The sequence below is a fragment of the Cetorhinus maximus genome, chromosome 6 (assembly GCF_964194155.1).
Source record: "Cetorhinus maximus chromosome 6, sCetMax3.hap1.1, whole genome shotgun sequence".
NCBI lineage: Eukaryota > Metazoa > Chordata > Chondrichthyes > Lamniformes > Cetorhinidae > Cetorhinus > Cetorhinus maximus.
Window position 1 is genome coordinate 112,622,555 of NC_135884.1, and position 144,179 is coordinate 112,766,733.

Below are 144,179 nucleotides of genomic sequence, written 5' to 3' on the forward strand. Positions count from 1 at the left end.
GGCGTCCGGGAAGGCTGGACAAGGTGGAGGAGGCCTCAGAGATGGAGGTCTCCCTAGCCCCCAGCCTCCCTCGGAAGAGACGTCACCCCTCGGAGGAGGAAGAGGAGGGGGAGGGCGACGCCCAATCTGAAGAGGTTGGGTGTGTCCCCTCCCCTGATGAAGAGGTGGTGGCGTCTCCACCTAATAAAACCTCGCCCTGCCCTCTGGGAGAAACCCAAAAACCCACCCCTACACCCATTGTTCCCCCCATCGACCTGCTGCAGTCCCCTGAGCAGAGCCCCTCGGGGGTCGCTGAAGGCACCTCCCTTGAGGGGGTGCCCAACTTAGAAACACTAAATACCCCCGAGGTATCCTCTGGCCCGTCGGGGGACTGCAGCCTCCCCATTTAAAAAAAATTAACTGGGTCATTGGGTGGCGGTGGTGGTGGCGAGGAAGGCCTTCCCACTCCCTCCCAAAACTTAGCACCGGGCATCCTAGTTTTAGGTCAGGAGCTTGTCCTGAGCTCCCCGGACGACCCGGTTCCGGGAGGAGAGCGGGCATCCGTAGTGCCGCCACCCTTTGACCCAAAACCATTAGAGGAGACCAGAGAGGACCACTCTGGCCTTGATCCTGGGGGTGGGATCGAGGTGGAGGTGGAGCCGACTGGCAGCTCTGGACCAGCCCCCGTACTCAATGCGGGGGAGGGGTTGGAAGCTGGAGGCGACGACCTGGAGGAGGACGGAGTTTCGGTGGTGAGCACCGGGGACGACGTCGACTCGTTCTCAAGCGAGGCGATGGATCCCCTGGTGCCCTTCACTGACTCTCCCCTCATCCCCCCACAGGAACTCCAGGACTTTTTAGCGAGTCATTGCGGTCGCCAAGACAGGGTCCAGTTGGCCTTGGGCCGGTGGCATTCTTTTCCGCTAGTGTTCTGGTCCACTCGCAAGGCTCTCAAGGCTCCCGAGTTGGACAGGAACGCTTGGCGGAGGGTCCAAACGTTTCTCGCTGGGCTCCTGAAGGAGAGGAAGGATTAAAAGTCCTCTCCTTCTTTTAATTAAGGTGACAATTGTATGTACTTTTGACAATGAAGACAACTATAGCCAGCCTCAACATCCGCGGCAGCAGGGACGCACAGCGCAGGTTCTAGAACTTCTCGGTCCTCAGGGACGGGAAGTATGCATTGTGCTTCCTGCATGAAACCCATACCGTTCCGGGAGACGAAGCTACGTGGCTCCTGGAGTGGCGAGGGGGGGGTCTACATGAGTCACCTAGCCTCTTATTCTGGCGGAGTGGCTATCTTGTTGGCCCTGCATTTTCAGCCGGAGATCTTGGGGGTCAAGGAGCCGGTGCCAGGCCGGTTGCTGCACCTGACTGGGGCCTAGGGGGCACGGCGCTTCACTTTGTGAATGTGTACGCTCCCCTGGGCTTGCAGCAGCAAGCAAGCTTCTTTGAGGAAGTGTCCACTCATCTTGGCTCCATTGACGCGGGCAAGTGCATCGTCCTCGGGGGGGATTTTAATTGCACCCTCGAGGCCCGGGACCGTCACGGTGCCCAGCACCGCACGCTAGGTGTGAGTAAGTTACGAGACCTGGTCAGGTCCTTCGACTTGGTGGACGTCTGGCGAAATCTCCATCCCGATTCCAGCGTTTTCACCTTTGTGTCACCTGGAGTCGGAGCGTCCAGACTCGACCGTCTTTACGTTTCGAAGGCGTACGTGTCCTGCGTTCCAGCGGCTTCTGTGCAGCAGGTTCCGTGCATGGACCACCGTCTGGGGTGGGCAGAGCTCACTTCGTTTTGCGCTCGGACGGGGTCCGTGTACTGGCACTTTAACAAACTGTTGCTGGAGGACGAGCGGTTCCTGGACTCGTTTCGTCGTTTCTGGGCCGGCTGGCGAAGGAAACGGGGAGGCTTCACCTCCTTGAGGCTATGGTGGGACATGGGCAAGACTCACGTCCGAGTTTTCTGTCAGGAGTACGCGAAGGGGTCGACAAAGAGGCGGAAATCCAGGGTCGAGGAGTTGGAGAAGGAGGTGCTCGACCTGGAGGCACGTCTCCGTCAGCCCGACGCAGACCCGGCCCTGCGGTCGGTGTACGATGAGAAGAAGGGCGCGCTGCAGGACCTGAAACTCGACGGGTCCCGGGTCGCGGTTGTGAGGTCATGGATCCGGTTCCTCAAGGACCTGGACCGTGGCTCCCCCTTCTTCTACTCGCTGGAAAAAAGGCACGGGGTCCGTCAGCAGCTCCTTACGCTGCTGGCCGACGACGGATCCCTTGTCTCAGATCCGGAGGGCATCAGGGACATGACCCGAAACTTTTACACTGCCCTTTTCTCTCCAGATCCGTCCAGCGAGGATACTTGCAGAGTTTTGTGGGAGGACCTGCCGCAGGTTGGCCCGGAGGGCGCCGGAAAGCTTGACTCCCCTATAAGTCTGCGGGAGCTGACCGGCCCCCTCGACGGTCTCTCCAGGGGCAAATCCCCGGGACTAGACGGGCTGACCGTGGAGTTCTTCAGGGCATTCTGGGACGTCCTGGGGAGCGACTTCGTGGGGGTCCTGGGGGAGAGTATTGCTACCGGGGAGATGCCCCTTTCATGGCGCAGGGCCGTGATTGCCCTGTTGCCGAAGAAGGGGGATCTCCGCCTTCTTAAAAACTGGCGCCCGGTCTCCCTCCTCAGCATGGACTACAAAATATTCGCCAGAGCCATGTCTTCTCGGCTCGGCACCATGCTGGACCACATGATCCACCCTGACCAGTCCTACACCGTCCCGGACCGTACAATTTACGATAACATCCATTTGGTCCGGGACATTATTCATTATTCCCAGAGGACTGGTCTGTCGAGTGCCTTCCTGTCCCTTGATCAGGAGAAGGCGTTCGACAGAGTGGATCACGAATATTTACTCGGAACTCTGCGAGCATTCGGGTTCGGGACGCATTTTGTCGCCCGGATCCGACTTCTGTACACTGCCGCGGAGTGTCTAGTTAAGGTTAATGGGTCCCTTCGCTTTGGGAGAGGGGTGCGTCAGGGCTGCCCCCTGTCTGGCCAGTTGTATTCTATCTGCGTGGAGCCTTTCCTGCGCCTCTTGCGGAGGAGGTTGTCGGGATTGGTTCTGCGCGGGCTGGGCATCAGGGTGGTCCTTTCGGCTTTCGCTGATGACGTGCTCCTTATGTTTAGCGACCCGGCTTACCTGCGGAGGATGCGCGAGTGCCAGGAGGTCTACTCTGCCGCTTCTTCTGCTAGGATCAACTGGGAGAAATGTTCTGGACTCCTGGTCGGCCCGTGGCAGATGGATCCCCTACCCGAGGAGCTCAGGCCTGGAGCAGGACCAGCATCCTCTACCTGGGGGTCCATCTCTGCCTTGCTGAGGAATCCTGGCCGGCGAACTGGCAGGAACTGGAGACGAAAGTCACCGCTCGCCTGCGGCGCTGGACAGGACTGCTCTGAGTGCTGCCTTACCGGGGTCAGGTTTTGATCATAAACCAGCTGATCGCCGCCATGTTGTGGTATCGGCTGGTCACTTTGATCCCTCCCCCGGACTTTGTCATAAAAGTCCAGAGAATGCTCGTCGACTTCTTCTGGGACAAAAGATTGCACTGGGTCGCTGCTGAGGTTCTGAGTCTCCCGCTTAGGGAGGGCGATCAGGCGCTAGTGTGCCTACGCACACAGGTGGCGACTTTCTGTCTTCAGACCCTGCAGCGATACCTTTACGTTGAGCCCACTCTGAGATGGTGTGCCCTGGCGACGTATTTCTTCCGCCAGGTGCACGGCCTGAATTATGATGTGCAGCTCCTGTTTATAGAGCAGAGGGGCCTCGGTGGTTCCTTACAGGCGTTGCCTGTCTTTTACCAGGACCTGATCAAAGTCTGGAACATGGTCGCCTCGTGACACAGCTCTCCCCCGTCAGGAGTAGCGGCTATCGTCAGAGAGCCGCTGCTCAGGAATCCGCCCCTCCGTCCTTTTCAGTGGCTGGCGGAGAGGAGGGCTGTGACTGCCGGGGTGACCAGGATCGGGGACGTGCTGGGTAGCGGAGGACTGGGCTGGATGCTCCTGCAGGAGTTGGCGCGTCGCGCCTCTGTGAGTGTCCAAATCGCAGCCGATGCCATCCAAGACCTAAGGATGGTCGTGCTCGGACCCGATGTAATTTTAGGTCTCGAGGTGGCCCAGGTGCGCGGTGGTCTTCCTGCTGAACGTTCCCCTGTTCGGACGGAATTCCACATTGGCCCCAAGCCCCGACCCTCCCTCGGGTGCTGGTGCCTCGCAATATGAGCCGCCTCGGGGACATGCACTCCGTGCCATTTGGCACGGCACGGAGGAGTTTTCTGTACGGACTGCTGCTGCGCACCTTCCATTTTCTCGCCCTCGTCCGCAGCCCGGACACGCCCTGGCGTGCCTTGTTGCCGGCTGGCGGCGGAGGCCCCCCGATGGGAGGCCCTCTACGGAGGTGTCCTCCCCCTTTCTATCGGGGACCTGGGTTGAAGGGTGTTGCATGCAGCAGTCCCCTGTAATTGAAGGATGTATAGGTTCGGGGACTCCCAGGACACCTGCCCTTTTTGTGGTCTTGTGGAGTCCGTGGACCACGCTTATATAGGGTGTGGTAGGCTGCACTCCCTTTTCAGTTATTTAAAAAACCTTTTGTTACTGTTTTGTTTGCACTTCAGTCCCACGCTCCTGATCTATGGACACCCGGTGCGGAAGGGGGTCGGGAAGGAAGAGGACCTCCTCGTGAACCTGCTCCTGGGCCTGGCCAAGTTGGCCATTAACAGGTCCAGGCAACGGGCGATCAAGGGGGGAGTCCCGCCCGATTGTTTGTCCCTCTTCCGCAGCTACGTTCGTGGCCGGGTGTCCCTGGAGAGGGAGCACGCGGTGTCTGCCGGCACTCTCGAGGCCTTCCATGCCCGGTGGGCACTGCGGGGACTGGGGTGTTTTATTGACCCCTTTAATCACATTTTGGTTTAATGTTTGTAAGTTTCCTTTAAACTTTGTCCTTGGTTTTACAGCTGACCTGACTTAGGGGCTGTGCTTGATTTATCCCTTATTTTGTTAATTTAGTTTAACTGGTTGACTCTTAAAAGAGTTACATCTTCTTAACTTTCCTAACCTTGCCGCTATGTTTTGGTGCTGCTATCCACAGCAGAGGTGAAGGCAGCCTGCTAACTGCTACGCCCTGTCTATCATGTACTTGGCAGGCGTCCTCTGGAGGGCTGAGACCTGGAGGGCCCTGGCATGCTTTCGGAGATCTGCTGTGTGGCAGTGGTACCCTCCTCGGACTGCGGAACTGGAGCTGCTGAGGTTGCAGGAATATGGGATTCAGATGGGCTGGGCACTCCCAAAGTCATATGGATGGATGGCCCCAGGAGGGGTGGGGTGTTGCGGGGGGGGGGTATGGGGCCGCTGCGGGGTGAACCTGCTGATCCTCTTCCCTATGGGTGCCCAAGGGCATCTGGCTGACTCCTTGAGGAGAAGGTGTAGCTGGAGTGAGATCGAGCTGCCCCACACCCCTTTCGTGTACACACTGTTGGAGGCCAACTATGGCGTCAGCGATGGAGTTGAGCCCGCGCAGCATTACAGGAGAGACATCCTGGACCAAGGTCGCCATGGCAGCCACCACCCTATTAGTGTTGACCTCACTGCATTGGCATGCTACCACTATCAACTCAGCCTGAAGGCGGATGGACTCCTCCATCATGCCTTGCAATCTGAGGAGTGCAGCGGACATCCCTTCCTGATGTTCCCGAGCTTGCCTTTGCAGCTCCAGCAACTGTGACATGACCGAGTCCAGAGGCTCATCATCTGTCTCAGACTCAGCAAATCTCTGGCCTCCATCAGTCCTCCGAGTGCCGGACACCTGGGAAGTCCCAGCTGCTGGCTTCTGTAGATCTGACAGTGCGGTTTGCTCACCAGATTGTGATCCCAAGGCTACTGTAAAGCTTTCTGTGGCGGGTCTTCAGGGAGGGTTTCAGCGATTCCTCTTCAGAGGTTTCTTCAGGCCTTGGTTGGAGGCCCTGGGTCATGGACTCCATTGGCTGTTTCCCAGATGTGCCTGCGAAAACAAGGGGAGATAATTAGTGCATGGAAGTGGCCTGTGAAACAGGACACATCACTCACAGCATGGTGGTCTGATGGATCTTGCACTGCTGGATCCTCACTTGGAAGAGCACCGCCAACCTCACCGTCAGCCCAGGACCGGTCCAGATCCTCACTGGCCAGCTGGATGGCTCTCTTTTCAAAGTCTGTGAGGACCTTGATTTCAGGCATTCCTCCACCGGTCTGCGACCTCTCCCTCTTGTTGTGTGCCAGCTTGTCCTGCATGGATAGAGATGGAAAGAGTGTAAGCAGAACACCTGCCAGGCCAGATGATAAGTGTGCCTGGCATAAGTGCATGGTGAGTGGCCCCCTGGATGGGATGAGGACAATGAAGGTGTGTGTGAGAGGGTGAATGGTGATGTCCCTTGAACCTGCAGTGAGTGAGGGCCCTGTGGATGTGTGATGGGTTTGTGAGTGTGTGAGTTGAGAGTGATGAGAAGTGTAACTTACTCTCATTGAATGGAGGAAATCATTCATCCTCTTGTGGCACTGGGTGGCTGTCTTCTTTTAAAGGGCATTCGCACTGACCACCACTGCCACCGCCTCCTAAGCCTGATTGGTCATGCTGCTCCCCATCCTGCAGCCAGGGTTGGGGTAGAGGACATTGTGGTGGGCCTCCACGGCATCCAAATGGCATCTCAGTGATGTGTCATTAAACCTAGGGGCTGCAGTCTTTTTGCCTTTCGTGAACATCTTCCCTGCAGTAGCCCTGGGCTGGGAACACTGAGATGGGTGCACGTGTCTGGACTTTAAATATGGCGCCCGGCATGGTGAAGCAGCGAGGTGATGGCTTGGCAAACGAATTGGAGCCCGCCTGCCATTGAAATGGCGTGTTTCTCGGGAATGCCTATTGAATGCGGCAGGCTTGGGATGATACGGCGTGAAAAGCGTCCAGTGGGTAAAATGTTGTTTTATCCACCTGCTACCGCATCTGGTGCAAACCTGGGATGATTCTGCCCATGATCTTATTGAATAGCAGAGCAGGCTTGAAGGCCTACTCCTGCTCCTAGTTCATATGTTTGTATGTTCTTGTAGCCACAATATTTATATGGCTGGTTCAGTTCAGTTTCTGGTCAATGGTAAACCCAAGATTGTTGATAGTGGAGGATTCAGTGATGATCATATCATTGAATGTCATGGGGAGATTGTTAGATTTTCTCTTGTTGGAGATGGCCATTGCCTGACACTTGAATGGTGTGAATGTTACCTGCCACTTACCAGCCCAAGCCTGAATATTGTCTTGGTCTTGATGCATCTAAAATGCACTGCTTCAGCATCTGAGGAATCATGAATGGTGCTAAACATTGAGCAATCATCAGCGAACTTCCTATTTCTGACCTTATGATGGAGGGATGATCATTGATTAAGTAGCTGAAGCTAGTTAGGTCTAGGACACTACCCTGAGGAACTCCTGGTGCAATATCCTGGGACTGAGATGATTGGCTTCTAAAAAACACAACCATTTTAATTTGTTCTTGGTATGACTACAACCAGTGGAAAATTTCCCCCTGATTCCCATTGACTCCAGTTTTGCTAGGGCTCCTTGATACCACACTTGGGCAAATGCTGCCTTGACGTCAAGGGCAGTCACCCTCACCTCACCTTGGGAGTTCAGCTCTTTTGTCCATGTTTGGTCTAAGGCTATAATGAGGCTCGGAGCTGAGTGGCCCTGGTGGAATCCAAACTGTGTGTCAGTGAGCAGGCATTGCTGAGTAAGTGCTGTTTGACAGCACTGTTGACAACCCCTTTCATCACTTTGTTGATGATCGGGAGTAGACTGATGGGGCAGTAATTGGCTGGGTTGGATTTGTCCTGCTTTTTGTGGACATGCAGGACATAGCTGGCAATTTTCCACATTGCCGAGTAGATGCGAGTGCTGTAGCTGTACTGGAACAGCTTGGCTAGGGACCCAGCAAGTTCTGGGGCACAAGTCTTCAGTACTATTGCTGGAATATTGTCAGGGTCTGTAGCCTTTGCACTATCCAGTGCCTTCAGCTGTTTCTTGATAGCACATGGAGTAAATTGAATTGGCTGAAGACTGGCATCTGTGATGTTGGGGACCTCAGTAAGAGGCCAAGATGGATCATCCATTTGGCATCTCAGGCTGAAGGTGGTTACAAAACCTTCAGCCTTATTTTTTGCACTGATGTGCTGGGCACCACCATCATTGAGGATGGGGATATTTGTGAAGCCTCTTCCTCTAGTTAGTGTTTAATTGTCCACCAGCATTCGCAACTGGATATGGTAGGACTGCTAACTTTGATCCGATTAGTTGGCTGTGAGATTGCTTAGCTCTGTCTATTACATTTTGCTTACACTATTTGGCATGCAAGTAGTTGACATCTCAGTTTCAGGCGTGCCTGGTGCTGCTGCTGGCATGCCTTCCTCTGCTCTTCATTGAACTATGGTTGATCCCCTGGCTTGATGGTAAGGGTAGAGTGGGGGATATGCCGGGTCATGAGGTTACAGGTTGTGATTAAATACAATTCTACTGCTGCTGATGGTTCACAGCACCTCATGGATGCCCATTTTTGAGTTGCTAGATCTGTTCGAAATCAATCCCATTTAGCCTGGTGATAGTGCCACACAACATGTTGGAAGGTATCCTCATTGTGAAGAAGGGGCTTTGTCTCCATAAGAACTGTGTGGTGGTCACTCCTACTGATACTGTCATGGACAGATGCATCTGCAACAAGTAGATTGGTGAGAACGAGGTCAAGTCGGTTTTTCCCTCTTGTTGGTTCACTCACCACCAGACACAGTTTATAAATTATGCTCTTTAGGACTTGGCTAGCTCGGTCAGTAGTGGTCCTATTAAGCCACTTTTGGTGATGGACATTGAAGTCCCGCACCCAGGGTACATTCTGTGCCCTTGCCACCTTCCGTCCTTCATCCAAGTGGTGTTCAACATGGAGGAACACTGTCCCATCAGCTAAGGAGTTATGGGTGGTGAGGACCAGGTGTTGGTAATCAGAAAGAGGTTTCCTTGCCCATGTTGGACCTGATGCCATCAGACTTCATGGGGTCCGGAGTCAATGCGAAGGATTCCCGAGGCAACTTCCTCATGGCTGTATACCACTGCACTGCTACCTCTGGTGGGTCTGTCCAGCCGGTGGGACTGGACATGCCCAGAGACGGTGATGCTGGTGTCTGGAACATTGGCTGTAAGGTATGATTCCATGAGTATGATTATGTCAGGCTGTTGCTTGACTGGTCTGTCGATTTTGGCACTAACACCCAGCTGTTAATAAGAAAGCCCTTGCAGGATCAACAGGGCTGGGTTTGCCATTGGCATTTCCGGTGCCTAGTTTGATGCCAGGTGGTCCATTCGGTTTCATTCCTTTTAGACTCCATAGTAGTTTGATACAACTGAGTGACTTGCTAGGCTATTTCAGAGTACATTTAAGAGTAAACCACAGTGTTGTGGGTCGGACTCACATGTAGGCCAGACCAGGTAAAGACAGCAGATTCCCTTCTCTTAAGAGCATAAGTGAGCCAGATGTGTTTTATAAAAAGTTGATGAACATTAGTGTGATTAGCTTGTAGTTCCAGATTTTTACTAATTGAAGTTTGAACTCATGTCCCCAGTGCATTTGCCTGGGCCACTAGACCAGTTACATTACCACTACATCACCACTTCCCTCACATACAGTTTACAGTATGGGACAATTAAATAAAAATTCTGCTTGAAATGTTGGTGTGCTTTGGTCTTACGTTCAGATAGCAGATGATTACAAGGAAACTTTGCTATTGTAACTTTTGTAATTGATTGCCTGAAATATCCTTTTAGATCATTTAAAAACATTTTTAAGTTTGACAAAAAGCATGCAGCAAGTGGGGAAAGTAAGTTTATAAACAATTTTCATTCAAAAAGTTTCTTGTTCAACGCCTGAACAGTCATCTATGCTGTGCTCCAGGCGTCTATCCTACACTCCTTTGATTTATCGTCTACGCACTAACCCATGACAACATTATCTGAAAACAATGGACCAGCTTTCACATATATATTGATAAATACCCAACCTTGCCTCCACCACTGAATCAAAAGTTGTCACTGTTCGATTTGATTGCGTGACTTGATATCAGGCCCAGATGAGTTGCAATTTCCTTTCAATTCAAAGTTGGTAAAACTGAAATCATACTTTTTAGTTCCTACCAGCACCTGCAATCTGATACTGCTTCTAATAACCTCCTGGCCCCCTGCTCGATGAGGTTAGATGGTCTGCAGCATCAGTATCCGGTCTAACACGTATCTGGTCAACTTCCAATATTGCAGTTGCTTATGTACATCTTCATTTCTCTCCCTTTCAAGCTGATGACCGACTTTTGAATTTTTTTTTTGCAGATCTCCCCTCTTTCACCCTTCACAAACGTCAAGAAATCAAATACGTGCAACCCATTTATTTTCTATATCAGATCATGCACTCTCATTATCCCTGTTCTTGCAAGCTCCCCGAGTCCCTGCTTTGCTGCATGACAAATCTCAAGGAGCTTGTCCTCATACATATTCCATCTGCAGTCTTGCCTCTTTGTACCTGAATGATCTCCTCCATCCAATTTTCCCGCCATGTCCCAGCACACATCATTTGCTCCTCTGATACTGCCTCAGTGTTTCCTCCCCCTCTAGGCCACAATTAGTGGCCAATCCTTCAGTCACTAATCCCACCCTCTGAAGCTTGCTTTCCAAATTACTCTGCCTACATGTTTGAAAGCAAAGCATATCAGAATTTAAATTGATGGGCTTGTTTCAAAATATGTTGCATGATATCACAATCAATGCCTGTTAATTTGTTTTCTGTTTGGAATTTTTTCAAATGATTCTGTAGTTACCAAAAAGCAATTTTAATGAAACAGTGCAGCAAAAAAAAAATCAGGAACACCAAAATGCATCACAAAACACCAAAGCAACTATTGAAATGCATGTGCTAGAAACTTGAGCACTGTATAAGCAGCACAAAGTCCAGGCATTTTGAAAATAATCTGATAGTGGTTTGCTTCCTGCTGACAGCACATTTGTCTGCAAAATAATTAGCACAGACAAAAGTGGCACAGGGACATCTGGCTTAGTTGTCAGTCAGTTCCCCAGCAATCGCATAGAATTGGACTTAGCCCCACGGCGGGAGTTGATTTGTCTACCTCCATCTGCCTGCTGAATCAACTTGCTTTAGCCTCTTCTCAATCTCATTCCAACTAGCACCAGCATCCTCCCACACAGCAGCAATTTCTGTGTTGGTCAGCAATCCAGATGTCAGGGCTTCCTCATCAGCACCAGTAATGGATTAAAAACTCACATCTGCTGGCAGTCACAAAAGAGAGCTCATATGCTCAATGAGGTTTACGGCTTTGGTGTCAACTAGTGTTGCCTGTGTGGAATTCTTGACTGTGTCAAATGCAGCTCCTTCTGCAGCCGATGGTATGGATTTATAGTGCAGTTGCTAATGGATTATGCTTTTAAGTGCAGGCATTTCACGTATGGGGCATTGCATTTCAGCTGTCAACTATAAAAGCAATTTTTCCACCTTGCAAAACCATGTCAGTCAAAGAGACATAGTCACTCTTCAAAAAAGTAGCACCAGTTTAGCAATCTTTCTGTAGATCACAGGCAGAGGAACAGCCCTATGAGTGGATTATGGATTTCTGGAATAACCAGCCATTAGCAGCTTTCTTCTCCCCGCCCCACCACTGTTCTCTACTAGCAGAATCTACAATAGTAATTTGCTGCTTAGCATTTTTCCCCCATCTGATCCTTTTTTATAAATGAAAAGTGGTGTTTTGCATGACAGCAAATTATAAAAAGGGCAAATTGCACCACCAGTTGAAATTAGGTGAATTTTCAGCAATCTTACCATGTCTCCAATTGTTAACACTTTTGATGGGTATGTTGCTTACCTGCTATTGACTGATAGCGATTGAAATTTATCCCTTTGGTGGAGGGATCAATAACCAGGGGTCATAGATTTAAGGTAAGGGGCAGGAGGTTCAGAGGGGATGTGAGGAAGAATTTTTTCACCCAGAGGGTGGTGGGAATCTGGAACTCATTGGCTGAAAGGGTGGTAGAGGCAGAAACCCTCATAACATTTAAGAAATATTTGGATGTGCACTTGCGATGCCATGGCATACGAGGCTATGGGCCTACTGCTGGAAAATGGGATTGGAATAGTTCGTTATTTGTTTGACCGGCGCAGACTCGATAGGCCGCAGGGCCTTTTTCTGTGCTGTAGACCTCTATGACTCTGTGCTAATGTGTGGACCTGGCTTGATAGCATGTGGTCTTTGAAGTAGCTGATCTATTATAATGTGTTTGTATCACAATCACTGTTCAAAACTCTGCATCAAATTAATTTGCCTCTTCCAGAAGGTGAGCTCATATTGGTCAGGAAGGTTAGGTGCTATGGCCTGTTTTAACCAGATGAGGTTCAAATGGCCAAGAGCGATTTGGGGAGGAAATTCAAATTACAATTAACCAATAATTCAAATGAAACAAAAAACCATTTTCATTGTGAGGCTGTTTTCGAAATCAGATTGCAATTTGGATTAACATACTTCGATTTTAGCAATTGCAAATTTTGAGTAGACTGAATATGCAGTTATAATGAAAATATAAGTGAACCTACTACTAACCTAACATTTGAAATGTGCAGTGCTTAATGCTGTTAAAATTTTGAAAGACTGGCCACCTCTGTTATATGTGGGCAAGTGAATAAGTAGCAGCATTGAAAACTTGCCGCTTTGATTAAATCAAGGTACGAATTTGCAAAACAAGATGAAGGCACCTTTCAGTACTGAAATTTGTTGGGCACCATTCCAAGCAGATTTAAAAATGAGCGGCAAATGTTGTTTTGCAGAAAAAAAGCCTACGGCAGTATTTACAATGATATACCTTGTTACACATGCGAGTCCCACATCCAAGCAGCATTTGCTGATAGTGACTCTTTTCACACCATCTACTACAAAGGTAGGTTCAACTGCAAGCCATGTGAAGACTTCAGCATTGGGCTTGACAAACATGGCAACCGAGGGCTGCTCTTTTAATTATTGCAATGTGATACTGAATGCATAATTGATCTCAGAAGTCTTGGAATAGGAATATTCCAGTCCTCACCTAGAACCTGGATCCAATGAAGTTAGTATCACTGGCTAGTTGGAGCCACGACTAGTTTTGGAGGAGCTGGTTGAAGTGAATATTTGTACTTTGATGAATAGTGTTTCAAAATTAGATCCTCAAACATGGTGTTGTAATTACAGACATTTAGTGAAGACTGGAGGTAAGGGGCAAGATCATCTTGTTCTGATATTATTCTTTGCCACTTGAAAATGAAGTATTTTGGGGAAATTTTATTTCTGTAACATCACTTCTCAGAGTGAAAGAGATAGATGCCCATCGCAATTTCTCTGATTCTCATTCATCAAATCAACTTGGGTCCAATGCTCTTCTGTAGAAGAGCAAGATAGGTGACAATGTGCAACTGCAGCTCATTTTTACAAAACATTCTACACCCACTGAGTTTAAGAAATTAAGATAACTCCACTATTAGCACCAGCTTGTGCAAGTCTGGTTGATGAGATTTCCTTACCTAGTACTGCACCTGGCTGGAGACCATCAGCTCTACTGACAGGTTGGCAAACAGCCACTTGGAATATTTCCCAGGGATCCAAATACAGCTGGGATTCCAGGATGCTGATGTATCTAACATGCATTAAGAGCATAGAATTATACTTCACCTACACTGAGGTGACTGAGTATACCTCCCTTCCACAAACTCGATGTCACCTTTGTGGAGCAGAAATATCAGTAACCTCATGTTCTAAAGATCATAGTGTGCAAGGATTTGGTTGCAAATTTCTTCAGTCAGAAGGAACAGCAAAAATAAAAGACTCCTGCCACTACTGCAAGTGACAGTGATGGAGAATGGCCAGATAATTTGACACGTAAACCGTTTTCAAACATGTATACCATATAAGGCTTGATTCTTGGTATAGTTTAAGCTTTATCCTTCTCTCCTCCCCCTTGGGATGCTGATGTCACTTGTGAGAAAGATGCCAAACTTCTGGGAACAGTTGAACATTCCTACACCTTGGACTATTAGAAGACAACTCTTTAATGTGTTCCAAAGTGTGGAAATTAGAACAAAATTTACTATTCAAAAGATGCATTTTCCCTCAAAGCTGGTGAACCAATTGTATCTGAAATAGAGCTGAAGAATAAATACATTTTTTTACATAAATGTACTTGCTTTATTACAATCAACTGTCTTCCACATGAATTATATTGACATTTATGACATCTTCACCAAATGCATCATTTATCATGTTACAATAACCTTCTCTGATTTCCTACTTAAGGGTAGGGAATGTTCTTGCTTTGTTTTTATTTTGTTGAAGTCAGTAATATTAAACAAATTGGCTTTTAAAAATTGTACTGAAGTAACTACCCTCAGGATTAACACAGTTAAAACAGCATTATTTTAAAATAAAATATATTGCAACAACCCAGGCTTTATTTCCTCTAATGAGTTTCATGAGTAAAAATGTTGCATAATTCAAGTTTTAAAAATTGTTTAGTGAACATCAACCTTTTTTATGATCGAATATATCAGAACGAGAAACTCTCAACTGAAAATACAAATTTCTTTGAACCAGTCTTTGTGGTTGTCTGCTTATTTTTTTGCTAAAGCCTCTTGGTAGGCAATAAATCGTCTTAGATTCATTTTCACATTGTCAAGGACCAGTCGTTGATCTGGAGTGAGGTTACCTTTGCCTTCCTTTTGGACCTAATAAAAAAGATATTTACTATTAAAAGTAAGTTTTAAAATATAACTGAAAAAATACTTTCATCTTTATGAACTTTTTTCTACAACTGCTTCAGGTAACATTGATTATAATTCTTCAGATAACATTGATTATAATTCAAAAACATGAAAACAAGATACAAACTGGCCGATGGGGAATTAAAAAAAGCAAAATGGAGGACAGAATTCATGGCCTGAAGTTGTTGAACTCAATGTTGAGTCCAGAAAGACTGCTCTCATGCTCACATTTCTGTCCTTGGATTGCTGCAGTTTCCAGTAAAGCCCAACGCAAACTGTAGGAACAGTACCTCTTCTTCCGATTAGGCATTTTATAGCCTTCTGGACTCAATATTGAGTTCAACAACTTCAGACCATGAACTCTGTCCTCCATTTTGATTTTTTCCCCCCTCAAGTGCCAGTTTGTACTGCATCTTGTTTTCATGTTTTTACTTTCAGATAGAGCTCACCTTTATTCTGCTATTAACACCTACTCTGGGCCTATGCTTTGTTTCTTTACTACTACCATTACCACTCCCTTTGCCTTTTATTCCATAACATCTTTGGTATTTTATTTCCCCCTCCCTCCAGATATTTCCTCTTGTTCAACCTGACCACCCCGCCCTCATTTTACAACAGCATAAAACCCATCACATTTCCACCTCTCTTCAGTTCCAAAGTCGTCTTCTTGGACTCAAAACTTTAATGTGTCTCTCTCCACAGATGCTGCCAGACCTGCTGAGTTTTCCCAGCACTTTGTTTTAATTTCAGATCTGCAGTAGCCACAGTATTTTGCTTTTATTTGATTATAAATAATTGTTTACAACGCCCTGGTTGAAAATTCAGAGCATCATTACAATTTTATATATAATTATCATTATATATATTATTATACTGTATTTTACATCAATTACCCTTGATTTGAAAATTGGTTGAAAGGATTTCAGAGCCTGGACGAGCTTCATCTGATCTGCTGCCTTGTCTGCCTCTTTTCCATCAGCAAACACATCAATGATGGCATCCAGGGCTTCACCTACTACCACTAGTGAAGAATCCTTAGTGGCTACTTGAAGCAAAAAATTCCCGACCATCTGGAATTAACAAACACATGGGAAGATAGAAAATGTATACACAGGAAGGAAAATATAACATGAACAATATGTCAAAACAAGCAGGAAAACCTGTCAAATAATTTTGTAAGCGGGTGCTGCAGAACTGTGGACATGGTTCAAAACATTTTGTAAAGGACGCTTATGGATGTTGAAACATTCTCAGTTGCATAAATACAAATAAACATTTACCACTAATTATGTGGTAAACTGCCAATTTTCACACTGCCACATAGCTGGCACACAGATTATGAAATAGAGTCTTTTTTCGCTGTTTTTGCCTTATTGAACATGTCACTATGTTTAGTTTAAATTCTGTCACAGAGTTATGAATACAGGCATATTATGATTATATACTTTTCTGATACCTTGAGAGTTTCGGCCGTGTTATCTCCTTTGGCGAGTGCACTGCCACTAATTCCCATCATGGCTACCACATTGACTCGAGTACTGGTGTTTTCACACTGAGCTCCTGCCTCACACAGTATCATTAGCTGCTCCGCTGTCATACACTGCTTTGAGTTGGAAAAGAGAGTGAAAATGAGGGAGGGTGCTAAGAGAAGGGGCAGGGAAAAGTATTAACATGGACACCATTCATCTCTGCTACTTGGTGAATATAATCATCAGTTAGCTTTGTATTTAAACCAATGCTTAAAGTATATATAGTAACATCGGTTTTATTGGTTGAGACGAGTTACGTTTGCAGTAATTGAACTTAAAATGTCTTACTTGAGGGAGATTTTGGGAAGCCATTCTCTGCAGCAATGACCTTATTGCACTAGTCACAGCCTCTAAAAACTCTGAATCCTTTGGCAGCTCTGCATCAAATATAATTTAAAACAAATATGTAAAACACATTTATTATATGAGGCAAACAAACTGGGTCTTCATTAAACACCCAATTCACTACACCATGTCTCTCATATTATACAGCACACTGACATTATCCAGGAATCAGCCAAACCAGCGTAAAAGATCAAGGAATTTTGAATGCAAGCTATGTTAAGAATAAATCGTGTTTTTGTGATCTTTAACACTGGTTTAAAATACATTGTGCTGGAAGTTGACCACAGCCTCAAAACCGGCCAATCCCCACTCTCAAATGAATGAGCATGGTGAATTTCTGTTATTGACGCACTTGTGCCCATTCGAGGAAGGTCTGCAAATTATGCTGCATTCTTCTGGTATTTTAAACATTTTTAAATATTAAAAAAATATTTAATTTGTTAAAAAACTGACTAGGGCGCACCCATGAAACTAGTAAATGGTTTTGTGTATGGTAGTTTTTTTTAGCGTTCTGCTCAGTGATTTAAAACAGGTTAGTCACAGGTAATAGACTCGACATTAAATAAAAGTGCTTATTTTCACTTGCATTCATAAAATTGCACCATGTTACTACTCTTCAATAACACCTGGGTAACTATACAACTGACCCCATCCCCCCCACAACCCCTGAGCCAATCACTCACACTGACCACCCCCCCACCCCCCCCCGGCTTTCCCCTCAACTACCCGACTCCCCTGATCAGCTTGACCGGATCCCACTGACCGCCTGACTCCCTCCCCCCCACCCCTGACTCAATTACCCCTTGACCCACCTACCCACCTGCCACCCTATCCACTTGCAAACCTGCCACCTCACTCACTTGCCACACTGCCACCCTACCCCCTTACGCACTTACCTTACCAATCCTACCCCTTACACTTACCCTTCTGTCCAAAGCTAGGGGACACTTAAACTCTTTATTTACAGAATATGGCAGCTAGTGCCATAAAAAGGGGGAGTGGTTTCTGCATGGATTCTCTTCACTGCTCCCTCCAAGGATTCCTGCACTGAGTCATTTCCATAGGATCTTCCATTGGAAGATTGCCCGGAAAGATTGGAGGAAGGGAGGTGCGTATTTTTTTCTCTGACGGTCAGAAAAAGGGGTTCTGACTTTGAATAGAATATTTTTAATGCAAGGAAAAAATAATAATTCTGCTCTGGTTGCACTGATTCATGGACGACGTTATGTTTGTGATTATGGAAAAAGAATTTGCAGCGTAACTTCACTTTGGAAAAGTAGCGCAATTTCAAGCACAATTTGTACTCAGATTGCCAAATGTGCCCAAAGCAAAAACTCTAGCCCACTTTGATTTTTATTATTTTTATTTTACTTTTGAAAACATGGCTAAAAGGTTTTTATACTAACCACTATTCATTATTAATAACTAAAGTTTCTCTTTATAAAATGCATATAAAAACTGTTGTATGACTTTCAACAGTCAAACTTGACTATGAATTCTGATTAGTCAGTGTCAGGGATTTTAATGACAGCCAACATATGTAATGACTCATATCAAGACACTAAGGCCCAAATCTTCTGTTCAAAGTCAGAACCCCTTTTTCTGACCCTCAGAGAAAAAAATACGCACTTCCCTTCCTCCAATTTTTCAGGGCAATCTTCCATTGGAAGATCCTACGGAAATGACTCAGTGCAGGAATCCTTGGAGGGAACAGTGAAGAGAATCCATGCAGAAACCACTCCCCCCTTTTATGGCACTAGCTGCCATATTCTGTAAGTAAAGAGTTTAAGTGTCCCAAAGCTTTGGACAGAAGGGTAAGTGTAAGGGGTAGGATTGGTAAGGTAAGAGCGTAAAGGGGTAGGGTGGCAGGTGGGTCAAGGGGCAATTGAGTTGAGTCAGGGGCGGGGGGGAGGAGTCAGGCGGTGGGATCCGGTCAAGGGAGTCGGGTAGTTGAGAAGAAAGCCGGGGGTGGGTCAGTTGTATAGTTACCCAGGTGTAAGGCCAGGTCTTTTTTTTGTCTAACGTTTTCTGGATAACTATCCAGGTACATATTGTGAAACCGTCTGAAGTCTCCATCTCTAAATCAAAGTTGGAGATTTTTCGGAGGATCCCGGTATTACAATCCCAGCTGAGGTTACCAATGGACAAGCCTGACCCTAGAGTGGAACCCAGCTTGATAGATCTTAACTTTTTTTTGTTTGTTTAGATACATGGAGAGGGGCTACTGAACAGAGGCACAGGAGTCAGCTAATGAACTTTTAACAAAAGAATAAATCATTTATTCAACAAGAACAGATTAACTATATCACAATACTCCTTCACCCACAACTATACCTTTACAGATGTATACAGATTTGTAAGGATAACACAAGTTACAAAAGCTATCTTATGCTCTAATGTACACAGTAAGTACACAGTCCATGTAAATCTATGGCACCCTGTGGTCAGACAAACCACAATCTGAAATCAAATGACAGATGCCACCTCAACCAGATGCTATGGAGGTCTCCTCAACTCCCCCCAGATGCTTGTCACACCGTGAACCAACCAGTCTCACTGAATTCTGTCCTTCATGTGGGGGTTTCCAATCTCCACTCTACAAGACCTCGCCTTGGAATCTTCTCCCAAACCGCGTGTTCTCTCAGGTGCCTTCCACACACATTGTCTCTCTGGCTCAGCCGACAACAGTACACCACTGCTTCACATGCTCATAGCAATGAGTTCCAGATCTTCAGCTGCTTCTTTGGACCTTCTTGCCTCTTGCAAGCTGTTCTCGCTTTAAATCTGCTTTCTGCAGCTTTTGTCTCTTTAAACCTGAAGTATGGAGCCTTTCTCTCTGCCCCTCACTCTTAACTTCATTTAACAGGACCTTTTTCCCAGGTTCCTGTCCTTCCTTTGACTAGAAGGTCTTCTTTGGACTTTCCCCTTGTCCACTCCCCTGGATTTTGGGGGTTTTTCTTTAGCTTGGGACTGGTTATCTGTCCCCTTTACTCCAGTCTCTCCTAGCAGCAACTTTCAGAACCAAATGCACTCAAACAGCTTCCAAAACAACTGTTTCTCTTCTGTGTATGTTTCTGTGGGAGGGACCTGCCTCTCTGGGCCCCTGTTGCTAGGCAACAGTCCAATCCTTCTACCCTTGTATGTTTACCTTCTCTTTCGGGGTCGTGAAACTCCTCGTTATAAATGCAAGCACCTTTTTAAAGTGAAACTAAAACTCCATTTGACCTTTCTTAATACACAGGTACAGAAATACAGATCAAACTTAAACTTTAAAGCTAAAACTCATTCCTAACACCCACAAATACCAATGTATCTTACTTAAACTATCTCTATTTCCTAATTGCACATCAGAAGTTCAAACTTCCTGGGAAGTTCCCATGGAGTTCTTGCGCTGGGACTTCCGAGGGATCCGTAGCACATCTTCTGGGGTACATCTGATCTCTCAATGGGTGGAGACCGGTAGATCAGGGCATTCTGTTGCTTTCCCACACTGGGAAAACATGCAAAATACTAATATTCTATAGTAACAACATGGAAAGGACAAAAGTGGAAATGTAAAGTGCTTAAATATAGCTATTGTTGTCCAATTAACTCACCTGACTGGGAGAAAACAAGCGTTGTAAGGTGTTGTGAAAGAGCCTGAAGTGCAGCTGGTCCTCCAAGGTCCTCCATATCCATTACTGATAAAAGGTTATGGAGGCAGGTCAGGGCTCTACACTGTATCCGTTTCATTCTACAAAAATATTCATAGCAAAAGGTCTTAATTTTAAGACTTCTTTACAGGAAAAAGGAAGCAGAGAGTAGGCATAATAGGTAATTTTGCGGTTGGCAGGATGTCATGAGTGGTGTGCCACAGGGATCAGTGCTGGGGCCTCAACTCTTTACAATTCATATAAGTGATTTGGATGAAGGGGCTGATGGTGTGGTTGCTAAATTTGCTGATGACACAAAGATAGGAAGGGAAGTAGGTTGTGAAGAAGACATAAGGAGGCTACAAAAGGATATAGATAGCTTAGATGAGTGGGGGAAGACCTGTCAAATGGAGTATAATGCGGGAAAATGAGAGTTTGTCCATTTGGCAGGACAAATAAAAAAAGCATATTATCTAAAAGGTTAGAGATTTCAGAGCTCTGGGATGCAGAGGGATCTTGGTGTCCTAGTTCACGAATTGCAAAAGGCTAGTATGCAGGTGCAGTAAGTAATTAGCAAAGCTAATAGAATGTGATTGTTTATTGAAAAGGGAATTGATTACAAGGAAGGGAGGTTATGCTTCAGTTATACAGGGCATTGGTGAGACCACATCTGGAGTGCTGTGTACAGTATTGGTCTCCTTATTTCAGGGAAGATGTAAATGTATTGGAAGCAGCCCAGAGAAGGCTTACTAGATTAATACCTTAAATGGGTTGTCTTATGAGGAAATGCTGGACAGGCTATGCTTGTATACATCGAATTTAGAAGAGTAAGAGGTGACTTGATTGAAACATATAAGATCCTGAGGGGACTTGACAGGGTGGATGTGGAAAGGATGGTTCCTCTTATGAGAAAATCTAGAACTCGGGGCCACTGTTTAAAAATAAAGGGTTGCCATTTAAGACAGAGATGAGGGAAATTTTTTTTCTCTGAGAGGGTTGTGAGGCTTTGGAATTCTCTTCCTCAAAGGGTGGTTGAGGCAGAATATTTCAATATTTTTAAGGCAGTAGATTCTTGATAAGCAAGGGGGTTAAAGGTTATCGGGGTCGGCAGGAATGTGAAGTCGAGGTTAAAATTAAATCAGCCTTGATCTTATTGAATGGCGGAGCAGGCTTGAGGGGCCGAGTGGCCTACCCCTGCTCCTAATTCGTATATTTGTATGTTTTGACTCTAATAATTTACTTTACAATATAAGATTTTTACTTACTTTGCAATTAAATGTCGCCAAGATGGACTTTTCATGCATACATCTATAGTAACATTGTCTGTGAATTCAGTCTTCTCCAGAACCTAAGGATTTATCAGTTAAGACAAGCATTATCGAAAAGAAAAGCAACATATTAGCTCCCAAGCACCTACTGATGCCTCTTTTCAATCCATCACTGCCAGGTCTTAATTCATTATTAGGCCAAATATTTAACAAACCTGTACATACAATTTAATTCCAGATTCATGGCTGTGATGTATAAAGTTTTACCACATTAACCTAACTAATGTTCTATGTGAATATTTTGAAGATTCACACTCACACAGCAAGTGAGAAACACTAACAAGATAACAGTTTGATTTTTACACTGGTAGAAGATTCACCCCAGGGAAGAGAAACACATCAACTCATGCCAGCTACATAGCATGCACAATAATTGTTGTAGCATAACTTGCCATATTCCAGAAAGGGCTATTTGACAACACAAACTCAGGACAAGGATATAGGCACAGGAAAGATTCAACAAACAAATTCCTATTAAAGTACATTATTCTTTAGCATTTTGTAAATACCTAATAGTTTATTTTTTTTTGTTATGATTGCAGACAGGTACGCTATCGATCAGGAATAGCTGATGGAGTAGACTAGGGTAGACAGATGGTGCTGCCTCACTACACTGCTAAACTAATCAATGTTCCTTGTTGATGGCTTCATTACTGCCAGTGAGGCTGACTTCCTGACACACTGCAGTTGCATGCAGTGGTTTTTCACACATTTCCTAATTTTCCAATTTCCAAGCTTTGATTTTTAGAAATCTGCCTTTTTCTAAACCAACTACTCAGGGACAAAGCTACATTCCATAATTGCACAGGTCTTGTCTGCACAGTTTCTGCTTGCTAAGAACATAATTTTTAAATCCAAATTTAGTGAAACTTATCCAACGTGAATATGTATTAACTTTAAATCTGGCTAATTGGTGAATTGATTAAATATTGAAATATTCTGACAGTTTTTTAATATCTAACAAATGAAAAATATATTTTCCCAACATAATTGATATAAATAATCAGTAAGAGCTCTGAAATTGCTATAGTTAAATGGCAAACATGTCTACAGTCATTCAACATTTTCATAAGTCAAATTTGTTTTGGAAAGAAAAGGTCAGAACTCTCGAATGATCAGAAATTGCTTGAACAGCACTTAATTTAAGTGTTATGCAGGTGTGCCTTCAAGTATAGAACTGAAAACCTTAGTGGAGAATGGGTTAATTTCACTTGAACCATAGGCTGGAAATTGTTGAGTTGGAAATTGTTCATTCATACATATGAATTAGGAGGAGTAGGCCATTTGGCCCCTCAAGCCTGCTCCACCATTCGATAAGATCATGGCTGATCTAACTGTGGCCTCAGCTCCAATTCCACCTACCCCCCATAACCTGTGACTCCCTTGTTAGTCAAGAATCTATCTGCTTCTGCCTTAAAAATAGTCAATGATCCTGCCTCCACCGCTCTGTTGGGAAGAGAGTTCCAAAGACTCTCAACCCTCTGAGAGAGGAAACATTTCTTCTCATCTGTCTTAATTGGGGGACCCCTCATTTTTAAAACAGAGTCCCCTGGTTCTAGTCTCCCCACCACAAAGGGAAAAATTCTTTCAGCATCCACCCTGTCAAGTCCCCTCAGGATCTTATATGTTTAGATAAGATCACTTCTCAATCTTCTAAACCCAACTGGATACAGGCCCAGCCTGTCCAACCTTTCCTCAAAAGATAACCAATGCCCTCCCCCCGCATCCCAGGTATCAGTTGAGTGAACCTTCTCTGAACTGCTTCTAACACATTTACATCCTTTCTTAAATGAGGACACCAAAATTGTACACAGTACTCCAGATGTGGTCTCACCAATGCCCTGTACAACTGTAGCAAAACATTCCTACTTTTATATTCCATTTCCCTTGCAATAAACAACAAGATTCCATTTGCCTTCCTGATTAGTTGCTGTACCTGCCTACTAACTTTTTGTGATTTATGTACCAGGACACCCAGGTCCCTCTGTACCAGAACCAAAACAGAATTACCTGGAAAAACTCAGCAGGTCTGGCAGCATCGGTCGAGAAGAAAAGAGTCGACGTTTCGAGTCCTCATGACCCTTCAACAGAACTGAGTATAGTTAGGAGAGGGGTGAAATATAAGCTGGTTTAAGGTGGGCGGGGGGAGAGAGAAGTTGAGGTGGGGGGGGGTGGTGGTGGTGGCTGTAGGGACAAGCAAGCAGTGATAGGAGCAGATAATCAAAAGATGTCACAGACAAAAGGATCAAAGAGGTGTTGAAGGTGGTGATATTATCTAAGAAAAGTGCTAATTAAGAATGGATGGCAGGACACTCAAGGTACAGCTCTAGTGGGGGTGGGGTGGAAAGACTGACAAGGTATTAGTTGTAGATTTAAAAATAATGGAAATAGGTGGGAAAAGAAAAATCTATATAAATTATTGAAAAAACCAAAAGGGAGGGGGAAGAAACGGGGTGGGGATGGGGGGAGGGAGTTTAAGATCTAAAGTTGCTGAATTCAATATTCAGCCCGGAAGGCTGTAAAATGCCTAGTCGGAAGATGAGGTGCTGTTCCTCCAGTTTGCGTTGGGCTTCACTGGAACAATGCAGCAAGCCAAGGACAGACATGTGGGCAAGAGAACAGGGTGGAGTGTTAAAATGGCAAGCGACAGGGAGGTTTGGGTCTTTCTTGCGGACAGACCGCAGGTGTTCTGCAAAGCGGTCGCCCAGTTTGCGTTTGGTCTCTCCAATGTAGAGGAGACCGCATTGGGAGCAACGAATGCAGTAGACTAAGTTAGGGGAAATGCAAGTGAAATGCTGCTTCACTTGAAAGGAGTGTTTGGGCCCTTGGACGGTGAGGAGAGAGGAAGTGAAGGGGCAGGTGTTGCATCTTCTGCGTGGGCCACCCCCGCCCCCACCTCAACTTCTCTCTCCCCCTGCCCACCTTAAACCAGCTTATATTTCATCCCTCTCCTAACTATACTCAGTTCTGTTGAAGGGTCGTGAGGACTCAAAACGTCGACTCTTTTCTTCTCGACCGATGCTGCCAGACCTGCTGAGTTTTTCCAGGTAATTCTGTTTTTGTTTTGGATTTCCAGCATCCGCAGTAGTTTTTTGTTTTTTCCCTCTGTACCAGAGTTCTGCAATCTCTTTCCATTTAAATAATATGCCGCTTTTCTATTCTTCCCGTCAAAATTGACAAGTTCACATTTTCCCACATTATACTACATCTGCCAAATTTTTGCCCAATCACTTAACCTATTTATATCCCTTTGTAGGCTTGTTTGACCTTTTCACAACTTACTTTCCTGCCTATTTTTGTGTCATCAGCAAATTTAGCAACCATACATTCGGCCCCTTCATCCAAGTCATTGGTATAAATTGGAAATTTGAGGCCACAACGCTGATCCCTGAGACCTATCCCTTAACCGAATTTCCCAGTTTACTTTAGCCAGCTCTGTCTTCATGCCCATAATTGCCCTTACTTAAGTTTAAAACACTAGTCTTAGATCCACTCCTTTCTTCCTCAAATTGAATGTGAAATTCAATTGATCATTGCTACCTACAGGCACCTTCACTATTAGGTGGTTAATTAATCCTGTCTCATTATCAGATTGCACATTACCAGGTGTAGTATAGCTTGCTCTCTGCTTGGTGCTAGAACGTGCTGCTCTAAGAAACTGAGCTAAAAACACTATGAACTTATCATCCAGGATACCATTGCCTATCCAATTTGTCCAATCTTTGTGTAGCTTAAAATCACCCATGATTATTGCTATACCTTTCTCACAAGCCCCCATTATTTCTTCCTGTATACCCCGTCCTACAGTGTGGTTATTGTTAGGGGCCTATAAACCATGCCTACAAGTGACTTGTTACCTTTACTATTTCTCATCTTTACCCAAACCCTCTATTGTACCAATGTAATTCTTATCAGAAATAAAGAGGGAGGCATTTCCTCAACCCTAACTGAAAGAAAATATTATTCTGCCAGTTAACTATCATGCAATCACAAGATAGGTTTTTGCTACTTAAAAAGAGGATAAATAACACAATAACGTGAAGTCAAGTGAAAGTCAAAAGCAGTTTTATGCTTCTTAGCCAATTATACTAATCAGGCTATCTGAAACTGGTTTAAATCCCTTCTGTAAATAATTCCATCCCATAATATGATGATCAAGAATTTCTTCAAAATTGGAGATAAAAACAAGATGGTGCAATGCAATCTGCAGTAGTCTTTCTAAAGACCATTTATGTGCCTGCTGTCAGATATGCTCATGCTTTAAGTATTGAAACCCACTATTTTCAGCATTTATGCGTAACCTGTGTCAACATTTAGCCGAATGGCTTCAAGTGAAATCTGATCCCTATGCCTCCACTGAGATTTTTAGTACCAAACATGAAGGGAATTTCTTTTCTAATACAATGACCAAAAAGCAGCTGTGGCAGACAGTACAAAAAGAATTATGGTAATTCTATAGTAAAAGATCAATTACATCATGAAGAATTCAAAACATTCCATAACAAAAAATCATTATTCTAATTTACTGCTAGGGAGCACTGCAAAAATAAAATTAAATGTCATTCTAAACTCATAGTCAAAGTATTTGTATATTTACCTTCTTTGGAATAAGGTAGTTCACGAGTGCAGAGAGGACCTCTGCAGACAGGCAGAGAGGAGAAAACAGTGTCCCAGCCCCTTCAGTCATAGAGTTATCACTTTCATCACTGCTTGACATTTCCTCCCATTCATCATCTGAAGGATCTGAGTACAAACAGGAATAAAAGTGCCAAAACTATAAAATTAACGGAGAGGGATTTGGTGCTACTGATAAAAATCAGGAACCACAAGCTATTTAACACTCTAATCATTCAAGTATGTACTGACTGAACATGCAATGTTTTGTTTTGCTTATTCTTGTTGAATACTTGACAGCAGACAATTACATTCATGGCTTAATTACATTCAATAGGTGATTGATTCCAATTTAAATGTATAACAAGTTGGCTTCACGTTTACAATGTGGTGATGTTTTGGGAGACCTCTGTATTGTATTTTATGCAGCATCAGATAGGACAAAAAGGACTGAAATGTTTTCATCTAACTGTATCATGAAGAAACTTCTTTATATTTGTCTCTTCTGTCAACATACATTAACTTCTTACGATTTATCCACATATTTGGTCAAGAGTCTTAATATTGTTACCTGCATTCAGAAATTAATTGGATCAAATATTACCTGATAGCAAGGGTTTATCCTCAGATGCAAATGTACTTTAGTCCACAAATTGGGCTATTCACAAGGTTGTGGTCACTGATGACTGAATTGTCAAGGAGGAATATTTGAGAGGAGGGCAGTTAATGTCTCAATGATAACTGTGAAAGACTTCTCTGTGGCATAAATCACAGCCACAGGACGGGAAACCAGCCAATAGAGAAATAAAATAGTTCAGTATTGAGCTGACAAATATGTGGATGAGGTTTCAGCAGCAGCTGGGATGAGGTGGGGCTGAAGCAGACCAACTGACAGTAGGTGGAAGTAGTTAGGACATCTGCTCAGGGCTGGAGAGGAATTTGCAGTGGGAGGGGAGGACCCAATCGTCGTGGTCCATGTAGGTACCAACGACAAAGGCAGGACAAATAAGGAGGTTCTGCATAGTCAATATGAGGGTCTAGGTACCAAATTAAGCAGCAGAACCTCAGAGGTAATAATCTCTGGATTACTACCTGAGCCACGTGCAAATTGGCATAGGACAAATAAGATTAGAGAGGTGAATGTGTGGCTCAAAGCCTGTTGTGGGAGAAGTGGGTTCTGGTTCATGGGGCACCAGTACTGGGGAAAGTGGGATCTGTACCGTTGGGATGGTCTACACCTGGACCGTGCTGGGACTGGTGTTCTTGCATTACTTGGGAAGTAGAGATGGTTTAAAACTAAATTGTGGGGGTAACTGATCAAATTTGGGAAGATGCAGTAAATCAAAGAGCAGAGACAAGTCAAAGAAAAAGGTATTATTACGGGAAATGAAAAACAGAGCGTGATGGGAAGGAATAGGGAGTACAGCTCTGACAGTAAATCAACAGATGAAACTAGAGGTTATAAAAAGAATAAAAGGTTAAAACTAAAAGCTCTGTATCTGAATGCATGTGTCATTTGAAACAAACCAGATGAACTGAGAGCGCACGCAGAAATAAATAATTACAATTCTATAGTAACAATACCGTAGAGGAGGAATTCCTGGAGTGTATACGGGATGGTTTTCTGGACCAATACGTTGAGGAACAAACTAGAGAACAGGCCATCCTAGACTGGGTATTGTTGAATAAGAAAGGAATAATTGGCAATCTAGTTGTGTGAGGCCCCTTGGAGATAAGCGACCATAAAATGATAGAATTCTTCAGCGAGATGGAGAGTGACATAGTTGATTCCGAGACTAGGGTCCTGAATCTTAATAAAGGAAACTACAATGGTATGAGGCACGAGTTGGCTATGATGGATTGGGAAACGTTATTTAAAGGGATGACGGTGTATAGACAATGGCAAACGTTCAAAGAGCGCATGGGTGAACTGCAACAGTTGTTTATTCCTGTCTGGCGCAAAGTAAAACAGGAAAGGTGGCCAAACCATGGCTTACAAGGGGAATTAGAGATAGTATTAGATCCAGGGAAGAGGCATACAAATTGGCCAGAAAAAACAACAGACCTGAGGATTGGGAGCTCTTTAGAATTCAGCAAAGGAGGAACAAGGGGTTGATTAAGAAGGGGAAAATAGAGTACGAGAGTAAGCTTACGGGGAACATAAAAACTGACTGTAAAAGTTTCTATAGGTATGTGAAGAGAAAAAGATTGGTGAAGACAAATGTAGGTCCCTTACAGTCCGAAACAGGGGAATTTATAATGGGGGACAAAGAAATGCCTGACCAACTAAATACATACTTTGGTTCTGTATTCACAAAGGAGAACACAAATGACATACTAGAAATGTTGGGGAACACAGGGTTTAGTGAGAAGGAGGAACTGAAAGAAATCAGTATTAATAGGGAGAAATTGATGGGATTGAAGGCTGATAAATCCCCAGGGCCTGATAATCTACATTCCAGAGTACTTAAGGAAGTGGCCCTAGAAATAGTGGATGCATTGGTGGTCATCTTCCAAGATTCTATAGACTCTGGAACAGTTCCTACAGATTGGTGGGTAGCTAATGTAACCCCACTATTTAAAAAGGGAGTTAGGGAGAAAACAGGTAATTATAGACCAGTCAGCCTGATGTCAGTAGTGGGGAAAATTCTAGAATCTATTATAAAAGATTATAAAAGCTGAACACTTGGAAAACAGTGGTAGAATTGGACAGATTCAGCATGGATTTACGAAAGGGAAATCATGCTTGACAAATCTACTGGAATTTTTCGAGGATGTAACAAGTAGAGTTGATGAGGGGGAGCCAGTGGATGTGGTTTATTTGGACTTTCAGAAGGCTTTCGACAAAGTCCCACTTAAGAGACAAGCATGTAAAATTAAAATGCATGGGATTGGGGGTAGTGCATTGCGATGGATAGAAAACTGGTTGGCAGACAGGAAACCAAGAGTAGGAATAAACGGGTCTTTATCCGAATGGCAGGCAGTGACTAGTGGGGTACCGCAGGGTTCGGTGCTGGGACCCCAGATGAGGGAACTAAATGTAATATCTCCAAATTTGCAGAATGACACAAAGCTGGGTGGGAGGTGAGCTGTGAGGAGGATGCAGAGATGCTTCAATGTGATTTGGATAAGCTGAGTGAGTGGGCAAATGCAGTATAATGTGGCAAAATGTGAGGTTATCCACTTTGGTAGCAAAAACAGGAAGGCAGATTATCTGAATGGCTATAAATCGAGAGAGAGGAATGGGCAACAAGACATGGGTATCCTTGTACACCAGTTGCTGAAGGTAAGCATGCAGGTGCAGCAGGCAGTAAAGAAGGCAAATGGTATGTTGGCCTTCATAGCCAGAGGATTCAAGTACAGGAGCAGGGATGTCTTGTTGCAATTATACAGGGCCTTGGTGAGACCACACCTGGAATATTGTGTGCAATTTTGGTCTCCTTATCTGAGGAAGGATGTTCTTGCTATGGAGTGAGTGCAGCGAAGGTTTACCAGACTGATTCCTGGGATTGCGGGACTGACGCATGAGGAGAGATTGAATCAGTTAGGATTATATTTGCTGGAGTTCAGAAGAATGAGGGGGGATCTCATAGGAACCTATAAAATTTTAACAGGACTAGACAGGGTAGATGCAGGAAGGATGTTCCTCATGGTGGGGGAGTCCAGAACCAGGGATCAGTCTGGGGATACGGGGTAGACTGTTTAGGACTGAGAAGAGGAGAAATTTCTTCACCCAGAGAGTAGTGAGCCTGTGGAATTCGCTACCATAGAAAGTAGTTGGGGCCAATACATTGTATGTTTTCAAGGAGCTAGATATAGCTCTTAGGGCGAAAGGAATCAAAGGATATGGGGAGAAAGCGGGAGCAGGCTATTGAGTTGGATGATCAGCCATGATCATAATGAATGGTGGAGCAGGCTCAAAGGGCCGAATGGCCTACTTCTGCTCCTATTTTCTATGTTTCTAGCCATTACGGAGACATGGCTGCAGGAGGACATGGATTGGGGCCTGGATATTGAAAGGTACAGGATATTTAGGAAGGACAGGAAGCGAGGAAAAGGTGGAAGGGTGGCTCTGTTAGTTAATGACGGTATTAGCACAATAGAGAGGGATGACCCAAGTTCAGCAAACCAGGATGTGGAAACAGTTTAGGTAGAGATGAGAAATGGTAAAGGCAAGAAGTCACTTGTGGGAGTTGTGTACAGGACCCCTAACAATAACCACATGGTAGGGTTGAGCATAAAGGAAGAAATAATTGGAGCATGCCAGAAAGGCTGGTGATAATCATGGGAGATTTTAATTTATGTATAGGCTGGAAAAATCAGATGGGCAAAGATAGCCTAGATGAGGAGTACATTGAATGTTTTCAAGATAGTTTCTTAGAACAACACATTCTGGAGCCAACCAGAGAGCAGGCTATGCTAGACCTGGAATTGTGCAATGAGATGGGAGTAATTAATGATTTCATAGTGAAGGTGCCCCTAGGTAGCAGCGACCATAATATAATTGAATTTTACATTCAGTCTGAGGGAGAGGGGAGTGGGTCTGAGACTAAGTTTTTAAACTTAAATAAGGGCAATTATGAGAGCATGAAAGCTGAGCTGGCTAAGGTGAATTGGCAAATTAGGTTAAGAGATAGGTCAAGGGAGATGCAGTGGCTAACATTTAAGGGGATTTTTCAGAATGGACAGAATAGATACATTCCAAAAAGTAAGAAAAATTCTAAGGGACGGACACACCATCCGTGGTTAACTAGAAAGGTTAAAGATAGTATCGAGCTCAAAGAAAAAGCATATAATAGTGCAAAGACAAGTGGCAGGTCAGTAGATTGGACAGAATATAAGGAGCAGCAACAAATGACCAGAAGACTAATAAGGAGGGAAAAATTAGAGTATGAGAGAAAGCTAGCCAGAAATATAAAAACAGATAGTAAGAGTTTTTATAAATATTAAAAAAAGAAGAGTTAACAAAGTGAGCGTTGGTCCTATAGAAAGTGAGTCTGAAGAATTGATAATGGGAAACAAGGAGGTAGCAGATGAATTGAACAGGTATTTTGCATCAGTTTTCACTATAGAGGATACAATTAACATCCCAGAAGCAGAAATAAACTAGGAAATGGAAACAGGGAAGGAAGTCAGGAAAATTACAATCACCAGAATGGTGGTACTGAATGAATTGTTGGAGCTGTGGGCTGACAAGAGCCCGGGTCCTGATGGACTTCATCCTAGGATCTTAAAAGAAGTGTTTAGTGAGATAGTTGATGCATTGGTTTTAATTTTCCAAAATTCCCTAGATTGGAAGATAGCCAATGTAACTCCATTATTCAAAAAGGGAGGGAGACAGAAAGCAGGAAACTACAGGCCAGTTAGCCTAACATCTGTCACAGGGAAAATGTTAGAAGCTATTATTAAAGATGTTATAGCAGGGCACTTAGAAAAATTCAAGGTAATCAGGCAGAGTCAACATGGTTTTGTGAAAGGGAAATCGTGTTTAACCAACTTATTGGAGTTCTTTGAAGAAGTTTCATGTGCTGTGGATAAAGGGGAACTGGTGGATGTACTGTACTTAGATTTCCAGAAGGCATCTGATAAAGTGCCACATCAAAGGTTATTGCGGAAAATAAAAACTCATGGTATATGGGTAACATATTGGCACGGATAGGAGATTGGCTGGCTAACAGGAAGCAGAGAGTAGGCATAAATGGGTCTTTTTCAGGTTGGCAAGATGTAACGAGTGGTGTGCCACTCAGGGATTAGTTCTGGGACCTCAACTGTTTACAATTTATATAAATGACTTGGATGAAGGGATTGAAGGGATAGTTGCCAAATCTGCTGATGACACAAAGGTAGGTAGGAAAGTAAGTTGTGAAGAAGACATAAGGAGGCTACAAAAAGAAATAGATAGGTTAAATCAATGGGCATTGATCTGCCAAATGGAGTATAATGTGGGAAAATGTGAAATGATCCATTTTGGCAGAAAGAATAAAAGAGAAGCAAATTATCTAAATGGTGAGAGATTGCAGAGCTCTGAGGTGCAGAGAGATCTGGATGTCCTAGTGCATGAATCACAAAAGATTAGTATGCAAGTACAGCAAATAATTAGGAAAGCTAATAGAATATTATCATATATTGTGAGGTGAATTGAATATGCAAGTAGGGAGGTTATGCTTCAGTTGTACAGGGTACCAGTGAGGCCACATTTGGAGTACTGTGTGCAGTATTGGTCACCTTATTTAAAGAAGGATGTAAATATATTGGAAGCAGTTCAGGGAAGGTTTATCAGACTAGTACCTGGATTAGGCGGGTTGCCATATGAGGAAAGGTTGGACAGACTAGGCCTGTATCCGCTGGAGTTTAGAAGAGTAAGAGGCGACTTGATTGAAACATATAAGATCCTGTGGGGTCTGACGGGGTGGATGTGGAGAGGATGTTTCCTCTTGTGGAAAAATCTAGAACTAGGGGTCATTGTTTAAAAATAAGGGGTCGCCCACTGAAAACAGAGATGAGGCAAAATTTTTTCACTCAGACGGTCGTGAGTCTTTGGAACTCTCTTCCTGAAAAGGTGGTGGAAGCAGAGTCTTTTGAATATATTTGAGGCAGAGGTGGATAGATTCTTGGTAAGCAGGGGGTTGATAGGTAATCGGGGGTAGGTGGGATGCAGATTTCAAGTTATTATCAGGTCAGCCACGACCTTATTGGATGGCTGAGCAGGCTTGAGGGGCTGAATGGCCTACTCCTGCTCCTTGTTTGTATGTCGTTCTTTTATTATTGGAGAGGATGTGGGACCAAAATTTTAGCTTGGGGTTGAATAGGATAGAGGGGTTGCGAAATGCCTGATCTGGCTGAAGACAGTAGCTGGGGAGGAGGAGCTGGAATCGGTGGCCAGGGTGTGGAGTTAGAGGTGAGTTGGCGGTTGCCAAAAACTATTGCGTTGGTCTCTTGCACACCCCTGATTTTCTTTGCTCCACCATTGGCAGCCATGACTTCAGTTGTCTAAGCCTTGAACTCTGGAATTCCTTCCCTAAACTCTCCACTTCTCTTTCCTCCTTTAAGGCATTCCTTAAAACTTACCTCTGTGACTAACTTTTAGTCACCTGTTGTAATATTCCTTTATGTGGCTTGCTGTCAAATTTTGTTTAAGACTGACTCCTGTGAAGTGCCTTTACTATGTAAATGCCACAATATAACTGCAAGTTGTTGTTGTGAAATGGAAAAAGATTGCAGCTTATCCAAGATTGTATGTCAAACAAGCAGACTAACAACATAGAGGAAATGTAAGAGTCAGAGAGGTGATGGAGAGTTATAGCTAGATATTGTTACCACACCTGTGGAAACTGACCCTATCTCTACAGATAATATCGCCAAGGAGCAGCATATAAATGAGGAAGATGAAGAGGTTGGGGGAAGGATAAATTGCCGCAACTGTCCAGAGGAAATGGGAAGGGGCAGTGGGTGTTTTGGAGAGAATGTTTAGGGGTCGGGGTGGATTTGGAGGGGAGATGAGGGAATAAAAGCCATTGCTTGAGATGGTCTAAGTTTGGATAAATAAGACTGGAAGCAAGCCAGGGCAACCCCAACCAGCAGAAGTGTTGGAGGGGGATGGTACAGTTGACCATTGCAAAGACTGCACAGAGGAATAACTTGCTATGGTCACAAAGGATATAACTTGTGCCTTTGGTTAGGGATAGTTTGGTGGTGTGATAGGGGCAGAAAACTGACTGTAGAAATTCAAACACAAAGTTATGGAGCAGAATTTTACACCGGCGGGGTTTTACGGTCCTGCCGAAGTCAATGGACCTATGAATGGCTTGCTGCATTTTACAGCCCCCACCACCACCACGACTGGGCAGTACAATTCCACCCATGGAAAAGTTGAGCATGGATTTGGGAGGCGCAAACATGGTCAAGGACTTTGGTGAGAAAAAGGTTGAAGTTTGCAATGACAAAGAGCTCGAAGATGTTTTTAAAGGGGAGCTGATACGATTCAGGTAATCCTCATAGTTAATAAGAGTTTCATTCTTGCTGTTTCTGTCATCTGAATCCCATTACCACAGCATTACTTACATCCATCTAACCCATATTGTATACTTTGCCTCCTTGCAAATTGAATACAGCACAAATGAGGGAGTAATTTATTTTCTTTTGTTGTAATGTTATGAATGCAATATTTTATATGATGATTATGTTTTGGACTGTCTTTTTAATTCAAGATAAAATAAAATAGTGAAGAGAGTCACATAATCTGCTTCACATTCTGCCCGACAACAAGCCTGGGTGCCTGGTTACCATGGGGACAGGAGAGCACAGGTGAGACTTGCTGAGAGCAAGATGCAAAATATTCACACCAGAAAACAAAGGCAAGAGCAGCTTGGCTAACTGTGGACAGACTTTAGGTCTCTGAGTGGTTGGACAGAAAAAGAGAGCGTGCGAGGGAGGTCTCACAGAGACAAATGGTTGCAGCTGGTGTGGGCAGTACAGAAAAAGTTGAGAGTTCTCAAATAGATACCAGGCAGAATGCAGGAGGGAGAGGTGCATCCCATGCCAATCTAAAGGCTCAGAAAGATTTGTCCTGGTGAGGCTGGGAGAAGAAATCATTGGAGTGGTTCGTCGGTTCGGAAAGTCTCTGAAAATTTTCGACAGTCACTCAACCTTACAACCTGACGAAATGGGGAGACGTGAATCCATTGGAAGCTGGGAGTGACTGTGGACAGTTTCCTATAAAGACTGTAATCCAGTGGGGAGCACACTATGATGTTTATGTATGTGGTATGGGGTTATCAGTCACACTAAAACAATAATAATGGTTATCTTTTCTATATTTTAGAATATTAGTTGTCCACTTGGTAATATTTAGTCGATGTAGCTTTTAGTTTGCTTGTTACAGTAAATCTTAAAACGTGAAATCTTGTGCAATTCCTCAAAGTCAGTCACTGGGAATCGAAATATCTTTTTAAAAGCTATCGATCTCTACAGGGATTGTAATAGTAATCAATACATAAATAATTCTCAAGTAAACTGGCAGATCATTAATTCAGATTTCAGTTCTGTGTTTTCACAAATTATTAACAGGATAGAGAGGCACTGGAGAAGGTACAAAAAAGATTCACAACTGAAAGGTTATATCTATTAGGAAAGGCTGAATAGACTGAGTGGCTTTTTTGTAGAGAGAGAAGATTGAGGGATGGCCTACATTACGATCTCCATAGAAACCAATAACTTTTAAAAAGAGATCTGAACTTTCAATTACTAGTTGAAAGAATCATAATGCAAGATTTCACGTTTTAAAACTTTTACACATGACTAAAAGCACAATTGACTAAACACGAGTTTCTTTTTGTAGGCAACTTATACTTCAAACTACAGAAAGGAACATTCCCCTTTTATACTTATCATCTAACACTCTCTCCACAGAATTACAGTCCTTTTAGGAAATGGTCCACAGTAGCACCCAGCTTCCAATGGGTTCCTGTATCCCCGTTTAATGTGACTGTCTCCAAATTCTTTCCCTAGTTCCAGGAGAGTTTCTTAAATCCACCACCAGCAGTAAAGCCTGTTCCCATAATTCTTCTTTCCCCTGGTCAGGCCAAGAAGAATCTCCCGGAATCCTTAGATGGCTGCAGGATATGGCTCTTCGACTAGAGACGGTCTCCCTCCAGGATCCATCTGTGGTAGCTCACAAAATCAAACAGCCTCTTCTCTCTGCTGGCCATACAAACCTCTGTCTGTCTGTGATATTCATTGATTTATAGGGAAGCCTGTGACCTGATCTCAAAAAATGGCTTCCTCTGCCCTCTTCCCCATGGCAACGTGAAACACATTAGCCTTGCATCCATGTAGAACAGCTGATTAGCTATTCTTGATCCAACTCCCTTTCATCTTAGAAGTAAATGAACAGTTTACAGCATGACTATTTACAACCTGATACCTACAAATCTTTCTGGGACTTTGTATGAGAAATGGATGCCTTTTTTATATTTTGGGGGAATATTGTGTTATTCTGTGGAAAAGTCCATGTGTGTGTATGATTTAATTAAGTTGGGCAGCGATTGATAGGAGACAAGTTGGCTGGGGAGGTTGAAACATGAAAAGGATAGAGGTGCTAGGTCTGATGTACAAGTAAATAGGTTAGATCTAACATTTACGTTTTTATAAAAGTGGAGAGTTTGTTTGAATATCAAAGGGGAGTCAGGGGTGAAGAGAACATGTTTCCTCTTACAGGAGTTTCATAGGTAAACAGGAAGTAGGGATTTTATATTTTATTGACCCGAAAGCAAAGACAAAATAGAGACATGAAATATTTTATGTTTGGAAGGATTTGAGTTTCAAAGAGGTGTGAGAACAATGGAACCTGAGATGAAAGGGGGAAAATAAAGGTATTTTAGAATAATTGTTTGAGCTGTTGAGGTAGCAGCTGGAGCTGAGTGGGAGCTGTAAGCTCTGGGTTTAGAGGAGATGCCGTTTGAACTAGCCATTCAGTCAAGCCAGAAAAGTCTTGGGCTACAACAAGCAGTTTTATTCTGAAGTTTTGATTCCACAGCAGAGTGGGAGAGAGTTGAGAGGTCTTGTAGGTATGCCTCTATTAAAGCTACAGCAGTTTGCATTGGGTAATATTACTGGAGTTTTATAGTTAAACATCTATAAAGGAATGTTGCCTGGAAGGTGACTTGAGGGTTCGATCAAGTAGAGCGTCTTTTTGGGGGAATGTTTTGTAAAACTAAGTTTAACTGTAATTTTGTGTGCTTAAGTTTTCTTTTATTCTTGTTAATACAGCTTTTACTTTTAATTTTTAAAACCCCAAAAGTGGTACTGGACCTCTCACTGCTGAGATCAGTACGTCTTCTTCTCATTTTCAGAATACAAAAAAAGTAAGCCAAGTTCCCTCTGGGATTTACAATTAACATCATCTGTGGTCATAACACTTTGGGACAGTCAGACTCTACTCACTGTACCATGGATCCATAGAAAAGTTACGACATAGAAAGGGGCCAATCAGCTCATCGTATCTGCGCTGGCCGAAAAAATAATAAAAAACTAGCTGCCCATTTTAATCCCATCTTCCAGCACCCAGTCCGTAGCCTTGCAGGTTACAGCATTTCAGCTGCAGATCCAGGTACCTTTTAAATGAGTTGAAGGTTTCTGCCTCCACCACCAAACCAGGCAGCGAATTCCAAATGCCCACCACTCTCAGGGTGAAGACGTTTTTCCTCATGTCCCCTCTAATCCTTCTACCAATCGCCCTAAATCTGTGTCCCCTGGTAACTGACCTCTCCGCTAGGAGAAACAGGGCAACCCTGTCTATTCTATCTAGGCCTCTCATAATCTTGTACAACTCAATCAGGTCACCCCTCAGCCTCCTCTGTTCCAAAGAAAACAACCCCAGCCTATCCAATCTTTCCTCATAGCTGCAATTTTCAAGCCCTGGCAACGTTCTTGTAAATCTCCTCTGTACTCTCCCCAGGGCAATGATGTCCTTTCTGTTATGCGGTGACCAGAACTGTACACAAAATTCCAGCTGTGGCCAAACCATTGATATCATCCTACATACAACAGCTATCCTTTTACACTATCAACTACACGGCCAATTTTTGTGTCATCTGCAAATTTCCCAATCATGCCTCACAAGTCTGAATCATTAATATATACAACAAACAACAAGGGACCCAACACTGAAGGCTGTGGAACATCACTTGAAACCGTTTTCCCTTCGCAAAAGCATCCATCAACCATTATCTTTTGTTTCCTGTTCCTGAGCCAATTTTGGATCCAACTCGCCACATTCCCCTGTTTTCCATGGGCTTTTACTTTTCTGGCCAGTCTTCCATGTGGGACCTTGTCAAATGCCTTACTAAAATCCATGTAGACAACATCCACTGCACTACCCTCATTAATCCTCCTTGTTGCTTGCTCAAAAAATTTGAGTTATAAAATTAAAGTTATAAGACGTGACCTTCCCCTCGCAAAACCATGCTGATTATCCCTGATCAGTCCGTGTCTTTCTAAGTGACACTTTATCCTGCCTTTCAAAATTGATTCTAATAATTTGCCCACCACCGAAGTCGGAATGACCAGCCTATAATTATTTGGCCTATCCTTCACACCCTTTTGAAATAACGGTACAAGATTCGCAGACTTCCAATCCTCTGGTACCTCACCTGTGCCTAGTGAGGATTGGAAAATGATCCTCAGATAATCCGTTATTTCCTCCCCAGTTTCAGAGACTGCTGCCATTTTCTCCAAGTGCAAACACCTTGCACCTTCTTCTCAGAAGAACAATCTCAGCCTTCCTTTGGTCTCTAACAGTCAAACCAGCCAGATGTAGAGTCAGGCAGACTGCAAAACAAGTCACATGACCCCCTTCATTTACCCTAAATTTAAAGGTACAGTCCTAAACATAGTAATCTTATAAACCTCATAACTGCAACTTTAAAGATCTCTTTTGGGTGTTACGAAGGGGTATTCATAAAGTAAATGTGGAGAAGATCATAGAGGATACAGAGCCAAAGGAAGCAATTTGGTCCATCGTGTCTCTTTAGTAGAAATGTCCAATTAGTTCCATTCCTGTGCTCTTTCCACATAGTCCTGTAAATTTTCCCCTTCAAGTATTTATCTAATTTTATTTTCATTGGTACTATTTGAATTGAATTTCATCACACTTTCAGACAGTGAGTTCCAGATCATGACAACTCACTGTATAAAAGAATGTTTCCTCATGTCGCCCCTGATCCATTAATCTTAATCTATGTTCTCTGGTTACCGACCTGTCTGCCACTGGAGACAATTTCTCCTTCTTTGTTCTATCAAAACTATTCATGGTTTTAAGCATCTCTATCAAATCTCTTCTTAACTTTCCCTGCTCAAAGGAGAAAACACCAGCTTCTCCTGTCTCTCCTGACAACTGAAGTCTTTCATCCCTGGTACTGTTCCAGTAAATCTCTTCTGCATCCACTCGAAGATCTTGACATTCTTTCTGAAGTGCAGCACCCTGAACAGTGTTTTATAGAAGGTTTAGTTCAACTTCTTTCCTTTTGTACTCTATTCCTCTAGTAATGAAGCCCAGGATCCAATCTACATTTTTAACAGCCTTCTCAACTTGTCCTGCCACCAAAGATTTGTGTACAGACATCCCTAGCTCTTTATGTTCGCTCACCCCCTCTAAAATTGTACAATTTTACTCATACTGCCTCTCCTCATTCCTCCTAAAAAAAAGTATCACTTCATACCTCCCTGCAATGGTTTTTATCTGCCATGTGTCTGCCCACTTCACCAATCTATGTCCTCCTGAAGTCAGTTACTACTATCCTCTTTGTTGTTTATTACATTTCTGATATTTGTGTCATCTGCAAACATCGACATTATGGCCTTTAACCCCAACTCCTGGCCATCAGTATATATTGAAATGATTTTTCCACTTGCGGGGGGACTAAAGCTAGGTGCCATCAATATAAAATACTCTTAATAAATCCAATAGGAAACTTAGGAGAAACTTCTTTACCCAAAGGATGGTGAAGCATGTGAAACCTGTTACCACATTGAGTAAAAGCAAAATACTGCGGATGCTGGAAATCTGAAACAAAAACAGAAAATGCTGGAAAAACTCAGCAGGTATGACAGCACCTGTGGAGAGAGTAGATCAAAGTTAACATTTCGAGTCCGTATGGCCCTTCTTCAGAGCTCTGAAGAATGGTCATACAGACTCGAAACGTTAACCACATTGAGTAGCTGAGGTCACTAGCATAGATGCATTTAAGGGAAGTTAGCTAAGCACAAGATGAAGAAAGGATTAGAAGAATTTGCTGATAGGATTAGGTGGAGAGGTGAGAGGGAACTCACGTGGAGCATAAACACCAGTCAGGCCAGATGGCCTGCGTCTATGCTGGAGGTTCAAGAAAACAACATGGTTTCATGAGGAGTGATTTTGTCTGACCAACTTCATTGACTTTCTGGAGCCGAGGGTGGCACATCGAGTGGACAATGATAAAATCTCAAGCCATGGTGTATCCAACCTTCCAGAAAGCACGTGACTAAACTGCTTATGAAAGGCTCCTGCAAAAGCTCAAAGCTGTGAAAACTCAAGGTAAAACTAGTTTTGTTTCAATTTTCTCCTTCAAAGGCAAATTAGGGGTCGTCCTTTTAGGACAGAGATGAGGAGGAATTTTTTTCTCTGAGGATTGTGCAACTTTGGAACCCTCTGCCTCAGAAGACGGTAGAGGTGGGGTCACTGAATATTTTTAAGGCGGAGGTAGATAGTTTCTTGTTAGGCAAGGTAATTAAAGGTTATTGGGGATAGATGGGAGTTGGACTATTCTTAACTACTGACTGGGTGAACAATGTTAGAAGAGCTACAATCCTCTGAACATATGTTGCACAATTGGCTTCAAAGGAAAATTTAAAAAAATACACCTCAGATTTTGGTTTCATTGTTTAAAAGGCAATGCATCCAAACAATCCTATGATTGTCTCTTAATTCAAAAATTGAATAGACAAAGATACCTTATATCCAAAAAAAATTACAATTAATAAAACACTCTTTATGGTAGTCACAATGTTGAAGCCCAAAGGAATAACTCTTATTACATATCATGATACATGAGAAAGAAAAACATGTCTACAAAAGGAAAGAGGAAAATAATATAGGAACATTAATGTGCCTCCTGGATTATATGAAAATGATGGACATGGAATTATGACTGACAACTAATTTATTCTCCCCATCCCAGAAACAGTTTTAATATCATCTCATTGAAATAGTTGAGGTGGTCCTTGTTTTTTTGAATAGCTCCATACAAGCATGTCCTCCTTCAAGTTTGTAACAATTTAGTGCTAACTGTGAATACAGGGCTGTAACAAACAAGAAAGCATTTAAATGTTGCATAAAACATGACGCTCCACAATTTCTGCCAGAGCAGGCAAAACGATTAAGAAAGTGAAATACACAAGAATATTTAGATGGCTTTTTGACGAAAAGAAGTGGAATTGAGGTTTTTACTTTAAAGAATAAATGTCCCCCGATTACTTTCTTACTAAATAACTTAGTAATAAACTTTGACTTCTGAATGCAATAAACAATCTGTCCACTGGGGTGCAGTATTATTTCAGAATAAAAATAAGTAATAACATTTTGACTAAAACACTATGACAAGAATGCTATCTAAATTCATGTTTACTGAATGACCATCCACTCTTCAAAGGCTGAACCAAGCAAAGTAATTTCACAGCGCAAATTCCTCGCGTTAACAATGTGATTTAGTGCTCAATAGCATTTTCTCTTTAGTGTTAAAGAAATACTTGAGTTAAAATTCAAAACTGGCTCACACATTTAAAAATGAAAGGCAATGTTTTTCTTGACTACAACGTTATTCAAAGCATTGAAATGCAGCAGCTACAATCATGATATTCGTTTTTTAAAAATATTTCCTTTTCTGTGATAATCCAGCAGGTTATCTGCTCTTCTCAATCTCCAGCTTGAAGATTTTTCTTCTCATGTCTGGCTCTCTGCCACAGGTCCCTATAATCTGAGATCTCCCTATATGTGCACTCACCTACACATTTTGGCTGGCACACCCTGCTTATGGATCCCTATTTTCCCAACTTTTTCATCCGCTTCCTGGCCCTGCAGTACTCTCTCTCCTCCTCTTGTACTACTCTGATGGTGCCCATGGCCATTCCCAGAGATACTATGCACTGCCTTTCACACTGGAGCAACATCAATTCCTCATGACTATCCGGCCAAGCTGACTCCTTATGGCACTGATGGGGGGTGTTGGGGTGTTGGGGTGAGGGAGGGAGAGAGAGAGGCGGATGGGGGAAATGGGGGGTGGTGGGGCTGAGGCAGGGGAGGGGCTGACTAATGTCTCAAACCTCCTTGTGTCCTTTTTATTTCTTCCAAAGCCCCTTACGCTGGCTCAATGGATCAGCAACCAGTGGACTTTTGAAACATTCTCCTTGATGACAGTTACGCTGTGAACAATGCCCTTCCTATCCATAATTATACCACTGATATCCCTGACTCAAGAGAAATCTTACTTACACGAACATACGAAATAGAAGTAAGCCATTCGGCCCCTCTAGCCTGCTCCACTGTTCAATAAGATCATGGCTGATCTGTTTGTGTTTTGAATTCCAACTCCCATCTATCCCCAATAACCTTTAATTCCCTTGCCTAACAAGAAACTATCTACCTCCACCTTAAAAATATTCAGTGACCCCCACCTCTACCGTCTTCTGAGGCAGAGGGTTCCAAAGTTGCAAAATCCTCAGAAAAAAGTTCCTCCTCATCTCTGTCCTAAAAGGGCGACTCCTAATTTTAAAACAGTGCCCCCTAGCTCTGGACTCACTCACAAAAGGAAACAACCTTTCCACGTCAACCTTGTCAAGGCTGTTCAGGATCTTATATACTTCAATCAAGTCATCCCTCACTCTTCTAAACCCCAGTGGAAACAAACCCAGTCTGTCCAACCTTTCCTCATAAGACAATCTGCTCATTCCAGGTATCAATCTAGTAAACTGCCTCTGAACCGTCTTCAATGCATTTACATCCTTTCTTAAGTAAGGAGACCAAAACTGCAGACAGTATTCGAGCTGAGGTCTCACCAATGCCCTGTATAAATGAAGCATAACGTCCTTACTTATATGTTCAATTCCTCTCGTAATAAAGGTTAGCATTCCATCAGCCTTCTTAATTACTTGCTGTACCTGCATACTAATTTTTTGTGACTCAAACTAGAACACCTGGATCAAAAACAAAAATACCTGGAAAAACTCAGCAGGTCTGACAGCATCTGCGGAGAGGGATACAGTTGACGTTTCGAGTCCGTATGACCCTTCATTAGAACCTTTTAGAACACCTGGATCCCTCTGTGCCTCGGAATTCTGCAATCGTTCTCTGGTTAAGTAATACTCTGCTTTTTTAATCTTCCTGCCAAAGCGAACAACTTCACATTTCCCACAATTAACTTCATCTGCCATATTTTTGTGCACTCACTCAATCTATCTATATATGTCTGCAACCTCTTTATGTCCTCTTCACAACATAATTTGCTATCTATCTTTGTGTCATCTGCAAATTTAGCTACCATGCCTTTGGTCCCCTCATCTAAGTCATTCACATAAATTGTAAAAAGTTGAGGCCCCAGCACAGACCCCGGTGGGGCTCCACTTGTCACATCCTGCCAATCAGAAAAAGGCCAGCCAGCCAATCTTCTATCCACGCTAACATGTTACCCCCTGCACCATGGGCTTTTATATTCCGCAATAATCTTTGATGTGGCGCCTTATCAAATGACTTCCGGAAATCCAAGTACAGCACGTTTACAGGCTCCCCTTTATCCACAGCACATGTTACTTCTTCAAAGAACTCCAATAAATTGGTTAAACACGATTTCCCTTTCACAAAACCATGCTGACTATTCCCAATTACCTTGAGTTTTTCTAAGTGCCCAGCTATAGCCTCTTTAATGATTGCTTCGAGCACCTTCCCCATGCTAACTGGCCTAGAGTTTCCTGTTTTCTGCCTCTTGTATACAGTAGTTATATTTGCTAGTTTCCAGTCTGATGGAACTTATCCAGAATTAGCGAATTTTGGAAAATTAACACCAACACATTTACAACCTCATTAGCCACGTCGTTTAAGACCCTAGGGGGAAGTCCATCAGGACCCAGAGATTTGTCAGCCCGCAGCTCCATCAGTTTCTCAGTACTGCTTCCTTAGTGATTATAATTTCATCAAGTTCCCCTCTCCCTTCCACCTCCTGTTTGACATCTATTATTGGAATGTTTTTTATATCTTCTATAGTGAAGAGAGAATTAAAATATTTGTTAATTTCATCCACCATTTCCTTATTATCGACTATTAACTCCCATTCTCACTCTCTAGAGGACCAGCACTCTACTCTCTTCCTTTTTAAATACCTGTAGAAACTCTTGCTATCCGTTGTTACATTTCTAGCTAGCTTCCTCTCATACTCTAATTTCTTTCTCCTGATGAACCTTTTAGTCATTCTCTGCCGTTCCTTCTTTCTGACCAATCATCTGGCCTGCCTCTCATCTTTGCGCAGTTATATGCTTTTTTCTGAAGTGTGCTGCTTTCTTTAACTTCTTTAGTTGTCCACGGATGGTGAGTCCTCCCCTTAGAATTTTTATTTATAGTAGGAATATACTTATTCTGAGTGTTTTGAAATATCCCGTTAAATGTCTCTCTCTACTGATCTATCCTCTAGCCTAATACCCTAGTTCACTTTAGCTAGCTCAGCTTTCATACCTACATAGCTGTCCTTAACTAAGTTTAAAATACTAGTCTTAGACCCATTCTTCTCCCTTTCAAATTGTATATAAAATTCAATCATATTGTGGTCGCTGCTACCTAGGGGTGTCTTTACTCTGTCATTAATTAATCCTGTCACATTACACAATACCAAGTCTAATATAACCTGCTCTCTGGTTGGTTCCAGAACACGCTGCTCTAAGAAATTAACTTGAAAGCATTCTATGAACTCCTCATTCAGGTTACCACTGCCAATTTGATTTTTCCAGTTTACATGTAGATTAAAATCACCCATGATTATTACTGTCCAGAGATTATTACCTTTGAGGTTCTGCTTCTTAATTTGGTACCTAGCTCCTCATACTGACTATGCAGAACCTCTTTCCTTGTCCTGCCTATGTCATTGGTACCTAGATGGACCATGAAAACTGAATCCTCCCCCTGCAAGTTCCTCTCCAGCCCTGAGCAGATATCCCAAGCCCTGGTACTGGGCAGGCATTACAGCTTTATGGACTCTTGCTCTCTGCTGCAGGGAACAGTGTCAATCCTCCTCACTATATTGTCCCCTACTACCACTACATTCCTGTTTGTTCCCCCACTTGAAAGGCTTCCTGAACCAGGGTGCCATGGCCAGCCTGCTCATCCATCTTGCAGACCTCGCTTTCGTCCACGCAGCCTAAGCAGCAACCACTTCCCCATCAGTGAAATCTCTCTGATATTAACTCTTATGAAGAGCTCAGCTCTTGTGATTGGATGACAGACAGCAACTATTGCAGGAAGACAACACGAGATACACAAGATGGTCATCCCAAACATGAGAGAAATTGTAAATGAAAGCAACTTTGGAAACAGTGAGATTTCAATTCATACCTTCTGAACAACACATGTTTACAATGATCTCTAAGGCAGTCTGTTGGGCAGCTAGCAGAGCAGTGGCATGCCTCAGCTCCTCACTCCGGACCTATATAAAAATAATAATTTAAAAATCAAAATGTTACAAACACTTATAGATTTTCTACTGAAAACCAAATGAAACTGCACACTTTGCAACTATATAACATTAAGTTGGTTGAGGACAATTTCATCAACGTTCTGTGCAGCACATGTTTTTACGCAAGCATCAATAACAAATTTAGGTCTGCAGTTTCAAAATGAAAGTCGTCAGGTGGAAATTGTCTGCACTAGAGAAGTAACTTAAAGTCATTCTGGTCTATAATTTCTCAGCCTGTAAATAATGCATTGCACCTGAGCAAATCTCAAGACAAATGAGTTTGGTCTTTTGCTTGCAATAGTCTGTGCCAAATTCACTCCCCAGTGCATTGGTAATTGCAACTATGCATACACTGTCATAAAGGTGTCAAGAGGAATTCGATACAGACATTGTAGAAGACTCGATGAGCACCGTAGATTTATGTAAATATCTTATATTGTTTAAAATTGATTTAAAAACATCCATGCCTGGTTTACGTAGAAAAGTTAATGGCTTTGAATAGCTTGTGAAGATATAGCACAAACGAGTGGTTTTGTTAATGCCCTAACTGGGCAGATGTTGGAATCATCAGAAGTCAGCTGTTCTTCTTGACTGACTTCTGATAACTCGAGCATCTGTCCAGCTATGCAATATAATCACTATCAATTTCCTATCTGCTACAATACTTACTGTTTACAACTTAATACAAAAAAATAGTATATTAAGAATGGTTACTCCAGACGAACTACAACACGTGGCAACTAGAGGAGAAAATATAATTTGTGAGGTGAGTTAATGTCAGTCCAGGTTCTCAGCTTGCCATTGAGGGGTGAAGGGGGAGAAGACAAGAAGGGGGTTATAACAACAGAGTTATCATTCTGCTTTCTGCTTGTCTGAAAGAATCAATATCCATGTTGAAATTTACCTTCTCTTCCACCAAAGACAGTGCTGAAGGAGATAACCAAAGGATACAATTATACTATAACACACTTCTAGTTAAAACTAACTAGAATGACAATTATCTAATTCTACTTTAATTATTTCAGTATACATAGGAGGAATTGGCCAACTGACCTGAAAAGGATTCATATTTATGCAGCATGGTAAAGGATAAATCCTATTTGAATTTACGAGACTCATTGTTTCCAGACCATGTTCTACTTGATCAGATATTCCACTATGTCTGCAGCACAAATTCTAATTAACCTCCATAAAATATGTTCCATGATTTCAATATTTCGACAATTAGTAAAAATATAATAACTTATAAACACCAAAAGGTTAAAATTTTGGAAAACATTTAGGATGCAAAAAAAATGAGCCACAGTAACCTAAAACCAATAAAGAGGTGGAAATTTTTTTTTTAAGCAAGAGCAGATTGTGCTATACCCTTTGTGCCCTCCTTTTCCCAAAAGAAAATACAAGAAAAAATGAAGAAACCCAATAGGACTTCTGGGAATATAATCACCCTTAAATAAAAGCAAATATATTTTTCAGGCTTGTTTAGATTTTGTCCATGAGATGAGCTGAAGCTATGTAGGTTACCTCTCATGTTATTAAACAAAAAGGATGAGAGAAAAGGGGGCTGATGAACATCAGAGGGGCAGGGGCATAGCTGAGCTTGATTCTTAAGTAAAGTGTGGCTCAAATCATTTTAGAACGAACTTCACTATATGCTTACTGGTAGAAGGTCTGAAATGTCATCATTTTTCACATTATCTGCTTTTCCTTTGTGTGGAGCCTTCTGCATCCCATCCTCCGGGTTGGAAGTAACATCCTCGCCTGCGTCAATCATTTCCTCCTCCATTTCAGTCTCTGTCTCAACCTTGGGCATTGCACAGGCAGCCTCCCTGAGTCTCAGAATGATCTGGTTGGCATTCTTCTCCAAAGTTTCTGAAAGAATTCTTATAACGGCATTTATTGTGTCTGCCTGACTGCTGGTAGGTACAACACTCTTCACATTCCATACGGTACCTAAAGGCAAGTGTAATTTACAATCAAGAATATTTGTACATGATAAACCAAGGCACTCCAGTGGCTGCAGATTAGAAGCTTCTCAAACCACTAGATACCATTGTCCCTCACCACTCACAATTGGTGCAGCATAACACTACACTGCCTATAGCAATGTCCTATTGCACCTTGTTTACTTTCTTTATTAACAATTTACCATTTGTGGACCAGATTAACATCACCGCACTGAAACAAATCTTTGCAGAGAATGAAGTGCACAAATTTCTCAACCACTTAGCCACACTCAGCGATGAAGAAAAATAGAATTTTCCAGAAACTGTAATACCAAATGCATTTCCACAAGATTTCCTGAAATGAAACAAAATATGTCTCTAGGAAATTTATAATTTCTGCACATATTTTAAATATTATATTAATCCACTACTGAATTGTTGCTCATCATTATTTGTCTCTGCTTGGCTGAAATAAGGAAATGATTTTGCTAGGTTTTATTGAAAGTGATCCTTTGCTGAAAACGTTTTAGAATAAAAGATAAAACTCGGATCCAAATCAACTCCTGAGAAAAGATGCCACGTTGAAGCAGTCATATATTGTCTCACCTTCTCATACTCCACAGCCATTTACAGATAGACCACTTCTCAACTATTGTACAAACTTATTTTGACCTTCAATATTTAAAAATGTATTTACACCTAGGCTTATTGCAGTAAATCTATATCCAAATATCACATCATATACATAAAATGTATAATCAGATAAGCAAAATGAATGTTTTCTCATCTTGGATAGATGGCCCTGAGAGGATTTCAGTTTTCTTTTCCTTTACACATTATACCTGCTATAAGTGTCCTCAGCAGCAAATGCTCTGTTGTATCTTCCGGAGACAGAAGCACCATTTCCAACACTTGGAGGGCTGAGGGGATTAAAGATGGCAAAAGCTCGGCATTGTCTTCAGTGATCGTCTGTAAACAGTAAGCTGTGGATGGAAGCATCAAATCACCTCAGTCACATTCAGTGTCATGCACAAAAAGTTAACATATAAACAGAGAATAAAGTGCTGTGACTATGAGAGTCATCCTAATTTATGCATCATTACAGCTAGCTTATGTGAGTTGGAAGTGTGGTTTGTTACTGTCAGGTTCTGCATCTCGATGCACACACGCTGTTCCTTTAACACCAATCTTGACAGGTCATTGTATAAAATCAGAACTGCACCCAAAAGCTCAGCAAATGTATCCACATAGCCACACACACCAGTCAGGATCCAGGTTCAATCCCAGTCTGTGCTGGTATCAGGTAGGTAGCAATAGGAATGCTGCAATTAGCCTTAATGCTCTGGGATTAAGGAAGGGAATTGAGCTGAAGCTGCCTGCCATTCGGTGACTCCCTTGCTGCAAACACACTTGTGTGCAATGTGGCTGAGGACAGAATTGGGCTCATTGTGAAGTGAATATTTTACCAACTGCATCATTTGATCTAAATGAGGAAGTTATGCATAACCTACTTAAAAATGAGGTCAAAACTGGGAAAGGGAGCCTATTGTGTGCTAAGTCATTGGCAGCAGCTGTGGCAGATGTTGCTTACATTATACTTCATCAGAGATTTCCATCCACCTGAAGCCAGTGAGCCAGGCTGCCTCTAGGCAGGAATCTACTGTGCTTGTAGCTAGACCAGCAGAGGTGTGCAGAGCAGTGCTACACAGCCTGCTAAAAATCACAGTGTCTAGCTGTCCAAGCAGCTCATGCTGTGCAAACTAAGCAGGACTAGAAAGAATTCAGTTCAGTAGCCACTCCCATCCCCGCCAAGGGGGCCTTTGAAGAGGCAAACAGGGAGTGCACCCCTTCCAGCAATCTTCATGGGGAAATCACAGACAGTCAATGTTGTCGAATACCAGTTCCACACTGCACCTTGTCCATGCTAAGGTAGACATTTTGTGTCCAACCTACTCATAGAAGGGATATAAAGGGCCACAAAACTAGCACCACAAGTTAATACAATTAATTAGTACAATACACTTCCCACAGAGTGTGATTGCTTCAGTAAGGCAGCAGTCAAGTGGCGACAACTGTTGGCTAAGATCACATAAAGCACCAAGGAACTGGCACCAGATAGGGCAAACCATAGAAGGTGTTTATTTTGGGGGGGGGGGGGGAGCAAACCATAGGAGGTGTTTATTTGGGGGGGGAAGGGGTGGTGCTGCTGCTCAGGCAAAACTACCCAGGCAACACCTGCAGCCTTTGCCACAAGCAGTATCTGAGGCTACAGCAAAAGCAAGATGTGCTGGAGCAGTACATCTTTCAGGCTGAAATACTAGAGCCATACCAGAAAGCTTGGTGGGATATTTGACCAAGAAAAACACAAGCACGATTCTCATTAGTTATAAATTAACCAAATGACAAGGACTTCTCAGGAGGGGTTTTGAGTCAAGTGAACAAAATCTATTATATTTCAAATTAGGATTAGACGCTATATGTTATTGTCCATTGATTGAATTTTGATGTTCATTTTAATTTGTTTACTGCTTGTTGGGCAGAATCTGGCAATTTGGAACGCTATATATTATCTGAACCTGGACAATTTCATAACCATGTAAGCTGTAGCTGGTGAATTCATTTTCTTCTCTGTTGCCATTAATTATATTCAAAAGGACATACAGGATCAAGACCAGACAGACAGATAGCCTGAAGGTGCATCATCCTATTGATCTGCAAGTGAGAAAAAGTAAAATCTGGATCCCAGGAAGGTGACAAAGTTGGGAGCAGCTGATACACTGAAAGCAAAAGTCCACTGATACAAATAATCTATGTTTTAAACCCTAGTGATGACTTTGTCGAAATTTATGAGAAAATATCTTTTCAATGTCCTTCAAAAGGGAAAAGGAGACATATCTAACCCCCAGCCTGCAATGGGTCTTCACTGATTTTCTACTTTGATTGAGCTGCAGCTGGTAGAAAGTGTTCCATTAACATGTACGTTCATGAAGAATATGCATAGTGGACACTTGAGCTGAATCAATGTTGTTACTTCTGAAATCTACTGGTTTAAAGTTAGTCACTTCTTTCGATAATGAAGCTACCCATTTAAAGGATTATAACTCTGGTTCAAGTAATGTAAATCACAAGAATGCAGCTTTAACTGTTTGTAAATGTCCTTTGTACCTACAGACTGAATTATATCATTGATCTCACTTCCAAATTCTCCTTTTACATTATATAGAGTCATTTTAAATATCTACATAGGTGCTTCCATTTTTAATCTTTTTAACAGGCATAACTTGTAAAAATAATGTCAAACCAAAGTGTTATTGATAACAGCAATAGTGGGCCTGAAGGTTAATGGTACAACAACCAGTACTGGATATTTTTAAGTTTCTTTCAGAGGTTTATGCAACACATAACCAATTAACAAACTTGCAATTAAGATAGGAAGGTGGAACTTATTCTACCATGGGCCGCTGAAATTATTGTAATAAAAACACTGCAATGTATTTTAGATAGCTGCACTTGGGAATTCAGATTCAGGTCGACCTAGAAACGCAATCCAAACAACTGGTGGTTCATTAATCGTCATAACAACACATGAAAGCTATTAAATACACAACTGAGTTGAAACTGTATATAATTTATTATTAGCTAAGCACTAATCCACAGATCAACCGCTTCCCCCCACCCACCATGCAATTTAAAACAAAACAGGAGCATCACTACGAAAATAAAGCATTCTCTACTTACTTTGGCAAACACAGTTGTAGATTCTTTCCACAACTCCAGCCCCCACCCCGAGAGTGTGCCTGCTTTTCTGTTTAAACACACAACCAGAAGCAATGCTCCTTCCACGCATTTATTTAAGATACAGCAAAAACCCAGCAGAGACCAAGCAAATAAACAGTCGCCAATTAGTGTCAAAATAGACAGATTTCACAGACACCAATGAAAACAGCAGATATGCTCTAAGTGGGTTACCTAGGCTAACATCACATCATCATGTCCACAATATCCAACATATCTTGCTGTGATGCCACAAACATGTAATTGAGTCCTGATAACATCAAACTGATATAGGATTGTCTTAATTTAAATAATCACCTGAACACAATTTATCAGGACTTATGCCATCATTCAAATTTTCTGTGCTTATTTTTTCTACTTTTTTTTACTGCTCTCCTAAGGTTTTCAAGTATAAACAACTTTCATAAATTTATTATGTTTCACACCACTAGATGGCACCAAAGTTGATCAGGTTGAATTTCAATTTCTTAGCACTTCGTAAAACATTCCTAAATAAAACCAACTGTATCCAAGCAGAAACAGTTAATAAGATCTATAATGGAATTTTAAATTCCACATTAAGCGCTGAATGGTTTGTTTCACAGTTAGTTAAGTTTATAGAATCATAGACAAAAACAAAAATACCTGGAAAAACTCAGCAGATCTGACAGCATCTGCAGAGAGGAGCACAGTTAACGTTTCAAGTCCGTATGACTCTTCAACAGAACTAAGTAAAAATAGAAGAGAGGTGAAATATAAGCTGGTTAAAGGAGGGCGGTGGGACAGGTAGAGCTGGATAGAGGGCCAGTGATAGGTGGAGATAGCCAAAAGATGTCATAGACAAAAGGACAAAGAGGTGTTGAAGGTGGTGATATTATCTAAGGAATGTGCTAATTAAGGGTAGAAAGCAGGACAAGCAAGGTACAGATAGCTCGCGGAGGCTGAGCGTCAACTCGCAGACACTTCCTCCTACCTCTCCCTGGACCATGACCCCACCACTGAACATCAAGCCATTGTTTCCAGGACTGTCACTAACCTCATCTCCTCTGGAGATCTTCCTCCCACAGCTTCCAACCTGATAGTCGCCCAACCTCGGACGGCCCGCTTCTACCTCCTACCCAAAATCCACAAACAGAACTGCCCCGGCAGACCGATCGTGTCAGCCTGTTCCTGCCCCACGGAACTCATTTCTCGTTATCTTGACTCCCTTCTCTCTCTCCTTGTCCAGTCCCTTCCCACCTACATCTGTGATTCCTCTGACACCTTACGTCACATCAACAATTTCCAGTTCCCTGGCCCCAACCGCTTCCTCTTCACCATGGATGTCCAATCCCTCTACACCTCCATCCCCCACCAGGATGGTCTGAGGGCCCTTAGCTTCTTCAGGCCCGAACAATCCCCATCCACCACTACTCTCCTCCGTCTGGCTGAACTTGTTCTCACACTGAACAATTTCTCCTTTAACTCCTCTCACTTCCTCCAAATAAAAGGTGTGGCTATGGGTACCCGCATGGGTCCCAGCTATGCCTGTCTCTTTATGGGGTATGTGGAACATTCCTTGTTCCAGTCCTACTCCGGCCCCCTCCCACAACTCTTTCTCCGGTACATCGATGATTACTTCGGTGCTGCTTCGTGCTCTCGTCGGGACCTGGAAAAATTTACTAATTTTGCTTCCAATCTCCACCCCTCCATCATTTTCACATGGTCCATCTCTGACACTTCCCTTCCCTTCCTTGACCTCTCAGTCTCAATTTCTGATGATAGACTGCCCACCAATATCCATTACAAGCCTACCGACTCCCACAGCTACCTCGACTACAGCTCCTCACACCCCGCTTCCTGTAAGGACTCCATCCCATTCTCTCAGTTCCTTCACCTCTGTCGCATCTGTTCTGATGATGCTACCTTCAAAACAGTTCCTCTGACATGTCCTCCTTCTTCCTTAACCGAAGTATTCCACCCACGGTCGTTGACAGGGCCCTCAACCGTGTCCGGCCCATATCCCTCGCATCCGCCCTCACGCCTTCTCCTCCCTCCCAGAAACATGATAGGGTCCCCCTTGTAGTCACTTATCACCCCACCAGCCTCCGCATTCAAAGGATCATCCTCCGCCATTTCCGCCAACTCCAGCATGATGCCACCACCAAACACATCTTCCCTTCACCCCCCCTGGCGGCATTCCGTAGGGATCGTTCCCTCCGGGACACCCTGGCCCACTCCTCCATCACCCCCTACTCCTCAACCCCCACCTATGGCACCTCCCCATGCCCACGCAGAAGATGCAACACCTGCCCCTTCACTTCCTCTCTCCTCACCGTCCAAGGGCCCAAACACTCCTTTCAAGTGAAGCAGCATTTCACTTGCATTTCCCCTAACTTAGTCTACTGCATTCGTTGCTCCCAATGCGGTCTCCTCTACATTGGAGAGACCAAACGCAAACTGGGCGACCGCTTTGCAGAACACCTGCGGTCTGTCCGCAAGAAAGACCCAAACCTCCCTGTCGCTTGCCATTTTAACACTCCACCCTGTTCTCTTGCCCACATGTCTGTCCTTGGCTTGCTGCATTGTTCCAGTGAAGCCCAACGCAAACTGGAGGAACAGCACCTCATCTTCCGACTAGGCACTTTACAGCCTTCCGGGCTGAATATTGAATTCAACAACTTTAGATCTTAAACTCCCTCCCCCATCCCCACCCCCATTTCCGCTTCTTCCCCCTCCCTTTTGTTTTTCCAATAATTTATATAGATTTTTCTTTTCCCACCTATTTCCATTATTTTTAAATCTATAACTGTAATACCCTGTCAGTCTCTCCACCCCACCCCCACTAGAGCTGTACCTTGAGTGTCCTGCCATCCATTCTTAATTAGCACATTCTCTTAGATATCACCACCTTTAACGCCCCTCTGTTCCTTTGTCTGTAACATCTTTTGATTATCTGCTCCTATCACTGTTTGCTTGTCCCTACAACCACCCCCCCCCGGCAACTTCTCCCCCCCCCTTAAACCAGCTTATATTTCACACCTCTCCTAACTTCACTCAGTTCTGCTGAAGGGTCATGAGGACTCGAAATGTCAACTCTTTTCTTCTCCGCCGATGCTGCCAGACCTGCTGAGTTTTTCCAGGTAATTCTGTTTTTGTTTTGGATTTCCAGCATCCGCAGTAGTTTTTTGTTTTTATACAGATGGCCCTAGTGGGGTTGGGGTGAGGTGAAGGGAAGGGATCGAAATAGGCTAAAAGGTAGAGATAAAACAATGGATGGAAATACATTTAAAAATAATGGAAATAGGTGGGAAAAGAAAAATCTATATAAATTATTGGGAATAAAAAGGGGCGGATCGGAAAGGGGGTGGGGATGGAGGAGAGAGTTCATGATCTAAAATTGTTGAACTCAATATTCAGTCCGGAAGGCTGTAAAGTGCCTAGTCGGAAGATAAGGTGCTGTTCCTCCAGTTTGCGTTGAGCTTCACTGGAACATTGCAGCAAGCCAAGGATGGACATGTGGGCATGAGAGCAGGGTGGAGTGTTGAAATGGCAAGTGACAGGGAGGTCTGGGTAATGCTTGCGGACAGACCAAAGGTGTTCCGCAAAGCGGACACCAAATCTGCGTTTGGTCTCTCCATTGTAGAGGAAACCACATTGGGAGCAACGAATGCAATGGACTAAATTGAGGGAAGTGCAAGTGAAATGCTGCTTCACTTGAAAGGAGTGTTTGGGCCCTTGGACGGTGAGGAGAGGGGAAGTAAAGGGGCAGGTGTTGCACCTTCTGCGGTTGCATGGGAAGGTGCTGTGGGAGGGGGTTGAGGTGTAGGGGGTGATGGAGGAGTGGACCAGGGTGTCCCGGAGGGAACGATCCCTACGGAATGCCGCCGGGGGGGTGAAGGGAAGATGTGTTTGGTGGTGGCATCATGCTGGAGTTGGGGGAAATGGCGGAGGATGATCCTTTGAATGCGGAGGCTGGTGGGGAGATAAGTGAGGTCAAGGGGGACCCTATCATTGTTCTGGGAGGGAGAGGAAGGTGTGAGGGCGGATGCGCAGGAGATGGGCCAGACATGGTTGATGGCCCTGTCAACCACCGTGGGTGGAAAACCTCGGTTAAGGAAGACATGTCAGAAGAACTGTTTTTGAAAGTGGCATCATCAGAACAGATGCGACGGAGACGAAGGAACTGAGAGAATGGGATGGAGTCCTTACAGGAAGCGGGGTGTGAGGAGCTGTAGTCGAGGTAGCTGTGGGAGTCGGTAGGCTTGTAATGAATATTGGTGGACAGTCTATCACCAGAAATTGAGACTGAGAGGTCAAGGAAGGGAAGGGAAGTGTCAGAGATGGACCATGTGAAAATGATGGAGGGGAGGAAATTGGAAGCAAAATTAATAAATTTTTCCAGGTCCAGACGAGAGCATGAAGCAGCACCGAAGCAATCATCGATGTACCGGAGAAAGTGGGAGGGGGCCGGAGTAGGACTGGAACAAGGAATGTTCCACATACCCCATAAAGAGACAGGCATAACTGGGGCCCATGTGGGTACCCATAGCCACACCTTTTATTTGGAGGAAGTGAGAGTTTAAGGAGAAATTGTTCAGTGTGAGCTTTTAGCTTATATTTCACCTCTTTTCTATTTTTCCTTAGTTCTGTTGAAGAGTCATAAGGACTCGAAACGTTAACTGTGTTCCTTTCCACAGATGCTGTCAGACCTGCTGAGTTTTTCCAGGTATTTTTATTTTGGATATCCAGCATCCGCAGTTTTTTGCTTTTATTATAGAATCTTAGAATGGTTACATTTGACCCATCATGTCCATGCCAGCTCTCTGCAAGAGCAGTTTATTTAGTCCCACTCCTCCACCTTTTACCTGTGGCCCAGCACATTTTTCCTCTTCAGATAATGATTCAATTCTCTTTTGCAAACCACAACTGAATCTGCCTTCACCACAATGTCAAGCAATGCATTCCAAAGTCTAACCACTCATTGCGTAAAAAACATTTTCCTCATGTCGCCATTCCTTCTTTTGCCAATCCCTTAAAACCATGCCCTCTGGTTCCCAATTCTTCAACCAAGAGGAACATGTATCTACTCTGTCCAGACCCCTCATGATTTTGAACACCTCTATCAAATCTCCTCTCAACTCTCTCATCTCGATGGGGAACAGCCCCAAATTTTCCAATCGATCTACATAACTGAAGTTCCTCATCCCTGGAACTATTCTCATGAATCTTTTCTGCACCCTCTCTAATGCCTTCACATCCTTCCTAAAATGTATCCAGAACAAATTGCGCCCTGTACACAGAAGTCTAGATCATTAATATGTATATGTGCTGAAATTGAAACAAATACACATCATATTTTACCTTGTGACGGGAGTGCAAAGGGCTGAGATAGAGAGTTATATTGTAGTACCATATACACTTAAAGATGCATGGCTACAGAGAGACAACAAGGGTAGGGGGGTTGGTTTTAGGATTGCTGTAGATAAGAGCTGTGGACACCAAGTGATTCCTTCTAGACTGTAAACTGTTATAATCATAACCACCACAAAAAGAGGAAGAACAGCAAACCATCTAAAATTATATCAGAACTACGGTACCTTTCCAATTGGCTACCAGACATTTCATGAGGGAAAAAAGCCTTATCTGAGACACTGTCTGATTCCACAGGCAATTAATATTCTACCTGATAAATCAAGGCCCAAGAAAGAAAAATTGAAAATTTAATCCTGTGATTAAAATTTTTCAGAACTTTTCTATCCATCATTACTCTAGATCTTTCATGGCTCTCATATTTATATATCGGGTTCCAAAGTTCACCCACTCGTCCTCGCCATGGAACCTGGGCAATGAGTAAGAAAGGTTTGATAAAAAGAGTGAAGTGCAGTGGGAATCCTTATGTCTTGGGTCCCATCGGTTACTGTGAAGGCCTGTTAGGAACTCTAGAAATGCTCAGTGGATGTGGTTTTGAGAAACAAATCCTCAGTAGCAGAACAGGCAGAGGAAAATGTGCCATCTGGAATATCTCAACGGCTGTTCTGGCAGACGAAGGCTGCAGCAGAACGAGACCTCCAATTATCTTGGTTTCCTTGCCAATAGAACATAGGAACAGGAGTAGGCCATTCGGCTCTTCAAGTCTGCTCCACCATTCAGTTAGAACGTGGCTGATCATCTATTTCAGTGCCACTTTCCCACACTATCTCCATATCCCTTGATGTCATTAGTCTGCAGAAATCTATCAATTTCTGCCTTGAACATGCTCAATGATTGAGCTTCCGTAGCCGTCTGGGGTAGCGAATTCCAAATATTCACCACGCTCTGAGTGAAGAAATTGCTCCTCATCTCAGTCTTAAATGGCCTACCTCTTATCCTGAGATTATGTCCCCTGGTTTTAGACTCACCAGCCAGGGGAAACATCTTCTCTACATCCAGCCTGTCACGCCCTGTAAGAATTTTGTAAGTTTCACTGAGTTCACCTCTCATTCCTCAAAACTGTAAGGAATACAGACCCGGTCTCCTCAATCTCTCCTCATATGACAATCCTGCCATCCCAGGGTTTAATCTGGCAAAACTCTGTTGCACTCCCTCCATGGCAAGTATATCCTTCTTTAGATAAGGAGACCAAAACTGTACACAATACTCCAGTAAGTATCCAATACTTGGTGAGGTCTCACCAAGGCTCTATACAACTGCAGCTAGACATCTTTACTCCTATACTCAAATCTCCTTGCGATAAAGGCCAACATACCATTTGCCTTCCTCATTACTTGCTGCACCTACGTGCTAGCTTTTAATGACTCATAAACAAGGACACCCAGGTCCCTCTGGACGCCTTCACTTCCCAACCTCTCATCATTTAAGAAATATTTTGCCTTTCTGTTTTTTCTGCCAAAGTAAATAACTTCAGACTTATTCACATTGTATTCCATCTGCCATGTTCTTGCCCATTCACTTAGCCTGTCCAAATCTTCATGAAGCCTCCTTGCATCCTCCTCACAACTTACATTACCCACCCAGCAAATTTGGAAATATTACAAATGGTCCCCACATCCAAATCATTTATATAGATTGTGAACAGCTGTGGACCTAGCTCTGATCCTTGCGGTACCCCACTAGCAACAGCCTGCCATCCTGAGAATGATCCGTTTATTCCTATGCTCGGTATTCTGTCCGCTAACTAATTCTCAATCCATACTAGTATATTTCCTCCAATCCGTGCACACTAATTTTATTTACTAACCTCCTGTGTGCGGCCTTCTGAAAATCACTACGTCAACTGGTCCTCCTTTATCTATGCTACAAGTAACATCCTCAAGAAACTCCAACATTGGATCAAGTTTTGTTCTGTAAAGACACATGTGGAAGCTGGTGTGCAATGGTTTCTCCAAACTAAAAGATGTCAACATAGTCGTCTTTCTTTCGCGCATATCTTCCAAGCCCTTTGGCAACCAGCAAATGGCGACAAGAACAGGATTGTGTTGTCTGGAAGTTCTAGTAATACACAACCAGACATTCCACATGACAAGAAATGCCCTATGTGCCATAAAGTCTGCAGATCCTGAATCAACCTCAACTCATGGAAGACAATCAGCCTCGTTTGCAATTGATAGCCAATAATAATAATGATATTTATACATCGACTCCCTATTGCTTTCAGAATTATTTCACTAGCATTGTTATCTAAATAAAACATTTAGACAAACACTGGAAATATGATCAGAAACCCTTGACTTTTTTAAATTACTCTTAAACTACTGGGCTTATTCTTATGCCTCTACAGGATCTCTCTTCGGCCCTTGAAAAGTGATAGAATCACATCAGACCCTATTCTCGTTTCAAACTGTTAAAGCAAATTTATCAAATTGTCAAAATGCAATAGAATAGACATCGCAAAGCAACATAAATTACAAATTTTTGAACTTTATTAATGATAAGTTTTAAGACATTTTTTAAACAGCAAGCTGTGTCATTCACTGAATATGATAGCACCTGATGCTTGTAAGCTGGGTCTCTGATCTTATTTCCAAATGATAGAAAATTGTACAACAAATAAAGAAATAATTCTATAGTTTTAAAGTTAAAAACAAATGTTTTCTAGCTTTGAAATATGAAAGCAATATAAAGCATGAATTCTAAAGAGATAACTTTTGATAGGAAAAACAATATTGGGAGAACATTCTTTCTATAATTTGTCTATTAATGCAACCATACATATAATTAACTATTCCACTGCAGTCCTTAATCAATAAACAAAAAGGTAATAAAAACAGAAAATGCTGGAAAAACTCAGCAGCATCTGTGGAGAAAGAAACAGAGCTAACGTTTTGAGTCCATATGACTTCTTCAGAACTAACGAGAAGCATTTTCTGTTTTTATTTCAGATTTTCAGCATTATCCGCAGTATTTAGCTTTTAACAAAAAGGTAATGCTCGATTTCTTTACTGGAATAATTTTCAAAATTACAAATTAGATCACGTTCAAGCATTTTAAAAACAACGTTAATTTAATAGCAGAATCTTCACATCTTGTAATTTACTCTGAATAGTTACAGCACCTACCTTTGTTCATGTACAATAAAAATTTGAAAATAAGCATGCAATACAGATTTACCCAGTCATCATCTGTCTACAGTGGGCAAGATAAACAATTTATTCATTTTCTAGGAACCAATCATAAAAAACACTTGCTGTCACTGGACAGATTTCTTATGAACTTCTTTCCAAATTCTTTGATTGGAAATATACACCCCTCCCTCAGTTTCTCACCCCACCCACATCATAGCCTCTGACTGAGAGCACTATCACAGCAAACCTAGCGTGTATAGAAAAAGTCTTACATCTAGCATGCATCTGTGATACTTTGTTAGAGATACATAATAACTTTAGAGAGAGGAAGCAAATCCAATTAGACTGCTTGAAATTTGAAAAATATAATGACCTTAAGTGCACAAGAAGAATTTACAAGTGACTAAAATTATCTGGATTTACACAGCAAGTATTTGAACAGTGGCCTTAAAAGCACAGGACAGGTTAGCAGTTACTGCAAATATTCTCCAGGGTCAGACTACCCAGGAGCAAAGTCATGGAACATCTGCTGGTAACTTGATATTTTTGACCTGAATTTTACATCTTCAGTTCAAAAAGGATCCAATTTTCCAAAATGCCTAGCTCAAAATCTTAGAAGTGCAAGTCATTGAAGAGCAGGTTTGAAGGTATGCGAAGAACTAAAGTGGTTTGGGTAACATCTTGAACATTGCAGGAGCAACCCATTTTAAAAAGAAACTGCCCCAGTTTTAAAAGAGGCCACTTAACTTCCTCTGAAATTTGCTCACAAAAGTAGCTAGCAGCCATCAATAGACAGAAGCCCCTGTAATCAATCGTGCAAGCTTCAGCAGTAAATATTTAAAAATAATCTATCCATTAATTAAACTACTTGCAAGCAATTCCAATAGTGAAAATATTTGAAATACAAATCATGTTGCTGATCTACCTGCAGGTCTGTTTGATAACATGGGTTCCAAATTGTTGGTTCCAAATTTAAGGTTCCAAATTTCCAGAATTCTTGCTAATCAATGTTCCTTCTTCAGTTTCTAGGTGCTCCCATTGATTACAAAGACAGAGCTCAACTCCCACTCTCTAGGATTGTGGGGATGGTTGCATGCTCAATGCAATGGTTGGTGCCAGATTTCTTTTTCCAATACTACAGTGCAGTTCCCATCAAGCCAAAGAGCAGCATGGACTCTGTGCTCACAAATTCATATCCTGCCCACCTAAGCCCTACCTGATACTAAGATTAGGCTAGAGGAGTGAAGAGACAAAATATAATATAAAATAAAATATCATATAAAATATAAAAAGGCTGATTTTGGAAAATCATTAAAGGCGTGATTTAACTGTTGTGTCAATGCTTCATTTTTAATCATGTTTGAGCTTAACATCATGTAAATTTAAGAACTGTAACTTGTAGCAATTATTAAAAATGCAATCTTATGGATTAGATTGGAATACTGGAAGAAAGTCTAAAGCACAACACTTCTCTGACCCCCTCAAATATTGAGTGTACATTTAGAGAGTGCTCTTAACAAGACTAAATCTATAAGTCTAGTTTGAGTGCACATGTACAGTATGTCTAGGACAGAGTAAACTGTGAAAAAGGAATACATGCATTTATATTGCGCCTTTCATGATCTTATGATATCCCAAAGCATTTTACAGCCAATTAAGTACTTTTGTAATCACAGTAATGTTGGATACACTGCAGCTAAATGGCTCACAGCAAGGATCCACGATCAGCACTGTGTTTATGATCAAATAATTGGTTTTGATGATGTTGGTTGAGGGATAAATGATGGCCCTGGTCTTCTTTGAATATTGCCATGAAATCTTTTATGTCCAAGAGAGGGGAGATGGGACATCAGCCAAAAAATGGCACTTCTGACAACGCAGCACTGTCTCAGTCCTACACTGAAATGTTGGCCTGGATTATGGCTCAAGCCTCTGGAGCAGAACTTGAACCCACGATCTTCCAATTCAGAGGTCAGAATACAACCATTGAGCCACAGTTGACACTAATAATTAATAAGTGCAACCAGTCAAGGTGCTTTAGAACTTAATTGGTTAGTGTATAGTATGAATCAATACACCCATAATACATTTTTCAACAAAGATCTTTGTCTATTTGAACACAATCTCTCTTCTAGGTTCTACTGCTGCTAAAATAACTGAAGCAATAGGCAACTATATTGTCACTTATTAAACCAACCACCTCATTTTTCAAAATGGACAATGCAGAAGATGTATTACTGCTGTCATCAGGCACTGACTATTCAGATGAGGCCATTTGGCACACTGTAATCAGGCAATCAAACAGATACCTAGGAAAATACGTGAGTAATATTCCCCAGTGTAGTTTCAGTAAGGAGTTTTCCTCTTACAAATCATCCTAGAATTCATTCATCAAGCATTCAAATGCAAATTTGATTCAAGTACAGAAAAAAATAACAAACCCTATCTGCACATTTTGTGTAGGCAGTCCTGCCATTAGGGAAATTAAAATCTCTCTCCTTTGGATGTATTAAGTGTCAGTTTGACTCCATTGGGAGCATTTTTGCCTGAGTCGAAAGGTTGTGGGTTAACACTTGCACGCAGTACTGAGGGAGTGCTGCCCTGACACAAAGTTCTTTGAAGCAGAAATAAGACTGAAGCCACGTCTACCCATTCCAGTGGTTCGGGTGGTCAGCATTATTTGCATAACAGTGAGCTCACCCAAATGAGTGAGCCAACAGTCTTCCCTCGACCATCAAAAACGGATTAACTAGCCATTCATCTCACTGCTGTGTTGGGGATCTTTTGCCACCTTCATTTGTCTACATAATAAGTGTTTTTCAAAGTTGAATGCAGAATGCTTCGAGATGTTTCTACGAGACATTATATAAATGCTAGTCTTTCCTGTCACTTAGTACAATTAAATATAACTACACTAATGTGGCAAGTTACTAATGTCAACACTGTTCCAAAGAAGCTATGGAGTGTTGCACTAAGGCCTAATATGACTACATGCAGAACACCGAAACATATGTTGTGACTTCACAACGATTATTCTATCAACAGCCTTGACTTATAGCTTCCTGGTCTCAATTAAACAAAACAAGCATGTGCAGGTAGTTAAGAGCATGAATAGAACTGTCATTAGAATAGAATAGAATTGAATAGCATGAAGAACAAAAGAGATGGTTACATGAGCTTACACAATAAGATAACATACAGACCGTGGTCTTTAATTTTAGACAATGTAAAGCACAGTGTAAATGCTGACACACACAACTGCCCTCCTATGCAGTTCTTGTCATTGTATTGCAGGAGCAAATCCTAAGACTTGAAAGGATGCAGCAAAAAGCTACCCATCTGATACATGGTAACAGATACGGAGCTACAAGCAGAGACTGCAAAAGCTGAGTTTGTTCATGATAAAGAATGAGAATGGATCTTACTGACGTAGTCAAGATCCTTAAGAGTATTGACAAGTTGATGGTTGACAGAAAGTGGGGAAGGATGAAGTTCAGAAAGAAGAAAGAATGAATAGATTAGTTACAATAGCATTGTCGTGTTTAGAATGGACTCCCCAGGCAAAAAAATAAGGTTGATAACGTAAGCTTCAAGAAGAAGTTGGTGAGAAAATCAATGGAGGGACTTAAGTAGTGAAAGTATATTCTAATTTTGAAGACTAAGGCTTGCAAGATGGACTGAACTTATCTTTTCCAGTCCTAGACACTCCTATGTTTTTAAACTTATGTCCCACTCAGATTTGAGTCAATGATGGTGCCAACCAATGATTAAACTGTCATTGTCTATGCTTCTAAAGCAGTCACCTGGATCCACCATTGAAACATTTGGAAAAAAAAAGGCAGAAAACAATTAAACCAGGGTTCAACATTAAAACACTTCAAATTTTACAAGACATTGCTGATGGAACTCACCCCAAGAATTCTTTTTGTTTAAACTATGGTATGAACGAGTCATATTTTACAATTTTACCATAAATCCAACACAAGCACCACACTATGAATAATTTTAATTGCGATTACTCACCTGCAGAAATGGCTAGTTCGATATTAATACTAAACCGTCTCAAGCACTGAATGCAGACGTCCAATAAACCTTCTTTGTTAAAGACAGACACTGCCGTGCTGCTGCTCTCACTAAGCAAATGAGAAAGAAGCTAATCAACCCTTCTCTTCAACAATTACTGTGCACACTTTTAGTTTAGTTTACAGTGCTGCGACATTCATGTCTGTATACAAACTACTCACCTTTTCAATCTAAGCTTACAGAAGTAGACACCTAATCATCAGGCATATTTCTCTGGGAAACAGTGCACAAGCACTAACAAAATATCAGTGCAGTCAGTGGAAATTATATTAATTTGCAAAAATGAAAGTCACTTTGACAGCAACTATCCTAGCAGAAGCAGCAATTTCTAGCTGATGCGAGCAGGACAATTACATTAGTTAGTAACCTGAAAAGAATTAACAATTTTTGTGACAGCTGTGTGAGAACTGCATTCATTGATGTCTAAATTTAGGTATTACTCTATTCCAATAGGTTGTTTTGAGCAGAACCAATGACAGAATCCAAAATTCCTGAGGTAGACGTTCCAAGTCTTCACTGATCAAGGTGCCTAGTCTGTGAGTGGGAAGCTGAAAACTACAGGTGTGCTCCCCACAACCTTCTACCTGTTGAAATCAATGAACAGAAATAATAACAAGGGCTCAGTAATTCTATCTGCAGTATTTTGCCAAGAACTATTGAAGAATTTATTAGAGGAGCTGCAGGAGGTGAAATGAGGACTTATGCTTGATTTCTTACCAAATGCCATCATGGACATTTTCCATAACATAAACTGTTCATCTTAAAAGCCATTAAAAGCCTGATTCTGCAGTGCATATAAGAGTTATCAAGAAAATATTGCAGATTCATGAAAACCTACAGTTAGTTACTCAAAGTTTTTGTGCTTGAAGAAAAATGAACTTACCATAAATTCCAGAGTAGGTTGATGGCCTCATTGGCTATGTCTTCCACATAGGTTTTATCTGCACCTTTCTGTTTTTGTGGAATGACCACATTTGCATCTAATTCTGTACAACACTGTAATCAAGGAACAACAGAAATTGAGATTGAAGTTAGCAATGTTTTTCTCAGCATGTACTTAAAGAACATCAATTTAAAAAGTAGCATGCCATGCAATTCAAACATCTGAGCCATAGAGTGCTATAATCTAACAATTCCCCATAAGGAGAGTTCCCATTCTCAACTGTGCCAATGTTTGTGATACCAGTTTCTTTTACCCCAACTGCTTCCCCTCCTCTCTGAACAGTTGGCAATTTGACAGAATTGGTAGAGGTTAAAGAGCAAAGTTCCACACATCCTCAGATACAACACACCGCATGCGGTAACTCAGTGTAATGCATCCAAGTTTGCTGACAATACAAAATTAGGTGGACGAGTAAACTGAGGGTGCAAAGAGGCTGCAAAATGATTTAGATAGATTAAATGAGTGAGCATAAATGTAGCAGAATGAATATAGTATGAAGAAATGTGAAGTTATCCACTTTGGTAGGAAAATTTGAAAATTGAGAGGGACTGGCATGTCCTTCGATACATAAACCACAAAGTTAACATGTAGGTACAGCAAACAATTAGGGAAGTAAATAGTATGTTAGCCTTTATTACAAACAATTTGGAGGATAAGAATTACGCAGTTTTACTGCAATTGTATTTGTATAGGTCCTTGGTGAGAGCGCACCAGGAGTGATGTGTATAGTTTTGTTCTCCTTACCCAAGGAAGGATGTGACTGCCTTATAGGGAGAGCAACAAAGGTTTACTGAAGTGATTCCTGGGATGAGGGGATTGACCTCTGAGGGGAGATTGAGTAGACGAGGCCTTTATACTCTAGAGTTTAGAAGAATGAGAACTGACCTCACTGAAACATATAAAAAGGGACTTGACAGGGTAGACAACAGGAGGATATTTTGTGGCTGGGGAGTCAAAAACTAAGGGTCACAGTCTCAGAATAAAGAGTCAGCCACTTAGGACTAAGATGTTGAGAAATTTCTTCACTCAAAGGGTTGTGAATATTTGGAATTCTCGACTCCGGAGAGCTGGTCAAGTAAGGGACTAATAAATTTTTGGATACTAAGGAAATCAAGGGATATGGGGGTTGTGCGGAAAAGTGTAGTTGAGATAGATGATTAGCCATGATTTATTAAATGGCAGAGCAGCTCAAGGGATCGAATGACCTACTATTGCTCCTATTTATGTTTTTATGGATGAAAAGGCCAAAGGGAGGAAGTTACAGAAAAATGAAACAAGAGCAGATGGATTTGCATTTTACACAAAGAGCTTACCTGCTGCAGCAATGCAGTAAGGGGAGTCATAATGTCTTGCTTCACCATCTCATCACAAACATCATACCCACCACAAGCACTAAGGTTTCTGTTATAAACAAACAATTTGTATTGGACACTTGCATATTTACAAACCTCTCTTCCAAGCATATCATAGAATGGTTACAGCACAGGGGAAGGCCAGTCATGCGACAAGTCAAGTGGATTTTACGGGACGCCGTACTCTAACCTCCACCCTCCCCAACACCTCACCGACCGAAAAGTCGGTCGTGAGCTCGACCACCTAAAAGCCGGCTGCTTCACCGTCATTTTAACCTGGGAGGAGTGTTCATTGGCTCAGGATGAGACTCCTGCCCCCATCTAGGGAGGAAGGCACCCTGCTTAAAGAGCTGCTGGCCGACCTGACTGGTCAGCAGCTCTGTTGTCCCAGCACTTGGCTATCACTTGAACCTGACGCTGCTGGGACTACAGGCAATCCCAAAGAAACAGAGCAAAATACTGTGGATGCTGGAAATCTAAAATAAAAACAGAAAATGCTGGGAAAATCTCAGCAGGTCTGGCAGCATCTGTGGAGAGAGAAACAGAGTTAACATTTGGAGTCTGTACGACTCTTCTTCAGAGGTCCGAAGAGTCATAAGGTCCCAAAGCCGAGGAAGAGGTTATGGAGGACAGACCGACAGGGAAGTCCAGGATAGCAGCTGGTGAGGGAGATTTGGGGGTGGGATGGGGTACCGAATTCAAGACAGCGGGTGGGGGAAAGTTAAAGGGGGGGGAATTATGGCCTTGTTTACAGAGGGAGATGGTGTGCCCCCAATAGTCACAGGGCTCCCCCCAAAGGAGGTGCACCCCTCCTTCTTGTCCAACAACAGCCTTCACAGTGAAAGCTGTCGGGCTATGCACTTGCCTGGGCCTTCCCCTGCTGTGGGTAAAATAGCAGCAGATGCAGAATGAGACACTTAGGTGGCCTTTAATTGGCCACTTAAGGGCCTCAATAGGCTCAAGGGCAGGTGGGTTGCCTGATGCCTCCCTTGACCACCAGAAAATGGAAGCCAGGTCAGGGGTAGGCAGGAAAGCGATGGGAAGGCCAGACACCCAAGTCTAAGTCATTAACACATAAAAAAAACTGATATTCAATAAAATAAAAATATTTCTACCCTCAAGAAAGTCTTCCACCAGATCCTAGTGTATTTGGCATAATCATTATTCCTAAAGATTTATATATACTATAAAAAGGCAACCATTATTAAAAAGTTGACAGTTACCAATAGTTTTATAGGAAAATGGTTATTTATAACTTTATTATTTTGAAATCTAGATATTCTAATCCTTGTTTGGATAAAACTCACATTCAAGTACATATCCTATTCAAACACCATTGATCTGATCTCCAGATCTGATTTGACATATGTAACAACATTTAAAACATTTAACGCAAACCTGAGTGCACCAGCAGCTGTCTCCCTGACACCAACACTTGAGTCAAGCAGCATCGGTCCCAAACACCGAACAGCATCTTTCTGCAGGAATGAAGGGATCACCTTTTTCTCCTGGACAAGTTTTGAAATATTGGCACATGCAAATTCTCGGACATCAGGAGACACACTCTGTAACTATCAGAGAACAGGATTTTAGTTAATCACAGGGAGCAATCATGTACTATGCTCACACATGCTTGTAAAGTCGATTTTCATTTGCTACAACCCGTGGAAATGCTGCGACATTTTGGTCTAGTTTCTTTCTGATCCAATACTCTAAGAGTGTGCAGGATTAGATGGGAACCTTCCTTTACATTGATGCAAGCCCTTTGTGGTACAGAGTATTCCACATTCCTTTACTTCTAGTAGCAATTACAAATCAAAATGAGCATACTGCTATCAACAAGTTCATATAATTAAGGTTTAATGCTGTTTAAAGTTTTAGACAAAGAGTAGAGCGCCTTTCACATTGTATCGGTCGGTACACTTTTAGTTTCTGAAGTAACTTCAACATAATGTGCATCAAAAGACAAAGTTAAAAATTTCCCTGTAATTATTTTTCACAAGTGACGAATTCTCAATTTTCAATATGATTGGTGGAAATGTCAGGACAACAACTAAGACCTGGACATAGATAAGGATTACGTTAACATCGCCAATTCTATTGGATAGATTACCATCCAGGCTTCTTCAATTTGCTGATGCACATCGTTTTTGTCCTCTTGTTTTCTTTATGGTTTACAACAGCTCCACCATTGGTGGCTGTGCCTTCAGTTGCCTAAGCGCCAAGTTCTGGAATGTCCTTCCTATACCTCTCTGCTTCTCAAACTCGCATTCCTCCTTTAAGACACTCCTTTAAACCCAGCTCTTTGACCAAGATTTTATCATTCAACCTTATATCCCCTTATGTGGCTTGGTGTCATACCTTGTTTGGTATTACCCCTGTGCATCGCTTTGGGATGTTTTCTTATGTTACAGGTGCTATATAAATGTAAGTTATTGTTGTCATTTAGACACAGTCTGGTAAGCTCTTTAGAGTCGAAGTGGCTAAAGGATGAAATAATTAGTGAAGTAATCTCAGAACCATGTCAATCTTCCGTAACAGATGCTTAAGTCAGACAGGTCCCAGTGCTTCAGTGGGTCAGTTGGCTCACTACTCCAAACTTGGGGGGCGGGGGGGGGCGTAGATCTCTTACCAGGAGATCTTCACTCAGCTCCAGGTAACCATCAAAGCCAATGCCTTATTGGGTAGGATGGCACTGGCTGGGCAAACATACCAATGCTCTGCAGTTTTAGCAGGCTAAAATCCAGGAGTGCCCTCTACACAATCAAGGGTTCCTAAAACATGCCTATGCCAATCTGCACCTATGCCCTTTAAACTTGGGTAAATGAGTGTGTCCATTACCAGTTTGAGCCTGCCATTGATACCTTGGTAGGCTCAGTGGCATCAGCCGCTCCTGTAACTGGATATTGCAAATTTTTTCACTTGCTCTCACATGTGCTTCTATCTTAATGTATGCAAACTGCTTATACTTAAGACAAGGCCAGAACAAAAAATGAAGCTGTCTCACTATACAGACAGTAAATGATCAGAAAATAATTTTGGTACTGAAGACTAAATTAAATAACTTCCCTCAGCTCAGAAAAATCTGGACTAGGAGTAACAAAAATGAGTTCTACTTAGCAGGTATTAGACAGCTAGAAATGTTTTGAGAAAGAATTACGGCAGACGAGAACAATTTTGAGCATTATTTCAGCATCATTTACACACCATGATGGTTTGTCTCAGCAGCATGAACACATACAAATGGAAAATTTTGTCTGTGGCCCATAGACCTCCATTGTAGGGTTACAGAGCAATTGGTGATTAAAATGTTCCTGAGGTACGCATTGAAGGATTTTCCCTAAAGATCGAAAACCATAATGAATTTGTTCACCAGTTTCAATAATGGATAATCACATCACACACAGCCATTTTGTTGGGAACTCGCTGGTGTCAGGTGCTTTTTAGGGGAGTCTGGCATTGGCCCTCCTCTCTGGTGAACACAGAAAGATAAACAGAAACAGAGATGCATAGCACCAATCAGGTCTTTAAACAGAAACTTTCTCTGATTCATAATATTACGATGCAGGAGGGTAATTAGGAATTAAGAAAGTGCTGGAAAAACTCAACAGGTCTGGGAGCACCTGTGGAGACAGAAACCAAGTTAATGTTTTGAGTCAGATATGTCCCTTCTTCAGAGCCAAAGTTAGGAATTATCTTGTTTAAGTTTAGACAGACAACTAATATGGCAAAGCATAACGTTCTTTATTTTGTATTATTATGCAAAGAAAAATTGTATTAATTTAACACAAATAAGTCCAATAATAACAGTTGCTCTGTAATAGAGGTCCTCATCTCCCTCTGACGTTCCTCAGACCCTTTGAGTATCGCCAATCCTTCTTCAAAATTTCATAGCTATTTCCTTGTAGAAACTCCCCTCACTGTACTCTCTGGCTAGCAGCAATTTGTCTTTGATGATTTCAATTTAAACTGGTCCAGCCCCCTCTCCTCCAATTTGTCTGCATCCTCTTCACACAAACTTAAGACTATAGATGAACTCTTACAACCACTTATGCCACCCTGCAGGACCCTGCCACCTCTCATTTTTCTACTATTGACAAAGTCTTCAAGTTGTCAATTATTGTTCAGTTGGTAGCACTCTTGCTTGAATTACAAGGTTGTGGGTTCAAGTCCCACTCCAGAAACTTGAGTGCAAAAACCTAGTCTGACACTCCAGTGCAGAATAGTGAGCACCGTCAAGATGTCATCTTTCAGATGAGATGTTATACTGAGAATGTCTGTTCTCTCTGGTGGAGTTATCCCTGCTGACCTGGCTAATGTTTATCCCTCAATCACCATCACCTAAAAAACAGATATTCCAGTCATTAGCACATTCCAGTTTCTGGGAGCATACTGTGTTCTAATTGGCTGGCACATTTCCTACATTATAACAGTGACTAGGCTTCAAAAGTACTCCATGGACAGTAAGGTGCTTTGCAACATCCTGAGCTTGGGAGAGGCAACATATAAATACAAGTTTTTTCCCCCCAAATTACTTATTTTTTGCTTCAACATCTGCATCTCCCTACCCACTTCCAAAGCTTTGCTCTGAAAAAGCTATCCAGCATCCTTTTGTCTAGCCCTCTACATACCAGCTTCTGTTAATCTCCCTAACAGCTCCCTCACAGTTCCACCTTGTGCAATTCTATCCTTGTATTCCTAAATTTGAGGACTGCAGGCTTATAAGCACACCTAGTGCACAACTGGCCTAGTGATTCACTATCAGGTCTGGCTAGATGATCTTAAGTGACACTGGCCGAGGTCGTCTGGTCTCCGGACCGTCAGAGACCAGCCGTACCCTGCAAGATGCGCTACAGGACCCCTTGGAAGTCCCAACACACTAACTCCATGTGAATTGCCCAGGAAGTTTGAACTTGCAATGGACAATTCCCCTGGTCCCTGTGACCTTCCGAGAATGTTTCCTACTCTGAGTTAGAGTGAGAGACTTTGGATCGTTCCAACTTACTTACCTGAATACTCACCCAGGAAATGTTAGGCAGAAAAATCCTAGTCTAACTCCTGGGTAACTATACAACTGACTCCCCCTCGACTGCCTTCCTACCACCCCCCCAACCATCACCACCACCCTTCACAAATTGACCGGACTAACCTCCACCTCTCAACTCCCCTGACACCCTGTTCACCACCCTCCCCGCCCATCCCCGGCCGGCTCCCTGAATCCCCACTCAACCCAACCTCACCACCCTACCCGCATACCTCACCCATCCTACCACACATTCGCTAACACACTGAAAAACTGTTTAAATGTCCCAAAGCTTTTCAGTGTGTTAGTGAACACTTACCAGGATATCACAGCTGCTGCCGTTAGAAAAGGGATGGGGTTCTGCATGGATTCCCTTTGCTGATGTCTCTAGAGTTTCCTACACTGACTGAGTTCTGTAGGATCCTCCATCGGAAAATTGGCTAGAAAAATCAGAGGACAGTAAGCGGGTACTTTTTTGTCTGATGAGGGTCAGAAACAGTTGTGCTGACTCTGATCGGAAGATTTGAGCCAATGTACCTTCTGCTCAAAGGCCAAATAATCCTAGCACTCCCGCAATACCCTGCAAAGCAAGAATAACAAAAGATTCCTGTTCCTGGCAACAACAAAAAAAAATCACCTACCCCATCTCCTTTCTGCTGCTAATATGCATCTTAATTTCAATTGCAAGTGTGTGAAGCTCATGGGTGTTTTTTCAACTTGAAGTTTAAGGATATCCAGTTGGCTGCTTCAGCTTCCCCTTCCCAATCTGCCCTAATACTCCTGATCCAATCCCATATCATCGTAACTTCCAGTCTGTGGACCCACCATCCTTATCTCCCCCACCTGTGACTCAGCTCTGCACACTGTTCCCTTCACTCCTAAATGCCAACATCGTCACCACATTTCTGATAATGGCATCTCCTCCTGTCCCCACGTGGTCAACTTGGGTGTGCCCAAGATTTCATCCTTAACACTCTTTCCGCATCTAAGTGGTGCAATTCTGGCCTGGTTGTTAGTGATACCATCTATAAACAGGGGTGAGCTTCAATGTAAATGGCATCCAGTTCTCTCCGCTACCACCCTGGACTGTTCTACCAATTGCTTGATCAGCATCAAGTAGCAGAAAAGAAAGTGTTTTCTCCAATTCAGCACGAGTAAAACAAACATCAAATTCCTATTAATATCCCAGGAAAAGGGGCACACTCGTTATTGATTCATTCTTCATGTCTTGCCAGTTCAGTTAGGCATAACTGATGATGCTCAGTTTTAGTGGTCAGTTTGAAACAGTGCATACCTTTAAGGCAGTTTACCCCATCATCACAACAGTCCATAGCCACTGAATGGTGCATACTATATCCAGGCTTGAGAACCCTAATGCTATCCTTGTCAGGTTACCAAGTTCTACTCTACGTAATCAGTAACTCATCCAAACTCTGCCACCATATCCTACACTATCCTCCTTTAATTCTCTTTGGCTCCCTGTCCCCAACCCACCAAATTTTTACCAAGTTATTACACAACCTTACTCAGACCTCATGATGGCTTGCTCTGTCTGAATGCCTGTAACCCCACCACCCCCCATCTCCCTTCACAAAACTTTTGGATTATGCCTTCAGGAGACTGACTACATCTATATAACTCCTCTTCCATCAGCACTGGGTGTCTTATTCACCCTGTGAAACTTCTTGTAAAAGGTATTCTATCTGGTGACGCCTGCTTCCCTCGGAGAGCATGAGGGAGACAGAATTCAATACACTGAACTTAAAAGAGGAATAGAGCCTAACGGGCGCCCAAACGAATGGAGAAATAGTTAGTCCCACATTTTAAGTCCCACGCGCGAGCAGCTGGTATAAGAACACAGCCCAGGAGAAACTGTTCCCAAATTTACTTTCTCAAGTAAATCCCGGGCCGGCGAGCAAACTTCTCCAGCCTCCTGCTCCTCCTCCTCCTCCTTCATGTTATTCAATGGCCCGATTGGGGAGAACTGCGGCCGTGCGAATTTGCTGGTTTTCTTCTTGCCCATGGCGCGGCCGGCCGGCCTGAGCTGGGAGCCGGGAGAGCACTAGACTGGGGCAGCCGGGCCGAGCCGCTCGCTACACCATGTGGGCACCGCAGTCCATGTTCTGTGCCGGCAGCTCGCGGAGCCGCACGAACGTCACGACCGGGGGAGGAGACAGCGGGAGACGGGAGCGAGTGGCTTTGCGGAAAGAAGCTGCTTACCGGGCTGGTGTTAATCTTAATGCAAAAGCAACTTGGCCGGGAGAGCGGAAGCTCCGCTCTCACTCGGTGGGGGGGGGGGGGGGGGGACACAAAACTGATCACTGGCATTGTTTGTACAACCAGGAGTGGGAACTGCGTTTCACGCAAATGGTTAACACGATCCGGATGTGATGTTACAGGGAGGATATTCCCAACGTGAACTGGTCCCATTAAACACTCTGCACTGTGGAAAGGAAGCTAGCGTGTATTCAAATTGGATACCCTATCACCTTACCGCGTGAATGCACAACCTCACAGAATCACAGTGGTTACAGCACAGAAGGAGGCCATTGGGCCCTTCGCGTCTGTGCTGGCTCTCTGAAGGAGCAATTCACCGAGTGCCACCACTCCCCCGACTTCTTTCCATCGCCCTGCACGTTTTTAGGACCTCTAGGTTATTATCCCAAGGCTAAAGAGGACTAAAGCCGCAAAGTTAATTTTGAGAATCATAAATAAAAGCTGGGATTTTTCCAAATTCAAACCCTTGTAGCCATTTGAGCAGTGGTGCACCAAGAAACTGGTTTTCTGATCCACTCTGAATCTTCACCGGTTGAAAGGTATTTTGTGACACCCTGCTCCATGATATCCAAGAGACACAGACTTGAACAGATATGGCATACAACTGGCTTAACCACATAAACCACTACCAGGCCCTGCTCTTGGCTGGCAAGGCTGTTCACTATTTCAGGATTATCGTGAATGCAGAAAAAATCCCTGACTTTTCTTCATTGCAAACTGCCCTCTCCCGTCTCCTCCACTCTCACCTCCAACCACCAAGCGCATGGAGCTTATAGACAGATCATCCAATCAGCAGATTTCCAGGGTTTGCAGTATTTTTCTTCTGTATATCAGCTGTTGTTGTTCTCAATCTGTGTACAGCTTTTGTCATGGTTATCCATACCATTTTCTTCTAACACCTCTCTACCGTCATCCAGTTGGGAGGACCTGCACTCACCTAGATTCATTATCTATCCAATCGCAACCAGAGAATCACCCGCAATGGCTTCTCTTCCCATTTCTGCACCATTACCTCTGGTGTCCCCCTGGGATCTATCTGTGGCTCCCTCCCATTCCTTATCTACATGCTGCTCCTCGGCGACATCTCCTGAAAGCACAGCACTAGTTTCCACTTGTACACCGATGATAACTAGCTCTATCTCACCTCTCTCCACCCATGCTCTAAGTTGTCAGATTTCTTGTCCAACATCCAGTACTGGAAGAGCAGAAATTTGCTTCAATTAAATTTTGGGAAGACTGAAGTCATTGTGTTCAGTCCCTGCAACAAACTATTCACTAGCCATTGACTTCATCCCTCTATCTGACAATTGCCTGAGGCCGAACTGGACTGTTCACAACCTTGGTGTCATATTTGACAAAGATGAGGTTCATACTATATGTCTGTGTCTTCATTAAGATGGCCTATATTTTCACCTCTGTAACACTGCCAGACTCCGCTCATGTTGCCGAGACCCTTATCCATATCTCTGTTACCTCTAGACTTTACTATTCCAAAGCACTCCTGGCCAGTCTCCCACATTCTAGCCTGCAAACCTTAGTCATCCAAAGCTCTACTGCCCTTGTCCTTACTGATCAAATCCCAATCACCCATCACCACTGTGCTTAATGATCTACATTGGCTCCCAGTAAATTCTAAATTTTGGTCTCCCTCGCCATTAGAGCTTCAACTGGATGCAGCAAGTGGTAATCTACTGATCATGCTCTGCAGCACAGGACCAGTAACAACTTCCAATTTGCTATGACCTTAATTCTCAACACAGTGTGGATTGAAGCAATGCCTTTCTTTTCTAAATTTGTGCCATATGGTCTTTAAAATTATAGTGTTGATTATTTTATGTTAATGACAAACTAGGAAGGGTGGAGTGTGTTCCTGGAAGACCATAAGACATAGGAGCAGAAATTAGGCCAATCGGCCCATCGAGTCTGCTCCGCCATTCAATCATGGCTGATAGGTTTCTCAACCCCATTCTCCCGCCTTGTCCCCGTAACCTTTGATCCCCTTACCAATCAAGAACCTAACTATCTCGGTCTTAAATACACTCAATGACCTGGCCTCCAGAGCCTTCTGTGGCAATGAATTCCATAGATTCACCACTCTCTGGCTAAAGAAGTTTCTCCTCATCTCTGTTCTAAAAGGTCTTCCCTTTACTCTGAGGCTGTGCCCTCGGGTCCTAGTCTCTCCTACTAATGGAAACATCTTCCCCACGTCCACTCTATCCGGGCCTTTCAGTATTCTGTAAGTTTCAATCAGATCCTCCCTCATCCTTCTAAACTCCATCGAGTATAGACCCAGAGTCCTCAAACGTTCCTCAGATGTTAAGCCTTTCATTCCTGGGATCATTCTCGTGAACCTCCTCTGGACCCTCTCCAGGGCCAGCACATCCTTCCTGAGATACGGGGCCCAAAATTGCTCACAATATTCTAAATGGGGTCTGACCAGAGCCTTATAAAGCCTCAGCAGCACATCCCTTCTTTTATATTCTAGTCCTCTCGAAATAAATGCCAACATTGCATTTGCCTTTCTAACTACTGACTCAACCTGAAAGTTAACCTTAAGAGAATCCTGGACTAGGACTCCCAAGTCCCTTTGCACTCCAGATTTCTGAATTCTCTCCCCATTTAGAAAATAGTCCATGCCTCTATTCTTCGTACCAATGTGCATGACCTCACACTTCCCCACGTTGTATTCCATCTGCCACTTCTTTGCCCATTCTCCTAACCTGTCTAAATCCTTCTGCAGCCTCCCCACCTCCTCAATACTACCTGTCCCTCCACCTATCTTTGATTCATCTGCAAACTTAGCCAGGATGCCCTCAGTTCCTTCATCTAGATCATTAATGTATAAAGTGAAAAGTTGTGGTCCCAACACTGACCACTGCGGAACTCACTAGTCACCGGCCGCCATCCTGAGAAGGACCCCCTTATCCCCACTCTCTGCCTCCTACCAGATAGCCAATCTTCTATCCATGCTAATACCTTGCCTCTAACGCCATGGGCTCTTATCTTACTGAGCAGCCTCCTGTGCGGCACCTTGTCAAAGGCCTTCTGGAAGTCCAAGTAGATAACATCCATTGGCAAAAACAAAAAACTACTGCGGATGCTGGAAATCCAAAACAAAAACAGAATTACCTGGAAAAACTCAGCAGGTCTGGCAGCATCGGTGGAGAAGAAAAGAGTTGACGTTTCGAGTCCAATGACCCTTCAACAGAACAGTTCTGTTGAAGGGTCATTAGACTCGAAACGTCAATTCTTTTCTTCTCCACCGATGCTGCCAGACCTGCTGAGTTTTTCCAGGTAATTCTGTTTTTGTTAACATCCATTGGCTCTCCTTTGTCTAACCTACTTGTTACCTCCTCAAAGAATTCTAACAGATTTGTCAGGCATGACCTCCCCTTGATGAAACCATACTGACTTTGCCCGATTTTACCATGCACTTCCAAGTATTCTGAAATCTCATACTTAATAATGGACTCTAAAATCTTACCAATGACCGAGGTCAGGCTAATCAGCCTGTAATTTCCTGTCTTTTGCCTCACTCCCTTCTTAAACAGGGGGGTTACATTAGCAATTTTCCAGTCCTCCGGGACCCTCCCTGACTCCAGTGATTCCTGAAAGATCACCACTAACGCCTCCACTATCTCTTCAGCTATCTCCTTCAGAACTCTGGGGTGTAATCCATCTGGTCCAGGTGATTTATCCACCTTCAGACCTTTCAGTTTTCCTAGCACCTTCTCCTTGGTAATGGCCACCATACTCACCTCTGCCCCCCGACTCACTTGAACTTTGGGGATGTCACTCGTGTCTTCCACTGTGAAGACTGACGCAAAGTACCTATTCAGTTCCTCCGCCATTTCTTTGTTCCCCACTTCTACTTCTCCAGCGTCATTTTCCAGCGGCCCAATGTCCACTTTTGCCTCTCTCTTACCTTTTATATATCTAAAAAAACTCTTGCAATCTTCTTTAATATTACTGGCTAGTTTACCCTCATATTTAATCTTCTCCCTCCTTAGTTCTTTTTTAGTTGTCCTCTGTTGATCTTTGTAGGCTTCCCAATCCCCTGATTTCCCACTGCTCTTCGCCGCATTGTATGCTTTCTCTTTAGCTTTTGTGCTGTCCCTGACTTCTCTTGTCAGCCATGGTTGCCTCGTCCTCCCTTTAGTATGCTTCTTCTTCCTAGGGATGAATTTTTGCTGTGTCTCCCAAATTACTCCCAGAAACTCCTGCCATTGCTGTTCCACTGTCTTTCCTGCTAGGCTCATCTCCCAGTCAATTCTGGCCAGCTCTTCCTCATGCCTCTGTAGTTGCCTTTATTCAACTGTAATACCGTTACATCTGATTCCAGCTTTTTCCTCTCAAATTGCAGGGTAAATTCTATCATATTATGGTCACTTCTTCCTAAGGGTTCCTTCGCTTTAAGCTCCCTTATCAAATCTGCCTCATTACACATCACTAAATCTGGAATTGCCTCTTCCCTAGTGGGTTCCACCACAAGCTGCTCCAAAAAACCATCTCATAGACATTCCACAAATTCCTTTTCTTGGGATCCACTACCAACCTGATTTTCCCAGTCTACCTGCATATTGAAATCCCCCATGATCACTGTAACCTTGCCTTTCTTACACACCTTTTCTACCTCCTAGTGTATCTTGTGCCCCACATCCTGACTACTGTTCGGAGGCCTGTATATAACTCCCATTATGGTTTTTTTACCTTTGCGGTTCCTCAACTCTACCCACACAGATTCTACATCATCTGACCCTACATCATTTCTTGCTATCGATTTAATTTCATTTCTTACTAATAAAGCAACCCCACCCCCTCTGCCAACCAGCCTATTTTTTCGATAGGATGTATATCCTTGGATATTTAGCTCCCAGTCCTGATCCCCTTGCAGCCATGTCTCCGTAATGCCCACCACATCATACCTGCCAATTTCAATCTGCGCCACAAGCTCATTTACCTTATTCCGTACACTGCGTGCATTCAGATACAACACCTTCAGTCCTGTATTTCCCGTCCCCTTTCTCATTGTCATCCCTTTGTCTGATGTGCTTGAAGTTAGATTCCTAGCCCTTTCCAAACACTCTGTCCTATTTTGTGTTCTAGAGACTTTAATAGCCTCTCCTGGGTTCTCCTCTTTTCAGTTTTTTCATAATTTTCCATGAAGTTGAATCCACCCCCACACACACTAACCTGCTGCTTTGTTTCCCATTAGTCATGCTTCTTGGAGTTTTACCCTTCCCTCCACCCCCCCCACCCCCCCCACTTTCTAGTTTAAAGTCCTGTTGACCACACTATTTACCCTTTTCGCTAGAACATTGGTCCCGGATCGGTTCAGGTGGAGACCGTCCCAACGGTACAGATCCCTCCTGTTCCAATACTGATGCCAGTGCCCCAAGAAATGGAACCCGTCTTTCCCGCACCACTCCTTTAGCCACGTGTTTACTCCCCTTATTCTCGTGTCCCTATGCCAATTTGCACGTGGCTCGGGTAGTAATCCGGAGATTATAATCCTTGAGGACCTGTTCTTTAATTTAGTTCCTAGTTCCTGATAATCCCCAAACAGGTCCTCTTTCCTAGTCTTACCTATGTTATTTGTCCCGACGTGGACCACAACAACTGGATCCTCCCCTTCCCTCTCCAATATCCTTTCAAGCCGGTCAAAGATGTCCGTCACCCTGGCACCGGGCAGGCAACATACCATGCGGACTCTCGATTCTGCTTACAAAGGATGCTATCAATTCCCCTAATTTTAGAATCCCCTACAACTACCACTTGTCTTTTTGCTCCCCCCTCTTGAATGGCCCCCTGTGCCACGGTGCCGTGATCAGCTGGCTCATCCTCCCTGCAGACCTCTTCCTCATCCACACAGGGAGCAAGTACCTCGTACCTGTTGGACAAGGTAAAGAGCTGAGGCTCCTCTGTTCCTGAACACAGGATCCCTCTACTTGCCTCACTTGCAGTCACAACCTGCTGACCCTGACCACTGACTGGACTTGACGTACTTAATCTACCGGGTGAGAAAGAGGGAGATATGAGATTTCAGACAACATTTAAAGATGGGAGTGTTAACAGAAACGTTGGGGAAGATATCCCATCAGATGGGGCTGGGCAGCAAAAAACTCGGCTACTAATAGTGGATCGAAGGGAGGGATTTGCTTTGAAGTGCAGAGTCAGAGAACGAGATGTCACAGGAGGGAATGGAAGCTTAGAAAACGTTACTGAGGTATCAGTAGGGCAAGTCTGCAACAAGGTTTGAACAGAAGGTTGAGAATTTCAACTTAGTGCTTTAGAAACAAAGAGTCACTGTGGATCAATGAACACAGAGTGATGGCTCAACAGAAAAGAAACAGGCTGTGAAGCTTTGGGTGAGTTGGAGTTTAAGGAGAATGGAAGTCAGACAGCTGGCAAGAGCACTGGTGAAACTGAGTTAATAGGTGACAAATGCATCAATATGTATTTTGACAGCAGTGTGTTGGAGACAAACAATGGTGTGAAATGGAAGGAGATAGTCTTGGTGAAGAATGGATGATATATAATTTGAAGTTCAGCTTTTTAAAATATATTGAGGTTTCACACAGCCTGGATGAACAGCCAAGTGAGGAGGTACCAAGCTGCCAGAGCTTTTGGTAATGGCTTAAAACATTTCCTTTGGTCTTCCTGGTGTTCAATTGGATTGATTCTAGCTCATGCACAGCAGCATCAGACAACCTACTTGGCTTTAAATCATAACTCAAATATGCAAATCCCATTCTTGGTTATCCAGTGCATTGAACCGTGAGATTGATTCAACAACAATTGCATTATGATCACTTCTCCATCTTTTCCATATAAATTGTTTATTGCTATGTACACAGGCCTACAAAATTCAAGTGCCTGAAACACATTTACAAAGTCATGATGCTTTTAAAATTTAAAAGTTTAAATCATTCAAGTCATTAAAATACAAAGAGGCGAAAGTAGAACTGCAATAGGTCCTAGAATTGCAATGCAAGTGAACATAACTGTGAGATTGTAAAGTTCATTTCTACATGGTTATACAAGGCTGCATAATTGAGAAGTAAAATTAGAATCTTTATATGCAATAGTTTGCAATGCAAATGAAACAAGTTATCTCTTCCTATAAATAGATTTGTACACAACACAATTTGGCAGATTGAAGGGTTCAAGTTCTCACCCAAAGCACTGGTGATCCATTTCTAATTCATCTCCAGTCTAAATGGAATAAGGATACAAATGCCTCATAAATCGAATTGGTGAACAGTAAAAATAACTCAGCAGAACATTCTCATAACTTTATATATATATAAAAAAAAGCATCTGTATGGAGGAAAAGTAATGGATTAGAAGAATAAAGGCATGCAATAATGGTTTAGCAATCTTGTTGGATCAGTCCTGATACAGTTCAGCCCAATTCACAATGAGAATCGGTCACAGTTTTTAAATCCTTGATGTTGTACTTTTTGAGTCAGAGTCACAAAATAGTTACAAAAGCTTATCAATAATAAAATGAGTGGTCCAACCCAGAAGTTAAAATATAAGAACCCAAACTTTCTAATAAATTAAATTCACCTGGCAAGATTTAAATACAAGTTCAATATTGTATTTTATACCAAGTTATCCAAAATCCCGTTGGTTGCAACATTAGATTTCTCATAAAATGCACTTCTGTTGCTGAAGATTTTTCTGCTTTAGGGAGCTTTAGCTAGCTGAAAATAACGATGTTGACACCAAAAGGAACGTTGCATCAGTGCATTTGTGAAGTGTTGCATTTGAAGTTACTTCTACTTTTTCCAAAGAGCCACAGAACTGGCATGTAGATTCATCATTGGACATGGGGCCTGGGTTTTAATATTAGTTTTCCAGTCTAGAAAAGGTGAAACATATTTTTTTTAATTGAAGTTACAAAAAGTATTTTCCAAAGATTTATAAAAATAAAACAGAGTTACAGTTCAAAATACTTACAACTTTTAACATGCAACATGATATAAATCCATTTTAATTAGCTGTTCAGTTCATGAGTCAGGCTAACAGTAATATCCTATAAGTGAAAACTAAAAGGAGTGAAACCATAGATGCAGCACTCAAAATGAGGCACATCAGAGGCATACCCACTGACCTTCCCTCAAGCCCCATTTATTCTTGACAAATTTAAACAAAACTGTCAGGTTAATTGGTTCTCAACTTTTTTGGATGAAACCCAACAACTCTCAAAATCTTAAGCTCATCAAGCTAAGGAGTTGGGTAGTGGTAAATCCGCTAAAATCCTCTTCCCTTTTCTACTGTGTTCTGCTCTGTCTTTTCCTCCATCCACAACTACTACTGTTTCACTCATTCCCCACCATTTCTCTCATTCTCTTTAGTGTCAGTTCAGGGCTGGCCCCGACTCCAGAATGAGGTTCCATTTACATTTTAATTGCAGTAGAGGGTGAAATTGCTTTGCACTACAATTGGTTATAATATAAATTTACCCAAAAATTGACAGGCCAGCTATTGTTAAATGTTGGTTGGCACTTTCCTGGATGGTAGTTCCAAACAAACAATGGAACAAATCAATTTAAAAAGTACTACCACTAACATAGACAACAATAAATGTGTGAAGAATGAAATTCCTTTCCTTCTTGAAGTGTTGTTGAGAGCTAGGGACCACAGATGCAATCTTCCAACAGTAGCAGAAGACAATTAGTCTTAACTCCTAACCAAAGATGAATTGAGTCAAGTAAACCACATTAGTAACTGCTAGACTACAATCAGATTTCACCAATTTTCAGCAACAGGGAGATCTTTTTAAAAAAGCATAAATTCTGGAAAAGAAAAAATGAATTTAAAATTAAAATTTACTTATTAAATTTGATTTCTTTTCCACTGTCATGATAATGAAAGAAAAACACCGGATTGCAACCTGAAATTTTGGGCTTTAAAAAAAGACTCAAGTTTTTAAAAATGCACATAAGCCACTGTCTGGAATGCTGCAGGGTGACTCCCTAAGAAGTAATGGAACACCACCCTGTTGCCAGACAAGGTACTTCTAAAGACATCCAGAAACTAATTGCTCCCTCCGGTAGTGACAATGGGACATAATGAGAGATGAGCATCATCTCATCGAGAAATCCTGTGCGCAATGCCCAGACAGATTTGTGAATTTGCTTCCCACTTGGAATATACAAAGAGGGGCTTAAAAGTGAGCTGAAAAGCTGCCCTGGTGTCTGTCTGTTGGTGGGTGCTCTGAGAGAGAGCAAGTGCTGGAAGTTTGACTCCGAAGTAACAGCCGCACACAGTACCCCTACAAATCGCCATTTTACAGGTATCCCGAGCTCTCTCCCTCTCCACCAAATTCAACACTACTGGAACCTCGAAACCGACTACCCTCTACCAAATTCAACACTACTAGAACCTCAAAACTGACTATTTGCCTACTGGAGTAAATTTTACTGGAATCTTGAATCGCAATAGCTGCAATGCTCAATCACCTACTCCCCATAAGTCAAGGACTGTTCGTATACCTTTTAAAATTTTTTTACTCTTAACCTGTATGACCGTGTATGCAATGTTTTATTCTTTCTTGCCTTTAGTATAATAAGCTTACTCTTACCTTGAACTCAAGAAAGTCTGATTAAATTGGCTCCTTCAAAACCGGAACGATTGGGTCTGAGAAAAAGATATCCGTGAAAGGGATCCTTTTTAGATTAAATCTTGTTGCGACCAATAGAAAGGGGGGTGCTGAATAAAGACAGGGAGCCAGTTCATCCCATCTCACCCGGAGCATAACAATTTGGGTTGTCCCAGCCAGACATGACAAATTGAGGGGTCTCACCTGGATCAACAACTTGGGGGAACCTCACCTGGGGATGGGTCGTAACACCAGTAACAATTGTAGTAACCCACTGACAAACAACAATTGTGACACTGCTCCTTTCCTATTTTGGCACATTGGACAAGGTATGTGTAAAACGCAAATGAAGAGATCTCTTCCTCTGCAATTTACAAAAAAAGGGGAGATTCATATTGTTTTGTGTACTAAGCTAACCAAAATACCAAGCTCTAAATTAAGACTATTCCCCGACAGCTATTGATCTGGGCTTGGACCAATATGAAAGATAAAAGTTGTAGCGTTGCTTATAGCTAGCCTGGAGTCAACTACAGCTATCTTTAATAATAAATGCACTGCTGAAGCTCGCCCTGAGTGAAAGTGATGGAGTTCAACAAATCTAAGTAACTGTAGTTGCTTATAAAATCAAAGTCGGAGGGGACTTTTAACTCTTTGTAAATTTCTGACTTCCGCTTAGAAGAATGCTTCACAAAATGACCAGAATTTTCCAAAATTTTGTTTTGCCTTTGTAGGTAAAGGGTGTTAACTGGGCACCAAACTCAAGACACACAAAAACAGCACGTTTCCAAATCCGTAGCAATTCTCACACACAAACTATTCACTAGTTCCTCACCTCCTTGTCCCCCTTAATTTGTCTACTATTTGTGCACCTGGAGAAATTTTAAAACAACTTTAAAAAAAAAAAAATTACACAAAGAAGAAAATACATGCAATGCTCCTAAATCACAAAACAGGGCCTTTTTAAAAAAAAACGGTAGAAGAAAATTCAAAACATTTGTGCTCTATATTGAAAAAGCATATGATAGCTGATTTGAGTCAGGCTAGGACTTCAACTTTAAAACCCATGCAATTTTTAATGTACAATTCCGAGTTACTCTAGCTTTGGAAACAAATACTTACATCATCACAAGACATATTGTACTCTGCCAAAACAGTTCGACATCTTGCAGCTATACTATAAGAAACATGTTAAGGAAAGCCAGTTATTCATCAATTAAAATTGGAGTTACATGATATTGGTCCTGTTCTATGGGACACACTGCATAAGAAATTATAGATTCATTAACTCTACAAGAATAATAAATTAATCAACAGAATGCAGTAAAGAAAACTGTACTGTAGAACTATTACAAAGTTAAAGAATGTTGGCTGTTAATAGTCTTTGTTCTAGCTAAACATATGCAATCTTGAGTTTAATAGTAAATAATAGACTAAACATTACAAAGTATTAGTGCAGAGTGAGGACAAGATTCATCTCATCAGAAGGTAACTAAATTAATTTAAAAATGCATAGTTAGCATTTTCAAAGGCATTATGACAATGATCACCCTTCTAATTCTGCAAATCACATTGATGACAATTTGAAGGACACACCTGTCATGCCCCAGTATATTATGAACTTTCAGTAAATACTTTTAAAAACTGGACAAACTATTAAAATGGCCACTGCAAATCATCTGACCATTGGCATTTGAGCTTCAGTCTTAAAGCTCAAGTGAATACCTGATCTAATATGAACATTCACAGCCATCTGGGAATTCATATATCCCTTTGAGGATGGATCAACACAAAAGGATTTTGGAATTCCAGCCGACCTGACTCTGTTTCACCCTGGCCAAAAGGAGACTTCAAAACTCCATGTGTGTAAGACAGATATGAATAGATCCTATCAACTTTCCATTGTATTATGATAGTTTTCCCCATCCAATCTAGGCTGGGTGAATCTCAAGGTGTCAAATGACAACTCTGGATGATTGGAATCAAAATACACACCACCCATTGTTTGGGAAAAGGACTTTGAGCTTGTGGAAGTCACATGACGAGGAAGCCATTTTGTTGCCTGCTTTTAAAATCAGCTTCTTGCAGAGGGTTCCACCGAAAGCCACTGAACTAACTGCAAGTCACCCACGTAGCCAAGGTAATAAACAGCAACACCTCAAAAGTGGCAGATCCTACCAGAGAGAAAGATTCTTCAACCTATTCCAGTTAAAGTTCACCTGAGAACCAACCTCAGAAATTCGAAAAGAAAACTCACAGCCTGCTGAGAATCCCTCACTTTACGGGACCTTCACTTCAACTTTAAGGCATCACCTGCATCTAGGAAACTACTGGGCTGCTGATCTTTGTGTGTGAGAGAACGTGCATGAGATGAATGAGTGAAACATTGTGTTAAATTTGGGATTGTGAGAGATAATAAATAACCTCTATTTTTTAACTCTCAAAAAGCTTGCTGCTGGAATTATTTAATTATTTCCTACCCTCACTCACTCACTCTTACATACAAACATACTGATCACGGGCAGTAAAAGGAAAGCCATAAATTCTATCCACGACACACCAAAAAAGGATACATTGATGGTGCAACCACTCTTTTATGTATTCCAGCAAAGAATAAACCAATAAGGGTTATACAGCTGATGGTGAAGAATGGATGATTCCATAGCGATGTGAAAAAAGATACCTAAAAAGATTTAAAATGTATTGCTGAGAAGAGAGACATGTTGCTGATGCTTTTCATCTTGCACTCATCAGGACAAATACAAGAATGCTTAATTTCAAATGATCACAATTTACATGACAGGAGAAAATGGTGCTGATTAGTTGGCAAGTCAACTCTAATTGGCTGAGCCATTGCCATGGGGAAAGCAACGGGGAACTACAGGCTCTCCAAGCTCTCAGGTAATTCCAAAAAGGTACAAGGCTTTACATATTCCTTTTGTTCGCAGAAAATAGAGAATAGGTCCCTGCATACGAATGTATGTCATTTCTAACAAGCATAAATGAGCCACGTTATGCGATCGACTGATTATCGTAAATTGGTTGTTAGTGTAGCTATTAGCACACTCAGGATTGCTCAACAAGTACTTCCCAATTGCGGAATTACATCTTACAGTACACATTTTGTGTTGGGTTTTGCAAGCGCAGAATGGTTGAGCACAATCTATACTCTGCCTGTTGTGAACAACCGAAGGAACATGCTGTTTGATTCAATCAGCCAATCATTGACCATATTTCAGCAAGTTACAGAAACACACCTACTTTAAAATTTGCAACAATCTGACCTTTATTTATCTTACAATTCCCCTGTATTAGAAATAAATTTTTAATTTTGCAAAGTTATTAAAATAACATTTTCAAAAATTAGGCAGGAGTGCATCAAATATTCCTTAGAGTGCCTGACCATTGACATCTTTCCGTATTACTGCCAATTTCATCCCTCCACACCCCCTGCAATTTTTTTATTTTGCTGTATTGTGAAGGTGTCAACTTCTTGTTGCAATATGGTTTTATAATATCAAGCACACTACAGTATCTCATTCAAATGACACTGTTGGGGTTTGAGTCACAAAAACCTATTAACGACGAGCTCAGCCCAGCTGATATTGATCACATCCTCCACATTCACACACTTCTAACAAGGGTTGCTGGGTAGTCATCAGAAGCAGGAATTCTGGCCAATTATTTTCTGTCCACTGGCACTGTAACCCATTGTAACATTAAAACCACCCAAGTCAGCACAGCTCAACACAGGAATGAAACCTATGATCTTCCTCATCTGTGTGTCTCAGTTGTTCACTGCTTAACCAGCCAAGATGCTCCACCAGACATATATAAAAGCATAAGTAAGGGTATAATGCTAGCTAAAAGTTTCCCCTTACCAAAATTGCCAGAGGGCTCAAAGCTGTGGGATTATCTCAGTTTACTGCACGTAGAAAATATTGTTCTAGAAGTTCTTACACATTTTTTTCCAACTGAGGACATTCACAAGTAACTGACCTTGTGCATTTCTCAAAGGCATCATTTGTACCAGCTATAATGGTGAGCTGGAAGTACTTACAGTAGATCCAGTACCGAACAACCTTTTCCAGATGGCTATACATGGGTGTAACATATTTCCAGGACCATCTTTATATTAAAGGATGATTTATAGACAACATACTAATCTAAATCACTGAACTTAGTGCGTTGAGGCAAAATCTAAACTCAAATCACGAGAATACATTAGGCCTGATGTTGGACCTTGCCACAGAACTATACGGTCTTCTGTTCATACAGCATTAGAAACTTGACCCGAGACAGAAATATGTTTAAGCTACAAAACTTTATAGGCAGCTACTGCATGTTACTTTAGCTTACTGTGTTTTGTTTTTCTGGTGCCCAGCCAAGCTGAGTATCTCCCAGAACTGTTTTAATGTTTTCACATGGAGCATGGAATGAGCAAAAGAAAAGGGAATAATGTCTCTTCACACTATTTTAACCGAAGGAAGCAACAGAAACAATTGATACAAAGGCAGCCTTAATTGTTTAATGCATAACCTAAATAAGAAGCCACGGTCATCAAGCCAATTGAAACAAAAGTCAGATTTCAAGCAGAGAAAATCTGAAGATTTGCTCATTTCCTTCATTCTGGAAGACTACATTATAATTTCAAATAAATCATCAAAAGCTGACTGTTATTTTTCCATTAACCTGATCGTGAATTCATAATTCAAAAGTTGGAAGATTTAGATCTTTAATAAAAAGAAATATGAGGCAACATCTATACTCAGGCCACGTGAATACAACATGCCTGGTTTTGGGCACTTTGAACCTTGCCATAACAAATGCTCAAACAAGTCAGTAATTTCTCATGAGACATTTACAAGATGTTAATAGCACTTTGTGTTCTTTAGGATCATTACCTGGCATACAAAGTGCCAGACAATTAAGTGAATTCTAATCCCTTATTTTAGGATAGGCTGATGTTACATTTTTTTGAAAACATTTCTCCTAATAAAGCTCGTTTCTGAAACTTGTGGGAATGTGAAAGAAAATGTGGTCTGAGCTGTTGTTAAACAGAAAAGTTCCACTGAACATTTTGAAAGTGAACCTCCACCGTCACTACCAAAAAGCAAACACACAATTATTTGTTCTGAACAAAATATTTTGACAATTTTAAATAAGTATAAAAGCTTCAAATTACCTTTTGTGTTTCAGGATCTATTAACCAATTCCAGGCACCTGTGGCAGTACATACCGAAACAACTATAAGAATCACTGCAAACAAAAAGTTGAACTTCAGTTACCAATTTTTTTTAATGGATGTGGTTCACTAAGACAACAGGGATTTGTATTCCAAGGGAAGTAAAATTCTAAATGTACTTACCATAGTTACTTTAAGAAATCTACTTTTAATTGGAAGTTAGCTTTGTCTATGTTCCTTCACTGTTGCTGGGTCAAAATCTGGAACTCCCTAACAGCACTGCGGATGTTCCTACAGCACATGGGCTACAGCAGTTCAAGGCAGCAGCTCACCACCACCTTCGCAACGGCAATTCGGAATGATAATAAATGCTGGCCTAGCCAGCGGCATCTACATCCCATAAACGAATAAACAAACTACCATTATAATAATTTAAAATATAGTTTCTGTGGCTGCTTTCTGGCAAGTTGTTTTTGTGAAGGATAGATCCAAGGTGCTATGATGTGAAACTTCAGAGTACAATGGCACACGTTCATCAATAAGCATATCAAAAGATATTTATTTCAGGAAAAAATGTTTTGAAGTAGAAAATTAAGCCTGTATTTTTAAATAATTCTGCTTAATGCTTGCAGTGTAGTTGTTTTCTTCATGATCCAGATTAATAGTTTTTAACCTGAGCTACACAAACTGCCATCCTGGTATTTTCTACCAGCTCTAAGCACACAGTAGGCCAGCCATATTATTTCTAATGCGTAACCCAATAGTAGAGGGGTGCATTGTTCGCCCTAAAACATTGTCTGAAATATTTTACACATTAAGATCAAGTTTTGATTTATACAGCGCATGGGCATATCTATTTGTGTATTATTAATATTAAACTCCTTGTCAGAGTATGTTTCTCTGTGGAAGACATAGTTGCAATAAGTACATCATCAACATATATTGGGACACACTGGTTGTCCTGTCCACCCCCCCTCCCCCATTACAAACCTGGTTTTGTTTTTCAAAAAGTGGCAATTCACAGGTTCAGAGGTGATTAATAAGATTTCATGGATTGTTCCAAACAATTCCTTTTCTAAATTCTTTCTGAAACCCTGATCTTGTGATGGTTTGGATTCTTGTTAGGGTTGAGTCCCATGGCACTGCTGAACCTTGTTATTTTGTCCCAGTGGCCATGAATCATTAATCAATCTCGAAAGGATGTTTTGATCAAAAATAGGCTTTTCAAGCACTTCAGGACAGCGGGAAATTACAGTCAAACCTAATCCTGCCATCATGCAAAGTTTACAACATTATACTTTTGCAAGTGTCACTGAATACTGCTAAGCAACAGAAATCTTAGCTGATTTTCCCCATCCATAACTAGAGACACAAATTCCAGGGATTGAACCTTAGATCTTCCTTGTCCGAATGGCTCATTTTGGATATTCACACCAACTTAAACACTTGCTTATATCTTAAACACTGAAATGAAATCCAGCCATTGCACAGTTTAGCAATTATAAAAATTCTTAATTTGTTTGTGGCTCTGATGGAAAGAGGAAGCCAAGGATAATCTACTGAATTGCTACATAATCCAAGATATTCTAGACCCTTCGTTGCCATCATTACACTTTTTAAATTGCAGGTCACAGGGAGACTGGAGACAGACTTTGTCCTTGTTCATTCTGCCAATGAAGAACTGTAAGCAGCACTTAAAAGTCAGAATGCCAAACAAAATGTCTGCTGAGAACCTCTGACCATCTATTTACTAATTTAGAACCCAGAAACTGAGAGGAGTGAGGCACAAATCTACAAAAAGTAAGGATTATAAAAATGAAATGCATTGGGGGCAGCTTGTAGATTTAATTGCAGCTTTCTCTCCATTTCTACAACAATAAAGCTTGCATTCCATAATTTTTTTTTAAACTTGCAATTGTCTTGGGGCAACTTTGTTATGCCAATCTCTGATTACTCTTCTTGCTGCAATGATTATGCAAGTTAGTTTAGAAAATGCAAATTTGATTGAGACCAAGTCCAAATCATTGAATTAAATTCTTTGATTGTGGTTTCAACACTTGACTGTACAATATAGATGCCCAAAGTTAGGGTTACCAGATCCTAGCTGTCATTGTTGCCTTAATAGTACATTATTTCAGTAGCTGCGCATGAAGAAAAACAATATGCTGTACCGGATCAATGTACCTTTTCAATCAATCACATTTCCCCAGATATTGAGCAGCCTACAGGTTGTTTAATGGGAATAAAAACAGAAAACGCTGGAAACACTCAGCAACTCTGGTAGCATCTGTGAGAACAGAAACATAGGTAACGTTTCAGGTTAAACCAACATCTTCTGTTTTTATTTCAGATTTCCAGCATCCACAATATCTTTCTTTTGTATGAATGTTTAACAGACCAGTTGATACTGCTCTGGCGATATCCCCACCACTAAATATACATGTGGAAGTGCAACTCTCACAACTACCTCCCCCACCCCGTGAGAGCGGACACACACCCCGGATACTCACTTCGCCACCGTCCCGTCGCCGGCTGTAAACAGGAGATGTACTCGGTCAGCCTCCTCTCGAAAGCCTTGAGATCTGCAACACAAAACAACACATTCGCCGTCTGACAAGCCGCTGCGGAGGATGACCGGCTCCGGACCCCCCACACACTCACTCACTCACCACCTCCACTAACCCCCATGTACCTTCAGCTTGTTCCAGAGAATTCATCATCACAAATCTCCAGCCACTTCCCCCACGGCGTCCGGTCACCGTGTGAGCCTCCCGTTTCTTCCCCTCCCAAAGGCCACGGCTGATTGGCCCTTCGCGGCGGCCATGTAAGCAGCGATCGGATTGGTGGAGACGAAGCGAAGGGGCGGGGTCAGGTGCCGCTTCTGGTTGTGTTTCCGGCTCCGGTTCAGGTTGGCGGCTGAGGCGATCGAGAGCAGCAGGAGGTGAATCGAGGTTTCATTTTAATCTGAGGGGGTCCCCTCCTCCCCCGCAGGATCGCCGTCACCCGGGCCACTAACTCTGCGTTTTATTTTCTTTTTGCATCGCTGCCCCTGCTCAGGTTTTACTTTAGCTGATTTTTTCCCCCCCCTTTGTTTAGTTTTGGATGGCGGTGAGGCCCAGGCTCGGCCCAGCTGCCGCCGCTGCTCCTCCTGCCGCAAGCGGAGGCCTTGCGACCGTTCGCTCAGTCTGGGCCCGGCCGGCCTTTTCTCTCCTCCTCACTCCGCGCCGTTGGCGGTTTCGCTAGGCCCATGTTCCGATTTGTTTCAGTCTCCCTCACCGATGGAGACATCCCAAACTTTTATTCAGCCCAGAGTCGGTGGCCATGTTGTGAGGTCGCCCGTTTTACCGAGTCTCTTGTTTTTTAAACCCAGCGAGAAACAGTCGCCAAAAGCAGCGCCGATATTCTCAGCGTGTCTTGGATGGGTTATTTTTAGTTTTCTTAATGCATTCGCACACGCAGTTATCAACGATTTTTCTTCATTCCGCACTTCTCTTTGAAAAAATATAACGTAATGTAACTTATAGCAAATTATTCAGGCATTACATCTCACAAACAAAATTGCAAATGTTGGTAGTCTAAAATAAAAATACAAATATAGCTTGTCGGTCAAATCTATGAAGCGAAAAGGTATATTAACATTTATGTTTAACACTCCCCTCTGTTACCACTTTAATCTCTGTCTTTAGTTTCCACTGTTAAAGCTTGAAGGTTCAACAGTAAATTGAGAAGTCTCCTTATTTATAATTATAATTCAGAAGGTGAGTTATGTTGGTTATAGTTTTAATCCTTTGCGTTCTGTGCATTTTTTTCTGGAGGGGTATATATATGTTTGACAATCTTTAAAGTTGTACTGGTAAATTAAAATTCATGTAGCATGAAATGTACCTGATTTGGTTATGATGGGCACTTGTCTGGGCATCATTCCAACTTTGGTTGTCAAGACATTTATAAGTCATTCATTAGTGAAGAGAAACTACTTTTAAAACGAGACATATGGGGCCTTGAGTGGCTTAGTTGGTAATAGCAATAGATCTTTACACACAAACGAGTCCAAGTTCCTGGGCAGTGTGGTGAGTTAGCTGTAGAGCAGTTACAATTGGTCTAGGTATTTCTTGGGCAGGGAGTTGAGTGAGGGTATGACTAGACTGGCATTTGTTTCCTTGTTACCTAGGCACATGAAAATTAGCCATTTGGGAGAGAGCGTAACTAGTATTTCTGTATCGGTGCTTGAAACAGACTTCCTGACAATTCCAATGTATGCACATTTATTTTACAGGAGTTAAGCTTTTAAAAAGGAATACTTCACCTAGTTTCAAACCATACTTCACATTTGAAGAATTGTGTTTGCCAAAGTTTTTCATTATAGTTCACATTTCTCTAAAGAGAAAAGACAGGTCATGGTGTTACCAGTGTGAATGCTTAATCAGAACTGAAGACTCAATCTTTTAGTTTGTTGCGGACAAAACTTAAAGGCTGCCTGGAGTCAGAATTTGAAGCATTTTAATTAGAGTCTGGGGGGACAAAAAAGAGAGAAGGGAAGGGGTGGAGAATTGGATACATCAATCGCAAAGGAATTAGTGGATTAACAGACTGATTGATTGATAGATATACGCAAATTGTAGGAGTGTGCTGGATAAAACACACAAGTCACCACAAACGAAAGCAATAGGCAAAATATGAGAAATAAGCTGCAAATGCATCCAATCTAAAATTAACACAGCACATTCAAGTGACCTGAAAATGAGAGGTTGCTCTTAATCTGGAACACCATTGATTATACATAATTCTTGCTATGATGTACTGTTAAAAAAGACAGCATGATGTTGTAACACCCTTGGTTTATAGTAGGCTGCCAGCTCCTTTGAGTTGCTTTTTTCCCTCTATTGTCTTATCACCACCTTAGTGCACAGATGCAGCTAGGATTTGAGAGAAGTCCTTCCATGCAAAAAGGGAATCTGCACTTCTGTGGATTTCCTAGATTCCCTTGATGTATGAATCAGTAAAATATTGGCAAAAGCTTGTCATTTGGGAAATTATTTGAGGGGTTAGCAAGAAAAGTATCTTTCAATATGAGAATATAACCTACAAAACTCTAAGCAGCAAGTAGGAAAACAGAATTAAGCGGGATTACAATTTTGGGTGTATTGGTAACATTTAATTAGAGTTAATGCAATGTTTCTGTTTCAGAAATTGAAGCAAAATATGATTCCATGATACCACTAATGATTGAATTTGTACATTTCAATTTTACTAAACAGTAGGAACTCAGTATTGAAGCAATCCTCCACCTGACCAAATATTAAAAATTTCCAGTGATTTGGTGTTTCAAAGTTCGAATTGTACAACAATGTCCTTGCTAGGGGAATTCAAGACAAATACAGTACAAACTAATTGGAATTAAATTGTCAAGCACAAGAAACTTTAGTGGCCTGTGTACTATAATGACAGCTGCAATTATCTAGTACGAGGCTTTAACATTTGAAAAATGTGAAAATGGAGACAATCAGTGTACCAAGACACTTGAATTTGTTACTTGTCAAAAAGTTTGGGGCCACTTCAAAGATATATGCGCCATGATCTGGATGTCATCCTGTCTAGAATTATAAATGGATACCAGTTTGCAGTTGGAAAACCCTGCATGATGCAATAATAGTTTTAGGTTAGTAGATTGAGTTAGTCACTGAAGTTGCTGAATATCAGAAAAACATGTTGGATTGGGAAGATTTTACTGGTGTCTTAAAGATGTTGCAAAATCAACAATTTTGTTTTAAGCTCCAGAGTTGAAGTAACACCCTATTGCCAGTATAATGCAAGTAGAAGTATTTGTGACAACTGATATTACCAATTTTTTGAAGGATTGTAAACTTTTTATGTATCTAATTGTAAGTGTGTATTTGGAACCTGCAAATCTCTGGGTGTTTATTGCAAGGTTTAGCATCCTCCTCTCGGCTAGACTTCATTTTGATATTACACAGTTCCTTTACAATTGAACTGTCGCTAGACATAAGCACAATAAAAAGAATTGAGGGCATTGGATGAATTCCAAATGGAGTATGTGCCATTAGACCATTTACTTTGAAGCAATGCAACATTTTCTTAACCAGTTTTCTATTTTTGCAGGTTAAGATGTCTGCTTGGATAAAGCCTAGGGGAGGTCCATCACACAGACCCAGCCCAGATGGAAGGTAAGAAGTGTTTTTTTAATATGCCTCTTATCCCAGAAAAGTCCATTAAGATGCCTAGTTTACAGTTTTTGAGCATTGCTTCATTCAGGTATTTGTGAATATTCTAAAGTTTAATTAAACTTATGTTTGATAGCTTAATAATCTAATAGTCAATCATTACAATATTGCTAACTGATGCTGAAAAAGTTCTTATAATGAAAATAGGTTGGTCTGATTGAGAATTCAAAACCTCTAAACTATTTAGTAAGCACAAACAAATGAAATTGGATTATTTTATGTATTGCTGAAAAGAGACATTTTGTCAAAGTTTTTCATCTTGCACTCATCAGGACAATTCACAAGAATACCAGTGAGGGAAAACAACAAATTTATACTCAGAAGAGAGTGTTGATAGTTAGGGGCGTTTCCATTGAAAATGCACCATTTGATTTGTGTGTACTGGAAACTACATATATTAATACACAGGGCCCTGTTCTTTGCAGACAGAACATGTACACACATTGCATCTATTTCAGCTAAATAAAATAAGTGACAGCCATTTGCTGAATCATTCCTGAGATTGATGCCTTGACCAATCAGAGTAAAGCTGCCTGGTTTAAATTTCAAACAATGCTTGGCAGTTCACTGTCAGTCACCATCAATTGGTGCATTCTCCATGGCAGTGCCTCTACCAATCAGAGTCCACTTGCCAACCAATCAGCAGTCTCTTCTCATAGAGTATAAATTTGTTGTTTTCCCTCACATTGGTATCCTTGCGAATTGTCCCGATGAGTGCAAGTCGAAAAGCTTCGATTAAATTTTTTTTTCAGCAATACTCAAGTTCTGTACAACCTAACAACTATTATCATATGTCCTGAAAAATGAACCCATACTGCCTATTTTCTTCAACTTTTGAACTTTTTGGTAAACTGTATCATGTTCTGTGTCTCTACATTTCTAATCAAACTCTACCCTCTGGTAGTGAAAAGTATGAGATTCTTGACTAGTTTGCAGAAAGTTGATAACCAAGGCCTAGAGATTGACTTTCCTTGTCTATTTCTTTCTTCTCCCTCTCTCCTCCAGTTCATTTGCAACAGCAGAATACAATGTTCCAAGGGAATCCTTACCAAGGTATGATAAGTTTATTCTGGGTTAACAGACCAAACATGGTCTAATTATATTAGTAATAACGTTGTGTTGTCTGGAAAGTGGGGCAAAAATTCACCCAGGGCTTTGGGGGTGGTGGTGAAGGAACAGGGCTCTATGTTATTGTGATGTGGCACTGACAATGGATTAAGTGAATTGCATATGTTTCTCAATATAAACTTGTGTAAAGGTCCCATTGGCTTCTTGATTCTTCAATGAACAGAGTGTGAATTTTCCATCATTAATACACTACTGCAAACCCAGGCCATAGTAATGCTTTATCCACTATAACTACATTGTGGACAGTAATTCTTGCCCTCTGCTTTCCCACTGCAGTGATATAAAAAAACATACTTACCTGTGTTGCATTCAGATTTGAGGGTGATTACATTGGTGCAATTAAAACTTTGATATAACTACATTGTTAAGTAAAGCCTTCAATGGTACTTTGTTTTCTTCCACCAATTTTACTTTCATTTAATGCCTCTTCTCCTGAAGACACAAATTCACTGCTTTGCTACATATCTGGGCCTGGACAAAGTGTCAGAAAGCAGTTGGTTAATGAGTTTATTGTAACTGAGCCGGACTCAGTCTTAGCTGACCATACAATTGTTTGATTTCAGTAGGGGCCACTGAATAGTCATCAAGAGTGAGGAAAGTTTTTATTTGAGGATGAGATAATAAGAATAGTTTGTAGATTCTGAATTTGGTTGAGGTATGTAGCCACCACCCCAGGTGACTTGGGACTTCTGCACAGTACCAAATCTCATGGTACATTTACTGCTGAAGGCATCTGCAAGTTTTGTTTTGAAAAGGAGTTTGTGGTATTGATCTTCAGAATGTTTCATTTCAATGAAAGTTGACCAACTTAATTTAGTTTTCTGTTTTTAATAGCATCCTTTCAACTCGGCAAGATCTAGAGCGAGACCGATCACCTTTGGGAGCTGAAAGAGCTGATCCTTACAGGTGACAGATAAATATCTTTCTGATTTCAGTACTTGCATTAATTATAATTCGTGGATGAATTTTGGTATTTCTAAATGTAAACATGGAGCATTTTCTATTTTGACACAACTGTCAGCATTGAATATTCCTTTGTGTTAATTCCTCTCTGCCCAGCTAAAATCCAGGAGGCATTGCAACTAATTGCTGAGCAGGGATGACAAATTAATTTAACCTTTGTGTTGATTTCCAGCCTGTGTGGCCCATGACAGATTTACTCATAAACGCATATGGAAAACAGCAAAAACTTATTTCACTCGAGACCATTGCATCCTGGGTGAAAATTCTGTCATAATACTCGTACCAGATCAAGTAGAAAAGTCAGCACACTTAATCCACTATACAGTCCAGTTCACAGTAATCTGCAGGTTTAGGAATAATTTGTAATTAAGGCCATCAGTTTAATGATTAAGTCAGATTTACTTTTTTGACATGGTTTGGGATTTTTCAAGTGCATTTTGGGGACATTTGCTCAATTCTGTCCTTTACGCTTGGGGTTGTTGGCTTCTAGAGTAGGATCATGGTCACAGATTCAAATTAATTAAAATCAAATTTAGGATTATTTGGGTAATAGTTAAGAGTGATTAGCACTTGAAATGGGCTCTGATAGAGTTGTGAAAACAAAAACCAAAAAATAATTTAAGAACCAGTTTTGTCTCTAATCTCTCTTAATCCCACCTTTCTTTCCCTCTATTTCATTTTCAATTTGGCATTGATTAAATATTCTAATTTACCATTCCTGGTTTACACTGTGCTGCTCATCAAGACTTCTTCAGTCTGGTTAAGGAGATGCATAGTTGCTTGCCCTGTTCATACAAGTTCCAGATCCCCTTTAGAGAGCAAAGCACTGAAATGAATTTCGAATTACTGCAAGTTACAGTGCAAATGTTGTTCACACTGTCCACAAAATCCGGCCCAATGTACTTGTTCTCCATTGCTTTTCTACCCCAACCTCCTGAATTAAATGGATTTTTGCAAATTATTATTTTGAAGCTTGGAATGGAGAACTATCTTAATATTTTGTAGTGGTCTTCCTAAATCGCTTGTTTTTGTAATTGGTTAACTCCAAAACTTGAAATTATATTCATCAAAAGAAAACATAGTAAATAAGTAGTATCTGGTCATACAGAAATTGAGTATTGCTGACATGCAAGACGAAAAGCTTTGACAGTATGTCTCCTTTTTCAGCAATACTAAAGTAAAAAAGGTAATTGTGTTAGCGGGTGTAAATTAGGCATCTGTACTTAACTTCTGTTTTTCTTCCCTTTCAGGGCTCAGGAAGTGTTGGAATATTATGGTGGTTATACTGAGCCTTACAGTACAGAGGATTACAACTACACCTGGAGCGGTATGACTGATAGTTATGTATCTGCTTGTTTGTGGTGTATCAAAAATTTGCTGTGGAAAACTTATTACACTAGCAAAGGCATGTAAAGCAATACATGTTGAATAACTGCTGCTGTCTAGAAATTTACTTGCTAGTTCAATTTTACTTCAAGACAAAACTTGGATCGTTTATGAAGCAACAAACCATATGTGGTGAAAATTTGGATAGGAATTTTACCATTTAACTAAAATACAATGAATACTGCACATGAGTGCATGTAATTTTGTGGGTTATTGCCCTAGCTTTGGCATTTTCTTAGGAAGTTTTGTTTTGGCATGTGTTTTATTTGGATTAGCTTAAGGGCCCTCAGTATTGATCACTGATCCCTTTCTATAACTACAAATCTTTAAAAACTGGTTGATTTCCCTGACCTTTTATACATGAGTCAAGATCAATTGCAACCATCAGATCAGGGCTTGAGGGTGGAAGATAATTGGATCATGGTGCACTGATGTACCTTGTTCTCATTTTAGTGTTATATTTTGTCCTTATTTTTATGATTCTTAACTCCTATAGCTAAATAGAATGCATGCATCAGTTTGGAAATTGGAGAAATGGAAGTGGTTGGAGTATAGCTGTTTCTCTGCAGGAGAAGCTGAGGAACTAGAAAACAGACTTTAAACACCAGTACTTGGAGTGTGGGTAGTTGGCAAGTTACATTGTCAATTTCCATCATAAATATGGACATAAGAGTTGATTAAAGATGTTTATAGGCATTACATACAGTGAAAAGCCATTAATATAATTTGCTTTTCACCTATGGTGTTGCACATGGTAAGATATTACCAACTGTAATTTTATGGTGAAATGGATAGTTGGAGGGGGTAAAAGGAGGATGAGATAAGAGTTGCGTGGGTATTCAAAGAAGAGGTAGGGGATAGTCACTAATATTTCTCCACACTGCATCCCCTCAAGCTTTCTTCCCCCGCACCCTGTCATACCTCCCTACACCACTCTCAATGGGTTTCTTTCTTCCCCTCCCTGTGTGTGCGCTCCTTTTCCTCAGCCCCTCTTTGTTCTCATCTTTTCTGCCTCCAGCCCCATGCTTTGAAGTGGTTGTTAATGAGCCACAGCCACGATAGCTTGATGTGTGGGCTGCAAGATAACTTTGAGTGGGTTTTGCCACATGGGAACAGGAGTAAGCCATTTAGCATCTCGAGCCCTTTCCACCATTCAGGGAGATCATTGCTTATCAGTGATCTAAGTCCATGTACTCCGCCCGCAGCCCCTTATTCCTTATGAAGCCTAGATTTAAAATTAACAATTGACCTAGCATAAATTGCCATTTGTGGAAGAAACTTCTGAATTTTTATCATCCTTTTTAGCTAGAATTATTTCCTAATTTCACTCCTTAATGGCTAATTGTTAGTCTATGCCCCATTGTTATGACCTGGCAGTTGGTAAAGCTGAGTTATTTAAAAATCTGAGGGAAATTTTAAGCAACTGTCATAACTTATATTTTTATTTTTGTATGTTTGGGATGCAGCTCTAAATTCAGGAATCAGACCACCAGCTCTCGAGAGGTTTTATATCAAAGTACATGAGACATTTATTAATTTAAATAAGTTAAATATATACATATGGCTACAAATTACTACTATCATAACTTTCGTCAAATTCCCAAACTAATCTCCATTAAGGCAACAGCAACCCATAAACTTTCAACAGACACCAGGCAAAGCATTTTCACTTTACAAATTCAAAATGAGGTTCTTTTCACTTTGGTCCCTTTGGAGACGCAGTGGTAGGCTTATTGATTTTGATCTTGCATTGCCTCTGCCCTACTCTCTCACAACTGCTGTCTGTTATACCTGGCACAGCTCATTGAATGTAAATTCTCATTGTATCACCAGCCCCTTTGAACTCCTCCTCTTCTAACAATAAAGCCCTTTTCATAGTACCAATTTTATTAGTGATATAAACATATTGCTTGGCTTCTGATAGCTTTCACCTTTTTTGAATGCTCTATTCAAAAAATTGCAAATGCACTCTACCTCTCTTACACCTCAAAACTAGTACACATCAAAGCGCCCAGACTAGCTAGCTTTAATCCAAATAAGATACACCCACAGACTAAACCTCTTTAAAAGAAAAATAATTTCCAATAACATAAACATTAATAGCTTCGTGCTTCATAACCTAGACTTCCCAACTAGAAAACGAGTTTCTGTGTACCCTACTTGAACCCCATAAAATCTTAAACTTTAATCAGGTAACCCCTCAGCAATCTAAATTTTCCTTGTAATCTATCCCTTGGAGTCCAGGTATCATTCTGGTAAATTTACCCTGTGCTCCCTCCAAAGCCAGAATGTCCTTCCTAAGGTCTGTTGTCCAGAACTGTTCACAGTACTCCAGGTATGGATTAACCGGGTTTTTGTATAGCTGTGGCATAGCTTCCACCAGGGTCATTATCCAGAGAGAGAAAAATTACAGGGCAATGAGGAAAAGGTGGGGGAGTGGGACTAGGTGAGTTGATCTTGCAGAGAGCCAGCACAAACACGACAGGCCAAGTGGCTGTTTCCTGTGCTATGCAACCTATGACTCTTCCTTGAATTCTATTCCTCTAGATATAAAGGCCAGCATTCTATTCACTTTTTTGATTATTTCTTATACCTCCTCATGACATTTTAATATCCTGTGCACAAGGATCATTAAGATTTCTTTGGATGCCATGGTTTCTAGCTTTTGACCAATTAGAAATTACCCGTTCTAACCTTATTAAAGTGGCTGACTTTGCATTTGCCTAAGCGATAATTTATTTGCTACAGTTTTGCCCATTCACTTTTATGCTTCCACCTACACTGTTCACAATGCTGCCTATCTTTGTATCATCTGTAAGCTTGTATGTGGCTTTCCATCTCATCATCTGAGCTGTTAATAAATTGTGAGTAGATGAGGCCCCAGCACAGATCTTTGCAGGGCACAATAGTCACATCCTGCCAATTAGAGTACCTACTCATTATTCCTACCCTGTCTCCTGCTCAGCCATTTTCAGGAACAGTTCAATAATTATTTTCAATTCCATCAGCTTCAACTTTTTCTTATGAGGAACTTTTATCTATTGACTTTTGGGAGTCCATGTAAATGATATCCATAGACATTCCCCATTTACAACTTCAGGCATTTCTTATAAAATTCTGATTTGTCAGGCATGATATCTGCATTGAAGGTGAATTTAGGACAAAGGACCAGTAATTCATTAGGGTCTGTGAGTGAAAGACCTAGCCTTTTCAGGTTGGGGGAGGGATGCTGGGTAATGGAAACACTATTCTCCCCCCCCATGTGGGAATCTAGAACTGTGGGGGGGGGATTGAATTTCTTCTGAGGTTTTGGAATTCTTTCCTGAAACCATTGGAGGCTGGCCATTGAATATATTCAAGACTGAGTTGGACAGATTTTTGATCTACAAGTGAATGAAGGGTTACTGGGGAACAGGCACAAAAATGGTGTAAAGGCCAAAATCAGATCAGCCATGATCTTTTTGAATGGTGGAGCAGTCTTGAGGGGCTGAATGGCCTACTCCTGCTCCTATTTCTTCTGATCTTATTCAGTTGGGAGGATGGTTTTGAGACACTGACATGCTAATCAGTGCAGGAGTTCTGTTTGGTTGGTTGGGCAGGATTTGGGATCTGAGTGGAACAGGACCTCTGCCATGTAAATCTGCTCAATGATGGAAGGACGAATGGGCTGGTGGCCTGGTTGTGAAACTGCTGCTCAGTGATGGGGTTTAAGATACGCAGTAGAGCAATGTCACATTTGGGGAGAAAATGTTGTGTTTTGGGGTTCTATAGCAGGAAATGCTTCTCAGTGGGGTGAGTGTACTGCAGCCCAATAGTGGAGAACATCATGTGATCTGGTCTGTACAGATGAGAAAATTCTGGTGCGTTTTATTGGCCAGATGAACAGAATGCATTAAACAGCATGTATCATTAGACTGCTTTGGTCAAGGCATTGTTCTATCAATGGCTGCAACCATGTGTTCCAGTTCAATGCTGCCACTTCAGATATTTGGTAGCAATGCACACTGAAGCCAGCAGCAAGTTGGAATTTGAGGGATTAAATTAATTAAAATTTTAATTGTTTGCACGTTAAAGTTCTGCACTTACTTTGGCTAGCAGATAAATCCACAAGATCGATAGTCGTCAGTTGTGCTGACAAGTGGTTAAAACCCAATTTGAGTTTTTGTGTGGAACAATGAGCCTGATGACTCAGTTACTGAGAGACTGCTAAGTTAGGAAAATGCAATAAATTACAATTGGGCACCAGCATCCTTTCATTTATGAAAGATGATGGACATGCAACAAACAAATCCATTTCAGATGGGGTGTCTTCATATGGGCATCTTTGCTGAAGACTGAAGTTAAGAGGTTCTACCACAAGTGCCATACATGTAGCTACCAAGTGTCATTTTGGGTGGTTGTTTTCAGCATTAGCATCTGCCAAGCTGCTGTAGCCACTGGTGGTCATGGCAATGCATGCCAGTCCACAGTTCACAAAATATGATGACTAACCATTAAGCTGAAAGAAAAACTTAACCCGAGCAGAAAATAATATAGCAGACACGTGCTGTGAATTTTGAGTTGTATTATGTAGTTGTTCAGACTAGGCAGATAGCCACCAAGTGGCCTGATTATGTAATTACTTTACAATATTACTTGCATAAACTATATATAGTGCTGACTATTGTACTACCATGAAAATTTCCTAGCAATAAGAAGTCGAGTTGTGAATTCAAAAATGTAAGATTTTAATAGATAGATTAGCGGTCAACTGTTTTGAAATTTGCAGATTGTTTTGGAGTTGCTCATAAACTGCAGATTGTAAATGTGTATGAAAAGGCATTCCACTTTATTTTAAAACCACCCATTCAGGCATGAAAATATTTCAAACAGAGGGGTTGTAGGACATTATTTAAAATTCAACATTTTCCCTAATATGTCACATGGCAGATCAGCTTTAACATTAAATGTTCTATTAATTTCAGCTAACTAACAGAAGTTTGCTAATCTCCCCACCCATGCAATAAGTCGGCATACTTTTGAGGCATTATATTAAATAGGATCTGTACCAAACCATGTCAGATGTGACTCAGTAGCATTCTTGCCTCTGAGACAGAAAGTTGTGGATTCAAATCCTGCTCCAGGACTTGAGCATGACAGTCTAGACTGACACTCCATTGCAGTACTGAGGGAATTCTGCACTGCCAGAGATGTTTTTCAGATGTGATGTTAAATAACAAACCATCTACGCTCTCAGGTGGACATAAATGACCTCATGGAACTATGTTGAAAAAGGATGATGGGTGAGCTTCCCCTGGTGTCCTGGCCAATATTTACTCTTTAATTGGCATCACAAAAACAGGTTATCTGGCCATTTTCACGTTGCTGCTTGAAAGCTTCCTGTGTGCAAATTAGCCGTCATGTTTCCTATATTACGGCAGTGACTAAGCTTAAAAAAAACTTGTTTGTAAACCACTTTGGATCATCTGGTGGTCATGAAAAGCACTATATAAATGCAAGTCTGTCGTTTTTTTTAGAACAAAAACGAAACGGTTAATGTATTCAGAAATCAATTAACTATTTGATTGTACATTCTTGTTTACAGAAGACAGCTGCAGACCAGAAGATAGTCGCCGAGATGAGCTTTATCAGCAGTTCTATAGAGAGATAGAGGATGACTACAATAAAGAGAAACATGCTGACTGTGTAGTTATAGCCCTAAGCAAACAACAGGGGTAAATTGCCTTTGGTATATTACTTTAGCACTCTTTGTTGCATATTGCAAATCCACACCAAACAGACTTCTATCCTGCACAGGTTTGAGATTGCCATTTGAGACACTGACTCTGTGCCAGACTTTAACTGCAGAAAATGTCATATGACTTGAAGAGAATGTATAAGGACCATCAATTTACACACTTGATCATTGGCAGGAATATTATTCTACAAAAAAAACTTAATCTACAATTCTATATAAATGGAAAGGAGGAGTAGAATTCTAGGTGCTTAAGAGCTCTAATTGATGTGCCTCAAGGTTTCTTTTTTTATAAAAAGATCTATCAAGCATGTTCCTTCACGGTCTTCCGTTTTCCCTCTTGTCGCCTCCCCTAAAGGCGTTGATTTGTGATTTTAAGTGTAGTTCCATTGGAAATAGGAAGTATGTAAGCTGAAAAATGGTCAACCTTGGGCAATTGGAATCACCTTGGAATTGCCAGCAGTGTAAAGGTTCTACAAAGATTGTTGGGGCACATACTCCATTATGATGAACAGTAATTTGTCTAGATGCAATTGATGACCACCATCTGAATTTTTTTGAGCAGGAATCTCGCTTTAAATTCATCTGAGCCATTTCAATCCAGAAGCTATCTAATTGTTATAATCGTGGAACATGAGATGTTTATCTCGATTTAAAGAATAAGTTGCTAAATTTGCCATTTTTGTTGCTTCGGCTCTGTGCAAAATTCTGAAGGTTTCTCAATGAATATCGGTTTTAAATTATAGATTCTCATTAGCTAACTAGTCAACCCACTATAGCTTTGACAATTAGCCCTGTGTTGCAATGGAGATTGGATGCGCAACTATTTAAACCTGACCTAAAATCTTAAAAAATTGAGGGTATAACCCTCCATTGGCCTTACACTCGAACAGTTGCTTAAGAAAAGAACGTACAATTTCTATTAAATTGTTAAGCTATGACTACCCTCTTGTTTGCAATGTTTGCTGTAAAATATGGTTTAGCTTTAGCTTTCAGACTTAGTTTCCGAAAGCATCGGCAACCAAGAACGAGAGCTTAAATGTCTCCTTAACCAGGGAAATGTCTGTGCACTTGGGAAGTGAGTCACTGCCATTATAAGAATTTAAACCAAGTTTTGTCCATTTTTAATTAAAAAAACAAAAATCCTCATCTGCAAATGTACTCAGTTATTTTAGGGTCTTGCACGGGGTATTGTTTTTCAAAAAAAAAAATCATTGTGTGAAATGCTAGCAACTTAATAGTGTTTTCAATCTTGCTAGAGTACCTAACTGGAAAATATTCAATCTTTGAATTTTAAGGGATTATGCCAAACTGGTAGGGCGACGAGTGCAAGAACTGGGACTTCTCGTGGATCTTGTGTACCTTAAATTAGAGTTGGCTCTTGATACTGCTTTGAAAGATGTTCGAGAAGAAGGTTCCCCATTTTGTGTCGTTGTTGGTGGAGAACATCAGTCTCTTTCATCTTGCACGGTGATTATTTTGTATGCAGGCCACAAAGGTACATATTCAGTTTCCATAAAGATACTCTTAGAATTCTTGATGTATAGAGCCCCATTGATGTCCTTATGTTTTTATTGAAATTTTTGTAGTATTCTTAAGTAACTTGATGCTCATCGTTCCTGAGCCAAATTAGATACTTCCAAACAATAATATTCATCGTTTGGCTCTATTGAGGTATTTCTTTCCAAAGTATTTTAATAGTTTTTTTGAACTAGGAAAATATATTTGAAATTGATTCCTACATCATGTACAGTTTCTTATTTGATAGGCAAGCAAAGTGCTGGTGGGTTTCTGCTTTTGAGGAAGAATGTCTATTCATCTTGAACTGACTTTTTAAACTGCCTGATGCTTCTTGCAGTGAAGCACTGCTCCTTTGCTTGGTACTTGATTACCTGACTGATATTGGAGCTCACTGAAGAAATGTGGTCTAACCACAATGCAATAAGTTGGTATCACCTGCCATATGTCTGCAAGAGTCTGAGATTCCTTTTCCCATGCGAATTTGTGCGATTACATGTGACCAAAATCCATTTTCCTAGACAACATATTTAGCATGCAACATCTTTAGGCAGTGGGTTACATTTTGATTCATTGGACGCAACTATTAGTCTTTGGAGGAACTGGTTTTTGTAAACTTTCCATTCCAGTGAAGAGAGGTTATAGATTTTTGTTTCAATGCAGTTCATCACTCTTTTAAGCTGGTGCTGACACAAACAATAGTTTAATTTATTTTCACCTGTCTGTGGGATGTGGTTTCTGCTGCCTAAGTGGCTGTACTTCATTTTCTTAACCTGAGCAAATGAGTGTAATCATCCTGTTCAATCATAGAATCCATTATTGACAAGCTCACAGTATCCATGTGGCCAATGTTCCAGACATCACTGGACTGCTAATAGTGGAATTTTAAATTTTGTTTCTTCCCTAATTAAAGACACTGAACTTTCCCTGTGCTATATGAAACACTTCAAAGTTTGAATTATAAGATTACTTTAACTAACACCAAATAGTTGCTTTAAAAACTCTGCTGTATGGTCAGCATTAAAAATAATTTACAGATAGCTTGTATTTTAACTCATTGTTTCACCAGTTTTATACTGTCAGACATATTAATATAATATCCTTCATGCTCAAACAGTTTATCACCTCAAATTGCTTCCAATACCAATGCCAGACTTGAAACCTACAACTGAGGTGCCCAATCTTTTGATATATCAGTTAGTGTGTGGGCTGAGTATGATTGCAGAGAAATGAGAGACTTGATATACACAAATGCCTTTTGTTCTAATGCACGCATAACATAACCCTTCGTATGACAGGTTTAAAACCCCTCTCTCCATAGACATACATTTAGGCTGCCTCCCTCCTCACCTTACTCCCCATAAACCCCCGCCCCCCCACCATGGGTCATATGAGTGATGGGTAGTCCAGCCATGTACAAAAATGAAAGAATCTCCAAAGCTTGTGATGGGTATGAAGGCTGGATTTGGACTGCAGTGCTATATAAATGAAAATCTTTGTTTTTGTGCAAATGTTCAGTAGTTCATGTTGTGTCTATGCAAAATCTATCTTGGTTGTTTTTCTATCCCACTTCATTGAAATCCCAGTGACAGTGCCAGTGTTGGTTTATTTCCTAATACTTGCTAGTAAATTACAAAAATATCCTCAATGCGCACCTTTACACACTGAAGAGCTTTCATATCAGATCAAAAATAACGTTACCTCTCTCGAGCAGAACATCGTAATATGCCTTTGGAAGATGCTTTGGACCTGATTTCTCGTGAGCACCAACGCATATTTGGTGAAAATCTGGAAAAAGAACGACTTGAGATTGCGCACAAAGCAGCTAATTTGGCAGATGACTACCTTCATCGTGAATCTTATGATGAAAGTCATGTCGTGCCAAGCAGCGTTCGGCATCTCCTCTTTCTGCTAGGTGATGGCAAGCACCTTTATGCTGAGGAGCTTCAAAAAGTGGTTGACTACTTGAACAAAAGAAAAGAGGACCTTGAAGGAGGTTAGTTGAGAATTTAATCATTTTGTCTGTCGAGTGAGGCTATATTGATGGAATCCACTCAATCTCAGCAGCTGTGTATTGAGAGTAATTTCACTGCTAACATTTTCAATTAAATATCGCGATTGAGAATTAATGTGCAACATAGGTTACTTCAAACTGTTGTATAGATTTATTACCATATGTGCCATTTATGGAAAATTGCATCAAGACTAGACACTGGTTATGTTAATGTTGCTCAAAAACCTCAAGGTAAGATGCATTACCGGAAAAAGTTTTGAGGGATGGTTGAATTTCTAAAGGTTACAACTGTGACCAATGCAGTGTCATTAAAGGAGCTGCCAGATTGCTTTTTTGATCATTGCCAGTGCCAATCTCTTGCCTGCTTGTGCAGAGGCTCAAATAACAGTAACCGGTTGATTATGCAGGCACTTATTCAACAGCACTAAATATTGGTTCTGCTCCTAAATTCAATCCTGTTACCTGCTGTAAAACACAGACTTCACAATCACTGCACATGGAGATAATCCTGCTAAGGATGGGTCAGTGGTCGACAACTGCTGGTGAAGTCGCTCCCTCTCTCATTAGTGCATGTCAGAAACTGAGTTCCTTGAGAAAAGAATCATGCACTGCATTCAAATGCACCAATAAATTTACATGTACCTCAAGTTGTTCTTACTGACACACCTTGGTATTCTGATTTTAGGATTTGTCCACCCACACTAAAAACTTCCAAGACCACAAAATTGAAACCAGGCAACCAAGAAATGTAAGCACAACTAGAATTCTGTTGTGTGGGCTTTGACAGCCAGATTGCCATGGGGTCAGGCCATATGTAGCCTTAGGGGTGCAGTTTGGGCATCCCTGCTATAGCACTGTACAGAAGTTTCAGTTGAATCACTGATCGAGAGCCTTGATTTATGAGCTGCTGTCTCCAAATGTGCTGGTTTTTATAATTGTTGCAAACTTAACATATATTTGTTTTGATAGAGGCAAACAGTAATTGGCAAAGCTTCCAAGAAGGGGGAACTGAACTTTATCAATGGCCACATGAAGGTAAGTGAGTATATTTCAGGATTTCAGTGCAATGTTTTAAATGGTTGTTGTTCAATTTGAACTGGTTGCATTGTATAGGTGCCATTTCCATTATCCTTTTTTTTAAAAGAACAGTGATAACTATTTTGGGACCTTTGCTTCAGTAAATTTCTGAGGAAGGGAAAATCTATTCCAATCTTGCTTGGATGTGTAACACTTGCAAAATTATACTTTACCAATTATAAAATAACTTACTGACCTTATACTTGTGTATTCTGCTGATAATTTCAAGTTACTTTGCAAAGTACAGCAATTTGAATTAAACAATTTAAATAATAGCGGTAGGTGGAATTTAGTGATTAAAAGATTTAGATTAGGTGCAAGCTGTATGTTAGTGTGCATTTATGTCTTAAACTTTTGTTTTCCAGCTTCTCTTGTTCAACAACCCACTGGAACTGAAGGTTACTACGATGTAGGCAGTGTTTCACAACCCTCCAGCAAGCCTAAACCTCTTCTTCCAACACCAGGCAGGCCACCCCTTTTGGGTCATGCACCCCTTTCTCAGAAAAAACCACCGCTTTTGGGTGATCGGCCAATCAGGGCTCTTCTTCCTGCTCCGGGTTAGCGTTTTTCTCCCAATTATTTTGCATTCTCTCAAATATCTTGAATATAACTTCAAGCATTACAAGACTATAATACCTTTAAATGAGTTCAGAATATTATATTTTATCATGTCATTTTCGGAGCATAGCTTTCCAGGGTAATGAACTTTGCATTTCAAAGATGTCTTTATGGTTTCCTGTATTGTGTCACGCTGTAGATAAAAATCCACAAAATTGCAAGAGCTGTCTGACCTATTCTTAAAAAATATTTTCACCTTGGGTAACATCAATTTTTCAACAGCTAAAAAGACATCTTTACATTACTACATGGAACTCTTTTAAGCTGCAGAATGTTGTCTTTCCCCAACGTTCATACAATCTATCTGTTCTCTGGTCAATTACTATATTGCTAATTAAGTTTACAGAATAAATTCCTTTTATTTGATCTATGTCTGGACAAGGAACAGGAAATGGTAGATCTGTTATTCCTGGTGGAGAAATGTTATTGAATGATCAGATCTAACATGAGCCCAGATCTTCTGGTCAGCATCGATGCATGCATTGGCGCTGCCCATAAAGATTTCTACAACCCAACCGTTTTGCAATTTTTCAGCCAGGACTTGTCTCGGCTGAAGCACCGATGGGTCAGCGCAGATATACACAGGGCAGACTGTCGAGCACAAGCAAAGATGAACAAAGACGGGACATGCCCACTTTTCATGGCAGTAGCTGCCATATTCAGACAAGTGTTTAAAGTCTCAAGTCTCTCTCAAGTGAGTGGGTGTGTTTGTAGCTGGGTTGGGAGGGTGTGGTCAGGTTGGGGAAGGATGATTTGGGGGAGTCTGTTGTAGTGCTCAATTGAGTTATGCTGGCTAACCTCTGAGTTAGATCAGCTATTAATCAGTGTAGCATTTCCTGGGTAAGTATCCCTGTAAGTCCAGCCTATCTGGCCCAAGTTTCCGACACTCATCTCAGTGTCAGAGATGTTTGCAGAGAGTCCCGGGCAGTGGAAATCGGCGAAACTTCACTGGCAATTTCAGTACATGTGTATATGATTTCTCAGGGTTCTGGCGTCCATCACCCAACTTGCATCCAATCTCCGACAATCTGGATACCCAAGTATTTGGGCCACGACCTTTAACTCAGATGTGCCAAATGTCAGGAGCTATATTTCTATCTTTAAAAGGGCTAATTTGAAAGAAGTGAAGGAATGACTGAAGCAAATGGATTAGAGGACGATATTCAACAATGCATCAATAGAGCAAAATATATCCCTTATTTAAAAATGCAGAGGGTGTAGGAATAATACATATCTAGAATTAGCAACTCTGATTAAACAAATGTGACTAAGTGGATTCACAAAAATTAAAAATGAAAGAGGCAAGTTATGACCCTTACAAGCCTCGAAGGAAAAAGGAAGGAGTTTACTTCGATTGCAAGTAGGAATGCACAGAAACAGATTAAATTGATCAGTAAAACCAAGAGATAGCTAAAAGAAAGCATTGCTGCAGAGGCAAAATTATTTTTTTAGAATTCAGTGTTGATAACAGTTCTCATTTCTTCTGGATGCTCTCTGTCAGTGATGCAAACAGTAAAATGAAATGGGTTATTTTTTGGTTGGTAGGCTGTGACTAGTGGGATGTGCCAAGGACCAATGCTTTGGTCTCAGCTATTTACAGTCTATATTGATGAATTAGCTGAGGGGACTGAGTGTAATAGATCCAAGTTTGCTGACGATACTTTTCCACCCAGCTTTGTATGTTGAGGATAATAGAGGCTGCAAAGGATGGACAGATTAAGTGAGTGACAAATTCAGTACAATATAGGAAAATATAAAATTACTCTCGGTGTGAAGAATAGAAAAGAAGGCAAATGGATGTTATGTAGTGGGATTTGGGTAAGAAAGAAATTATTTCTGCAATTATATGGGTCTTTGATGAGACCACACCATTGAAGTACTGTACTTACACAAGGAAGGATATACTTACCTTTGAGGGGATGCAATGAAGGTTCACTTGATAACTCATATCAAAATGAGAAATGTCCTCAGAGGGTTGTGAATCTTAGAAATTCTCTACCCAAGGCTGCTGTAAATGGCCAGTCATAAGTACATTCACAATGGGGGTTGATGGATATTTGGACACTAAGGGAATTGAGGAATATAGGATGGGGGTGGGAATTGAAGTTAAGATACAGGATCAGGTATGATCTTATTGATGGGCTTTATGGCTTATTCCTATTTCAAGTTTTTGTTCTTATGAATGAACTTCCTCTGTGCTGCAGCCTTATTACTCTTAAAGAAAAAAAGGTACATTGTAAAATGATGCAGCCTGAACTTGTTACTGGGTGGAGATTCTTGTACATGAAGTAATTTTTTTTTCTATTATAGGTCATCCGTTAAAACTAGGTGCTAGGCTCCAGCTGCAGTAAGGAGTGGCCATTCGAAGCATCAGAATGCACATTGCTTTGAAGAGGAGTTTGTATATCCAACACAACATTGTTTGAAGAGCACCAGAAGTATAAGACACCACACCGAACGAATACCATGAACACCTTGATGAATAGTCTCAGACTGAATTGTAAACTGTAGTATTTTAGCATTTTAGAAAAATCCCATTGTAAGTTCAAGTTCCTTTCGAAAGGTGTATGCCCAATGTCATGTATAAGGACCATTTTTTTGTAACTTTTAAATGTCGCCATGAATGGTTTTGAAAGGGTTGGGAAAACCTTTTAATAAATGTATCTTTCGCAGTGGTTGTTTTATTTGTTAGATGCTTGTTAAAATTTTCTCCATTCTGTTTTATGACAACTTTTTTTAAAAGATTCTATTGTATGGTGATACTGTTTTATGGAGACTTAAAGTACTCTGACATGCGGTTCTTCATGTTGCTAAAAGCAATTATATCAACAGGAACAAGTTGAGTAAATATCACCGTACAGTATTATCTTGGCCAGATTTGTACAACAGTTCACTTGACTGCTTTTTTTTACTGAGCATTGTAACAGTGCTGCGTTGATTTGCTGAGAAACAATATGTTCAGTATATCCCAATTAAAGTAATTAAATTTCTTTAATGTATTGATATACACCTGTTAAATGAAGTTTCTAATTATTTTGCAGGAGGAGGGAGAAAAACCCACAATCACTTCAGAAACCTTAGTTCTCAGTGTGTTACAATGTGATAGTATTTTAAAGTAAAGAGATGTCTTCTGTAACAACTGAAGAATAAGTAGGTGTTTGAACTTAATAAAGGTTTCCCTTTTTCTTTGTAATGCATTTGTTTGAACATGTAAATTATTTGGTGTAATACATTGAACTTCTGTTTAAAGCAAATTCTTGTGGCTTAAAGAAGGGAGAAAATGTGTGTTATGTGATCCTTCTGTAGGGTTCATGCTTTCTCTTGCATTTGCTCTTAACTTCATTTTTTATCAATGTGCAATATGATTGACATTTTGAATTTGCCTTCCTTGATTCTCAAGTTCCAGATGTGGTGTTTTAAATGCTCTTCCATTTTCTGCATTTGAGAACAGAACTCATTGCACATCTCTAACAATTTTGATGTCCTAGGAAAAAATATTAATTTTTTTCCCGCTGTTTTATTTTTCATTTCAAAAACAGGATTTTGATTGCTGATCACTTGATTTACCCCATCTTTTGATGGTGTCTTGCACTGTGGACCTTGGCTCTTCACCTAACTTAATTTTGAAAGAGAATGACTGCATCGAAATGTAGAACTTATGCTCTCATTAAGTTCCTTCAGTGAGATTAGTCATAAATGATTTGTCATTAATGTATAATTTGGTGTTGCTAAAATTGTTGCCCTAGCTTGTTTAATTTTGCATTTGTTAGTGATTAGTTTGGTAATTACTTAGTACAGATTTCCATGAAGAAACGTGATTTTGTTGGGAGTTCTTTTTTAATTTATAACATTGGAGATTTCTCCATTTGGTCTGTCAAATGCATTCTTAAGAGTTTAGTTCTTTGCTTTTAGCCTGCAATTGCAGTTAATATTTCATTACACTGAGCAGTTTTGGGTAGAATTGATGTTTGTTCGTAAAATGAAGAGGAAAATGAGCCTTCCTTGCCTGAAAGTGAATCAGTACTCCGGCTGCCCTGCTCGAAGGATCTCTTTGTTCAAAGGGTAAAAGTCCTATTGGGTGAACTTTTTTGAAAGATGGGTATTGTGTTTTCAGAAAATTTCACAATAACTCAAAGTTATTAGGTAAACTCTTTCATTTTGAAGATCTTCAGCTAACATTGGACAAGTAGAGTTTTTTAAAAAAGCATTTATACAGCATTAATACAATGGAGTGCAACACTGTACAGAGAAGAATCCAACATTAATATTGTATGTTCAAGGGTCGTCAATGTGCAGAGAATGCTAGTTTTTCCCCCCTTATTTGTTACTCATAGGCAGATACAATATGATTACTTTGTGCATCTTGCTAAAGTTTGGAAGGGCTGCGTCATAACTAAAGGGTCTCACATTAGGTAGTCTGTATAGAGGGCATTTTGTTTTTCTAAGTGGTTATACTAAAAAGCCAAGACATGTATCTTAACTCTGCCATTATTGAATATTAAACAAGGTACTCCTTATCACAGCCTTACCATATCTCAAGTAAATATTGCTTCCATTTTCATGGTAACTTAGGTTGTTTGACAACAAATAGAATCTAAGACCTTGCAACAGTGCACACATCTGCTCTTATACATTGTCTTGCCAGATAATTGGCAAGCCTTCCGCATTGTGAATGGCTTTCCTTTTGGAGATTAGCATCCTTGTGTCTGTCTGATGAGTGGGGGGGGGGGTGGGAGGCTTTGAGCCCATAGCTTTTTTTCTGTACTACCAAACAACTATTAATCGATTTTGAAAGGATGGGTGCTTGGGGAGTGGGACTGACTGGGTTGCTCCATGGGGAGCTGGCATGGATTCAATGTGCCTAAAAAATGACTAGAAGAAGTTGTTTTAATTTCTGGATTGAGTAGTTTTCTTTATTCAGCCTCAAAAAGGAGTTTGAGGCCTTGTTACTGATTTTCGGATTTCACAGTGAGCTTATAGTAAGGGAGCTCAACGTAAGTCTTTCAAGGATAGTAAGAAAGTTGAAGAACTCTGAAAAATTCATGTAACAGTTAGTACTCACTTGATCTTCCAGTATTAGTGTCTAATGTACTTTATTTCTCTCCAAGTCCCACTCCAGGACCTGAGCATAAATGACACTCCAGCACCTTACTGAGGGAGTGTTGTGACGTCGCAGGTGCTATCTTTTGAATGTGATAATAAACCAAGTCCCATTATGCCCTCTCAGGTGGAAGTAGAAGATCCTATGGCATTATTTTGAGGAAGAGCAGCAGAGTTATCTCTGATGTCTTGGCAAATATCCTTGAACCAACATCACCAAATCAGATGATCTTATAATTATCACATTGCACGCAAACTCACAAACAGCAAATTTGCTGCGGTATTTCCTATATCACACTGGTGACTTCATTGGCTCTAAAATGCTTTGAGACATCCATTGGCTGTATAAATACAAGTCTTTTCAAACAGCCCCTCAAAGACATAATTTGCAAAATTGGTTTATGTTCTGCATTAACTAGAAATTAAGCATGTAGGGCACAGGCCAATGAACAATGATGTAATAAGTAGATTGTTGAAAAAAAAGTTATAAACTTCCTGACAGTAGTAAATACAGTCTATTTGCCAACAACTCATAACACACTTCAGTTTTTGCTTTCAAATATAATACACACTGGAACACATCCCTTCCCCATGTTTTCATGGTTTTGTCTCTTCATCTGTAGTCATGGGTTTAAATGATTGATTGGCCTTTGAGCTGCTTAGAATGCAAATCAATGAATTGATGTTTTATCTGACCATCCCAATTTGAACAATCTAAAGGTGGTGGGCGTTGACACATTCAAATAAGGTTGTCTTGGTTTAACATATCAATTTTGTTTGGAAAGCAAAACAACAAGCATCTTTTGGAAAAAGATACATTGGATGTCAATAACCATTTTTGATTTTCCCTGGCTTTGCATTTACACTCTACAGTGTATTAAATTTGTAATTATACACTAAATTAGTTCTGCTTGTAATTATAAACAACTATTGTGGGATTTGTCACTGTAATCAGCAAACGAACACAGCATGGTTATGCATCAAGTAAGCTGGGTGAACAAGTAACTTGGGCTATTTGACAACAAATGGCATATAAGTCCTTGAGAATAACATATCCACTATTATACATTTATAAAGGCAAAATAATGGAGATGCCGGAAATCTGAAAAGCAGCAAATGATGGAGGTGCCAGCGGATCAGGCAGCATCTTGGAGAGCCAAACCTTTTGGGTTAATCAACCACCTTTCATCAGGAGTAGAAGAAGTTAGAGATTTCACGGTTTATAAGAAAGTACAAAAGCAGTGAAAAAAGTGAGTGGTGGAGGAAAGAACAAAAGGGAATGTCTGATAAGGTTCAAGAGTCATTATAGCACAATAAGGGCATTTGACCTATCAAGTCCATGCAGGCTCTCTGAAGAGCAAACCGATAAGTTCCATTCCTTTACCCTATCCCAGTAGCGCTGGAAGTTTATTTTCCTCAAGTGCTCATCCAATTTCCTTTGGAAATCACTGAACGCCTCCACTTCCATTGTCCTCATAGACAGTGAGTTCCAGGTCATTACACTCCCTGTGTAAAAATGTTCTTCCTCACATCTGTACAGCTCTTGCCCAAAACCTCAAATCTGTGTCCCTAAATCTTTGTAGATTAGCTAGTGGGAACAGATTTTCTTTGTCTATCTATCTAAACCTGCCATAATCTTGTACACCTCTAACAAATCTTCCTTGAATCTTTTTTCTTCAAGGAGAATAACCCCAACTTCTCTAACCTAACCATGTAGCTAATATCCGTCATCCCTGGAACCATTCTGGTAAATCTCTGCATCCTCTCAAGAAACATTACATCCTTTCTAACATGTGGTGACCAGAGCTGGATGCAATAGTCTAGTTTTGGCCTAACCAGAGCTTTATAAAGACTCAGCATAATCTTTTCAGTACCTCTATTTATGGTGCACAAAGTCCCATATGCTTTGTTAATTATTCTCTCATTATGTCCTGCTGCCTTCAGAGGTCAATGCATGTGAACCCCAGCTGCCTCTGTGGAGGGCAGTCGTGATTAAATGACAGAAGGAATGCTGGTTCAAGGCAAAAGGGGGTGGGATATATGGACTTCCAAACAACGTTTGGAAAAGTGCCACATAACAGGGTTGTCAGCAAAGTTAAAGTGTATGGAAATAAAAGGGGCAATGGTAGTGGTGAATGGTTGTTTTTCAGGCTGGTGCAAGGTATATACTGTGGTTCCCAGGGTTCGTATTAGGACCACTGCTTTTCTTGACCTTTCTTTCTTGCTATGCATGCTAGACATTGGTATGCAGGGCACAAGTTTTAAAATTTGCTGAAGACATAAAACTTGTGAACTGTGAGGAGGGTAGAGATAAACTTCAAGAGGACATAGGCAGGCTGGTGAATTGGGCAGACAGCTGGCAGATGAAATTTAATTCAGAGAAGTATATAGTGATACATTTTGGGGAGAAGAACAAGGAGAGACAATGAAAAATAAAAGATGCAATTTCTGAAGGTGGTGCAGGAGCAGAGGAACATGGTGGTAATTGTATGTAAATCATTGATTGGCAGATTGAGAAAATTAATAAGGCATATTAGATCCTGGGCTTTATAAATAGAGGTGTAGAGTACAAAAGCAAGAATGTTATGGCAAACCTTTATAAAACACTGGTTCAGCCTCAACTGGGCATCACACTTTAGGAAGGATGTGAAAACTTAGAGAGGATACAAAAATGATTGACCAGAATAGTACCAGGGGAGGCAATTGGTGAGGATGACACAAAGAGTCTACCGAGGGATTTAGACAGGTTAAGTGAATGGGCAAAAACTTGGCAGATGGAATAACATGTGGGAAAATATGAGATTATGCACTTTGGCAGGAAAAGAGAGGAGCTGAATATTATTTAAATGGAGAAAGACTGTAGAAAGCTGCAGCACGGAGGGATTTGGAAGCCCTCGTGCATGAATCACAAAAAGCTAGCGTACAAGTTCAGCAGGTAATAGGGAAGGCAAATGGAATGTTGGCCTTTATTTCAAAGGGAATGGAGTATAAAAATAGGCAAGTCTTGCTAAAACTATACAAGGCACTAGTTAGACCACACCTAGAATACTATGAACAGTTTTGGTCCCCCTATTAGAGGCAGTCCAGAGAAGGTTCATTAGGTTGATCCCAGGAATGCAGGAATTTTCTTATGAAGGGAGGTTGAGTAGGTTGGGCCTATACTCATTGGAGTTTAGAAGAACGAGAGGCGACCTTATTGAAACATGTAAGATTCTTAGAGGCTTAACAGGGTAGATGTGAGAGGTTGTTTCCCCTTATGGGAAAGTCTAGGACCAGAGGGCATAAGCTCAGAGTAAGGGTTGCCCATTTAAGATAGAGATGAGGAGGAATTTCTTCTCTCAGAGGGTAATCAATCTGTGGAATTCTTTACCACAGAGGGCTGTAGAGGCTGGGTCGTTAAGTATATTCAAGGCTGAGATAGACAGATTTTTAATCAGTAAGGGAATCAAGGGTTATGGGGACAAAGCAGGAAAGTGAAGATGAGGTTTATCAGATCAGCCATGATCTCATTGAATGGCAGAGTAGACTCGATGGGCCGAATGGCCTACTTCTGCTCCTTCGTCTTATGGATGAGGAGATGTTATATGGAGAGGCTGGAAAAGTTGGGGTTATTCTCCTCAAACAGAGAAGATTAAGAAGAGAAACAAAAACAGAAAATGCTGTAAAAACTCAGCAGGCCTAACAGCATCAGTGGAGAGAAAAACAGAGTTAATGTTTCGAGTCCGAATGATTCTTCTTCAGAGCTCTGAACTCTAATTGCACACCTTCCTATATTCTCCTCGATTGCTGCTTGCAATCAATAATGGGGAGAGACTGATGTAAGAATAAACAGTGATGGTTTATTGAGACATAGGGCAGGGCACTAGATCATGCGTGCTCACTCAGAAACCCCCAGAACTAGGCTTACAGTTATCAGTTGCCCGCGCTGTACAGTGATTCTTCAGTGCTGTCACATGATCAGTACACTTGCATCTCTTAAAGGGACAGGGTACCTCACTTTACCACATCCCTCCCCCTTTACTTAAAAGTACAGCTAACAAGCTTGAAACACATTAACTATTTACACAATAACTATTTACAGGTCAAGTCTATCAGGAGGCCTTCTTTGACAGGTTGAGCGTTGTAGCCCAACAACCTCGGCTGGTGTTTCCGAGACGACCTTTTCAGGAGCAGTTGTCCACTACGTCCCTCAGTGGATGATTTCACCATCTTCCAGGTGCAGTCACATTCACTCCTGCTGCCCCTCCCCTCCAAGCTGAAACAGATAAAGGGCAACAAGCACAAAGCAATACAGCGATGAGCTACATGATGTGGGAGGAGGAAGAGGAAAAGGTAAAAAAAATCTTGTTTTTCTTTCCGAGGACTGTCAATAATTTCTCTCTTTCTTCCTGCATGTCCTTTTCTTGGTAGCATTGATCCATATCTCTGTCTTCTGTTTAACTTCGCTGTTGGCTGGACTAGACTCAGGTGTGAGCTGAACGTGAATGAGCTCAGTATTTGGGTTTTCTGACAGCTTTTCTGAGAATTCAGGGCCTTCTAGCTTTAAAATTTCAGGGCTTTTACACAGCTGCTGCTTCAGCTCTTCCAATTCTTCTTCATATATTTTTCGTGGCATAAATTGGGAGCTGATTGAATTTTGTGGTGCACGAAAGTCATTTAATAGATTTTCCATTTCTTTTTGAAGGATTCTGACTTCAGCTTGAGCTCTGTCTCGGTGTAACATTTCTACAGGTGTCTCCCATTGGGTCTTTGCGTACTCATTTTTTCTTGCAGCCACACTTCTGGTTTCAAATTGGGAACTTAGTGGGCTCTCAAGATTTATCTCTCTCAGCCAGTTCCTTCTGAGGCGACTTGGTCCCCTGCCTGACATTACAAATAGGAGTAATTTTGCAGCCTGTTCCTCATACCGCACCTTGACTTGACATAGCCGTTTCACATTTATTTCTTCACTCGTATGTCTTCGACTTTGTGTCTGAAACTTCTAACTTCAAAGGATGGGTTCCTTTACTCAGATATCTAAACGTATGCTCTCCAATGATGGACATCGACGCTCCCGTATCAGCTTCCATCTTGATGAGTTGTCCATTGATCATTATGACTACTTGGATTGGCTCGGTTCTACCCACTTTGAGGTTATATAATGAATGGATGCCTGATTCTATTTCTTCTGGCTCTTCCATGAGGCATATTTCACGATTTTTCCTTCTGCCTTTATAGTGTTGTTTTAGCCTTTCTCTGCAGTGCCGCCTCATGTGGTCATTGCGATGGCAGAAAAAGCACTCGACTTGTTTGAGTTGTCATTCGCTCACTGGAGGCCTGGATGTATTTCTCACATTCATTTTGTGGGTTTTCACTGCAGTAACTGTTGTTTTTCAATGATCTGGAGCTAGACAGCATTTCCTGTCTTTCCATGGAGTCCAAAGTTTTTGCACCTTTTGTTGCTGGATTGTCTTGCTTGACTGAATATTTTCATATTCAAATTCCGTGTATCTTTTATAACTTTGGAATTTCTAACAGCACTCTCCATCGCGGTAACTAATTCTAATGCCTTACTGAAATCTAGACCAGGTTCGGCTAGCAAACGCCTTTGGATAGTAACATCTCTAATCCCACATATCAGCTGGTCTCTCAACATATCACTAATGGACATTCCAAATTCATAATGCTCAGTTAATGCCTTTAAAACGGCCACAAAGTTAGCTATTGTCTCCCCTGGAAGCCTGATCCTTGAATTGAACTTGAAACACTGCATCGTAGCTGAGGGCTTTGGTCTCAGGTGGCTCTGTGCAATTTTTATTAACTCGTCGAAAGCCTTTAAGTCTGGGGAGCTAGGTGACGTAAAGCTGCAGATCAGCCCATACATTTTGCTCCCACATGAGGACAAAAGAATCGCATTGTTCTCCTCCCCCGTGACCTTATTGTGGTAAAAAAGAAAGCTAGGCGTTCGACATACTGAGGCCAGTCATGGGTCGAATGGATCAACATGCCCAAATAGCGGCATCGTGAATGACTGCAAGGGGACTGCACGTCCCAGTTAATGACAAATTCAGGTGTTTGGCTCACCACGGAGCTGGCCTCTGTCTGGTGTCTCTTGTAATTTTCTGCCCATAGCCATTTTTAATATATTTACCAGTTTAAATGCATTGCCGCTGTAAGAACGGTCACCTTTTTAAAAAAACTCTGTCTCTGCAGCTGTCGGCTTTGCTCTGCTAGGTTTCGTGTCCTTCTCAGATTTTGGCAGGATCCCCACGATATTGATTCTACAGGGTTTTTAAAAAAAATTTAAACTGCAGCACTGCTTTCTGCTCTGATTGCCATCTGTCACCTATTTTGTAAGTTAAGTACAGATGCTCTTTCCAATGCTTTGCTCACCCATCCTGAAATTTATTTTATTTTGTTCTTTATCCTTGTTGCCACTTTTATGTCTTGAGTAAATGAGTTTGTTGACCAACCGAACTCTAACTGCATGCCTTCCGATGTTCTCCTCAACTGCTGCTTGCAATCAATAACGGGGAGAGACTGATATAAGAATAAACAGTGATGGTTTATTGAGACATAGGGCAGAGCACCAGATCATGCGTGCTCACTCAGAAACCTCCAGAACTAGACTTACAGTTCCCAGTTGCCTGCTGTACAGTGATTTGTCAGTGCTGTTGCATGATCAGTACTTTTGCATTCTCTTAAAGGGACAGGGTACCTCACTTTACCACATCTTCCATAAAATCATGGGTGCACCTTCAATAAGAAATACTTTTTCCTGTAAACAAAACAGCAAAATGTATCATATTTCCTTTTTGAGTTAATTTAAGTAGCCTAATGCACATCCTGTCACATCACTGACTGGTGGTCAGTGTTTCTTTCCTCTACTGTAGACCTCAGTAAGAGAAGCAGACATTTTCTAAAGACACCAGATTTTGCATTGCCTGAGAAAATGTGTCGGAAAGTCATATGTTCAAATCAATACTTCTCTCTGATCTAAGTTCTTATTTGGCAGTCCCTTTTTTGGAGATAATCATTTAATCTAGGTTTTATAATGTTAGGAAAGTTAAGATTGTACTCCTGATCTCATTTATTTGCAGAACAATGGTAGATTGGCAACCTATTCTAGACCTCAGGCTCCTGAGCAAAACTATCCAAAAGAACATTCAAGTTGATAATTTCACCACAAATTTAGACACTACTTCCATTAATGACCTTAAAGCTCAACAGGTTATAGTATTATTTGGATGGAATGTCTATACGTTGAAAATGCAGATACAGGAAATCTGTTACTCTTCACCTTGTTTAACACAAAATGTGCTGTTCCATTTCCTTATAAAAGCAAATAAAAGTTAGCGTTTACATAGCGACTTTCATGTCTTCAAGGACCTCTTCAAACATTTCACAGACACTGAGGTACTTTTGAATTGTGATCATTATTGTAATGTAAATAAATACAGTAAATAATTTGTGCACAGTCTGACCCGCTAACAGCAATGGGGTAAAAGATGAGATAATGTGATAAGCACCCCTGATTCCAGTGCCGCTGCCGGAATTCCTGACCTTCAAACAAAATCCAGCTCCTAGAGATCCCTTTGACTTGTTGCCAGCTTAAAATCACTGCCCAGAAAGATGAAAACCACGGACAGAGATCTCTAGAATTTTGTGGGAAGCTTGTGGGAAGCAGCGAATGCCATTGCTTCATCACTGGCCACCTAATCTGGCCCAAGAACTCGGCTGACACTGCAGTGCAATTGCTGAGGGAGTGCAGCATTGTCAAATGTGCAGCTTTTTGCAAAGACATGTTATGTGGCCTGTTCAGTTAGACATCAAAGATTCCTTGATGTTCAGGTCCCCTCAGCCAGCACCACTGAAACAGATTATCAATGATGATTATTAACAATGCTGCACTCCCTCAGTAATTACACTGACGTGTCAGCCAAGTTCTTGGGCCAGATTGTGTGGTCAGTGGCGAAGCAATGGCATTCGCTGCTGACCTTGAAGAAAGCTTTCCACAAAATTCTAGAGATCTCTGTGTGTGGATTTCATCTTTCTGGGCAGCGATTTAAATCTGGCTGCAAGTCAAAGGGTGGAATTGTACCCGATTTGCACTACGTCCAGTAGCGGGCGGGTAAAACGCCATTTAACCAGCTGGCCATGATGGCGGGTTTTAACGCCATATCATCCCAAACCCGCCACATTATTTATGCATTCTCAGGAAACACGCCATTTCCAATCCCTCCGCCCGCCATCACCTCGCAGCTTCATCACACCAGGCGCCATATTTAAAGTGCAGCCACACGCAAACATCTCAGTGTTTCCAGCCCAGGACTGCTGCAGGGAAGGTGTCCACAAAAGGCAAAAAGACTGCTGCCCCCAGGTTTAGTGACGCGTCACTGGAACGCCTTTTGGATGCCACGGGGGCCCAGCGCTTATGTCCTCTACCCCTGCACTGGCCGTAGGATGGGCAGCAGCGTGACCAACCAGGGTTGGAGGGCAGTGGCAGTGGTGGTCAGGGCCAACACCTTGCAAAAGAGGACAGCCACCCAGCGCAGTTACAGGGTGAATGGTCTCATCCATTCTGCCAGGGTAACTCACTCTTCTCATCACTCTCAACTCACACACTCACAAACCCATCACACACCCACAGAGATCTCACACCTCAGGGGACAACACCGCTAACTCTCACACACACCCTCACATCTCCATCAGGCTCATACCCTCTCAAGCTCATGTCCTCATCCTGTACACGGCTCCGCTCACCACACAAACATTCCATACAGTGCCGTGTGTCCTGCTCACACTCTCTCCATCTGTTTCCATGTAGGAGAAGCTGGCTCACATCAGCAGGGAGAGGTCTTAGACGGGGGGGTGAGAGGCCCACATAAGACCCCTCATTCACTTTGAGGAGCGTGCCATTGTGCTGACTGGTGAGGACGTGGGCCCTGCCTGCAGTGACAGTGAGGTTGGCAGCGAATGCCCACCTGAGGATCCAACACCACACCATCCTTGCTGCAACGCAACTGTGAGTGCTCTCTCTCCTGCTTTTGGCTCTGCTGCCATGCACGACTTATCTCTACTTTGGTTCACAGGGAGCCCTGCCAAGTGACCGATACCCTCAGCCAGCCAGTCCCTCAGCTCCATCCACGCCCTCATCTGCAGCCAAGAGGAAACCTCCTCCAGTGAAGAGGTGGAAATAAGCAGCCTCGAAGACCCTTCATTGCAGAGGGAGCAGTCAGCCCACGAGTGACTCTGAAGAGAAAAGTGTGCGTGTGGCCCACATCAGAGCCTCATGCAAGCACTCTCGCACGCGCATGGATCCTTCAGGTTTCGCACATCTCAACGTTCTGAGCATGAATGCTGCCTGCTGGGGTTCGCTTTCAGTTGTCCATCTGAGCTGACCTGCATCTCCGCCCTCCCACTGATCACACTCCCATGTAGCACATGATCTCGCCACCACGACTCATTTCACTTTCAATTTGGGCAGCACGGTGCTAATTCGGTTTTACTTTTGCTCCCCCGTCCTTTACCCTCCCCAGTCACCCATTTCCTTTCCCCCATCACAGTTGATCCCCCCCACCGGCATCACATTCCACCTCCCCTCCATTACCTGCCAACCCCAACCCTTTTCCTTCGGGGATGTCCAGGTGAACTTCCTTCCCGAAAAACCCACCCCCATCCACATTCAACTCCCGACCTCCTCCTTCCCACTCCCCAGTGTCCGTGTCTGCCTCTGGGTGCCCACCAACCACCCTCACTATCCCCTCTATCGCTGCAGTTGAAACCTCACCCTCCCACCCTACAGCCTTACTCTGCCCTCAGTCATTATGGTCCTGCAAAGACCTCCTTACTAACGTCTGGGGGCTTGTGCCAAAATTGGGAGAGCTCTCTCACAGACTAGTCAAGCAACAGCCTGACATCGTCATCCTCACGGAAGCATATCTTATAGATAATGTCCCAGACACCACCATCCCTGGTTGTGTCCTGTCCCACCTGTAGGACAGACCAGCAGGGGTGGCGGCACAGTGGTGTACAGTCGGGAGGGAGTTGCCCTGGAAGTCCTCAGCATTAACTCCAGACTTGATGACATCTCATGGCATCAGGTCAAACATGGGCAAGGAAACCTCCTCCTGATTACCACGTACCACCCTCCCTCAGCTGATGAATCAGTGCTCCTCCATGCCGGAGGAAGCACTGAAGGTGTCAAGGGCATGGAATGTACTCTGAGTGGGGGACTTCAATGTCCACCATCAAGAGTGGCTCGGTAGCACCACTATTGACTGAGCTGGCCGAGTCCTAATGGACAGAGCTGTTAGACTGGGTCTGCAGCAGGTGGTGAGGGAACCAACAAGAGGGAAAAACATACTTGACCTCATCCTCATCGACCTGCCTGTCGCAGATGCATTTGTCCATGACAGTATTGGTAGGAGTGACCACTGCACACTTGTGCAGATGAAGTCCTGCCTTCACATTGAAGATACCCTCCATCATGTTGTGTGGCACTACCATGCTAAATGGGATAGATTTTGAACAGATCTACCAACTCAAGACTGGGCATCCATGAGGCACTGTGGGCCATCAGCAGCAGCAGAATTGTACTCGAACACAATCTGTAACCTCTTGGCTTGGCATATCCCCCACTCCACCATTACCATCAAGCCAGGGGATCAACCTTGGTTCAATGAAGAGTGTAGGAGGGCATGCCAGGACAGCAGCAGCACCAGGCATACCTAAAAATGAGGGGTCAAACTGGTAAAGCTATAACACAGGGCTACTTGCATGCCAAACAGCATAAGCAGCAAGTGATAGACAGAGCTAAGCAACCCCACAACTAATGGATCAGATCTAAGCTCTGCAGTCTCACTACATCCAGTCATGAATGGTGGTGGAAAATTAAACAACTCACTGGAGGAGGAGGCTCCATAATGACGGAGGAGACCAGCACATCAGTGCAAAAAGTAAGGCTGAAGCATTTGCTACAATCTTCAGACAGAAATGCTGAGTGGATCATTCATCTCAGCCTCCTCCAGAGGTTCCCAGCATCACAGATGCCAGTCCTCAGCCAATTCGATTCACTCCACGTGATGTCAGCGCTGAAGGCACTGGATACGGCAAAGGCTATGGGCCCTGACAATATTCCGGCAATAATAATGAAGACTTGTGCTCCAGAACTTGCCACGCCCCTAGCCAAGCTGTTCCAGTACAACTACAACACTGGCATCTACCTGGCTATGTGGAAAATTGCCCAGGTACGTCCCGTACACAAAAAGCAGGACAAATTCAACCTGGCCAATTACTGCCTCATCAGTCTTCTCTCCACCATCAGTAAAGTAATGGAAGGAGTCATCACATTGCTATCAAGCGGCACTTGCTTAGCAATAACCTGCTTACTGATGCCCAGTTTGGGTTCTGCCAGGGCTAATCAGCTCCTGACCTCATTACAGCCTTGGTTCAAACATGGACAAAAAAGCTGAACTCCCGAGGTGAGGTGAGAGTGACTGCCCCTCACATTAAGGCCACATTCGACCGAGTGTGGCATCAAGGAGCCCAGCAAAACTGGAGTCAATGGGAATCAGGGGGGAAGCTCCCCACTGGTTGGAGTCATACTTAGCACAAAGGAAGATGGTTGTGGTTGTTGGAGGTCAGTCATCTCAGCTCCAGGACATCACTGCAGGAGTTCCTCAGGGTAGTGTCCTCAGCCCAACCATCTTCAGCTGCTTCATCAATGACCTTCCTTCCATCAAAAGGTCAGAAGCGGGGATGTTCACTGATGATTGCACAATGTTCAGCACCATTCACGACTCCTCAGACACTGAAGCAGCCCATGTCCAAATGCAGCAAGACCTGAACAATATCCAGGCTTGGGCTGACAAGTGGCAAGTAACATTTGCATCACACAAGTGTCAGGCAATAACCATCTCCAACAAGAGAGAATCTAACCATTACCCCTTGACTTTTAATGGCATTACCATCACTGAATACCCCACTATCAACATCCTGGGGGTTACCATTGATCAGAAACTGAACTGGGCCAGCCATATAAATACTGTGGCTACAAGAACAGTTCAAAGGCTAGGAATCCCGTGATGAGTAACTCAGCTTCTGACTCCCCAAAGCCTGTCCACCATCGATAGGGCACAAGTCAGGAGTGTGATGGAATATTTCCCACTTACCTGGATGAGTGCAGCTCCTGCAACACTCAAGAAACTTGACAGTGTCCAGGACAAAGCAGCCCACTTGATTGGTACCCCTTCCACAAATATACACTCCCTTCACCACCGATGCACAGTAGCAGCAGTGTATACCATCTACAAGATGCACTGCAGCAATTCACCAAGGCTCCTTCGACTGCACCTTCCAAACCCATGAGCACTATCATCTAGAAGGACAAGGGCAGCAGATAGATGGGAACACCACCGCCTGGAAGTTCCCTTCCAAGTCACTCTCCTGACTTGGAAATATATCACCATTCCTTCACCATCGCAGGGTCAAAATCCTGGAACTCCCTTCCTAACAGCACTGTGGGTGTACCTACACCACGTGGACTGCAACGGTTCAAGAAGACAGCTCACCGCCGCCTTCTCAAGGGCAACTAGTAATGAGCAATAAATGCTGGCCTAGCCAGTGAAGCCCACATCCCGCGAATGAATAAAAAAAAATTCTCACCCTTCTTCCAAAACACGCCCACCCTCAGTTCGCTCCCCAGGAGGCAGACATGGACCTATCCAACCCTTCCCATGCACATTCACCTGCACATCCCCTGCTCCACACCCCTTCCCCCCTCCGCAGCCTTCCTTCTTCCGCACCCCTTCCTCCACGGAACCCCTTTCCCCCCGGAACCTCTTCTGCCCCCGGACTTCTCCCCCGCCCCCCCGCTTAGTCCCTCCCCCTTCCTGACTCCTTCCTCCACCCATTACCTCTTCCTCCAGTCTCACTTCTTCCTCCAGCCTTACTCCTACCCCCTTACTGACTCCTTCCTCCACTCTTTTTTCTTCCTCCACACTTACTACCTCCCCTCTCCACACTCCTTCCTCCCCCTGGACACCCTCCCCTCTAAGCACTGCTTCCCTTGCACCATCCACCTACCTCCCAGTTGCCATCTTCTCCCCATTACCCCCATCATCCCCTGTTCTCCCTCCCCCCCCCCAACCTCCCCCCTGACACCCTCATTCACCCCTCCAACCTCACCACATACTGACACCTTCATTCTCCCCTCCCAACCTCACCCCATCCCAACACCTTCATTCCCCCCTCCCAACCTCACCCCGACACCTCTTCCTCTCCCAGTTGATCCGAGCCCTTCCTCTCCCACCCCCTCGACCATCACCCGTTGTGAGCATCAACAGTGACTATCCAACGTGCGCTGCTTCGCAGCAGAACCATGTCCATGAGAATCCACCCAGCGTACAATGGATGTTCCTCCAGTGTGCTGTTGGAGTCGGGCTCCAGCATCTTCTGCTTCTCGGATGTCCGCAATGTGAGAAGGCCTTGGAGGGTAAGTCCTGACTTCTGCACGTCACAGTTGTCAACACATGTTTTACACTGGAGCGTTTTCCGCTGATGTGGCTGGACGATCCAGCGGTGTTGGGGGAGGGGTGCAGTCGGGAGGGGGAGGGGACGGGGACGGGGTTGCGGTGTGGGGGTGTGGGGTAGATGACTCCAGCAGGCAGGCCAAATAATGATATGCGGATATCTTACAATGAAGCTCCTGACGTCTGAAGGCTGAGAACACGGCCTGCGATCGGCGGGCTGAGCTGATGATCGCAAACTGGTTTCACGCTGTCATGAAACCGGTCACGCCATATTGTCCGCTCACGTCACTGAACACGCCCGACACCAGCGGGCACAGAAAATCCCGGCCAAAGGGATCTCTAGCAGCTGAATTTTGTTGAAGGTCAGGAATTCCGGCAGCAGCACTAAAAGCAGGTGTGCTACCATTCAAGCAGCATGCAGCTAGCTGAACATGATCACAGGCACAGCCGGCCAATTAACAACCTGAGGGCACAGGGCCCATCCAGTTAGCAAGCAGGGGTTGGGTGGGGGGGGGGGGGGGGGGGGGCAACAAGGTGCTGATGGTGGCATAGCTTGACTCAAAGGCAGGCGCTGGTGCCATATTTAAAGGGCTGCCAGTCCTGCTTGCAGTGGGGCCTTACTCTAGAAAGATTGCCTCAGCAACATTGTTGAAGACCCCTGCACCCTAGGCCAGAATTCAAGCCCTCCACCCCACCAGAATTCAAGACCTAAGGAGCTACCCTGGGGCCAGCTGCCACCTTGGCAGTGGGAAGCTACTGTGTGACCCCACAGTTTAGCGGTGCCTCCCTGCAGGCTCTCCACCTGTCTACAAGGCAATGGCAGAGAATCCTCTTCCCAAGGACGGCAAGAAGAGACTGGCCAGCCTGACCAAACAAATGTGAATTGAGATTGCAGAGGAGGCCATCAGTTGTGGGGTCACCCCATCGCCCCCATCCTCTAACATGGGCAAAGTCAAGGCCAGGGAGGGAAATCATGGGCCTCAGTGCTTCTCCTGTTTTTGAGTCCCTTATTCCCTCCCTGCCCTTTTACCCTCACCCTCAATCGTGCATGCTATTTTTCTTTCCCTTTTCAAGATTCACCAACCAATTCACCAAACAACCGTAGAAACATCCTAGTAAAATGATAACTCCCATTGTTGGTATCTGGTTACAAATATCGTCCAATGTATATGCAGTATGGGTCATTAATATTGTTAGTTTGTGTGTGTGTCATGAAGCTATTAATGTATATAATGTTATTGGAATTTATTTTAAAATAGAGGTTTAGTCTGTGGGTGTGTCTGTGTATGCTTTCATTGGATTAAAGCCAGCTAGTCTGGGTGCTTTGATGTATAGTAGTTTTGAGCTGTAAACAGAGAGATAAAGGTACATTTGTATTTTGTTGAATAGAGCATTCAAGAAGGGGAGTGAAATCTTGCACCTAGCTAGGAAAGACCAAACAATATATTTATATTACTAATAAAACTGGTACTATGAAAGGGGTTTTATTGTTAGAAGAGGTGGAGTTCAAAGGGCCTGATGATACAATGAGAATTTGCATTCAAAGGGGAGTGCTGGGTATAACAGAAGGGAGTTTTTGTGTGCAGGGCAGAGGCATGTAACATCAAAGCAGTTGTAAGCCTACAACTGTCTGCAAAGGAACTAAAGTGAAAAGAACTTCATTATGAATTCATAAAGTGAAAATATTTTGCCTGGTGTCTGCTTAAAGTCTATGGGTTGTTGTTGCCTTAGTGGAGATTAGTTTGGGAATTTGTTAAAAAGTTATGATAGTAATAATTTGTAGCTATGTGTATATACTTAACTTGTGTAAATTAATAAATGTCTCATGTTGTTTGATATAAAAACCTCTCAAGAACTGGTGCCCTTATTCCTGAATTTAGAGCTGCAACTCAAAACATACCACTTGAAAATATAGGTTAAAACAGTTGCTTAAAGATTCCCTCTGGGATTTTAAATAACTGACTTTACCGACTGCTGTGTCATAACAATTGGGGGCTCTTGTGGGATAAAAATATTTTTAATTCCTTGATTGGTTTGGAATTGGTGAATCTTAAGGTTCCGAGTACGAGAAGCACTTTGAATTCAGGAGTTGGTGAGGTTTTACAGAAGTGTTGAGACTGCAAGATGGCTTTGGCAATTGCTAAGACTTGTCTGGAAGTAGAAGATATAACTCATATTGGGGTGGAAAAAATAACCAAAAGTAAGTTAACAGAGCTGGCAGATAAGTTAAAATGGGGATTACCTGAGGGTGCTAGGAAACCAGATATAATTAAAAGTAAAGCACAGCATCTACAGTTCGAAGTGAAACCTGACACTAGTAAGTCACAGCTGGAGGTAGTGAGACCTCATTTACAAACGAAGACGCTTGAATTTTGAATTTGAACAAGCAAAGGAACTGAAAAAACTTGAATTAGAAGCAAAGGACAGAGAAATGGCTTTTTAAAGAGAACAGGTAGAAAGGCAGTTGAGAGAAAGAAAACAGGAAGGGGAATTAGAAATTGTGAAGATAGAGAGTGAGGACAGAGAAAAAGAGAGAGAGAGAGAATTACAATTGAAAATGCTGGCAGTTAAAAAAGAGACGCCAGGAGGTGAGGAAGGACTTATCCCCAGAGTAGAACACAGCGGGGAGATGTTTAAATTTGTACAAGCTCTTCCAAAGTTCCTTATCCCCCTCCCTGTCCTTTGACCCTCACCCTCAATTATGCATACTATTTTTCTTTCCCTTTTCAAGATTCATCCACCAATTCACTAAACAATCATAGAAACATCTTAGTAAAATGATAACTCCCATTGTTAGCATCTGGTTACAAATATCATCCGATGTATATGCCGCATGGGCCATTAATATTAAGAACAGCAACAATATAATGCAATGTTTGTTTGTGTGCATGCCACGAAGCTATTAAAGTATATAATGTTATTGGAATTTTTTTAATAGAGGTTTAGTCTGTGGGTCTGACTGTGTGTGTTTTCATTGGATTAAAGCCAGCTAGTCTGGGTGCTTTGATGTATAGTAGTTTTCAGATGTAAACAGAGAAGTAAAGGTACGTTTGTATTTTGTTGAATAGAGCATTCAAGAAGGGGAGTGAAATCTTGCACCTAGCTAGGAGAGACCAAGCAATATATTTATATTACTAATAAAACTGGTACTATGAAAGGGGTTTAATTGTTAGAAGAGGTGGAGTTCAAAGGGCCTGATGATACAATGAGAATTCATATTCAAGGGGGAGTGCTGGGTATAACAGAAGGGAGTTTTTGTGTGTGCAGGGGAGAGGCATGTAACATCAAAGCAGCTGTAAGCCTACAACTGTCTGCAAAGGAACTAAAGTGAAAAGAACCTAATTTTGAATTTATAAAGTGAAAATGCTTTGCCTGGTGTCTGCCTAAATTCTATGGGTTGTTGTTGCCTTAGTGGAGATTAGTTTGGGAATTTGTTAAAAAGTTATGATAGTAATAATTTGTAGTTATGTGTCTATGTTTAACTTGTGTAAATTAATAAATGTCTCATGTAGTTTGATATAAAAACCTCCCAAGACTGGTGGTCTTATTCCTGAATTTAGAGCTGCAACTCAAATATACCACTTGAAAATATAGGTTATGCCAGTTGTTTAAAGTTTCCCTCTGGGATTTTAAATAACTGACATTACCAACTGCTAAGTCATAACAATTGGGGGCTCTCGTGGGATAAAAATATTTCTAATTCCTTGATTGGTTTGGAATTGGTGAATCTTAAGGTTATGAGTACGAGAAGCACTTTGAATTCAGGAGTTGATGAGGTTTTTCAGAAGTGTTGAGACTGCAAGATGGCTTTGGCAATTGCTATGACTTGTCTGGAAGTAGAATATATAACTCTGATTGAGTTGGAAAAAGATATTGAAGCATTTTTTATTTCATTTGAGAAGCTAGCTAAACAGATGACATGGCCACAGGAAAACTGGATGTTATTATTACAGTCTAAGTTAGTGGGTAGGGCGCATGAGGTGTATGCTACGCTATCAGAAGAAATGTCGGTGAATTATAATGTGGTGAAAAAGCCTATTTTAAGCGCTTATGAGTTGGTTCCTGAAGCATACAGGCAGAAATTTAGGAATGTGAGAAAACAGCCTGGGCAAACTTATATTGAGTTTGAAAGAGTAAAGCAAAGTAATTTTGACCAGTGGATACAGGCATTAAAAATAGAGACAACGTATGCAGATCTTAGGGAAGTAATTCCTTTGGAAATATTTAAAGGTTCAATCCCTTTGGTAGTGAGAACTCATGTGGAGGAACAGAGGATTGATTCTATAAGACAAGCAGCAGAGATAGCTGATGATTATGAGTTAGTTCATAGAGCTAAACCTTTTTCTCGTCACCCTTTCAAATTGGAAAAGGATAAAAAGTGGGAAGGTGAAAGGAAGGTAGGTAGTCAGGGAAGAGGAGGAGTAGCTGGAAGTTCCCAGAAAATTTTTTCTCAGAATAAAATGGGAAGTACAAGTGACATTTAAAAATGGAGGTGTTTTCATTGTAATATTGTAATTGTAATGTGGCAGTGTGTTGGAAATTGCAGGAAAAATCTGTTGGAATTTTTGGTTGTACAGAAAAACTCTGGAAGTAAAAGTGCTGTAGGTTTTGAGGTTCAGACACAGGAGAAACCAGTGGTTTGTGCACAGGTGAAGCAGAGAATCAGTGATAGGTGAAGAAGTGGGAATGTGTTCACAGTTTACTCGAGAGAATTCTGAGGAGCAGGTTGCAGAAATGTTTAAAGACTTTGTGTATGAAGGCAAAGTCTTTCCATCTGTACAGGGTGGAGCAGGTAAAGATGATAAAATTTTAAGAGACACAGGGGCCCTCAATCCTTAATGTTGTGAGATAGTGTTCAAAGAGAGTATTGCAGGAGCAAGTAATAATAAGTGGGGTTCATGGAGATGCTAAATCTATTCTGTTGTGGAAGGTAAATTTAAAGAGCAAATGGAAGACTGGTGAAGTTATAGTTGGAGTGGTGGAAAAATTGCCCATTACAGGGGTTCAATATATTCTGGGTAATGATATAGCTGATCGCAAATGTGGGTGATGCCTATGGTAGTTGAGCAGCCTGTGGAAGTGTTTTCAACAGAGGTGCTACAGAAGGAACATCCTGGATTGTTTCCTGATTGTGTTGTAATGAGATCAAAGGCTCATCGGGAAGAACAAGAAAAACGAGAAAGACAGGCAGTTCAAAGGCAAGAAGAAGGTGTCGAAATCCAATTAGCTGGCACTGTGTATGATAACATTGTCCAGGAGGAAAGAATACAGGATAATTCAGTTGAATTGTTTAACTCAGAGGTTAGTGGAGTTACAAAAAAATGATTTGCAATTAAAGCAGTTATATCAGAAAGCTTATTCAGAAACAGAAGCAAAATGTCCTCCAGCATGTTATTACCTTCGGGGAGATACTACATTGTGCCCTATAGGTGATCCCACCACAAATGTTGGACAAACCAGAGAGTACAAATTTTAATTTAACAGCATTGTGCAATATTGTTAATTTGACAGGAAAACCTCCCATTTATTTATAACTGTGCAGTCAATAATACTGATTTTGGTGACTGTCTCATTAACATGTTCTCCATATTGCACCATACATACACAGTGACGGTAAATTCAAATTTGGGGGAAATATTCAATACTTGCAACCCAGGTTGCAAGAAAAGCATACAGGTTTTGTTTTATATATTTCTTTTACCTGTCCAATATAGAAAAGAAAGGCCATCTCCATGCTGCTGCTTGCATTGTTTCATTGTTGGAGAGTGGTGGAAGGGAAAGAAGAAGGCAGGGAGGTGAGGAGGAGAGGGGATGTTCCCATTCACTTGCTGCTGTCTAAGCTCCCTCCCCTCTCACTGGCACACGGACACAGCACTCACTCACCTCAGTCAAGCTAACTCAGTATCACTAGAAGCAAAGTTCCAGTTCTCTGGGAGTGCATCATGCTGAGGACACGGACAACAGCTGGGTCTGGTCTGCCTTGTTACCGGCGGAGACTCTCTCCTGCTCCCCATTTTCTGCTCCTTCTCCTTGGCCTCCAGAAGATGTCACAAATCATTCAGGTCAGCTGAAAGACTCCTGCATGGTGGCCAGTGGGAATGGCCTGGCAGCTCCTCCAATCACAGGTTCCCACTTTCCCCACCTTGCTGCTCCTCCAATCATAGATTCTGTCTCTGGAGGAGCAGCAAGATTGGGAGAGAGAGAACATGTGATTGGAGGAGCTGGACCAATGACGAACTTGAGCACTGAATGCACAGTCTTGTCTTGTCTCATCGGGTTCCCCAATAGTTTACGTTCAACAGGTCTCAGCAACTTCAAGGCAAAATAACATGAGAGCTTTGAAAGAAAGCCCTCAGCAGTGTACTCATACCTGCAGATCTGTTCATACATTATAACCTGTTCATACACACAGCTTTTTAAACTGATGATTGAAACACCCCTCCTTTAAAGGAAGCATCTTCAACCTTGAAGCAGGGGAGGGAAGGCCAGGAAGTAGCAGGGGTGAAATAAAAAAAGAAAGTGCTGGAAAAACTCAGCAGGTCTGGCAGCATCTGTGGAGACAGAAACAGAGTTGATGTTTCAAGTCCATTATGGCTCTTCTTTCTCAGTTCCAAAGAAAAGTCATATTGAACTCAAAACATTAACTCTGTTTCTCTCTCCACAGATACTGCCAAACCTGCTGAGCTTTTCCAGCACTTTCTGTTTTTATGTCAGGATGTGTGGGATTTCTACGAAACAGGTATATGCAGGAAAGTAAGTTGTGAAGAGGGAGAATCTAGAACTAGGGGCCACCGGCCTCTGCATCTGGGCTTTGGGCTCCTCTCAGGGCATTACAGTGTAAACTGTGACTCCTCATCCTCTCTGCCCATGAAACCAACTCCTCCAGTAGCTGCAGCAATAGAGGAGGCCTGTATCTATTCAGGAGCTCCTCAGCATGCTGGGACCCTCCAGGCTTCAGGCAGCCTGAGGATGGTCATCCCAGGCCTTGGGGCAGCATGATCAGCAACCTGCCTCCACCTTAGCTACAAGTGCAGTGAGTTGGAGTAGTGTTGACTGTGAAATAAGTCAACAAACTCTCTCCAGGTGTGGATTCAGTTAACACCTGAACTGTCTGAATATGCAGACATCGTGGTTGTTTCCCAGGAACCATGCACACACCTAAAGGACCCACCTTCAGCGGTCCCAGACCAGTTGTACAGTGATGGAATGGAAGCCTTCCGTGCTGTAAATCTTTCTTTCTTTCAAAGCCCTTCATAGAACCATAGAACCATAGAAAAGTTATGTTGATGAGGTCTGCTGGCTGGTCTGTGGGAGCCTTGATAACCATATACTTGCAGTCAATGGCACCCTGCACCTAGGGGAATCTGCGATGGCCCCAAGACTGATGGCCCTCTCTGCCCGACTGTCCAGGTTGGTTCACTCTCCCCCTTCGAACACATGTTGCCTTTTGGCTGGTTGGTGAAGGCAGCACTGAAACCTCACCACGTTGCATCACGCCATTCATAAAATACAAACTGTAATATACAATTCCAGACAATCGCCTTTAAATTCAAGTTAATTGCCTTCTAAAGTACATTAATTGATGTCCTGCTGCATCATACTGAGAAACCTGCCCTCCATCTCTCCTATTGCTCATAAAATTCGGAACTGATATCACAAAGGCAGACTTGCATGGGAGTTCATCCCCACCCCACCCCACATCACGTACCCAGCTTTTACAGGGCCAGTAAAATTGCAGCTTCAGTGTGGAGAAGCAGCAAACAGGGTAAGCAGCCAATCAGATTGAAATATTCTCACAGTCAGCAATTTAGGAAGTTAAAAGTACTTTATCGTTCACTTCTAACTTAAATTTTCAGATAGTGAAATAAAGGAGCATGATTGGATTTAGATAGAAGCTGAAATATCAATATAATCAAACTTTTAAAATATATTGGCCCAAATCTTCCGGTCTCTGGATCGTTGGAGATGGAATATACATTGGGAGATACACGTCAGAACCCTGCAGAAGTCCTGACACACAGACATATGTGGGAATTGCCCAGGAAGTTTAAAATTCTGATGGGTTGATTCCTAGATGCCTGGGACCCTCTGCAAACATCTCTGACCATGAGTTTAGAGTGGACACTTGGGTTAGATATGCAGGACTCAACTACGGACTTACGCTGGAAATGTTAAACAGTTTAATACCTGGTCTAATGCTGTGTAACTCAACTGAGCATCACAATCAAACCCAGTAGTCACCCCCCAGAGCACTTGACTAGCCCCTGACCACTTGAATACCCGACTGACCAGATCCAAATACCCCTCCTGAACACCTGACTATCCCCTTCGGTCACACTCCGCAGTCACCATCCAGATCCGACCCGACTTCACCCGACTACTCAACTCAACTCCAACCCTCAACATTGACCCAAAATCCTCTCACCACCCAACTACCCCCAGCCACCCAACTAACCCCGAACCATTCAACTAACCCTGACCATCCGACCACCTGATTACGCCCGCGACCAGGCCTGACTAGCCCCAAACCCGACCCAACTACTCCCTGACTGCCCGACTACTCACCAACCTACTCATCCAGCCATCTCATCCACTCACCACCTCATCCACATCACCCACTCATCCACCTACCCATCTCATCCACTCACCCACTCACCCATTCACCTACATTCATTCATTAAAAGGCCTGGGCCTTTAAAAACTTACTTGAAAATGGCAGCTACTGTCAGAAGAAGTCCTCTCCTTCCCTCGACTCTCCTACACTTGCTGGACTTATCCTAGAGTGTCTGTGCTGCCCATTTCTGCTTCTGCAGGGATTGGAAGATCCCAGAAGAAATGAGCAATATATTCGGATTGGAAAAAAATTTGTGTGCAGCAACAATGCAGCAAGCATTGCCACTGATCAGGAGATCGTTATTTTAAAAATGGGGAAATTTGACATTTCACAAGCATAAAATCAGTTTCTCAGGACCAGTGTGGATGTTTGGTAGTAATCATGAAGTTAGTAGACTGCTAAAAACCCAATTACACCTCATTCAACAAAGTGTAACCTTTTCAAGGGTGCCAACACTGAGCCTAACAGAGTAAAAGGAGAGGTTCCCATCAATTCACTGATTGCACAGGAATTGCACTTTGGGAATACATCAGCAGTGCACACTCTGGCGGAATATAGAACCACTGACAGCAACTTTTGGATTTCCACATCATTCTGCACGTGTGGCCTGAAGAATTTGTCGTCAGTTCCAGTGGAGTAATGACAGCGAACACTGACAGTTTTGCCATTTTTTACCACTGCAAAACCCAAGACCATATGTTCAAGTCTCTGGACTGGGTCTGGAACCCAGAATTTTCCTAATTCAGAGGCAAGAGTTCTACTACTGAACCAAGGCTGACACTTAGGACAAAAACAAAAATACCTGGAAAACTCAGCAGGTCTGGCAGCATCTGCGGAGAGGAGCACAGTTTCGAGTCCGAATGACCCTTCAACAGAACTAAGTAAAAATAGAAGAGAGGTGAAATATAAGCTGGTTTAAGTGGCGGGGGGGGGGGGGGGGGGGGGGGGTGGGACAAGTAGAGCTGGATAAAGGGCCAGTGATAGGTGGAGATAACCAAAAGATGTCACAGACAAAAGGACAAAGAGGTGTTGAAGGTGGTGATATTATCGAAGGAATGTGCTAATTAAGGGTAGAAAGCAGGACAAGCAAGGTACAGATAGCCCTAGTGGGGGTGGGGTGGGGTGGGGTGAAGGAATCAAAAAAAGCTAAAAGCTAAAACAATGGATGGAAATACATTTAAAAATAAAGGAAGTAGGTGGGAAAAGAAAAATCTATATAAATTATTGGAAAAAAAAGGGGGGGGAAATGGGAAAGGGGGTGGGGATGGAGGAGAGAGTTCATGATCTAAAATTGTTGAACTCAATATTCAGTCCGGAAGGCTGTAAAGTGCCTAGTCGGAAGATGAGGTGCTGTTCCTCCAGTTTGCGTTGAGCTTCACTGGAACAATGCAGAAAACAATCCAGCTCCCTCTTGAATGCCTTGATTGCACCTGCCTCCAGAACATTCACGCTATGCATTCCAGATCCTAACCACTCACTACATGAAAAAGCTTTTCCTCCTATCGCCATTGTTTCTTTTGCCAATTACGTTAAATCTGTGCCCTCTTGTTCTTGATCCTTCCACCAATGGGAACAGATTTTCCCCATCTACTCTAACCATGCCCCTCATGATTTTGAATATAATCTTGGTACTTTTTTATTACTCTTTCTCTGTATGACAGCATGAAGATCAATTAGAGGTGAATGAAAGTTTGATTGATGATTTCAAAAGGTACAAGTTCCACACAGCTTCTTTTACATGATCTCTTTAACACATTCACCCTCATTCAAATATGTTGCTCACAGTAGTTTGAGACGACAGGACTTTTGGTTTGAACATCTGACATTTTCACGATAGTTCCCCTAATCTTTTGTTGGAGCTTTAGCAGAAGATTGATGGAACCCCTGGAAAAATGGCTTAAATGGCAGTTTATAGTGTTTCGCTGGGATTTCTGCTGAATGATTGCTTGGGAGAATCCCATGGAAATTCTCCTTTGAAATGCACAGCCCCAGTTCTTTCAGCATCTGGACTTTCTCTACAGCTTGTTCTGATTTAGTCCAGTAACTCTGGGCGAAAATTAGAGGAAACTCTTCTATGACAGCTAAAAATGGCTTTTAACCTAATTCTTGAGGGTTTCTATCAAAGTAACTTAGAAGAACATTGTAGAAATGCAGAACTGGCAAGTCCAGATCCAGAAGCTAATAACAAGTTGAGCAGCTGTTTCTGTCATTGGAACATAACATTGGGGGGGTCTACCTCATCCAGGCTGAGTCGAGCAATTTCTGCAAAATTGTGCTAGTTGTGGTGAAGACTGTGCCCGTGGAACCCAGGTTGGTTGTGCACTGCTGTCAGCTGGGGATCAGACTAGCTCCTAGAAGGAGAGGAGCTGAAATTCTTTGTGAGCAAGACAGACTTTGAAGGACTTTGTAACTGAGTGTGATCACCAAAATCTGACTCAACGGCTGAGCCAATTTGTAAGATTTGCCCTAATTGTACCTGCCATTTGATGTGCAATTTATAGTTCATTTGCCTGTTAATTCATGTTTAACTTAAGTTAATTCTGAATGTTAGAATGTAGAATAGATGGTATTTAGTGCTTGCTTTGTTGACTCTTGTATAGTAGAAAAAAATCTGTTTTAAATTATGGAATCCTGTGGCCTCATTCTTTTAGTAAATAATCAGGATTTTGTATTTCTTCGTTAAAAATAGTTACTGGCCTCCACTGAGATCATAACATCCACAGGTCTCTGGGGTAGAGAACTCTAAAGATTCACAATCCCTTGAATGAAGAGATAAGGTAAGTAAGTCAATGGAAAAAGATTTATTTTAAGGGGACAGGACCTCCACTTGACAACAGTAGGTTATAATATTCCAACAATCTCATTTACCCCATGCTCAAGTTGTTACTTTTTATGAATGAAATGACTCACGCTAGTTCTTTAGTGCCTTATCCTAATCTTCATTCTTCAGATGCATATCTGCACAGTTAGAACCATAGAACCATAGAAAAGTTACAGCACAGAAGGAGGCCATTCGGCCCACCTTGTCCATGCCAGCCCGCGGACACCCAGGTACCCTTTCTAATCCCACCTTCCTGCACCCGGCCCATAGCCCCACAGCTTACAGCACTTTAGGTGCAGATCCAGGTACTTTTTAAAAGAGTTTAAAGTTTCTGCCTCTACCACCAACTTGGGCAGCGAATTCCAGACACTCACTACCCTCTGCGTAAAAAAGTTCTTCCTCATGTCCCCCCTACACCTTCTGCCACTTACCTTGAATCTATGTGCCCTGGTTCTAGAATTCGCCATCAAGGGAAATAATTTTATCCTGTCCACTCCACCTATTCCCCTCGTAATTTTGTACACCTCAATCAAGTCACCTCTCAGCCTTCTTTGTTCTCAGGAAAATAACCCCAACCTCTCCTCGTAGTTACACTTTTCTAACCCTGGTAACATTCTTGTAAACCTCCTCTGCACTCTCTCCAGAGCTATTATGTCCTTCCTGTAATGTGGTGACCAGAACTGCACACAATACTCCAGTTGTCGCCTCACCAGTGTTTTATACAATTCCAACGCTATATCCTTACTTTTATATTCTATACCTCTGCCAATGAAGGAGAGCACTCCATATGCCTTCTTTACAACCTTGTCTACTTGAACTGCTGCCTTCAGGGACCTGTGTACTTGTACGCCAAGATCTCTCACTTCATCTACCCCTCTTAGTATATTCCCATTTATTTTGTAATCCCTGTAACTGTTTGACCTCCCTAAATGTATGACCTCACACTTATCTATGTTAAAATCCATCTGCCACTTTACCGCCCACTCCACCAACCCATCTATATCATTTTGGAGATTATGGCTGTCCTGTACACTATCCACTTCTCGGCCAATCTTTGTGTCATCTGCAAATTTCCCAATCATGCCCCTCACGTTCACATCCAAATCGTTAATATATAACACCAACAGCAAGGGTCCCAACACTGAGCCCTGTGGAACACCACTTGAGACAACTTTCCATTTGCAAGAGCATCCATCGACCATTACCTTTTGTTTCCTGTTACAAAGCCAACCTTTTATCCAGTTTGCCACATTATCCTGAATCCCATGGGCTTTTACTTTCCTGTCCAATCTACCATGTGGGACCTTGTCAAATGCCTTGCTAAAATCCATGTACACAACATCCACTGCACTCCCTTCATCAACCCTTCTTGTCACTTCCTCAAAGAATTCAATCAAATTTGTGAGGCAAGACCTTCCTTTAACAAATCCATGCTGAACATCCCTGACTAGTCCATGCCTTTTCACATGACAGTTAATCCGATCTCTCAGGATTGATTCTACTAATTTGCTCACCACCGATGTAAGACTAACTGGCCTATAATTGTTTGGCATTTCCTTTGATCCCTTTTTAAACAATGGAACTAAGTTTGCATTTCTCCAGTCCTCCCCGATACCTCCCCTATATCTGTGAAGATTGGAAAATCATCCTTAGAGCATCTGCTATCTCTCCCTGACTTCCTTCAGCAGCCTCAGAAACAATCCATCTGGCCCTGGTGACTTATCAACTTTCAAGGATTTCAACCCTTCAAGTACTTCCTCTCTCTTTATGACTATCCTGTCCAATATCTCGCAGTGTTCCTCCTGGACTACTATATCTACATCCTCCCTTTCCTTTGTAAACACGGAGACAAAATATTCATTCAAAACCCTTCCCACAGCCTCTGCATCTACACACAAGTTTCCATCTTCGTCTCTGATAGGTCCCACTTTTTCCTTAACTAACCTTTTAGCATTAATGTATGGGTAAAACATCTGTGGGTTATCTTTAACTTTATTTGCTAATCTTTTTTCATGCCCTCTCTTTGATTTCCTTATTTCCTTTTTTACTTCGTCCCTGCACTTCCTGTATTCGCCTAGGCTATCTGTAGTGCTTAGTTCTTTGTGCCTATTGTATGCTTTCTTTTTCTGTTTGATCTTCCCCTGTATTCCTCTAGACAACCAGGGGTTGTGGTAGGTTATTCAATATCCTTAGATATGTACTTCCAATGAGGGTTATTAGTTAATGTCAGAATTGGAAACCTGGCTGGTAAAATGGCAGGTCACTAAATGTAGAAACAGTTGGTGTCAAGCAAGCAAACCATGACTTTTCTCTGGGTCAGTTGGCCTTGGTTAAGAACAGGAACCAAACAATATCTGAGGACATTGTATACCAATCTTACTCAATGTTACCATATAACATAAAATCATACTGAAGTTCCCACAGAGACAGTAACAATTTACTAATGACTCATTAATCTAATTTATTCTGCAGAAAGAGGTCTACAAAGCAATTTTCAGGTTGGCAAACTGTAACTAGTCGGGTGCCACAGGGATCAGTGCTGGAGGAAAGGTTCACCTGTTGCCCTAGCGTCTTCGAGCGTTTTATTACATCAAAGGCGCTATATAAATACTAGTTGCTGTTGTAGTAGAACATGTATTGGCATTTCTAAATACAATATTTCTGACATAGTGTGCAGAATTTAGCATTCTTCTAATCTGAAGACAGATAGGCTGGGATTTTCCAGCCCCGCCTCACGGACATGGCAAGCCAATCAAATCTCCGTTGATTTTGGTGGGAGTGAAAGATCCCACTGGTGGGTGGGGCTGGAAAATCTCACCCATAGGGCAGAATTTTACGTCGGCGGGATTTTACGTTCCGGCTGAAGTCAATGGGGTTTATAATGGCTCGCCGCATTTAACGGCCCCGTCCCCGCTGAAACAGGGCCGTAAAATTCTGCCCATAAACTTTGGAGCATTTCTCACTGATTAAATCTTCTTGAGTTCCAGTCCAGCACAATGGGCTAGTGGATTTCAGCTATTTTGGTAATTTTATTATGTTTTATTTTGAACATGGAACAAATTGTTCTTGGAACTCCTCTGAGGTATTGGTTTAAAAATGTGCAAGCTTAATCTTTCCCAACAGACTATTACTCATTTTTTCTATATCATTTGGATGTTTTGAAGTGTTAGCCTGCCATTCTGGTGTATAACGAAAGATTTTGATAAAGCAAGGTTTGTTTTATTTGCTGACAAATTTGTTAGAGTTCTTTGAGGATGTAACAAGCAGGCTGGATAAAGGGGAACAAGTAGTAGATGTAGTGCATTTGGATTTCCAAAAGGCATTCAATAAGGTACCGCAAAAAACATTACTACACAAGATAAGAGCTTATGGCATTGGGGTTAATACATTAGTGTGAATAGACGATTGGCTAACTAACAGGAAACAAGGTTGGGATAAATGGGTAAATTTCAGGTCAGCAAAATGTTACCTAATGGGGTGCTGCAGAGATCAATACCAGGGCCTCAACTATTTATAATCTATATTAATACCTTGGATGAAGGGACTGACTGTGTTGTAGCCAGATTTACAGATGATACAAAGATAGGTAGGAAAGAAAGTTGTGAGGAGGATACAAAGAGCAGAATTTTCAGATCCTGCCAGCAGTGGGTTTCACGGTGAGTGCAACATTCAAAGCTTATCTGCAACAGTGCTGCTCTGGGTCATCAGTGATGCCAAAACTGCAGTGTTAGGCCAGACTGTCGGGGGTGTCTGGTTGGGCTCCTCACTGTTGCCCCCTTGGACGTGCAGATTTCTGCCGGTGGGAAACAAGTTGGAATTTTCCCCTCACCTCTTTCATGGTGGGCTGATGGCGGGTCCAGTTTCCCGTGGATCCATGTCGGGAACCCCATCTGCATGTATTAGCATGTCATGAATACTCATTAAAAACACAAGTCACCTCAATCACATTCCCCCTCCCAATTCCATGCCATGTCAGTGGGAAATTAAACCAGTCTGAATCACAATCAGATATAAGTGGCATGTAGCTGTCCACCTCCACTTTGCTCGTCACTTCGAGTCGAGTGCAACATTCAAAGCCTACCTGCAACAGCGCTGCTCCTGGACATCAGTGATGCCAAAGCTGCAGTGTTAGGCCAGACAGTTCGGGGTGTCCAGTCGGGCTCCTCGTGGTCACCGACTCGGGTGTTCAGTAGGGCAGCTCATGGTGGATGCAGTGGGTGTGCAGTAGGGCAGCTGACAGTGGATGCAGTGGGTGTGCAGTAGGGCAGCTCACAGTGGATGCAGTGGGTGTGCAATAGGGCAGCTCACAGTGGATGCCAATGGGTGTGCAGTAGGGCAGCTGACAGTGGATGCAGTGGGTGTGCAGTAGGGCAGCTCACAGTGGATGCCATGGGTGTGCAGTAGGGCAGCTGACAGTGGATGCAGTGGGTGTGCAGTAGGGCAGCTCACAGTGGATGCCGTGGGTGTGCAATAGGGCAGCTCACAGTGGATGCAGTGGGTGTGTAGTAGGGCAGCTTACAGTGGATGCCGTGGGTGTGCAGTAGGGCAGCTCACAGTGGATGCAGTGGGTGGGCAATAGGGCAGCTCACAGTGGATGCCATGGGTGTGCAGTAGGGCAGCTCACGGTGGATGCCGTGGGTGTGCAAAAGGGAAGCTCACAGTGGATGCCATGGGTGTGCAGTAGGGCAGCTCACAGTGGATGCCGTGGGTGTGCAGTAGGGCTCACAGTGGATGCAGTGGGTGTGCAGTAGGGCAGCCAAAAGTGGATGCAGTAGGTGTGCAGTAGGGCAGCCCACAGTGGATGCAGTGGGTGTGCAGTAGGGCAGCTGACAGTGGATGCAGTGGGTGTGCAGTAGGGCAGCTCACAGTGGATGCCGTGGGTGTGCAATAGGGCAGCTAACAGTGGGTGTGTAGTAGGGCAGCTCACAGTGGATGCCGTGGGTGTGCAGTAGGGCATCTCACAGTGGATGCCGTGGGTGTGCAGTAGGGCAGCTCACAGTGGATGCCATGGGTGTGCAGTAGGGCAGCCCACAGTGAATGCTGTGGGTGTGCAGTATTGCAGCCCACAGTGGATGCAGTGGGTGTGCAGTAGGGCAGCCCACAGTGGATGCAGTGGGTGTGCAGTAGGGCAGCCCACAGTGGATGCAGTGGGTGT

General features: G+C 42.2%; 3 protein-coding genes across 7 annotated transcripts; 1 reads left to right on the forward strand and 2 right to left on the reverse strand.

Annotated features, from left to right (window-relative positions):
• Positions 1-14,270: 14,270 nt before the first annotated feature.
• heatr3 (HEAT repeat containing 3) lies at positions 14,271-73,514 on the reverse strand. 2 transcript variants are annotated; one of them, XM_078544310.1, is made up of 15 exons: positions 73,118-73,514; positions 67,605-67,777; positions 66,168-66,255; positions 64,795-64,907; positions 63,852-63,961; positions 48,354-48,494; positions 47,226-47,518; positions 45,445-45,535; positions 26,302-26,447; positions 21,642-21,724; positions 20,341-20,477; positions 16,688-16,776; positions 16,327-16,470; positions 15,764-15,940; positions 14,271-14,834 (listed from the first exon to the last, which is right to left on the reverse strand). In XM_078544310.1, the coding sequence occupies exons 1-15, from the start codon at positions 73,250-73,252 to the stop codon at positions 14,721-14,723; spliced, it is 2,034 nt and encodes a 677-aa protein (XP_078400436.1). In that variant the 5' UTR covers positions 73,253-73,514; the 3' UTR covers positions 14,271-14,720. The 2 variants fall into 2 exon arrangements, with proteins under 2 accessions (XP_078400436.1, XP_078400435.1); XM_078544309.1 differs by having other exon boundaries at positions 16,327-16,473; positions 73,118-73,369.
• A 6,805-nt stretch (positions 73,515-80,319) lies between these two features.
• Positions 80,320-91,108, reverse strand: cnep1r1 (CTD nuclear envelope phosphatase 1 regulatory subunit 1). Of its 3 annotated transcripts, XM_078544314.1 has the most exons (7): positions 90,991-91,108; positions 90,809-90,880; positions 88,299-88,372; positions 85,687-85,796; positions 84,236-84,290; positions 83,099-83,154; positions 80,320-81,373 (listed from the first exon to the last, which is right to left on the reverse strand). In XM_078544314.1, the coding sequence occupies exons 1-6, from the start codon at positions 91,016-91,018 to the stop codon at positions 83,134-83,136; spliced, it is 360 nt and encodes a 119-aa protein (XP_078400440.1). In that variant the 5' UTR covers positions 91,019-91,108; the 3' UTR covers positions 80,320-81,373; positions 83,099-83,133. The 3 variants fall into 3 exon arrangements, with proteins under 3 accessions (XP_078400440.1, XP_078400439.1, XP_078400441.1); XM_078544313.1 differs by lacking the exon at positions 83,099-83,154; XM_078544315.1 differs by lacking the exons at positions 83,099-83,154; positions 90,809-90,880 and having other exon boundaries at positions 90,991-91,099.
• A 54-nt stretch (positions 91,109-91,162) lies between these two features.
• Positions 91,163-112,175, forward strand: LOC144682045 (nuclear receptor coactivator 5-like). 2 transcript variants are annotated; one of them, XM_078544311.1, is made up of 12 exons: positions 91,163-91,239; positions 91,985-92,056; positions 94,419-94,483; positions 95,546-95,593; positions 96,503-96,574; positions 97,882-97,958; positions 103,602-103,731; positions 105,050-105,249; positions 106,984-107,265; positions 108,253-108,318; positions 108,726-108,917; positions 111,289-112,175. In XM_078544311.1, exons 3-12 carry the CDS (start codon positions 94,425-94,427, stop codon positions 111,327-111,329), a joined length of 1,167 nt encoding a protein of 388 aa, XP_078400437.1. In that variant the 5' UTR covers positions 91,163-91,239; positions 91,985-92,056; positions 94,419-94,424; the 3' UTR covers positions 111,330-112,175. The 2 variants fall into 2 exon arrangements, with proteins under 2 accessions (XP_078400437.1, XP_078400438.1); XM_078544312.1 differs by having other exon boundaries at positions 91,217-91,355.
• The last annotated feature ends 32,004 nt before the right edge of the window (positions 112,176-144,179 follow it).

What these genes read in the sequence shown, in the direction of transcription:
- LOC144682045 (XM_078544311.1), top strand. Translation starts at nt 94,425, where the DNA reads ATGTCTGCTTGGATAAAGCCTAGGGGAGGTCCATCACACAGACCCAGC. An exon ending in AGACCCAGCCCAGATGGAAG is followed by an intron (nt 94,484 to 95,545) that starts GTAAGAAGTGTT and finishes TCTCTCCTCCAG; the next exon opens with TTCATTTGCAACAGCAGAAT. An exon ending in CCAAGGGAATCCTTACCAAG is followed by an intron (nt 95,594 to 96,502) that starts GTATGATAAGTT and finishes TGTTTTTAATAG; the next exon opens with CATCCTTTCAACTCGGCAAG.
- cnep1r1 (XM_078544313.1), bottom strand. Translation starts at nt 91,018, where the DNA reads ATGATGAATTCTCTGGAACAAGCTGAAG. An exon ending in GGCGACGGGACGGTGGCGAA is followed by an intron (nt 88,373 to 90,808) that starts GTGAGTATCCGG and finishes TTTTGTTTGCAG; the next exon opens with TGATTCTTATAGTTGTTTCG. An exon ending in AGAGTGGTTGCACCATCAAT is followed by an intron (nt 84,291 to 85,686) that starts GTATCCTTTTTT and finishes TGTTTCTTATAG; the next exon opens with TATAGCTGCAAGATGTCGAA.
- heatr3 (XM_078544309.1), bottom strand. Translation starts at nt 73,252, where the DNA reads ATGGGCAAGAAGAAAACCAGCAAATTCGCACGGCCGCAGTTCTCCCCA. An exon ending in ACATTTCAGACCTTCTACCA is followed by an intron (nt 45,536 to 47,225) that starts GTAAGCATATAG and finishes ATTTTTATATAG; the next exon opens with GTCCGGAGTGAGGAGCTGAG. An exon ending in AACCAATTTTCAAATCAAGG is followed by an intron (nt 14,835 to 15,763) that starts GTAATTGATGTA and finishes CTTTTTTATTAG; the next exon opens with GTCCAAAAGGAAGGCAAAGG.